At 40.5% G+C, this 144,179-nt stretch overlaps 2 protein-coding genes and 1 pseudogene across 4 annotated transcripts in view; 1 reads left to right on the forward strand and 2 right to left on the reverse strand.

Moving 5' to 3' along the window:
• Window positions 1–4,426: 4,426 nt before the first annotated feature.
• Window positions 4,427–26,981, reverse strand: CCDC24 (coiled-coil domain containing 24). Its single transcript, XM_053693191.1, has 3 exons — window positions 26,785–26,981; window positions 4,546–4,724; window positions 4,427–4,451 (listed from the first exon to the last, which is right to left on the reverse strand). Exons 1-3 carry the CDS (start codon window positions 26,965–26,967, stop codon window positions 4,427–4,429), a joined length of 387 nt encoding a protein of 128 aa, XP_053549166.1. The 5' UTR covers window positions 26,968–26,981.
• Window positions 26,982–34,283: 7,302 nt separating this feature from the next.
• LOC128640936 (von Willebrand factor C domain-containing protein 2-like) lies at window positions 34,284–88,088 on the forward strand (annotated as a pseudogene).
• Window positions 88,089–102,095: 14,007 nt separating this feature from the next.
• The window catches only part of B4GALT2 (beta-1,4-galactosyltransferase 2), a 297,187-nt gene continuing 255,103 nt past the window's right edge, over window positions 102,096–144,179 (reverse strand). For all 3 annotated transcript variants that reach the window (XM_053693401.1, XM_053693403.1, XM_053693402.1), the window contains 3 exons: window positions 126,294–126,416; window positions 125,546–125,650; window positions 102,096–106,041 (listed from right to left, as the gene is read on the reverse strand). In XM_053693401.1, the coding sequence (XP_053549376.1) occupies window positions 105,891–106,041; window positions 125,546–125,650; window positions 126,294–126,416 (379 nt within the window). In that variant the 3' untranslated portion in view covers window positions 102,096–105,890. The remainder of the gene's footprint in view (window positions 106,042–125,545; window positions 125,651–126,293; window positions 126,417–144,179) is intronic.

Consider the following 144,179-nt stretch of genomic DNA (forward strand, 5'->3'; position numbering starts at 1 on the left):
GAAGGAATAATACTGTCCAAATCTGAGATTTCACCCTCAGAGGCTGCTGGCGTATCCTCCTCATCAGACTTATGAGGGAGGGCAACCTGCGTAGCAGTAGGTGGAACAGAAACCTTACTATCTGAATGTCTAATTTTCCTCTTGCGTTTTCCCAGCATAGGAAAAGCAGATAATGCCGCAGATACCACAGAAGATACTTGTGCAGCAAAATCTGCAGGCAAATAAACTCCTCCAGGAGGCTGAGAGGAACTGCAGGGCACTGTATGTGAAGCCATAGAGGCTTGGTAGGTTTGAGGAGAAAGCTGTGGCATTGCCTGAACAGCATCATCCTGAGAGACATTGGGCTCAGAGGGCAACAATGTATCTTTAAATTGAAGTGTTCTAGCTAAGCATGCAGCAATGATTTGCATAGGCAAAACAATTTGTGCCTCTAGGAATAACAAGCATTTGTCCAAAAAAACAGAGTCTTGGTCCATGTCCATAATACAAAATAAAAAAATCCCCAAATTGTAGACATGTTTTAAATACACTGTCACTCTAAGAACTTTTAATACCACAATTTGGCTGCCAGAAGTCTGTAAAACGATCGTATAGTAGATCGATACTGAAGCCGCTCCGTGAATATCCGACAGCAGAGAGAAGTCACATGACCGGCAGAGAGAGGAAACTACGCAGAAAGTAAAAGGCGCACGTTTCCCTCTGCCTACAACATAAGATGCAAGTAGCTGCAGCTGGTTTCAAACTCAAGCAGTCTGTCAGTTAGTCTGTTCTAGCTAATCAAAGCAAAGAAAATCAACTGCCAAATTCTAAGTTTATACATAAATCCCAGTATAAAACATAAGCCACACACATATACTAATAAAGTATTTCAACAAAATTAGCCCAAAGAGGAAAAACGTCCCAATAAAGGGAAGATTAACCCCTAGTCTCAACATACATAATGTGCCTGCCCACTGCCAAAGAATATCCTGTATAATTTTTTTTTTTAAATGTCCCCATCTACTGCATATGACATATTCTTCTGAAGTGCAAGTCTCTAAGACCTAGAAGACAAAAGCACTTACCTGCAGTCTAGCTGTCCAGCAGGAAGACAGCTCACAAGGCATGAAAGGACACTACTCCTTACAGAGACCTGTAGAAAAAGAAAGACCAGAGTAACCAACTCTGGCTTTCTGTACCATGGGCAGCAATGCCCACTACTCTACTGAAGAGATTGAAGTGGACTCAGCTAAACCCAAATCCTTGCTTGCAGGGAAAAGTACCCGAAAAAGGAATTAATTTCTTCAGACATCAAACTTTACCTCCTCCATTGACAGAGGCAAAGAGAATGACTGGGGATTATGGGTAGGGGAGTGACACTTAACAGCTTTGCTGTGGTGCTCTTTGCCTCCTACTGCTGGCCAGAAGTGATATTCCCACTAGTAATTGAATGACGTCGTGGACTCTCCATATCTTAGGAAAGAAAACCTGTTTATTTGAACGTAGTTAAAACATGATAAATTACATAGGTTCAAACAAAAGAGAGTGCTGTATTGTAAGACTAGCTTATGCGTTTCGGCAATTTGCCATACTCATAGCCTTATTGTCCATTTCTAGTATGGGCCCCATTTAAATGCATTTGCATAACATGCTTGGTTAAATACCAGACACGCCCCCTCATTGTAAACACCCTGTTATTAACCATTTCTGGAGTACAAAAGAAGCAAATACATTCAACAGTAACTAATATATTATAGATAAATTGCTAATAACTTTTCAGTTACTTATCTCAATGTTGTATTATAAATGGAACACAACAAAACACATCCATTTAAATCCTTATATCTAATGTGATGATTCCACATATGAAAAGCAATATATACCATCCTAATACTGGCATCATGTTCTTAATGGATCGTTAAGATATATAATGTACCAATTAAACAAATGTGATACATCAATATCTACAGATATATGAAATATGTGATATGTGACATTTCATTGCCCCAAAAGGTGCATTTGTATGGGCATTGCCCTTAAAAGGGCATTGACTTTTAATCCCAATAATCTATAAAATCATAATTTGAAATTAAACCATAAGGTTTCCAGGTTCTTAATCTAAAAATCCAAAACATTTCACGTTTTGCCAGCAATTGATCACGATTACCCACTCTCCTGGGCATCATAACTCACCATTTAAAGGTGTCTAATTTTCCTTCATGATGCCGTACCAAATGTTGCACCAGGGGAGTAAAGGATGTACCAATATTAATGGTAGAAAAGTGTTCCCTAATCCGTGATTTGATGTCCCAGGTCGTTAATCCGACATACTGTACTCCACAACAAACACGTTATAAGATTGATCACATGCTTTGACACACAATTCAAGCAAGCATTGATTTTAAATTCTTCATTGGCAACTGTGGACCTGAAATGTGTAGTAACATGTAAATAATCACAGGGTTTGCATTTGTTATGACCACATCTAAACATTCCCGTATGTGTCAACTATGAACTGACTGGTCTATCAATCTGCTGTAATTGTGATGAGGAGAGAATGGAGCCTAAGGTCTTACATCTCCTATATGAACATTTCAAACCTTGTTCCACTACCTCAACTAATCAATCATCAGCAGGCATACTTGGGTATATTGAGCACTATAGCAAGTAATAAATGTTGCTCCATTGAAATTTCTCTGTCGCCTCTCTCTAGAATTCCTAGTGTCCTCCAGAAGACTCGATCTAGATATAGACTGTACCTTCTTCTTTGCTCTTCTCATATCTTTTGGGGATACTCTCTTTCTCTTAATCTATCCTCCAGTCCTTTAGCCTCATCAAGATATTTATCTTCCTGTGAACAACTTCGCTTCAATCCTACAAATTTTCCCTTTGCAACTGCATATGGGACATGCTCCAGATGACAACTGGCGGCATGTAGTAAGATATTACCAGATATTGGCCTGCAGTACACCACCAAGTTAATGTTTCCATTTATATTGCCCTCTAAGGTTAAATCCATGAAATTGATGTCAGTTTCTTGGTACTTGAATGTGAACGGCAAGTCAACATCAAAAAATCTTCCGCCATTTCTCTAGACCCAGACCATATGAATATAAAGATTGTCTATGAAAAGTTTGTATAACCTAATGAAAGGATTTTCTTCGCCAAATATGTGGGACAGCTCTCACCAAACTAAAAATACATTGGCATAGTTTTCCTGCGCCTCTGAAGATAAAAAATCCACTAGAACTGGAAGAAGTTATGAGTGAGTAAAAAGTAGGTCCGTGAAGTTGGACAGAAAGAATTAAAGGGCCTCTATCCCCATATTATGGGGAATTGAGGAATATAGTGCTACTGTATCAACAGTTAACCATGCTTAACTTGTCTCCAGGTAGATTTTGTCCATAATCTGTTATACTTGTTTGGTATCACGTAAGTAAGATGGTGAAAACATAACCATAGGTTGTAAAAGAGCATCTAATCACTGCAAATACGGCTACTTTATGGTAGAACATCCCAAATACCTATATTCCATCATTTACTCAAAGTTCACCAGTCTTTCTCTAATGTACAGGGTAGACCAATTGTGATCTCACAGTGGTTAGATGCTCTCTTACAACCTATGCAGTAATATAAAGAGCGCGAGGAGCAGTAATATAAGAAGCATGAGTTACAGTATTGTAGTCAGGTAGCTGTACTAATGCAGTTACACTGGAGCCACAGCTTTACCTCACCAGCTACACAAGCAGCAGTATATATATATATATTATATATATCTCATGTCACACAATAAATTAGTGAATATGAAACCAGAGTAATCAAACTATGAATGGGAGAGACAGGAGCCATGGTGACAAGAAGCCAGTAGGGGGACGTGAATGACATTATCAGTAAAATCTCAGAGTAGTAAAGACAAGAACAACAGAGAACTAACAATGTGCCCCCTGACCTCACTCTACTGGGGGCATCAGTGACAAAAGCCAGAACTCACAGAAAAGAAGAGCTGGCACAGGGGAGTGAGTGAGAGGGGGCTGTACATTGTTCCTTCCAGCCAACAAATCCCCTGGCATCCCGGACCACATACTTTCCAGCTCAGCACAGTTGCTATGAAATGGGCAGTCAAGCCAATTAGGTGTCTATTGTATTGGAAATGCCATTGTTATTGTGTGAGCAGAATGATACCCTGGGGGGCCAGAGGTGGGAAAGGGGAGGGGGAGTCAGGAATGCTCATGAGCAGCTCTGGGCACTGGTCATGTTTAACCCTTTAGGTCCCAGGCAGGCTGCAGCGGATTGTTACCCAAGTGTAGCAGGCTGCTCTGGTAGACAAGGAGCGAATGATACATTTATAACTTTAGATATTTTTAAATCTACATTATTAAAAACAATTTGGTAAACTCATGCGTAAAAGCCGTGAATTGTGTTGCTGTGGAAAAATTAATAAAGATCGCTAATATTTCTGTTTGTTCTTGTCCCTATAAAAACAATATGAAAGTGCTACAAAAAGAGAACAGCACTTTATATGCTAGGTAGAATAACGGCACATTCACTAACCAGCAGTTTACTTACTGCCCGTTCCGCCACGCCTTCTGACGCACAGCCAGCAGCAGCATCCGGATCTCTTGTGTCACCATGTTCTTAATGACAGGTGGGTCAGCCAGGAGGGGACAAGTGTTGGGAACAGAAAGAGGACTTGGCGATGAGAAGTTGGACCTCAGGTCTCTCCAGAGATCCAGAAGAACTGCAATCTGAAAAGACAAAAGCAACAAAAGAGACAAAATTAAACACAGACATACCACAGTAAATAGAAAATCCACAAAAAGCAAAAAAGGCACATATGAGAAGTGTGATAAATATACAGGACACAGTATATAACATGATATCAATATTCCTCGTGTGCTTCACAAGCATAACATCAGATTGCCCAAAGTGAATATTCCCATTTAAAGCAGCTTTGTATTTCTTAGATTCTCCAGCTGGGGACAGAATAAGACACAGTGTGACAAAAGATCTCAGAAGGGACACCAAGCTCTTAGGTGTGGGCACAACATCTGAATACTTTCTTAATTAAACAGATATGTGCATAGTTAATTATTTCAATCAACCAAATTACATTTAATGGCAAAAGTAATGCTAAGGTTCTAATGGATCTGGGCCTTGGGCGCATGGCATTACCCTTAATGGGCCAAAAAAACATACTGATCTCCACAGTCACAAACACATACACGCATGCAGACTTGCACAAACATACAGACACATAAACGCTCTCACACAAACACGCATGCAGACTTGCACAAACATACAGACACATAAACGCTCTCACACAAACACGCATGCAGACTTGCACAAACATACAGACACATAAACGCTCTCACACAAACACGCATGCAGACTTGCACAAACATACAGACACATAAACGCTCTCACACAAACACGCATGCAGACTTGCACAAAAATACAGACACATAAACGCTCTCACACAAACACGCATGCAGACTTGCACAAACATACAGACACATAAACGCTCTCACACAAACACGCATGCAGACTTGCACAAAAATACAGACACATATGCATGCAGACACAAACACAATCTCACACAGACACACGCATGCAGACATGTACACACTCTCACATGCACACAGACACCTACACTTACACAGACATATATACACGCATGCAGACTTGCACAAAGATATAGACACATAAACGCTCTCACACAAACACGCATGCAGACTTGCACAAACATACAGACACATAAACGCTCTCACACAAACACGCATGCAGACTTGCACAAACATACAGACACATAAACGCTCTCACACAAACACGCATGCAGACTTGCACAAACATACAGACACATAAACGCTCTCACACAAACATGCATGCAGACTTGCACAAACATACAGACACATAAACGCTCTCACACAAACACGCATGCAGACTTGCACAAACATACAGACACATAAACGCTCTCACACAAACACGCATGCAGACTTGCACAAACATACAGACACATAAACGCTCTCACACAAACACGCATGCAGACTTGCACAAACATACAGACACATAAACGCTCTCACACAAACACGCATGCAGACTTGCACAAACATACAGACACATAAACGCTCTCACACAAACACGCATGCAGACTTGCACAAAAATACATACACATATGCATGCAGACACATACACAATCTCACACAGACACACGCATGCAGACATGTACACACTCTCACATGCACACAGACACCTACACTTACACAGACACATATACACACATGCAGACTTGCACAAAGATACATACACAGACACGTACACACTCACACATACACACGCACACAGACAAATACACACTCACACAGACACATACACAATCTCACACAGACACATACACGCATACAAACTTGCACAAAGATACATACACACACGCATGCAGACACGTACACACTCTCAGACACATAAACACACGCATGCAGAAACGTATACACGCACACAAGCACGCAGACATGTATACACTCTCACACAGACACGTACACAAACACAGACACGTAAATACACCAATGCAGACATGTACACACGCTCACACAGACACGTACACACACACACCCGTAGAAATGTACACACTTAGTGCACACAAACATATACAAACTCTCACAAATACATACACGCATGTAGAAACGTACATACTCAGTGCACACAGACATATACACATTCTCACACAAACACATACAGAAACGTACACACACACACAGAGAGGCAGACGTTCACATTCTCACACAAACACATACAGACATACACACATGCATGCCGACACATATACACACACGCATACACAAACTCAGATATATACACACACGCATGCAGACTTAAACACAAAGACATACAACCTTGCTAGCAAACACATACACACTCGCATATAGACACATATGCATCACATACACACTCCCACAAGCAACAGATATATACAAACTTGTGCACAGACATAAATGCACCACACACATGAACTCTCCCACAAGCACACAGATATACACACACTACCATAGACAAATATACACCAAATGCACACTTCCACAAGCAGACAGATACATACACACTCACACAAACACATACGCCCCACAGGCAATCCCACAAGCACACACAGTCACATACGCACCACAGACAATCCCACAAGCACACATATAACTACATTCCCACAAAAACAGATACATACACACACACACACAATCCCACAAGCACACAGATCCATAAACACTCACACAGATACCTACACACAAGCCCACAAGAACCCAGATACATACACACTCACACACTATATATATATATATATATATATATATATATATATATACACAGTATATAACACAGCAGCAAAGATAAGCACTCAGTGGACTTTTCAAATAAACCTTCACATTTAATGTTCACAGTTTAAAAACAATGCATAACGTTTCAGAACCACATGGGTCAGCACCATAATGACATCATCACCAAGTGTCGGTCACTGTTATATTGTGTGTAGACGCTACCACACTACCTCTGAAAGCTATCAAAAATAACCTTGGTGACCGGCACTTGGTGATGACGTCATTATGGCGCTGCCGGCCCACAATATGCTCTGTGGAACGCAGATGGCGTCGGAGTCTACCAGCTGTATAGGATGTTTGGTAAATCACATATGGGTTTATAATGCGAGTGTTGGGTGATATTAGGTGAAATTGTTTGGGAATGTATCTGCATTTGACAAAGGGACCTGTGTGGTTCCAAAATGTTATGCATTGTTTTTAAACTGTGAACATTAAATGTGAAGTTTTATTTGAAAAGTCCACTGAGTGCTTATCTTTTCTGCTGTGGTATTGGGACTAACTATAGAGCACCTTGGCATTTATGAACTTTGTTACATGAAGTGCATCTGTTTGGATAAATAAATAAATATATATATATATATAGTAAGAGTTGAGGGTTCCAGACTGTAGCGCTTGTAGAATGGAGGAGACATAAAAAAAAAAACACTTTATGGTGCAGTATGAATATACTAGTTAACAGTATAGTGCAGAGAGTATAAAATATATTGCCCACCTATTTAAACCTCAAACATGTGAGGTATGTGAGAAGCGTTGGAGAGAGTTTATCCCTATCTGTGCTAAAGATGTTTGTCTTGGTAACCGGTTGCAGTGCCCGGAGCTTTAAATCTCCGGGCACTGGGGACTACTGGCACAAGAACTTTTTTCATATACACTGTGTGGATATTATTATTTCACTTAATGTATCACTTATGATCTGTATTTTATGATCTGTATTTAAGTTTTACCTCTATATATATGATATGTTATCTCAGATAAGATATTACTAACTGGTCAGATATTATTGAATTTTAATTAGATATTATTGAATTTTAATACTGTTGTACGCTACAAAAGTTCTCAGCTAACTAGTCATTCACCATTTTTAATTAATTATTTTTTTCGATCCTATTTATTTCAATTTTTATAATTCAATTTAACGACTACATTTAGATGTATATTTTCTAATTTTGGCCTTCTAACACTGGATAGCCAATTAATGTTTAATATATCAATTTAGTCTCTGAGTATTGGAACTGAATTAATATTCATATCTTTGGGTTTTATTGTTAATAGTGCTCCTTTTTTACTCTACTGTCCCCCCTTTTTTTTTTCCAATATATATATATATATATATATATATATATATATATATATATATATATATACTGTATACACACACACACACACACACACACACACACACAGGTGGCCCTCGGTTTACGCCGGTTCAATTTGCGACGTTTCAGAATAACAACCTTTTTTTTCAGTCATGTGATTGACTGCTATTGAACAGCTTTGGAAAGCAAAATGCACTAATTAAAATAGCCAGTAGGTGGAGCTATCCACTTGTTTTGCAGCAAAGTTATGCAACTTTACAGCCTGAAATTGATCTGTGTACACAGAGCAGACATTAGCTACCGAGCAACAAGTTTTAGCAGCCACTTCCCTATTACCTTCCTGTCCAGCAGCTTGAGGTGAGGGTGCCTAACTGCTTAATCACTGCAGATTGAAATGCATAGAATAGGTGCAGACCCAATATTATCTAACATGCTAACAATGCAGAGAACTGATTGCAGAAAAATGCAAGTAAAAAAACTTTTTTGTTTATTAAACTTAGTTTGATGATGATGCAGTCTGTTGTGTGATTATTTAAATAGGTGCTGTTAGCAAATGTTTTTGTTTATTAAACTTAGTTTGATGATGATACAATCTACATTATTAGGTTTATAATGCTGTTAAGCATTTAAAGTCTTCATTTCAAAGCTTTAAAAATAATGTATTAGGTGTTACTTATGACAAATTTTAAGAGGGGCCTGGAGCCTAACCCCCACTCCTCCCATTGACTTACATTATAAACTGGGTTTCAATTTACAACGGTTTTGATTTACAACCACTCCTCCTTGAACCTAACCCCGGCGTAAACTGAGGGCTACCTGTATATATAGATATATATATATATATATATATTAACACACAGAGAGAACCCAGCACTCCCAAGATGTGGTGACTAACCTTTCCATTTTTGCTTTTAAATCTTAGCTGAGAGCTTGTGAGTGCTGGGTTTTCTCTGTGTTGTATTAATTTGTTTTGTAATTTTCCCTATGGTTCTTGCACCCAGACCTGTCTGGGGATAACTGCTTGTGGCTCTGAGGACAGCACAGCTTCCTGTGAGTGCCAGTGGCACCCAGGGCTGAGCATGTTGCAGGGTCATGGGATGTGTACCCGGTCCGGTATGAGAGTGCAGTTCCCTTCCGTGTTTTGTATATGTCTAGGGTGGTTACATATTCCTGTGCACCCTTCCCTTGTTTTCAGTTTGTTTGGATTTGAAAGCTTGCATTGTGTGGCTGTTTTAGGGTCTCAGGTATTGGAAAGGACCTTGACGTGGTACCTGAGCTTGTCCCATTTGGCCAGATGCGGTGACTAACCTTTCCATTTTTGCTTTTAAATCTTAGCTGAGAGCTTGTAAGTGAGTGCTGGGTTTTCTCTGTGTGTTGTATTAATTTGTTTTGTAATTTTCCCTATGGTTCTTGCACCCAGACCTGTCTGGGGATAACTGCTTGTGGCTCTGAGGACAGCACAGCTTCCTGTGAGTGCCAGTGGCACCCAGGGCTGAGCATGTTGCAGGGTCATGGGATGTGTACCCGGTCCGGTATGAGAGTGCAGTTCCCTTCCGTGTTTTGTAGATATATATATATATATATATATATATATATAATTATATATACACATACACATACAGGGAGTGCAGAATTATTAGGCAAATGAGTATTTTGACCACATCATCCTCTTTATGCATGTTGTCTTACTCCAAGCTGTATAGGCTCGAAAGCCTACTACCAATTAAGCATATTAGGTGATGTGCATCTCTGTAATGAGAAGGGGTGTGGTCTAATGACATCAACACCCTATATCAGGTGTGCATAATTATTAGGCAACTTCCTTTCCTTTGGCAAAATGGGTCAAAAGAAGGACTTGACAGGCTCAGAAAAGTCAAAAATAGTGAGATATCTTGCAGAGGGATGCAGCACTCTTAAAATTGCAAAGCTTCTGAAGCGTGATCATCGAACAATCAAGCGTTTCATTCAAAATAGTCAACAGGGTCGCAAGAAGCGTGTGGAAAAACCAAGGCGCAAAATAACTGCCCATGAACTGAGAAAAGTCAAGCGTGCAGCTGCCAAGATGCCACTTGCCACCAGTTTGGCCATATTTCAGAGCTGCAACATCACTGGAGTGCCCAAAAGCACAAGGTGTGCAATACTCAGAGACATGGCCAAGGTAAGAAAGGCTGAAAGACGACCACCACTGAACAAGACACACAAGCTGAAACGTCAAGACTGGGCCAAGAAATATCTCAAGACTGATTTTTCTAAGGTTTTATGGACTGATGAAATGAGAGTGAGTCTTGATGGGCCAGATGGATGGGCCCGTGGCTGGATTGGTAAAGGGCAGAGAGCTCCAGTCCGACTCAGACGCCAGCAAGGTGGAGGTGGAGTACTGGTTTGGGCTGGTATCAAAGATGAGCTTGTGGGGCCTTTTCGGGTTGAGGATGGAGTCAAGCTCAACTCCCAGTCCTACTGCCAGTTTCTGGAAGACACCTTCTTCAAGCAGTGGTACAGGAAGAAGTCTGCATCCTTCAAGAAAAACATGATTTTCATGCAGGACAATGCTCCATCACACGCGTCCAAGTACTCCACAGCGTGGCTGGCAAGAAAGGGTATAAAAGAAGAAAATCTAATGACATGGCCTCCTTGTTCACCTGATCTGAACCCCATTGAGAACCTGTGGTCCATCATCAAATGTGAGATTTACAAGGAGGGAAAACAGTACACCTCTCTGAACAGTGTCTGGGAGGCTGTGGTTGCTGCTGCACGCAATGTTGATGGTGAACAGATCAAAACACTGACAGAATCCATGGATGGCAGGCTTTTGAGTGTCCTTGCAAAGAAAGGTGGCTATATTGGTCACTGATTTGTTTTTGTTTTGTTTTTGAATGTCAGAAATGTAAATTTGTGAATGTTGAGATGTTATACTGGTTTCACTGGTAAAAATAAATAATTGAAATGGGTATATATTTGTTTTTTGTTAAGTTGCCTAATAATTATGCACAGTAATAGTCACCTGCACACACAGATATCCCCCTAAAATAGCTATAACTAAAAACAAACTAAAAACTACTTCCAAAAATATTCAGCTTTGATATTAATGAGTTTTTTGGGTTCATTGAGAACATGGTTGTTGTTCAATAATAAAATTAATCCTCAAAAATACAACTTGCCTAATAATTCTGCACTCCCTGTATATATGTGTGTGTGTGTATATATATATATATAAAAAGAACAATCAGTGTGGATTTGCATTTTTATCTCAAAAGAAACAGCAACCAACAAGAGCTTTCTGTACAGCTCTTGTTGGTTGCTGTTTCTTTTGAGGCTGTATGGTGCAGTATATATATATATACATACATATACACACATATATATATATATACACACACACACTATACATACGCACACCTTTGAGCCCTTTCCAGCCCAACAACTTGTCATATACCAGATCCCTTTAAAATTTTAATTAAAAACACATATTTTTACATTTTATTATATATATTTGTGTAATACTTTAATATGTTTTACATGTGTTTCGTTACACGTTTATTCTAGCCCTAACACTTTACTTCAGGTCTCCAGTCGCGCTTTACTAGCACTGTAATTTCTTGCTCTCGAGCACAACACATAATTCATAAAGAGAAACATTCTTTGTTAATTCTTTTAACAACAGACCTATAATACCAGATTCTGCACTTTAGTTCAAGCTGGCGATATTAAAGGGATATGAAACCCAAAATTTTTCTTTCGTGATTCAGATACCATTTACGTTTGCTTTGTAGTCTTGGTATCCCTTGTTAAAGGAGCAGAAATGCATGACTGGGAGCTAACTGAACACATCTGGTGAGCCAATGACAAGAGGCATATATGTGCAGCCACCGATCAGCAGCTACTTCCCAGTCGTGCATTACTGCACATGAGCCTACCTAGGTATTCTTTTTAACAAAGGATACTAATGAAACTAAGAAAATTGGAAAGTTGTTTAAAATTGTATTTCCTGTCTAAATCATGAAAGAATAGTATTGGGTTTCATGTCCGTTTAAGAGAGCACCCTATGCTATCAATAATGCTCTATTTGTAATTTGGCCGGTATATTGCAATGTGGCTTCATTACACATAAGAATAGAGTAAGTGAGGAGCACCAGCTGGGACTTGGTGATTAAAACTTAGCTTTTATTAGCAACAACAGCATATAATAAAAACAGGGTCAGTCGACCATTTATAGTAGTTTTAAGACCTCGTCAGGGGGAAGGAAAGGATGCAGCTTACGTGTTTCGGCAACAGCCATACCACCCATAGGCAATAAGTACGGCTGTTGCCGAAACGCGTAAGCTGGATCCTTTCCTTCCCTCTGATGAGGTCTTAAAACTTCTATAAATGGTCGACTGACCCTGTTTTTATTATCTGCTGTTGTTGCTAATAAAAGCTAAGTTTTAATCACCAAGTCCCGGCTGGTTCTCCTCACTTACTCTATTCTACTGTAGCAATAGTGAGCACAGCGGGTTTGCTTTAAGGGACCGTATTCAATGCCAGGATTGGGGGAAGATGAATACAAGCCGGAATCACAACCGAAGACGAGGTGGATGTGAAGCAGTTAGTGAAGTCAAACACATGAGACGGAGAGTCAAGGAGGGAGTGAGTACAGTCTGGGAAGCAGAGAACAGAGAGCGGCATAGAGGGTAAGCCCGCAGGCAACGCTGCACTATACGGATCCTCCCTAGGAGCGATCTTCACGACAAGGTGAGACACTGCACTAAAAGACTTCACACTACACTAACTCCTGGGATTCACATACAATGTGCTACCGCTAAACACCCTGCTTTCTCTAACAAGAGGAGCCAGGAGTTACCAGGATTGACTATCCTTCCCCTATCCGCAAAGTGGCAAGTTATTAGCCTATTAAGGCTTTATACTAACTCTTGAGAAACCGATTAAAAAACCTTTAGGTGCCAAGATTAGGACTTTGTCATTTATATTCATTACACAAAACTAAACATTTTACAAAAAAAAAAGAGGGTTTTTACTGTCCCGTTAAGGATGTATAGTCACAGGCAGTAATACAAATCCAGCTACAGACCATAATGGATTTTACCCTAAAACAGAAAATGGCTATTTTTGGTTTCTGGTCACAAGGAAGGATTTTTTGTATGAGAAGTGTTGCAGTTCTTTGGCAGCTGATAGGTAAACCCAGCGTGCTTCAGGTCATTTCACATTTTAGCACAAAGTGTTGCAGGGCCTTGTTTTTATTTCCTTTCTGTGATCAGTATCATGTTGTGGGTGACCTGTCTATTCCCATCAAAAAGACTTTATTCTTACAACGATTTGGAAGTGCCTGAGGAGCAGATTTCTATTACTAGTTCCTGTAACAGGTCACACACAGCAGTAGCACAACAATCAGAACCATATGTGGTTAAGCAAAAGGATACCCTCCTCTCTGACATTTACTTCCAAGGCCCACTTTCATAAGTGCCAGCCTTTTTAATTAAATTATGTTTTTTTTGTACAAACTGGGGTCAGCAGGGGCCCTTATCTGATGCCAGGCAGTGCCCAGTACAGATAATGCTGTTACATATCCTGTACAGAGTGCAGAACACAAAGCAGCGCGGAAGGCCGGGTTATGAGAAAAGCAACGAGGAAGGCCGTGTTATGAGAAAATCAACGAGGAAGGCCGTGTTATGAGGAAAGCAACGAGGAAGGCCGTGTTATGAGGAAAGCAACGAGGAAGGCTGTGTTAAGAGGAAAGCAGCGAGAAAGGCCGTGTTATGAGGAAAGCAGAGAGGAAGGCCTTGTTATGAGGAAAGCAAAGAGGAAGGCCGTGTTATGAGGAAAGCAACGAGAAAGGCTGTGTTATGAGGAAAGCAGCGAGAAAGGCTGTGTTATCAGGAAAGCAGAGAGGAAGGCCGTGTTATGAGGAAAGCAGAGAGGAAGGCCGTGTTATGAGGAAAGCAGAGAGGAAGGCCGTGTTATGAGGAAAGCAGAGAGGAAGGCCGTGTTATGAGGAAAGCAGAGAGGAAGGCCGTGTTATGAGGAAAGCAGCGAGGAAGGCAGTGTTATGAGGAAAGCAGCGAGGAAGGCCGTGTTATGAGGAAAGCAGAGAGGAAGGCCGTGTTATGAGGAAAGCAACGAGGAAGGCTGTGTTATGAGGAAAGCAGAGAGGAAGGCCGTGTTATGAGGAAAGCAACAAGGAAGGCCGTGTTATGAGGAAAGCAGCGAGGAAGGCCGTGTTATGAGGAAAGCAGCGAGAAAGGCCGTGTTATGAGAAAAGCCGCAAGGACGGCCGTGTTATGAGAAAAGCAACGAGGAAGGCCGTGTTATGAGAAAAGCAACGAGGAAGGCCGTGTTATGAGGAAAGCAGCGAGGAAGGCCGTGTTATGAGGAAAGCAGAGAGGAAGGCCGTGTTATGAGGAAAGCAGTAACAAAGGCTGTGTTATGAGGAAAGCAGAGAGGAAGGCAGTGTTATGAGGAAAGCAGAGAGGAAGGCCGTGTTATGAGGAAAGCAGAGAGGAAGGCCGTGTTATGAGGAAAGCAACAAGGAAGGCCGTGTTATGAGGAAAGCAAAGAGGAAGGCCGTGTTATGAGAAAAGCAACGAGAAAGGTTGTGTTATGAGGAAAGCAGCGAGAAAGGCCGTGTTATGAGGAAAGCAGAGAGGAAGGCCGTGTTATGAGGAAAGCAAAGAGGAAGGCCGTGTTATGAGGAAAGCAACAAGAAAGGCTGTGTTATGAGGAAAGCAGCGAGGAAGGCCGTGTTATGAGGAAAGCAGAGAGGAAGGCCGTGTTATGAGGAAAGCAGTAACAAAGGCTGTGTTATGAGGAAAGCAGAGAGGAAGGCAGTGTTATGAGGAAAGCAGAGAGGAAGGCCGTGTTATGAGGAAAGCAAAGAGGAAGGCCGTGTTATGAGAAAAGCAACGAGAAAGGCCGTGTTATGAGGAAAGCAGCGAGAAAGGCAGTGTTATGAGGAAAGCAGAGAGGAAGGCCGTGTTATGAGGAAAGCAAAGAGGAAGGCCGTGTTATGAGGAAAGCAAAGAGGAAGGCCGTGTTATGAGGAAAGCAACGAGAAAGGCTGTGTTATGAGGAAAGCAAAGAGGAAGGCCGTGTTATGAGGAAAGCAAAGAGGAAGGCCGTGTTATGAGGAAAGCAACGAGAAAGGCTGTGTTATGAGGAAAGCAGCGAGGAAGGCCGTGTTATGAGGAAAGCAGAGAGGAAGGCCGTGTTATGAGGAAAGCAGCGAGAAAGGCCGTGTTATGAGAAAAGCCGCAAGGACGGCCGTGTTATGAGAAAAGCAACGAGGAAGGCCGTGTTATGAGGAAAGCAGCGAGGAAGGCCGTGTTATGAGGAAAGCAAAGAGGAAGGCCGTGTTATGAGAAAAGCAACGAGAAAGGCCGTGTTATGAGGAAAGCAGCGAGAAAGGCCGTGTTATGAGGAAAGCAGAGAGGAAGGCCGTGTTATGAGGAAAGCAAAGAGGAAGGCCGTGTTATGAGGAAAGCAAAGAGGAAGGCTGTGTTATGAGGAAAGCAACGAGAAAGGCTGTGTTATGAGGAAAGCAAAGAGGAAGGCCGTGTTATGAGGAAAGCAAAGAGGAAGGCCGTGTTATGAGGAAAGCAACGAGAAAGGCTGTGTTATGAGGAAAGCAGCGAGGAAGGCCGTGTTATGAGGAAAGCAGAGAGGAAGGCCGTGTTATGAGGAAAGCAGTAACAAAGGCTGTGTTATGAGGAAAGCAGAGAGGAAGGCAGTGTTATGAGGAAAGCAGAGAGGAAGGCCGTGTTATGAGGAAAGCAGAGAGGAAGGCCGTGTTATGAGGAAAGCAACAAGGAAGGCCGTGTTATGAGCAAAGCAAAGAGGAAGGCCGTGTTATGAGAAAAGCAACGAGAAAGGCCGTGTTATGAGGAAAGCAGCGAGAAAGGCCGTGTTATGAGGAAAGCAGAGAGGAAGGCCGTGTTATGAGGAAAGCAAAGAGGAAGGCCGTGTTATGAGGAAAGCAACGAGAAAGTTTGTGTTATGAGGAAAGCAGCGAGAAAGTTTGTGTTATGAGGAAAGCAAAGAGGAAGGCCGTGTTATGAGGAAAGCAGAGAGGAAGGCCGTGTTATGAGGAAAGCAGAGAGGAAGGCCATGTTATGAGGAAAGCAGAGAGGAAGGCCGTGTTATGAGGAAAGCAGAGAGGAAGGCCGTGTTATGAGGAAAGCAGCGAGGAAGGCCGTGTTATGAGAAAAGCAACGAGGAAGGCCGTGTTATGAGGAAAGCAGCGAGGAAGGCCGTGTTATGAGGAAAGCAGAGAGGAAGGCCGTGTTATGAGGAAAGCAACGAGGAAGGCTGTGTTATGAGGAAAGCAGTTGTTATGAGGAAAGCAGCGAGAAAGGCCGTGTTATGAGGAAAGCAGAGAGGAAGGCCGTGTTATGAGGAAAGCAAAGAGGAAGGCTGTGTTATGAGGAAAGCAGTTGTTATGAGGAAAGCAGCGAGAAAGGCCGTGTTATGAGGAAAGCAGAGAGGAAGGCCGTGTTATGAGGAAAGCAAAGAGGAAGGCCGTGTTATGAGGAAAGCAACGAGAAAGGCCGTGTTATGAGGAAAGCAGAGAGGAAGGCCGTGTTATGAGGAAAGCAGAGAGGAAGGCCGTGTTATGAGGAAAGCAACGAGGAAGGCTGTGTTATGAGGAAAGCAGTTGTTATGAGGAAAGCAGCGAGAAAGGCCGTGTTATGAGGAAAGCAGAGAGGAAGGCCGTGTTATGAGGAAAGCAACGAGGAAGGCTGTGTTATGAGGAAAGCAGTTGTTATGAGGAAAGCAGCGAGAAAGGCCGTGTTATGAGGAAAGCAGAGAGGAAGGCCGTGTTATGAGGAAAGCAAAGAGGAAGGCTGTGTTATGAGGAAAGCAGTTGTTATGAGGAAAGCAGCGAGAAAGGCCGTGTTATGAGGAAAGCAGAGAGGAAGGCCGTGTTATGAGGAAAGCAAAGAGGAAGGCCGTGTTATGAGGAAAGCAACGAGAAAGGCCGTGTTATGAGGAAAGCAGAGAGGAAGGCCGTGTTATCAGGAAAGCAGAGAGGAAGGCCGTGTTATGAGGAAAGCAGAGAGGAAGGCCGTGTTATGAGGAAAGCAGAGAGGAAGGCCGTGTTATCAGGAAAGCAAAGAGGAAGGCCGTGTTATGAGGAAAGCAGCGAGAAAGGCTGTGTTATGAGGAAAGCAGCGAGGAAGGCCGTGTTATGAGGAAAGCAGAGAGGAAGGCCGTGTTATGAGGAAAGCAGTAACAAAGGCTGTGTTATGAGGAAAGCAGAGAGGAAGGAAGTGTTATGAGGAAAGCAGCAAGAAAGGCTGTGTTATGAGGAAAGCAGAGAGGAAGGCCGTGTTATGAGGAAAGCAGAGAGGAAGGCCGTGTTATGAGGAAAGCAGAGAGGAAGGCCGTGTTATGAGGAAAGCAGCGAGGAAGGCCGTGTTATGAGAAAAGCAATGAGGAAGGCCGTGTTATGAGGAAAGCAGCGAGAAAGGCCGTGTTATGAGGAAAGCAGCAAGGAAGGCTGTGTTATGAGGAAAGCAGAGAGGAAGGCCGTGTTATGAGGAAAGCAGAGAGGAAGGCTGTGTTATGAGGAAAGCAGAGAGGAAGGCCGTGTTATGAGGAAAGCAGAGAGGAAGGCCGTGTTATGAGGAAAGAAGAGAGGAAGGCCGTGTTATGAGGAAAGCAGAGAGGAAGGTCGTGTTATGAGGAAAGCAGCGAGAAAGGCCGTGTTATGAGGAAAGCAGCGAGGAAGGCTGTGTTATGAGGAAAGCAGAGAGGAAGGCCGTGTTATGAGGAAAGCAGAGAGGAAGGCCGTGTTATGAGGAAAGCAGAGAGGAGGAAAGCAGAGAGGAAGGCCGTGTTATGAGGAAAGCAGAGAGGAAGGCTGTATTATAAGGGTAATGGTGCCTCTCTCACCGGCTCCACACATACCAGGGATCAGGTTTCAGACAGCCAGTTCTAGGAATAATTTATAAATACATTCTCCGAAAGTGGAGTGAATTCTCAGGAGTATGGCATCAAACTGAAGGAGGGACACATACCAGACTTAACCACTTCCATTTGTAACTACAAACATTACAATAGCAGCACAACTGCCCCTTGCAATTCCCACATGTCAATCACTGTAAGGAGAACCTGACTTACTTACTATGAGCTCCAAGTGTTATAATGCGTATAATGTCTCAGTGCACCAACAACAGTATATTGCACGGGTTAAGTTCCCATCAGGAGCCACAAGATTTGTGACATGAAAATAAAACTACTTTTTTACTGTCACGAATGCTTTAGAAATTGGCAGTGTGCTGAGATTTAAGACAAACTAAGATAAATACAATTCATATAATAAAGAATGAAATGCTATTTCTGTTAAAGTCTGCATTATTTACAGAAAGGGTAGTGGCTGCACGAAATAGATTTCCAGCAGGGCCAGTAAAGGACAAATACTGTTAGAGGATAGTGGAATGCCTTGGATATGTATAAGGCTATACTGAGAATATACTTGTTGTTCGTATCAGCCGTCACAATCTATGTTACGTTTTTGTCAGTGCCAGAGACATGATGTGAGCAGCTGCTGGTGCCCCGGATCAAGCTCCGATCCTGTGTATAAAATTACTGACCAAGGTGTTTACATAAATTCCTCAGATTATTTTATCAGAAGGATCTTTAGAAGCCGTAACAGTCTGAGTTGTACAGAGCCTCATTGTCATGTGTGGGGAGAGGAAGGAAATTCTGCAGGTGGGTCACACAGAAGGCTATTGTTTACTGCTACACCCCAGAAGTACATTTTAAGTGGCTCCACCGCTGCATTACAAGCAAATGACAACCTGTACTGAGAAATATTGTCCACTAATCTGTGGCTGGCTACTAACACCTGTGTATACTGAGCACACAAGGTTTAGTCGCCCTATATACTATAAATTCCCCCAAAGCAATCATCTCTTACTGTACACAACATTCCAATCATACAGCTAATCCCATCCAGTTATTAATATTCACACGTATCCAATGTCTAGGGAACACCTGTGGTCTGTACGGAGGCATATGGCAAAACTAATTAACCCAAATGCCAGAAAGCACTGCAGAGGTTAAACATATGTCAGCATCAACCCATTACTGTGCCCTTCTAATGAATTAACCTTCTATCTGCCAGTACTACCCCACAGCAGATAAACCACTAAAATGAACTCCTTAACCACCAACACTACACTGTAGCACCCAACATCCAAGATATAGAACCGTTGGGTACAGCTCCTCTTCACCATGTCACCCATACTGCAAGTAATCATCTCTATAGCGCCCCCTTCATGAAGTGACCATCACAAGAAATCACTCCTAGGGCAGTAGTTGAAAAATCTGTTTACAATTTAGGAGCCAGGAAGAATAATTAGGAGCCAGATAGTTGTATATGGATATATAGAAAATAACCCAAAAAGTAGGGAGCCTGTGGTAAAATTCTAGAAGCCAGTGACTACCTGGTTCCTGGGTTTGTTGAGACCTGCCCTAGGGTCCCTCCCTACTGTGACATTCCTAGCACAAGCAACTCCCCTTAGGTTCCCCTCCTACTGCAGCCCCTCATCATGTAATATTGCCCCATCAGGACCCCTCCCACTGTAAGACCCTTGTGACTCAAACCAAAAGTACTTTCCTTTACCGATTTTCTCCCCAAAAAGCAGGATACTAATGGCCCGTCTGTCTTACTTAACAGACTTAACAGTGAAGGTCCAGCAAAAGAGCCCAAAGGTGCATGCTGGGAGAAGCCACTGGCCAACTCCCCAATACAATTCCAATCAAAATAGTACAGCAGAACCTTAGTTCAATTCAAAAGTTTATTGTAGAGACTGTTGAATTGAACTAAGGTGCTGCTGTACTATTTTGATTGGATTCATCTTTAGACTTGTCAGACCGTGGCCCTAACACTCCTCCTCAGCTCCCAATAACTCTTTGGACAATATACATCTTGTTACAAATTGCGCCATAATATTCGCACACAGTGTGTTTCACCAAAAGTCTGAAAATATTGTACTCAGAGAAAGACTCAGGACAATTTGAGGAACTTTCATCCTCTGACCAAATTCTTTGTGACACCCACAGCTCAACCGTCATAGTACCCTCATTTACTGAGCTGAGAACCAAGTGATTTAACTGCAGATAGTCCCCCAGCAGCAGGGGTTAATACGGTGAGGACTTCTTACATCCTTGTGTTTCTGTTAACAATCTTTAACCATTAGCACCAGTAATGACGTAACTCCAAAGTAATATGTTCAAGCTCAAAAGAAACCTAATAATAGACGGCAGAGTGGTGTAACATTTGGAGCACGTGATTCTTAGTACCGCAGAGTTACAACAATGATGTTCTGGATAAATAAATAACTAGCATCCCCTAGCAATACTGTGCACCCCTGCATATCCACACAATAACAGCATTACAACTGCTCACAATGTTCTCTCATAGGGCCTGATAATCAAAGACTCTGCTGCTTGGAGAGAAATTGTAGTGCAGACTTCACAGGGGCTGAACTCGGACAAAGGGTGGAAACCCACAAGGCACAGCGAGATCTCTCTCATTTCTGTATGTGGAGAGACAAGCCCAGTGCAATATATCACTGCATGATACGAGAGTTTTGTTACCCTTTGTGTTTTGTATTTTTTATTACTTTACACTTCAGATTGGGTCCATTTCAGTTTTATTACATTAAACTTTGCAATTTCTATTTTAATACATTTATTCTGTATACAGCAGTGATTTTTACAAATTCTGATTTGAAAGTTTCTGGTTTGCATTAACAATTAGGATCATACACTGTATAAGTCTGTGTATTTTTACAAATTACATTGCACTTATTTTCTCTATTGCATAATAAAACACATGCTTCAGAAAGTGGGAAGAACAGGGCAGTTCCCTGGGCTGAACAGGGGGGTTCCCAGGGTATGTCTGAAGCTCTTTTACAAAACTTGAGAAATAAAGTGGGGGGGGGGGGGGGGGGTGGGGGGGGGGGGGGGGGGGAAGCTACTTACACAAGCTGGTTACACTGACTTATTTTACCAGCTTTATACAGGTGAAGTTTGCTCAAATTCACAATACATTTATTTAACAACAGAGAAAGTCTTATATACTAAACTATAGGGGCAAAAAGCAAGTTAAATTGTAGTGAAAAACATTTCATTTCAATTTGTACACTGATGGAAACTGAGCCTGTATATCAGCCCCATTTATTCTCCAGTTACCTTTCTCTCTCCCCCTGTGAAATTATGTATCCCAAAGAGCTTCAGTATTTTCTATGGAAGGTCATCTCTCATCTTTTTGGGACTTCTAAGGTTCCCGCCCTTATTTCTTTTTAGAATAGACATTAGTTCAGCTCCTGGGAAGGCTGTACTATAATTTATCTCCAAACTAGAGCATCTTTGTTTATCTGACCCATATAAAGTAATGAAGCTTTCGGGGAAACTAAACCTGTCAGTTTTTCAGTTTTATTTTTCTTTGAAATATTCTTTTATTGAGGTTATGCAATGAGAAACATATAATAGACGTTAAGTGCGTACATGACAAAACATTTATTGTGCAAAATATCAGTTGAACCCGATACAGTGATTTTAAACAATATGCAAAATGAGTTAAAAAAGAGCTAGCTATGTACTTCTGAAACCTCCTTTTTACAATTTTAAATGTTTACATAAATGACTAGTAAGCTGGTCTCTTATAGACCCTTTGATGTAGGTAGAACCAGTGAAACATAGTAGTCATATTTGCGACCTAGAGGGTCTAATGATATTAGAACTTATTTTTGTAACTGTAACAGTAAGTTATAAATTTGTGTTTTTATCAGCGGGTAAGCACCGCTTGTAGTAATAAACTATAGATGAACTTAGTGTATAAAAGTATGGTCCTCTAAAAGGACTTATAGTCATAAAGGTCTGCTAAACTGAACAGGGAATTGATCTTATGATTCTACTTAGTAGGAGGAGGACCTATAAAAACGGTGCAATTCAACAAATATCATATATAAAAGACAACAAGTGATAAATACGGTCACTCTGGACCTTGAAACATACTAATATATTTGAAAGTTATGTTAAATGGGATATATATACCTCCCATACAATACAGGCGCACTCTGGAACCTAGATAAAGATGCATCACACAGAGGAGGAGCTATACGCTGCAGAAATCTATTGGCTCTCTACAAATAACCGATAATATTAAAAAATAATAATAATAATATAATGTTATTTACGGTACCCCTTGGTCCTCTGGGAGAAGTAAGTGGAAAAGAGCATATATATAACATCTTAATGTTGAATTGTTGCATTATAGAGATTCTATGCTATGGCAGATAACAGACCCCTGTTATATTTTAAATGATTGTGGCAGCCCACAGAACAAAACTATGTATAGTTACGAAGAGTTAGAGAGCTGCGATATGCTAAGAGCATGACATAGAAACATAGATAAAATGGCAACACTGATCATAATGGTTCTAAATCAGTTGATTGCCAAAAATGTGCCTACTCATAAGTAGGGTACTTGTAACAAGGTTTATATAATGATGCCGTTAATATACATCCCATAAAAACAAAACTATTTAACATGTAACCTCACCATATATTGTACAGAGTTAACGAAGACTAATCTATGGTAGTCAAGCAAGATAGTGCGTATCTCTAAATAGGTGAAAAATAAAAAGGTTCCATGTTAATATGCCTGAGTATTCATGGATGGGGAATGTCCATAAGCAAAGTGTATATGCCAATAAGGTTGATTGTATTGTTATTAGGAGACTGTCCAAAATTCTGAGAAGGAACATTTACCTTTAGCACTAATGAAATGCAAGGCAGAGTGTCTTGTATCGTTGTGGTGCACTGGGGGGCCGTAGCTTAAAAATATAGATGAAGGATTTTACACCTGCTGTTCTGGGAGTAATTAGGGACCCTGACTGATATGTTACAATGCTTTCTTGTCTCTCAAAGATTTGCAATTAAAACACAAGGTATATAATATAAATATATTATGCAGCTTAACTCTCATGAAGACCCTTCAATGATATCAAGGTATATAAAAAGGATAAGTGAGATTAGTGATAGACATATACTGTCCTTTGTGTCTGAACTCAGTCTGACAGATCAGACAGGAATCCTCATATATGTCTGAGACATAGTGACGAGTTGAAAGAACTTTAACTCCATTAGCATGTGTAGGGACTGCTTGAAAATTTTAACATGTTGAATGTTTCCTGGGATGCACACATATGCTCATACTAGTAAGTAACTATGGAAAGTCTTTGGAAGCTAAGTCTATACCCAGCAACATATTATACAACTCCATCAGTATACCAGCTAAACCATATGCAACATATGCAAAGTGCACAACCTAAAAGTGTATCATATAGGCAAATGAATGCAAATAACATCATAAATTAAGATCAGTTGAATAGAAAAAACAAATAAAAACAAGACAAAACCAGAAACTGCATAGAGCATAGTCCGCATCACGGTTAGCCTTTAGTTGGTAAAAGCCTCAACCCACTCCTCTTTGGATGACATGAATATTGAAAGTACATCAGGGTCTTTGACCAAAGATAAAGAATGTTCCCAAGGGGGCAACCAAATCATTCAAAAGATCGGTCTCTTGGGGTGAATTTTCTAGCCCCGGGGTGTTGAATAAATTTTCCGATGAGGTCTGCAAAGATCTGGCTTGTAATAACTGTGTACCGCAATGCAAGCAGAAAATGCCACTGGTTTAGGAGCTAGATGGCAGTGGTTGCTCAGGCAGTTCTCCAGGGGGTCGGCCCGTTTCCCCCCGAAGAATCGCCGAGGACAGACTGCTTCTCAATCACCATGGTGTGGTAAGCTGATGTGGAGTCTGCTGGTTTAGTAGGCGGTTGGTAAGAGAGCTTCTCGGGGGCCCCAATCGGTGAGTGTCCTCAATTAATGTGATCTCATTAGTCTCTTTGGCAGTGTGCTGATGCAAGCATACTCAATGCAGAAACAGCCGTCGACTGAATCTCTCTTCCCTTCATTGTGTCTCAGGTATTAGAGCGCAGGGCTGTTGCTGTGATAATGGGCTCATCGGCACAAATCTGAACACTGGTATATGCGGTTGGCTCCAACTCGGGGAGTGCTTGACGGCGGGTTCTCCACCTCTCTGCCTTGTACAAGTAGGATCAGATTATTAAAGCTATGCTGCATTTTCTGTTCGAAGTTAGCAAAAAGAGTGCGTAACTGCTCTGCTGCTCGAGAATCCTCTTTATTGAGAGAAGCCTACTAAGCTTAATTGCTTCCATGCTCAAGTGGGGGTATCCGATGGTATTCTAGGTAGGCAACGGCCCTGATGTCTCGTCAACCTAGCTCTGTTTTTGAAGATTGTTGATTATAGCAATTCTTATATGAATCTGTTACGTTTGGATCTATAGCTCTGTTGATAGAATTGTTAGAAAGGGATTTTGCACAGTTTAGAAGATATTCGATAGATAATGTAGATCCCTTTCAGAGCTTCAGAGTATGCGACTTATCATGGCCACTGCCTAGACAAGCCCCCAGTTTTATTTTAAATAGAAGAAATACAAAATGCAATGCAATTTGTAAAAGATACACTTAAATATATAAAGTATGATCCTAATTTGTTAAAGTTACACAGAAACTCTGAAAGCATAATCATAAGCACAATGCTAAACACTGCTATACAAAATAAAATATAAAATTGAAAGTGCAAAGTTTAAATGTAATAAAACTTTAATCTGAAGTGTAAAGTAATATAAAATAACAAGAAAAAAACAAGAAATTGCTATACCAAACAAGCACACTAACCCTTATAGGCTAGCTATCTCAGAAGATAATCTGTGTATCCCCTAAAACACAGTGAAATATACAAAATTGACACAAAATTGTTCTGTGAAGGGCTCCACTTAGAGCCAAGGTTAAGGATAAAAATTATTAATATAACATAAAAAAACAATTAATAGACAAATGTAATAAAAAAAAACACATAGAACATTTAATATCCCATTTGGATACTAATAAAATCGTTGTCACCACCAACCAAACATGTAAAACTAATGGGTATGTAAATATATCATAAAAAATGTCCCTGTGTGGTGTCTCAAAAACATCTAAATAGATGGTCTTCCAAAAAGAAAAAAATATTTAAAATCATCAATCCTAGTGCCCAATTACAACTTTGAGAAATTCTTGTGCTAGTTAAATCCGCTATGGCGACCTATATTGCATTTAGTCACTGTGAATAATGATAATCCAGCAAAATATATGTCCTGAAATAGTCCAGCAATTTTACCAGACCTCCAATGGTTCTATTTACCCTCTTTCATTGTTCTGTGCTAGCAGTTTTGATCTTCGTTATACCAGATCAATTTCTAAGACTCTCTTCGGTGTCCTGCAAACAGTTCTAAACAAACCACTCTGTGTCGGTCTATGTCCCATGATTCTGTACAACCAATCAGGTAACTGATATTGATTCAATCTTCCTCTGGATTGAACAGAAGCTGAAATATTTCCAGCTTTATCAAGAAATAATATATTGATAACCAGACTGGGACATTTTTTTTTTTTTTTTTATGATTTACATACCTGTTAGTTTTAACTGTTCCGTTGGTGGCCACAACCATTTTATTTGTATCCAAATGAGCTATTATATGGTCTATGTGTTTTCTATTACACTTGACTATTAATATTTTTGAAGTTATATTAATAGAAAATTCAAAGCACAAAGTGTAAATGCAGTAGAACTGTCATGTCATGCAGTGCTATATTGCTCTGGGCTTGTCTCTCCTTCACATACAGAAATGCAGGGAGAAGTAAAGCAACATCTGCCTTTTAGGAATTTCACTAGGGATCTCACAGTGCTGGAAGATCATTTTAGATCATCTCATCTGAGCGGAGAGCTTTAGATCATCAGACGCTTAGGGTCTAATGATCAAACACTCAACAGCATTAGGGGAATCTCACAAAATCTTTGGGGGCTTTTTGAGCATTATACTGTTATGTGGTGTCTCTCCTCACCCAGCAACTGAGTAGCAAGATAAACAGCTCCTAAGCTATAATCTGCCTTTCTAAAGTAGCCACTCACTATACACAAGATGGGGTGTTTGTATGAAGAATATAATGCGATGAGTAAAGAAATGGGGCAGCTTGTGATCTCTGGATAAACCAACCTCTGCATGTAGCTCTAGGCTAAGGTCAACAGCCTCCTCTCCCAGAATCCTCCTGATCTCAGCTCTTTCACTTGCCGGCACTTGTTCCTCCACTCGTCTCCATAACGAAGGAGGAGACTCTATAATTTCCCCGTAACCACTGTCCTGGTCACCAGTGGGTTGCAGCATATCAAAGCAGCACATAGACCGGCTTCCGAATGCACAACCTGATGTAGTAAAGCAAACATGTCAGTTAGTAATTTGTAAGCGCCATAACATACCAAGCAAAGGATACTGGGGAGAGACAAGTAAATCTTTCTGTTCAAAAATGTACTCCAGATTTTCTTACAAAGACTATAAGATGTATGGGCCGAGGGAGATACCTCTGGGGAGGGGAGGAAGATATCCCAGAGATGAAGAGAGGTGTGATGAATGTATTCCTACCCCATGCCCCCTTCCCATGGAGCTTTGCCCTTCCCTTCACCTCACGGGGTATCTGCTCCCCTCATCCCCTTCCACACGGGGTATCTATCTGCTCCCCTCATCCCCTTCCTCACAGGGTGTCTGCTCCCCTCATCCCCCTTCCTCACGGAGTATATATCTGCTCCCCTCATCCCCTACCTCATGGGGTATCTATCTGCTCCCCTCACCCCCTTCCTCACGGAGTATCTATCTGCTCCCCTCACCCCCCTTCCTCACGGGGTATCTATCTGCTCCCCTCATCTCCTTCCTCACGGGGTATCTATCTGCTCCCCCTCATCTCCTTCCTCACGGGGTATCTATCTGCTCCCCTCATCTCCTTCCTCACGGGGTATCTATCTGCTCCCCTCATCTCCTTCCTCACGGGGTATCTATCTGCTCCCCTCATCTCCTTCCTCACGGGTATCTATCTGCTCCCCTCATCTCCTTCCTCACAGGGTATCTATCTGCTCCCCTCAACTCCTTCCTCACGGGGTATCTATCTGCTCCCCTCATCTCCTTCCTCACGGGGTATCTATCTGCTCCCCTCATCTCCTTCCTCACGGGGTATCTATCTGCTCCCACTCATCTCCTTCCTCACGGGGTATCTATCTGCTCCCCTCATCCCCTTCCTCACGGGGTATCTATCTGCTCCCCTCAACTCCTTCCTCATGGGGTATCTGCTCCCCTCATCCCCTTCCTCACGGGGTATTTATCTGCTCCCCTTCCTCACGGAGTATCTATCTGCTCCCCTCATCCCCTTCCTCACGGGGTATCTGCTCCCCTCATCCCCTTCCTCACGGGGTTTCTATCTGCTCCCCTCTTCCCCTTCCTCACGGGATATCTGCTCCCCTCATCCTCTTCCTCACGTGGTATCTGCTCCCCTCATCCTCTTCCTCACGTGATATCTGCTCCCCTCATCCTCTTCCTCACGTGATATCTGCTCCCCTCATCCTCTTCCTCACGTGGTATCTGCTCCCCTCATCCTCTTCCTCACGTGATATCTGCTCCCCTCATCCTCACGGGGTATCTCCCCTATCATCCCCTTCCTCATGGGTATCTGCTCCCCTCATCCCCTTCCTCATGGGTATCTGCTCCCCTCATCCCCTTCTTCACGGGATATCTGCTCCCCTCATCCACTTCTTCACGGGATATCTGCTCCCCTCATCCCCTTCTTCACGGGATATCTGCTCCCCTCATCCACTTCTTCACGGGATATCTGCTCCCCTCATGCCCTTTTTCACGGGGTATCTGCTGCCCTCACCCCCTTCCCTATGAGGTATCTATTCCCCTCACCCCCTTTCTTACAGGGTATCCGTTCACCCCTGTTCAGCTCACTACTCACCTTGCACCCGGTATCTAATGAAAACATCGTGCGTTGCTAAGGAAGTAGCAGTATCATCCAATCACTTCGCAGGACACGTGTGCTATAGCGGCTACGAACTGAGGACTCTTAAAGCGGCGATGCCGGAAATGCGCGCCCCATAGCAAGCACCTTACTAGCAGCTAGGTGTGTGCGCGCGTGCACGTGCTATCAATCACCTGATCACTGGTAACGATATAATTTAATGCAAAGGTAATACCGTGTCATACAGTGTCAGGGAGATTATATTACAATCGCCCGTGAGCTGCTGAGGAGTCAGAATCCCAAAGGGACAAAGCCTGAGCTTCTGAGGATCCACAATCCCAATGGACCAGTATCCCAAAGAGCCAGTGCCAGAGCTGCTGAGGAGCCAGATTTTGCACAAAAGGTCTGACAGCATTGCTTAGTGCCCCTGTCATTTATATCAGGGATGGCCAACTAGCAGCCTGAGGGACATGTGGCCCTCAGCACTAGTTTTTGTGGCTTTAAGAAAAAGCAGATCTAGAATGTGTGCCATGGTTATTGTGACCCCAGTGAAGGGGAGCTAAAGATAAAATGTGCTTTGTGTCGCCACAATTTAAAGAACCCTCTGGAGGGGAGAAACAGCAGACTGGGGGTACCATGCAACCTTATCTAAATCTGCCACTATATTTTTATGAAATAAATATGATTATTTGTCTGGATAATAGCCAAAAATATACATGTGCCCTTGTGTGTTAGGAAGGCATTACAGATGTATATGATCATATTAACTCTCAGATCAAACCCACAGACCATCAGCCCTATGTCAAAAGCAGGTCTCAGACTGAACCTTTCCAGTTAAAGTTCAACATTGGAATTTGATTGTTTTGCAATATACTTCCAATAGCAAAAATGCTTCTAGTAAAAGTTATTAGTTTTGCAGCAGTATACGCACATATGCTGTGAGGGCCTGTGCACCAGCATTTAAACACTGCAGAGTCAGCAGTGCTTGTGTGACATAAATTGTCTTCACAGGCATAATACACAGCTGTCAGCTTTGTGCTGTTGAATATTGGTGCACTGGGCACTTAGCATATGTGTTTATGCCATTAAAAAAACATAGTAACTTTTACTAGAAGCATTTTTATTAATGGAATACACTGTAAAAAAAAAAAGGTTGTATATAAAATTTAAATGCACCCAAATTCATTTCAATTATGACCTTGCTATCCCTTTTATTATCCAGTATGTTTACATAATCATTAAATAAGCAGCAGAGGTGTTGGGCACCTACTTGTTTATGATGACAGGTACAAATTATTGTATTTATTTTGTACCCTCACTTTTCTCTCTGTGTTTGCAATAATAGTGTCTGGCTACTTGAGAGTAGAGATAAAATGACGGTTATACATCTTAGTCGCACATTAATTTGCCGCAGCGCTGATCACCGTTATAAGGGTCTGTGTACAGTTGGCAGTATACTCTTCAGAGTTTTCCACAGAAAATTTTGCCTGCCGGGGTGGCATTATGAAGTATCCGGGTGGGGGCTGTGTAATATTTTCTATCCAAAGAATAAATGTTCTGTATTGCATAATTTAACATAAATGTATTTAATGATGATACATTTTGATATTTGCTAATTTTAACATAAAGTGATAGTAAACTCTCCCTTTTTTAAAAACAGATCCAGAATGTTAGTGATATTTTAGATTGAGTTGAATTCATCAGTTGCACTATAACTTACTTTTTAATATAGATATGAAATTCAAATACCCTGCGCTCTGCTGCCCACTTTAAAAGTCAATTTGCTGTAAGCTAACAGTTTGAATTGTTCTCCAATCCGTGCTCTAGCTACAGCAAAAGTGCCATATGGCCAAACAGCCTATTAGCTAAATTTTAGCTGGGTGTTTTGAAATCAGCCAGGTGGTACACACGCTAAAATGCTATTGGGGAGAACACTGCTCTCCTCTCTGTGGGAGTAGAAAAGTGAGAAACAGGCTAAATCAATAATGAACCTATCCTGCTTCATTTTCTCACTGTGCTTAGCAGTTTATGCAGAATTTATTGGATATTTAATGTCCTTTTACACAAATATGAATAGTTTGTGGCAGACACAGTCCAGCCCTGAGCAGGTTCAATTCCAGACACCAAACATATCAAATATCTCCAAAATTCCACAGAGAAACACAGGATCTTCTGTCCACTCAAGCTGCAGATATTATCTGTGTCACTCACTTTGAACAGCTCCGCACATTTGGTTATGTTGTGTCTGTATTTCATATCACAAGCTGCAGATGTTGTGTGTGTGTGTCTCACTCCACACAGTTCCACTTATTTAGCTATGGGGGTTATGTTTTGTGTTTTGTCTATTTCATATCACAAGCTGCAGATGTTATGTGTGTATCTCACACCGCACAGCTCCACGTATATGGCTATGGGGGGTGTTATGTTTTGTCTGTATTTCATATCACAAGCTGCAGATGTTGTGTGTCCTATTCCTCTGCACAGCTCCTCACATTTGGTTATGGAGGGGGGGGGGGGGAAGGTTATGTTTTGTCTGTATTTCATATCACAAGCTGCAGATGTTGTGTGTCTATTCCTCTGCACAGCTCCTCACATTTGGTTATGGAGGTGGGGGAGGTTATGTTTTGTCTGTTATTTCATATCACAAGCTGCAGATGTTGTGTGTCTATTCCTCTGCACAGCTCCTCACATTTGGTTATGGAGGGGGGGGAGGTTATGTTTTGTCTGTATTTCATATCACAAGCTGCAGATGTTGTGTGTCTATTCCTCTGCACAGCTCCTCACATTTGGTTATGGAGGAGGGGGGGTTATGTTTTGTCTGTATTTATATCACAAGCTGCAGATGTTATGTTTGTGACTCGACCTCCGCAGCTTTGCCTATTTGGCTAGGGGGTTTGTTTTATCTGTATTTCATATCAAAAGCTGCAGATGTTGTGTGTCTCTCCCTCTGCACATCTCTGTGTATTTGGCTACAGGGGGCAATGTTTTGTCTTAAAGGGACAGTCTAGTCCAAAAAAAACTTTCATGATTCAGATAGGCCATGTAATTTTAAACAATTTTCCAATTTTCCTTTTATCACCAAATTTTCTTTGTTCTCTTGTTATTCTTAGTTGAAAGCTTAACCTAGGAGGTTCATATGCTAATTTCTTAGACCTTGAAGGCCGCCTCTTAAGAATGCATTTTAACAGGTTTTTCACCACTAGAGGGTGTTAGTTCATGTTTTTCACATAGATAACACTGTGCTCATGCACGTGAATTTACCTGGGAGCTATCACTGATTGGCTAAACTGCAAGTCTGTCAAAAGAACTGAAATAAAGGGGCAGTTTGCAGAGGCTTAGATACAAGATAATCACAGAGGTAAAAAATATATAAATATAACTGTGTTGGTTATGCAAAACTGGGGAATGGGTAAAAATGGGATTATCTATCTTTTAAAACAATAACAATTCTGGTGTAGACTGTCCCTTTAATTCCATGTCACAAGCTGCAGATGTTATGTGTGTCTCTCACTCTGTGTAAGCATGTGATGGCAGTGCAGGTAAGCATGTGCAGGCAGTGATGTCTGATCTGAGGTCTCATGGGCATATAACGTTAAGCATGTGCAGTCAGTGGAGAATGATCTGAGGTCTCATGGGCATATAACGGTAAGCATGTGCAGGCAGTGGGGAATGATCTGAGGTCTCATGGGTATATAATGGTAAGCATGTGCAGGCAGTGATGTCTGATCTGAGGTCTCATGGGCATATAACGGTAAGCATGTGCAGGCAGTGGAGAATGATCTGAGGTCTCATGGGCATATAACGGTAAGCATGTGCAGGCAGTGGGGAATGATCTGAGGTCTCATGGGCATATAACGGTAAGCATGTGCAGGCAGTGGGGAATGATCTGAGGTCTCATGGGCATATAACGGTAAACATGTGCAGGCAGTGATGTCTGATCTGAGGTCTCATGGGCATATAACGGTAAGCATGTGCAGGCATTGAAGTTTGATCTGAGGTCTCATGGGCATATAACGGAAGCACGTGCAGGCAGTGATGTCTGATCTGAGGTCTCATGGGCATATAACGGTAAGCATGTGCAGGCAATGATGTCTGATCTGAGGTCTCATGGGCATATAACAGTAAGTATGTGCAGGCAGTGATGTCTGATCTGAGGTCTCATGGGCATATAACGGTAAGCATGTGCAGGCAGTGATATCTGATCTGAGGTCTCATGGGCATATAACGGTAAGCATGTGCAGGCAGTGGGGAATGATCTGAGGTCTCATGGTCATATAAAGGTAAGCATGTGCAGGGATGTCTGATCTGAGGTCTCATGGGCATATAACGGTAAGCATGTGCAGGGATGTCTGATCTGAGGTCTCATGGGCATATAACGGTAAGCATGTGCAGGCAGTGGGGAATGATCTGAGGTCTCATGGGCATATAACGGTAAGCATGTGCAGGCAGTGAAGTCTGATCTGAGTCTCATGGGCATACAATTAGTAGAGGTTGTAGGTGATGGAATTGGATGTGGGGTTCTTATATAACTGATAGTGCTGTGAGCTGTGATCCAAGGATTTCTATAACTGACAGTGCTGCAGGCTGTGGGCTCTAATTTGATTAGGGCATGTAGCTTACAGGGCAGGGGCCTGATTACAATCTCGCCATCTCCCTATCACCTGCTGGGCCTGCAGTATATATGTGGAGGACCGCTGGCAGAGGCCCACTGATAGGATAATGCTGAGACCAGGCATGGTGTCACTAGGTTCTGTGTATGTATACTTGTGTATACAAGGCTGACACCCGACTACAGCTGTATGAAAGGACTCTACAACATTCATAATAAATTAAAGTGATTGTAAAGTTGAATGATTTAAAGCCCAGTATTTTAAAATACTCTTAAAACATGGGCACTGTAAGTCATTAAAGTTTACAATTACACAATCCTCCGCCTGCATCTCCTTCAGTATCAATGACAAATCCGGCTTCCTCCAATCATTGTGTGCCCCCTTTGGCGTCCAGCTTGTGAAGCACACAACGATTGGAGGAAGCCGGATAGTCATCGATATGCTAAATACTGAAGGAGATGCGGGTGGAGGATCAGCGGTAAGTTTACAGTAACAAAAAGTTATTTTAAAAAAGAAGCGTAATTGTAAAGTTTGATGACTTAAAGTACCCATGTTTTTAAGAGTATTTTTAAATACTGGGCTTTAAATCATTCAACTTTACAATCACTTTTAATTGATGTCTGTCTGGGTTTCCACATATATTCTTAGGGGAGGGTACAAAAAATAAAATGTCTCAAGTACAATTATATGAGTGGCAACAGTGCAGCAGGAGAGAGTTGCTTTATGTCTAATTAAAAACGCTGTTTGAATGGCACCAAAGGAGTGAATCAAATAGGTCCTTACACTTGGAAATTAAGAACAATACCAGGGAGAGCATTTACCCCCCTCCCCCCAACACCCCTCTCTCTCTGTGTCTGTATATCTGGCTCAGGATATTTAGATTCAAATCTATAGTCCATGACATCTTCAGAATAAGAGCAAGAAGCTTTGAGGTGTTGGCCTCCCAGTTTTATTGGGCTCAGTACATGAATACATTGAGGTGCCCTGGGCCAGCAGTTTATACCTACTGGCTGGATACAGTGAAGGGAGGAGGCTCTGATCCTAGCCTGAGTAGTGGGAGGGAGAAGGGGGATATCAGGTCACATGCTAAAACCCAGCCCAAACAGAGAAAGGAAAAGAATGAGACTGTAATGGTATCTGCACCCACCCAGGCCCATTGCAGCTCTAAGCCCCTTCCCCTCCTCCTCTCCCAGTGCTGGCTGAAACGTATAAAGTGCAGCAGACAGTAAACTAGGCAGACACGCCAGCCTGAGAGAGCAGAAAATAAACTTGTGATCACCAAGCAGTTTGCCAGGAATAGAATAAAGCACAGCACAAGGACGGTTTATTGTGGGGACATAAAACAGAGCCACTTTTTTGGGACATACAGTACCTGTGGAATTTTGTACCTGTAGCTGTGCCTGGCACTGTGTAAAGGGGAGTTAGGTGTCACGTCTCAGGAGAAGACATCACTGTTTAGTGACAGGACATATGGAAACACTTTAAAAGAAATACTTTACAGGGAATTATAAGGAATCGTACAGCAGGTATTGTTGTATCTTTGCTGTCTATTTGCCAGCTATGACTTTGTTTAGTGGGCAATGCCATGCATGGCTGTCTGTCTCCTTGGCATGTTTAGTTATCATAGGAGAGTGGCATCTGTGCCAGGCTGCCCAGGTGAGCACCTGTGAGGCCAATGGCAGCACCTACTATGTGGGGGAATGGTACTTCCTAGACTCGGATCACTGCACCCAGTGTGAGTGCACTGGCAGAGGGCCCAACTTGTGCCAGGACAGAGTGCACAGCCTTGCCACCTGCTTGCATGCACGTCAGCCACTACCCCACAGGACTGCTGCCCCCCGCTGTGAGAAGATTGGCTGTGAGTACCGAGGAGAGGTGTATGAGCTGGGAGAGCAGTTCCAGGTAAATGTTATTTCCTGTTTCTAATGGTCTTTTTATGTGATCACTAACCATACAGAACCAACTGCTAGGGTCATTTGTCACTGCTAAATACACAACACTTCCCCAGCCACTGGTCAGTAGTGGTTTAGGTGGGAGGTCATTGTCACTGCTAAATACACAACCCATTCCCCAGCACTGTACGAGGGTCAGTAGTGACTCTGGGGGGATCACTAGTTACTTCTAAATACACAACACATTCCCCAGCACTGTACGGGGTCAGTAGTGGTTCTGGGGGGTCACTTGTTACTGCTAAATATACAACACATTACCCAGCACTGTACGGGGGTCAGTAGTGGTTCTGGGGGGGTCACTTGTTACTGCTAAATACACAACACATTCCCCAGCACTGTAAGGGGTTCAGTAGTGATTTTGGGGGGGTCACTTGTTACTGCTAAAAACACAACACATTCCCAGCACTGTACGGGGGTCAGTAGTGGTTCTGGGGGGGATCACTAGTTACTGCTAAATACACAACATATTACCCAGCACTGTACGGGGGTCAGTAGTGGTTCTAGGGGGTCACTTGTTACTGCTAAATACACAACACATTCCCCAGCACTGTACAGGGATCAGTAGTGGTTCTGGGGGGTCCCTTGTTACTGCTAAATACAGAACACATTCCCCAGCACTGTACAGGGATCAGTAGTGGCTCTGAGAGGGTCACTTGTTACTGCTAAATACACAACACATTCCCCAGCACTGTACGGGGGTCAGTAGTGACTCTGGGGGTCACTTGTTACTGCTAAATACACAACACATTCCCCAGCACTGTACGAGGGTCAGTAGTGACTCTGGGGGTCACTTGTTACTGCTAAATACACAACACGTTCCCCAGCACTGTACGAGGGTCAGTAGTGACTCTGGGGGTCACTTTTTACTGCTAAATACACAACACATTACCCAGCACTGTACTGGGGTCAGTAGTGGTTCTGGGGGGTCACTTGTTACTGCTAAATATACAACACATTGCCCAGCATTGTACGGTGGTCAGTAGTGGTTCTGGGGGGTCACTTGTTACTGCTAAATACACAACACGTTCCCCAGCACTGTACGAGGGTCAGTAGTGACTTTGGGGGTCACTTTTTACTGCTAAATACACAACACATTACCCAGCACTGTACTGGGGTCAGTAGTGGTTCTGGGGGTCACTTGTTACTGCTAAATACACAACACATTACCCAGCACTGTACAGGGGTCAGTAGTGGTTCTGGGGTGGGCACTTGTTAATGCTAAATATACAACACATTGCCCAGCATTGTACGGTGGTCAGTAGTGGTTCTGGGGGGTCACTTGTTACTGCTAAATACACAACACATTGCCCAGCACTGTACAGGGGTCAGTAGTGGTTCTGGGGTGGGCACTTGTTAATGCTAAATATACAACACATTACCCAGCATTGTACGGTGGTCAGTAGTGGTTCTGGGGGGGTCACTTGTTACTGCTAAATACTGGTATTTAGCTGTGTGCTCAGCTTTCCTACAGGGAAACATAAGTGCACAGAGAGCTACAGAAGGATTTGGGGTGCTGTTCCCACAAGAGCTTGCAATCTACTGTAGTATACAGGTTATTTGCTTTATTTGACTCAGGAGAATATTTACTAAATGACTAAATAAATATAAGACATTTGTGTGATAAACTGTTTCAGTTACACAAAGGCAGACGCTGTAACTCTTCTTCCCTGAGGTCCGGTACAGTCTGTCTGTTACTTTCCCTCAGGTTAATGAGTGACCAGACCCTGCACAAAAATCTTCCTTTATCTGGTGTCATGTAGTGACGGTGCACAGGCCGCTGCTTTTGTCTTGCTAATTACATGACCTGTCTGCCGGCTGTATAGTTACAGAGACTCCCATAGCAGACAGCAGTTGTCCCCAGCAGAGAGAATGTAACAGGGCAGGTATAGAGCTGTTATATATATGTAAATGGAGTGTGTAGGTATATATTGAATATATGTATATAGTACACATTTATAAATAGTATGTGTAGGTATGTATAATATATACTGTATGTTTATTATGTGTGTGTGTGTGTATATAGTATGTGTAGGTATATATAGAATATATGTATATAGTATACATGTGTATTTATAGAATGTGTATGTATACAGTATATAGAATATATGTACTGTATATAGTATGCATGAATACATAGTAAGTGTATGTATGTATATAGTACGCATGTATATATAGTATGTGTGTGTGTGTATGTATATATATATATATATATATATATATATATATATATATAGTATGTATAGGTATATATAGAATATATGTAAATAGTATGCATGTGTGTGTATATATATATATATATATATATATATATATATATATATAGTATATATGTATATAGTACGCATGTGTATATATAGTATGTGTATGTATTTATAGTATATACTATATGTATATAGTATGTGTGTGTATATATAGTATGTGTATGTACAAATAGTATATATGTATATAGTAGGCATGTGTATATATAGTATGTGTAGTAAGCGCTAACCTAACAGGAGTTTTTCATTTACATTTACGTTTTTTCACATTCAGGAATAACATAATTTATGTAAGAACTTACCTGATAAATTAATTTCTTTCATATTGGCAAGAGTCCATGAGCTAGTGACATATGGGATATACAATCCTACCAGGAGGGGCAAAGTTTCCCAAACCTCAAAATGCCTATAAATACACCCCTCACCACACCCACAATTCAGTTTAACGAATAGCCAAGCAGTGGGGTGATAAAGAAAGGAGTAGAAAGCATCAACAAGGGAAATTTGGAAATAATTGTGCTTTATACAAAAAATCATAAGCACCATAAAAAGGGTGGGCCTCATGGACTCTTGCCAATATGAAATAAATTAATTTATCAGGTAAGTTCTTACATAAATTATGTTTTCTTTCATGTAATTGGCAAGAGTCCATGAGCTAGTGACATATGGGATATCAATACCCAAGATGTGGAGTCTTCCACTCAAGAGTCACTAGAGAGGGAGGGAATAAAAATAAAAACAGCCATATTCCGCTGAAAACATTAGTCCACAACCCAAAAAAATAAGTTTATTTCATATTTGAAAGAAAAAACTTAAATCAAAAGCAGAAGAATCAAACTGAAACAGCTGCCTGAAGAACTTTTCTACCAAAAACTGCTTCCGAAGAAGCAAATACATCAAAATGGTAGAATTTAGTAAATGTATGCAAAGAGGACCAAGTTGCTGCTTTGCAAATCTGATCAACTGAAGCTTCATTCTTAAAAGCCCACGAAGTGGAGACTGATCTAGTAGAATGAGCTGTAATTCTCTGAGGCGGGGTTTGACCCGACTCCAAATAAGCTTGATGAATCAAAAGTTTCAACCAAGAAGCCAAGGAAATAGCAGAAGCTTTCTGACCTTTCCTAGGACCAGAAAATAAAACAAATAGACTGGAAGTCTTCCTAAAATTTTTAGTAGTTTCCACATAATATTTCAAAGCTCTTACTACATCCAAAGAATGTAAGGATCTCTCCAAAGAATTCTTAGGATTAGGACATAATGAAGGAACAACAATTTCTCTACTAATGTTGTTAGAATTCACAACCTTAGGTAAAAATTGAAAAGAAGTCCGCAAAACTGCCTTATCCTGATGAAAAATCAGAAAAGGAGACTCACAAGAAAGAGCAGATAGCTCAGAAACTCTTCTAGCAGAAGAGATAGCCAAAAGGAACAACACTTTCCAGGAAAGTAGTTTAATGTCCAAAGAATGCATAGGCTCAAATGGAGGAGCCTGTAACGCCTTCAGAACCAAATTAAGACTCCAAGGAGGAGAAATTGATTTAATGACAGGCTTAATACGAACTAAAGCCTGTACAAAACAGTGAATATCAGGAAGTATAGCAATCTTCCTGTGAAATAAGACAGAAAGAGCGGAGATTTGTCCTTTCAAGGAACTTGCAGACAAACCCTTATCCAAACCATCCTGAAGGAACTGTAAAATTCTAGGAATTCTAAAAGAATGCCAGGAGAATTTATGAGAAGAACACCATGAAATGTAAGTCTTCCAAACTCTATAATAAATCTTTCTAGAGACAGATTTATGAGCTTGTAACATCGTATTAATCACTGAGTCAGAGAAACCTCTATGACTTAGAACTAAACGTTCAATTTAGATACCTTCAAATTTAATGATTTGAGATCCTGATGGAAAAACGGACCTTGAGATAGCAGGTCCGGCCGTAACGGAAGTGGCCAAGGCGGGCAACTGGACATTTGCACCAGATCCGCATACCAAAACCTGTGTGGCCATGCTGGAGCCACCAGCAACACAGAAGACTGTTCCATGATGATTTTGGAGATCACTCTTGGAAGAACTACTAGAGGCGGGAAGATGTAAGCAGGATGATAACACCAAGGAAGTGTCAGAGCATCCACTGCTTCCGCCTGAACATCCCTGGACCTGGACAGGTATCTGGGAAGTTTCTTGTTTAGATGAGAGGCCATGAGATCTATCTCTGGAAGACCCCACATCTGAACAATCTGAGAAAACATCTGGATGGAGAGACCACTCTCCTGGATGTAAAGTCTGGCGGCTGAGATAATCCGCCTCCCAATTGTCTACACCTGGGATATGCACCGCAGAGATTAGACAGGAGCTGGATTCCACCCAAGCAAGTATCCAAGATACTTCTTTCATAGCTTGGGGACTGTGAGTCCCACCCTGATGATTGACATAAGCCACGGTTGTGATATTGTCTGTCTGAAAACAAATGAACGGTTCTCTCTTTAGCAGAGGCCAAGACTGAAGAGCCCTGAGAATTGCACGGAGTTCTAAAATATTTATTGGTAATCTCGCCTCTTGAGATTTCCAAACCCCTTGTGCTGTCAGAGCTCCCCAAACAGCTCCCCAACCTGAAAGACTTGCATCTGTTGAGATTACAGTGCAGGTTGGCCGAACAAAAGAGGCCCCTTGAACCAAACGATGGTGATCCATCCACCATGTCAGAGAGTGTCGTACATTGGGATTCAAGGATATTAATTGTGATATCTTTGTATAATCCCTGCACCATTGATTCAGCATGCAAAGCTGTAGAGGTCTCCTATGAAAACAAGCAAAGGGGATCGCGTCCGATGCTGCAGTCATGAGACCTAAAACTTCCATGCACATAGCCACTGAAGGGAATGACTGAGACTGAAGGTGCCGGCATGCTGCAACCAATTTTAAACGTCTCTTGTCTGTTAGAGACAGAGTCATGGACACTGAATCTATCTGGAAACCTAAAAAGGTGACCCTTGTCTGAGGAATCAAGAAACTTTTTGGTAAATTGATCCTCCAACCATGTTTCCGAAGAAACAACACTAGTTGATTTGTGTGAGATTCTGCAGTATGTAAAGACTGAGCTAGTACCAAGATATCGTCCAAATAAGGAAACACCGCAATACCCTGTTCTCTGATTACAGATAGTAGGGCACCCAGAACCTTTGAAAAGATTCTTGGAGCTGTTGCTAGTCCAAATGGAAGAGCAACAAATTGGTAATGCTTGTCTAGAAAAGAGAATCTCAGAAACTGATAGTGTTCTGGGTGAATCGGAATATGAAGGTATGCATCCTGCAAGTCTATTGTGGACATATAATGTCCTTGCTGAACAAAAGGCAGAATAGTCCTTATAGTCACCATCTTGAAAGTTGGTACTCTTACATAACGATTCAAAATTTTCAGATCCAGAACTGGTCTGAACAAATTTTCTTTCTTTGGTACAATGAATAGGTTTGAATAAAACCCCAAACCTTGTTCCTGAAGAGGAACTGGCATTATAACCCCTGAAGACTCCAGGTCTGAAACACACTTCAGAAAAGCCTGAGCTTTTACTGGATTTACAGGGATGTGTGAGAGAAAAAATCTTCCCACAGGAGTTCTTACTTTGAATCCTATTTGATACCCTTGAGAGACAATGCTCTGAATCCAATGATTTCGGACTGATTTTATCCAAAAATCCTTGAAAAACCTTAATCTGGCCCCTACCAGCTCAGCTGGAATGAGGGCCGCACCTTCATGCGGACTTTGGGGCAGACTTTGGTTTCCAAAATGGCTTGGATTTATTCCAATTTGAGGAAGGCTTCCAACTGGTAGCAGATTCCTTGGGAGGAGGATTGAGTTTTTGTTCCTTATTCTGACGAAAGGAACGAAAACGGTTAGAAGCCTTAGATTTACCCTTAGGTTTTTTATCCTGAGGCAAAAAAAACTCCTTTTCCTCCAGTGATAGTTGAAATAATAGAATCCAACTGAGAACCAAATAAATTATTACCTTGGAAAGAAAGAGATAGTAATCTAGATTTAGATGTCATATCAGCATTCCAAGATTTAAGCCACAAAGCTCTTCTAGCTAATACAGCTAAAGACATGGGTCTAACATCAATTTTGATAATATCAAAAATGGCATCACAAATAAAATGATTAGCATGTTGCAGTAAGCGAACAATGCTAGATATGTCAAAATCCAATTCACGTTGCGCTAAATTTTCCAACCAGAAAGTTGATGCAGCCGCAACATCACCCAAAGAAATAGCAGGTCTGAGAAGATGACCTGAATATAAATAGGCCTTCCTTAGATAAGATTCAAGCTTCCTATCTAAAGGATCCTTAAAGGAAGTGCTATCTTCCATAGGAATAGTGGTACGTTTAGCAAGAGTAGAAATAGCCCCATCAACTTTGGGGATCTTTTCCCAAAACTCTATAGATTTTGCTGGTAAAGGATACAATCTCTTAAACCTTGAAGAAGGAATAAAGGAAGTACCTGGCTTATTCCATTCCCTAGAAATCATATCAGAAATAGCCTCAGGAATGGGAAAAACACCTGGGGAAGCCACAGGAGGTTTAAAAACAGCATTTAAACGTTTATTAGACTGAACGTCAATAGGACTGGTTACCTCAATATCCAAAGTAATTAACACTTCTTTTAATAAAGAACGCATATACTCTATTTTAAATAAATAAGTAGATTTGTCAGTGTCAATATCTGAGGAAGGATCTTGGCGCAAAAAATGACCGGAAATGACACACTTGCGTCAATAATGACGCCGCCAAATGAAAGGTCTCGGCGTCACGTATGACGCCGGAAATGACGAAGTTGCGTCATAAACGTATCTTTTCGCGCCAAAAAAAGTTTGCGCCAACAATGACGCAATAAAGTCTAGCATTTGACGCACCCGCGGGCCTAACACCCGCAATTGCAAAAGTAGTCAAATTGAAAAAAGACTAAACCCCCAGGTAAGACATAAAATTCTTAAAGTGTTTACATTCCCAAATATGAAACTGACAGTCTGCAGAAGGAAATACATGAACCTGACTCATGGCAAATATAAGTACAATACATATATTTAGAACTTTATATAATTGCATAAAGTGCCAAACCATAGCTGAGAGTGTCTTAAGTAATAAAAACATACTTACCAAAAGACACCCATCCACATATAGCAGATAGCCAAACCAGTACTAAAACAGTTATTAGTAGAGGTAATGGTAAACTGAGAGTATATCGTCAATCTGAAAAGGGAGGTAGGAGATGAATCTCTACGACCGATAACAGAGAACCCATGAAATAGACCCCCGTTAGGGAAATCATCGTATTCAATAAGTGATACTCCCTTCACGTCCCTCTGACATTCGCTGTACTCTGAGAGGAATCAGGCTTCAACAATGCTGAGAAGCGCATATCAACGTAGAAATCTTAGCACAAACTTACTTCACCACCTCCATAGGAGGCAAAGTTTGTAAAACTGAATTGTGGGTGTGGTGAGGGGTGTATTTATAGGCATTTTGAGGTTTGGGAAACTTTGCCCCTCCTGGTAGGATTGTATATCCCATATGTCACTAGCTCATGGACTCTTGCCAATTACATGAAAGAAATGTTGTTTTTATTGTAAATACATATTTCTATATATCTGTATATACCTATGCCTGTATATCTATTACTATAGATTTACCTGTTTAGATTTCTATTTTGTATTAACATTATCAGATATTGCGATGAGTAATTCTTCATGTGCGCTAACTTGACACCGCATTAGACCCTAAGAGCAAAACACAAATTGCATTATGCATATTTTACATTCCTATGTTCTTCACATAGCCAAAGTATTGATCTAGGCCCATTTATGCCACCATTTCACCGCCAAATGCAATCAAATAAATAAATTAACTTTTTAACAATTTTAGGATTCTCACTGACATTATTTACAAACAGCTTGAGCAATTATGGCACAAATGGTTGTAAATTCTTCTCTGGGATTCCCTTTTTTTGGAAATAGCAGAATATATGGCTTTGGCATTGCTTTTTGGTAATTAGAAGGCCGTTAAATGCAGCTGCGCACCACACTTGTATTATGCCCAGCAATGAAGAGGTTAATTAGGTAGCTTGAATGGCTAATGTTAGCTTTAGTGTAGAGATCAGCCTCCCACCTGACACATCCCTCCCTGACCCCTCTCAAACAGCTCTCTTCCCTTTCCCACCCCACAATTGTCACCTCCATCTTAAGTACTGGCAGAAAGTCTGCCAGTACTAAAATAAAAGGCTGGTTTTTTTATTTTTTAATATATATTTAATTTTTTTAAATATTTTTTTCAGTGTAGGATCCCCTTTTACCCCAACTTCCCTGATCCCCCCCAAACAGCTCTCTAACCGACCCCCCCTACATATTTGCCGCCATCGTAGGTACTGGCAGCTGTCTGCCTCAATTTATGCATATTTAAAAAAAAAAATAACCATTTTTCCTGTAGTGTAGCTGCCCCCCTCATAACCCTACCCACCTACCCCTCCCAGATCCCTTTCACACAATGGATGTAGGGGTCCCGCCCTCCTCCCGCCCCCTCCAGCGATGGGCCGCCCACCCGTCTCTCTCTTTAAGCTCCCACCCACCAATGATCGGCACCACCGCTGTCTGATACAGAGAGGGCCACAGAGTGGCCCTATCTGCATCAGTAACTCTGCAAATTTATTTCTGCAGTGCCCCACTCGTGGGGCATGCAGAAATAGCATGATCTTGCTATTTTGAGCGAGATCGCGGCAGAAAGAAGCCTAGGACTGTAGCGACGTACAGGGTACGTCACTGGTCCTATATACCTATATATCTATAGGAATAGATATGCAGGTATAAGTATATACAGATATGTATAGATATATGTATTTGAAATAAAAATAACATTATCTTGTATGTGAAGAACATTGGAATGTGAAATATGTACAGTAAATATACAGTAAAACACAAATGCATATGTACACACATATATATATGTATGTATCTTTACAATATAGCCTTGCATATATTTGCATTCAAACAACTTGTCATATATCATATACTTCTTTAATCCTTATAACTTTTTTAAAAATATTTATGTGAATCATTTTTATCAGATAGTGTTTATATGAGTGTATCTGTAATTTTAAATGTATTTGTTGTGTTTAGTGCAGCTTTTGTTAACGCACTACCCACTACGCGAGAATTTCAGTCACGCTAGCCCACTGGTTTTCAAACCTGTCCTCAGGCCTCCGCAATAGGCCAGGTTTTCACGATTACCTTGGATGAGAACAGGTAAAATAACCTTGTTTATTAATCAGCTGATTATTTCACCTGTGCTCCTGTTCAGATATCCTCAAACTGTGGCCTGTTAGGGAGGCCTGGGGACAGGTTTGAAAACAAGTGCGCTAACCTGACGAACGTAAAATGCACGCCACTTGTAATCTAGCCCATAATTGGGTAAATGTATGGACTAAATGGCAGGAGGCCTGAGCACAAGCAGAGGGCACTTGTTGTGACAGAGCTTTAGTTGATTTGATAGATTAACATGATCAGTATTAAATTAATCTTTAGATATATATGGAGGTTTGTCTTGTGTTGGCTGGTAGCTTTAGATGTCAGCAACAGGGACAGGAAGAGAGATATGTAGGTGTCATCAGCAATCAGGGTGTCGGAGAATAGAGAAGAGGGGACAAAAGGGACCAACCTTGTACCTCAGCAGATGCTGAAAACAACAACAATCTGTATTATTTCAGCAGAGGAGTTAGGTATCTGCAGGGAAATCTGGTTCTCTACCATGGTCTAATGTCCACAAAGGGACCACAAGTTTCAGAAATGAGTGAAGAACAAATAGCTTTAAACCGTCACAAGGAAAGAGGGGATACCAGGAGCACAGGTACCGTAGCTGCCAGGGGGGCACATGTGTGGCTCTTTGCATTATGTGAATGGGTGACAGGGTCTTGGGCTGTGAAACTGGAAGGTTGTAAAGTCAGGTACAAAGGGTTCTCTGTGCCTAGAAAGGAAGCAGAAAATAGCACCGGGTGGGAATTTATCTACACACAGAGGAACAAGACAAGTTGGAACAGGAAGAACTTAATTTTTCATATACAAGAATAATGTCTATATTTTATAATTTGTTTTTCCTCTGGATCGCACATAAACTTGTTGTGAACCTCAGTCTTCTAGCAGATGTGGTAACAACTAAGACGGGATCAATTCAATTACAGATGAAAAACAAAATCTTGATGAGCTTTTCATCATTTTGTATTAAAGGACCATAATACCCAAATGTTTAAACACTTGAAAGTGATGCAGCATAGCTGTAAAAAGCTGACTAGAAAATATCTCCTGAACATCTCTATGTAAAAAAGAAAGATATTTTACCTCAAAAGTTCCTCAGTAGCCACCTCCCATTGTAAAGGATTTCTAAGCAGCATTTTAGTGTGTCTGTCCTGGGACAGCTGAAAGGATGAGCCTCGTGCACTCTCCTATTATTTCACCAATCAGGTAAAGGAAGCTTACTATGAAATCTCATGAGACTTAAGTCAAATCTCATGAGATCACAGTAGGAGTTCATGACCTCAGCACTGCTGATGCTGATTGGCTGCTGTTCATTTCTTCATTTTTTTATTTTTTTTACCTGCAGCTGGGAGCAGCTGAGTATAACTTTTTACACAGAACTTACTCTGCTGAGCTGAGGAGATTGTGAGGTAAAATATCTTCCTTTTTTACATAGAGAAGCTCAGGTGATATTTTCCTGTCAGCTTTTTACAGTTATACTGCATCAGTTTCAAGTGATTTAGCATATGGTCTCTTTAAAGGCCAGCTGTTGGCATTATTGTAAAATTAATGGTAATTTTTTATCTGTAATATAATCTACTACTCCGCAATAAAGATGACTATTTAAGTATTTGTGAGAGACATAAATATTGTCCAAGTAGACCAAGGGTCACTGAAGGTTGTGGGTTGTGGTATTCATTTGCCAACAAAGTACCATATAGGTTTCAGATTTGTCCTAAATTCCTTCTCGGTAAAACATTCCCTGAGCATCTGGATTAGGACAACTCACCCTAAACAAGATCTCTCTACTAATGTAAATATCTGGATGCTTAACTACTAAAGTCTTAGGCCTAGATTTGGAGTTTTGACGGTAACGACCCGCGTAGCTAACGCCGGCTTTTTTCTGGCCGCACCATAAAAATAACTCTGGTATTGAGAGTCCACAAAAAGGCTGCGTTAGGCTCCAAAAAAGGAGCGTAGAGCATTTTTAACGCAGCTTCAACTCTCGATACCAGAGTTGCTTACGGACGCGGCCAGCCTCAAAAACGTGCTCGTGCACGATTCCCCCATAGGAAACAATGGGGCTGTTTGAGCTGAAAAAAAAACTAACACCTGCAAAAAAGCCGCGTTCAGCTCTTAACGCAGCCCCATTGTTTGCTATGGGGAAACACTTCCTACGTCTGCACATAACACTCTAACATGTACCCCGAGTCTAAACATCCCTAACCTTATACTTATTAACCCCTAATCTGCCACCCCCACTATCGCTGACCCCTGCATATTATTTTTAACCCCTAATCTGCCGCTCCGTAAACCGCCGCTACTTACATTATCCTTATGTACCCCTAATCTGCTGCCCCTAACACCGCCGACCCCTATATTATATTTATTAACCCCTAATCTGCCCCCCACAACGTCGCCTCCACCTAACTACACTTATTAACCCCTAATCTGCCGAGCGGACCTGAGCGCTACTATAATAAAGTTATTAACCCCTAATCCGCCTCACTAACCCTATAATAAATAGTATTAACCCCTAATCTGCCCTCCCTAACATCGCCGACACCTAACTTCAAACATTAACCCCTAATCTGCCGACCGGAGCTCACCGCTACTATAATAAATGTATTAACCCCTAAAGCTAAGTCTAACCCTAACACTAACACCCCCCTAAGTTAAATATAATTTTTATCTAACGAAATTAATTAACTCTTATTAAATAAATTATTCCTATTTAAAGCTAAATACTTACCTGTAAAATAAATCCTAATATAGCTACAATATAAATTATAATTACATTGTAGCTATTTTAGGATTAATATTTATTTTACAGGCAACTTTGTAATTATTTTAACCAGGTACAATAGCCATTAAATAGTTAAGAACTATTTAATAGTTACCTAGTTAAAATAATTACAACATTACCTGTAAAATAAATCCTAACCTAAGTTACAATTAAACCTAACACTATACTATCATTAAATTAATTAAATAAAATACATACAATTACCTACAATTAAACCTAACACTACACTATCAATAAATAAATTAAATACAATTCCTACAAATAACTACAATGAAATAAACTAACTAAAGTACAAAAAATAAAAAAGAACTAAGTTACAAAAAATAAAAAAATATTTACAAACATAAGAAAAATATTACAACAATTTTAAACTAATTACACCTACTCTAAGCCCCCTAATAAAATAACAAAGACCCCCAAAATAACAAAATGCCCTACCCTATTCTAAATTACTACATTTCAAAGCTCTTTAACCTTACCAGCCCTGAACAGGGCCCTTTGCGGGGCATGCCCCAAGAAATTCAGCTCTTTTGCCTGTAAAAAAAAAACATACAATACCCCCCCCCCCAACATTACAACCCACCACCCACATACCCCTAATCTAACCCAAACCCCCCTTAAATAAACCTAACACTAAGCCCCTGAAGATCTTCCTACCTTGTCTTCACCCTACCAGGTTCACCGATCCGTCCTGAAGAGCTCCTCCGATGTCCTGATCCAAGCCCAAGCGGGGGGCTGAAGAGGTCCATGATCCGGCTGAAGTCTTCATCCAAGCGGGAACTGAAGAGGTCCATGATCCGGATAAAGTCTTCTATCAACGGCATCTTCAATCTTCTTTCTTCCGGATCCATCTTGCAGACCTCCGACGCGGAACATCCTCTTCTCCCAACGCCTACTAGCCGAATGACGGTTCCTTTAAGGGACTTCATCCAAGATGGCGTCCCTCGAATTCCGATTGGCTGATAGGATTCTATCAGCCAATCGGAATTAAGGTAGGAATATTCTGATTGGCTGATGGAATCAGCCAATCAGAATCAAGTTCAATCCGATTGGCTGATTCGATCGGCCAATCAGATTGAGCTTGCATTCTATTGGCTGTTCCGATCAGCCAATAGAATGCGAGCTCAATCTGATTGGCTGATTGGATCAGGGCTGGTAAGATTAAAGAGCTTTGAAATGTAGTAATTTAGAATAGGGTAGGGCATTTTGTTATTTTGGGGGTCTTTGTTATTTTATTAGGGGGCTTAGAGTAGGTGTAATTAGTTTAAAATTGTTGTAATATTTTTCTTATGTTTGTAAATATTTTTTTATTTTTTGTAACTTAGTTCTTTTTTATTTTTTGTACTTTAGTTAGTTTATTTCATTGTAGTTATTTGTAGGAATTGTATTTAATTTATTTATTGATAGTGTAGTGTTAGGTTTAATTGTAGGTAATTGTAGGTATTTTATTTAATTAATTTATTGATAGTGTAGTGTTAGGTTTAATTGTAGGTAATTGTAGGTATTTTATTTAATTAATTTAATGATAGTATAGTGTTAGGTTTAATTGTAACTTAGGTTAGGATTTATTTTACAGGTAATTTTGTAATTATTTTAACTAGGTAACTATTAAATAGTTCTTAACTATTTAATAGCTATTGTACCTGGTTAAAATAATTACAAAGTTGCCTGTAAAATAAATATTAATCCTAAAATAGCTACAATGTAATTATAATTTATATTGTAGCTATATTAGGATTTATTTTACAGGTAAGTATTTAGCTTTAAATAGGAATAATTTATTTAATAAGAGTTAATTAATTTCGTTAGATAAAAATTATATTTAACTTAGGGGGGTGTTAGTGTTAGGGTTAGACTTAGCTTTAGGGGTTAATACATTTATTATAGTAGCGGTGAGCTCCGGTCGGCAGATTAGGGGTTAATGTTTGAAGTTAGGTGTCGGCGATGTTAGGGAGGGCAGATTAGGGGTTAATACTATTTATTATAGGGTTAGTGATGCGGATTAGGGGTTAATAACTTTATAATAGTAGAGGTGCGGTCCGCTCGGCAGATTAGGGGTTGATAAGTGTAGGCAGGTGGAGGCGACGTTGTGGGGGGCAGATTAGGGGTTAATAAATATAATACAGGGGTCGGCGGTGTTAGGGGCAGCAGATTAGGGGTACATAAGTATAACGTAGGTGGCGGTCGGCAGATTAGGGGTTAAAAAAATTTAATCGAGTGGCGGCGATGTGGGGGGGGCTCAGTTTAGGGGTACATAGGTAGTTTATGGGTGTTAGTGTACTTTAGAGTACAGTAGTTAAGAGCTTTATGAACCGGCGTTAGCCCAGAAAGCTCTTAACTACTGACTTTTTTACTGCGGCTGGAGTTTTGTCGTTAGATGTCTAACGCTCACTTCAGCCACGACTCTAAATACCGGAGTTAGAAAGATCCCATTGAAAAGATAGGATACGCAATTGGCGTAAGGGGATCTGCGGTATGGAAAAGTCGCGGCTGAAAAGTGAGCGTTAGACCCTATTTTGAGTGACTCCAAATACCGGAGTTAGCCTAAAACCAGCGTTAGGAGCCTCTAACGCTGGTTTTCACGGCTAACGCCAAACTCCAAATCTAGGCCTTAATGATTAAACATCTTTCCCCTGATAAAGGTGCTATTTGGTATCTGCAAGGCTTTACCCTGCACTTCCCGTCAATGGGTTTCATCTTTTTGTTTTTCTCCATGAGGTCACTTGATACAACCCAGCTGCTTTGTAGCTCTGTAATAGGTTTACTTTTTTAACAAAATAAACAAATTTTTGTTTAATGATAATAAAAAGACTAACTGCATAGTAAACTAGATTCAGTATAACTTATCTCTCACTAAAATAAATTGCACGGATAATTGTAAATAAAGAGAAGCAAACAAGAATGAGACAACCTCATCAGCTTTGAAATAGCGACACAAGACCGCAAGACTAGATGCCGTTTCTGAGATAGTTCCTATGCTATGCAGTGAGGCTACTGTATCCTAATAAAACAGACATGCAAATATTTTAAAACCGGAGCATTTACAAAACTGTTTTGCAAGTGTGTTAGCTAAGTGTGCTGATTATTATTGCTTTGCTTTGAGGCTAGCGGCTCTTGTTTGCGGTGCGAGATATCATGTATTGGGGCACGTAACACAAATATATATATATATATATATATATATGTTAGCATAGGACACCCATTAACAAAGCACTGGCACGATAGGGGAAGTAAGGTCAATGAATTTCAAACATGAACTTACCTGAACAACCAGGCACTTATGGCAGCCTAACAAGCTTTCAAGAATCTACCTAATAAGAAAAAAAACGAGATCCTCTACCCTTAAACCATGGTTGTACAATATTCATCCAGAAGCCAAAATGCTCTTTATCTGCCTAGCAAAATACTCTGCTGTTGCTTACAGCATATACACAGTGTGTTGCTTATGGGACGTATGTAACTTCTTTGTGCCATACCCTCTCATGTGACTGGCCTGTGCCTCTCGCGTGTGACTGGCCTGTGCCTCTCGCGTGTGACTGGCCTGTGCCTCTCGCGTGTGACTGGCCTGTGCCTCTCGCGTGTGACTGGCCTGTGCCTCTCGCGTGTGACTGGCCTGTGCCTCTCGCGTGTGACTGGCCTGTGCCTCTCGCGTGTGACTGGCCTGTGCCTCTCGCGTGTGACTGGCCTGTGCCTCTCGCGTGTGACTGGCCTGTGCCTCTCGCGTGTGACTGGCCTGTGCCTCTCGCGTGTGACTGGTCTGTGCCTCTCACTTGTGACTGGCCTGTCTCTCGCGTGTGACTGGTCTGTGCCTCCCACATTTGACTGGTCTGTGCCTCTCGCTTGTGACTGGCCTGTCTCTCGCGTGTGACTGGTCTGTGCTTCTCACTTGTGACTGCTCAGTGCCTCTCGCGTGTGACTGGTCTGTGCCTCTCGCGTGTGACTGGTCTGTGCCTCTCAGACCAGTCACACGCGAGAGGCACAGACCAGTCACACGCGAGAGGCACAGACCAGTCACACGCGAGAGGCACAGACCAGTCAAAAGCGAGAGGCACAGACCAGTCACACGCGAGAGGCACAGACCAGTCACACGCGAGAGGCACAGACCAGTCACACGCGAGAGGCACAGACCAGTCACACGCGAGAGGCACAGACCAGTCACACGCGAGAGGAACTGAGCAGTCACAAGTAAGAAGCATAGACCAGTCACACGCGAGAGACAGGCCAGTCACAAGCAAGAGGCACAGACCAGTCACATGTGGGAGGCAAAGACCAGTCACACGCGAGAGACAGGCCAGTCACAAGCAAGAGGCACAGACCAGTCACATGTGGGAGGCAAAGACCAGTCACACGCGAGAGGGTCACACGCGAGAGGCACAGGCCAGTCACACGCGAGAGGCACAGGCCAGTCACACGCGAGAGGCACAGGCCAGTCACACGCGAGAGGCACAGGCCAGTCACACGCGAGAGGCACAGGCCAGTCACACGCGAGAGGCACAGGCCAGTCACACGCGAGAGGCACAGGCCAGTCACACGCGAGAGGCACAGGCCAGTCACACGCGAGAGGCACAGGCCAGTCACACGCGAGAGGCACAGGCCAGTCACACGCGAGAGGCACAGGCCAGTCACACGCGAGAGGCACAGGCCAGTCACACGCGAGAGGCACAGGCCAGTCACACGCGAGAGGCACAGGCCAGTCACACGCGAGAGGCACAGGCCAGTCACACGCGAGAGGCACAGGCCAGTCACACGCGAGAGGCACAGGCCAGTCACACGCGAGAGGCACAGGCCAGTCACACGCGAGAGGCACAGGCCAGTCACACGCGAGAGGCACAGGCCAGTCACACGCGAGAGGCACAGGCCAGTCACACGCGAGAGGCACAGGCCAGTCACACGCGAGAGGCACAGGCCCGTCACACGCGAGAGGCACAGGCCCGTCACACGCGAGAGGCACAGGCCCGTCACACGCGAGAGGCACAGGCCCGTCACACGCGAGAGGCACAGGCCCGTCACACGCGAGAGGCACAGGCCCGTCACACGCGAGAGGCACAGGCCCGTCACACGCGAGAGGCACAGGCCCGTCACACGCGAGAGGCACAGGCCCGTCACACGCGAGAGGCACAGGCCCGTCACACGCGAGAGGCACAGGCCCGTCACACGCGAGAGGCACAGGCCCGTCACACGCGAGAGGCACAGGCCCGTCACACGCGAGAGGCACAGGCCCGTCACACGCGAGAGGCACAGGCCCGTCACACGCGAGAGGCACAGGCCCGTCACACGCGAGAGGCACAGGCCCGTCACACGCGAGAGGCACAGGCCCGTCACACGCGAGAGGCACAGGCCCGTCACACGCGAGAGGCACAGGCCCGTCACACGCGAGAGGCACAGGCCCGTCACACGCGAGAGGCACAGGCCCGTCACACGCGAGAGGCACAGGCCCGTCACACGCGAGAGGCACAGGCCCGTCACACGCGAGAGGCACAGGCCCGTCACACGCGAGAGGCACAGGCCCGTCACACGCGAGAGGCACAGGCCAGTCACACGCGAGAGGCACAGGCCAGTCACACGCGAGAGGCACAGGCCAGTCACACGCGAGAGGCACAGGCCAGTCACACGCGAGAGGCACAGGCCAGTCACACGCGAGAGGCACAGGCCAGTCACACGCGAGAGGCACAGGCCAGTCACACGCGAGAGGCACAGGCCAGTCACACGCGAGAGGCACAGGCCAGTCACACGCGAGAGGCACAGGCCAGTCACACGCGAGAGGCACAGGCCAGTCACACGCGAGAGGCACAGGCCAGTCACACGCGAGAGGCACAGGCCAGTCACACGCGAGAGGCACAGGCCAGTCACACGCGAGAGGCACAGGCCAGTCACACGCGAGAGGCACAGGCCAGTCACACGCGAGAGGCACAGGCCAGTCACACGCGAGAGGCACAGGCCAGTCACACGCGAGAGGCACAGGCCAGTCACACGCGAGAGGCACAGGCCAGTCACACGCGAGAGGCACAGGCCAGTCACACGCGAGAGGCACAGGCCAGTCACACGCGAGAGGCACAGGCCAGTCACACGCGAGAGGCACAGGCCAGTCACACGCGAGAGGCACAGGCCAGTCACACGCGAGAGGCACAGGCCAGTGACACGCGAGAGGCACAGGCCAGTCACACGCGAGAGGCACAGGCCAGTGACACGCGAGAGGCACAGGCCAGTGACACGCGAGAGGCACAGGCCAGTGACACGCGAGAGGCACAGGCCAGTGACACGCGAGAGGCACAGGCCAGTCACACGCGAGAGGCACAGGCCAGTCACACGCGAGAGGCACAGGCCAGTCACACGCGAGAGGCACAGGCCAGTCACACGCGAGAGGCACAGGCCAGTCACACGCGCCTCTCGCATGTGACTGGCCTGTGCCTCTCGCTTGAGACTGGTCTGTGCCTCTCGCATGTGGTCATTGGTCTGTGCCTCTCGGTTGTGACTGGCCTGTGCCTCTCGGTTGTGACTGGCCTGTGCCTCTCGGTTGTGACTGGCCTGTGCCTCTCGGTTGTGACTGGCCTGTGCCTCTCGGTTGTGACTGGCCTGTGCCTCTCGGTTGTGACTGGCCTGTGCCTCTCGGTTGTGACTGGCCTGTGCCTCTCGGTTGTGACTGGCCTGTGCCTCTCGGTTGTGACTGGCCTGTGCCTCTCGGTTGTGACTGGCCTGTGCCTCTCGGTTGTGACTGGCCTGTGCCTCTCGGTTGTGACTGGCCTGTGCCTCTCGGTTGTGACTGGCCTGTGCCTCTCGGTTGTGACTGGCCTGTGCCTCTCGGTTGTGACTGGCCTGTGCCTCTCGGTTGTGACTGGCCTGTGCCTCTCGGTTGTGACTGGCCTGTGCCTCTCGGTTGTGACTGGCCTGTGCCTCTCGCATGTGACTGGCCTGTGCCTCTCGCATGTGACTGGCCTGTGCCTCTCGCTTGAGACTAGTCTGTGCCTCTCGCATGTGGTCATTGGTCTGTGCCTCTCGGTTGTGACTGGCCTGTGCCTCTTGCTTGAGACTAGTCTGTGCCTCTCGCATGTGGTCATTGGTCTGTGCCTCTCGGTTGTGACTGGCCTGTGCCTCTTGCTTGAGACTAGTCTGTGCCTCTCGCATGTGGTCATTGGTCTGTGCCTCTCGCGTGTGACTGGCCTGTGCCTCTCGCGTGTGACTGGCCTGTGCCTCTCGCGTGTGACTGGCCTGTGCCTCTCGCGTGTGACTGTTCTGTATCTTATGACTGGTTGCTGCTACTGGAAGATAGATCTACATGTTATCTTTCTCACTGGCTGACAGGGCCAACTCCCACTGAAAAAGTTCATTTATTCAGCTCAGAAGCAACCATTTATTTATTTATTTTTATAAAAAGACAAAGCTCTGTAATAGACTGTAAAATGCTCTCAGATGAAACATATTTTTTTAGTTTAATATCTTTTTCAGTGTCGTATTGTTCAAAATTATCAGCAAAGCCTAAAAATAGTTGGCCCCTTCCCCCAAAAAGGAATCATTTAATTTAATGGTTCTCATATTGTCTATGTATACTTTGGGTCTCTCTGTATCTTTAAGAGCCTCCTGCAGCTCTTAAATGCAGAAGATCCCTGTAGAGTATTTGTATTGATGTTTTGTAGCGAAAAAGCCTGACTCTGCAAATCTGTACTGTATAAATTAAGACCACAACACTAAGTTAATTGCTCCCACAGGTCTGTTATATAAATGCGGCAGAGCGAGGCCTACAGATACACTGAGTACATCTCTAGTTACCAGATATCAGAATCTTTAGGTGAGTGGTCTGCAGATGTTTGGATGCAAAACTCAAAAAATACAATTGTATCTTATAGAAACTGCCTTGTGTCAAACTGCATAAAAAAACCATGTTCTCCAAACTTCAACAGCGCAAGTAAAAACCGCCTGCAAAATCTTCTCACTGTTTTATACAAACACACGGGTAGAAAAATATCTCGCCCAGAGGGAGAAAGTTACTAGTCCACTCAATGTTAAAGATAGGAAAAAGTCAAATTTATAAGTCGTCCGCTACTAGTGGACCCTGTATGTATGTTTATTTATGTATATATTTATGTATGTGTGTATATATATATATAGTGTAGTAGATAGTGCACTCCCACTTGCCTTCAAGAATAGTACCAGGGTGCAGAAATAGTGCTTTTAGAGGATCCAATGATTGCACTCTCTGGATTTAAAACACAGCAACCTTTAATGTGTTACGTTTCGGGGCGTGAGTGTGTACTGTGTATATGTCTGTGTGTATATATATATATATATATATATATATATATATATATATATATACACACACACACACACAGTGTATAAGAGAATAAGAGAAAGATATCACTGTTTACTAGTTAGTGGTTAATAGTTACTAGCCTAGAGGGGAAAAGTTACTAGTCCACTCAATGTTAAAGATAGGAAAAAGTCAGATGTTTGACCTATATGTGTGTGTATGTCCTTGTTATATTTATTTTGCTCAAAGTATATGGCAGTATAATGTGTGGTACTGAAGAGCTCAGTGACTTAAACATGGCACTGTTACAGGATGTCACCTTTGTGAAATGCCCTGCTAGATGTGTCCCTGCCATCTGTAGGGCTATTATTGTGCTGTGAAAGTGTAGGAGCAACATCAGCCCAATCATGAATAGATAGACCACAGAACCTGGCTAGTGCTAGAGCGCATACAAATCACCTATCATCAGAGTACAAAACTGCCTCTAGAAGTAGCATCAGCACAAGAGTTGTGCATAAGGATATTCCTGAAATGGTCCCATGGCTGAGCAGATGTACACTAGCCTCACATAACCATGCACAATGACAAGTGTCAGCTGGAGTGGTGTAAAGCCGCCACCGGACTCTAGAGCGGTGGCATCATGTTCTCTGGAGTGATGAATCGTACTTTACTATCTGGTGGAAGAATCTAAGTGTAGCAGATTCCAGGAGAACACTACCTACCGGAATACATAGTGCCTACTGTCAATCACTGTTTTCTGACTGTATGGGTCAAAAAGACTAAACTGCTCTCTGTATGTGTGTGTCTGGACAGGAAGGTAATTGCTCTCTGTTTGTCCTGACAGGAAAGGTCAATAACTGTTTTGTTTTTTTGTATAGCTGGCGCACAGGAAGAACCAATAATAGTTCCAAGCATGTCTGGCAACAAGGGGTTAATAACTTCTGTGTGTATATGTGAGCAGAAAGGGGGCAGTACCAGCATTCTGCAATATCTTAGTAGGAAGGGGTTACTCATTGAAGACTTGTAAGAAATATGACACAGATATAATATGTAATATGTGAGGGGAGTCAGTTCAGGGATGGCACAATGTTCTGTGCCTAGGGCAGGATATGACGACCACACGTGCCATTGTTTGTAACACTCTACCATTTGATGTGTACACATATTACAGTAACGTGGCAGCAAGCAAACAGGTTCAATTATTAGATGAAATTACACCCAGTAAACCATTTCCTATATCTGTTGCAGTGGGCTGTAGATTATTTCCTCCAGGCTCCTACAAGTCATGGACATTGGAGGGTTTAGTTAAATCTGCCTGGGGCTCCCTGTGCATCGTGTGGTATTTAGCTCTTGGCAGGGTCTGTGAAACTGCAAATATTCTTTATAAATGACTAATCGAGCTTTGTTCCAGTGTTTCTGATTCTCATTGTTAGAGCACAACTCCTCCTACAGCAGAGATCTACTCCCAGGAAGTGTCACATCACACTTGGGGGGACTTTAATAACCAGCTCAGTAGATAGTTCTCTATTTGTGGGTATCAAGAAGCTGTGTCGCCCGCTCTCTGCTGTGTGATGTCAAATGGCTTCTAGATTTGCTCAGTGTTTTCCAAACTAATTAATTACTGAATACTTTTATTGCTTCAAAGTATTAAAGAACCCTTTGACTCTTAATCATATTCACCCTCCTTAGGCACAACCAGATCTACATTATGTGTAATGGTCCATTTTAGTTAAATTCTCCTTGTCATCAGCAATAACTGTCCCAGCCTTTGTATCAAGTGACTGGTGACAAACTGCTGGGTAAATATTAGTTATGTTTTTGTGATACCAGCTACCCCTGACAGATAGCTACAAATAACCAAAATAACCTTCAGGCTTTTAGGCCTGTCCGCTGTGAGAGAAACTGTAAACACTTCTTTGCATACTGATATTTTCATTCTTATCATTTTATTTATTCTCTTGTTTTTAGCCTTAGGCCTCTATTCATGAAAGGTCTTGTGGACCTGATCCGACAGTGTGGATCAGGTCCGCAAGACCTCGCTGAATGCGGAGAGCAATACGCTCTCCGTATTCAGCATTGCACCAACAGCTCACAAGAGCTGCTGGTGCAACGCCGCCCCCTGCTGACTCGCGGCCAATCGGCCGCCAGCAGGGAGGTGTCAATCAACCCGATCGTATTCGATCAGGTTGAATTGCGGCGATTCCTGTCCGCCTTCTCAGAGCAGGCGGACAGGGTTATGGAGCAGCGGTCTTTAGACCACTGCTTCATAACTGCTGTTTCTGGCGAGTCTGAAGACTCGCCAGAAACACGGGCCGTCAAGCTCCATTCAGAGCTTAATAGATAGGCCCCTTAGACTTTACCCAGAATATAGACCTCTGGTTTTCAAACCTGTCCTTAAGCCTCCCTAACAGGCCAGGTTTTCTGGATTACAGTGGGTGAGAGCAGGTTTATAAGCATGTTTACGAATCAGCTGATTGTTTCACCTGTGCTCCAGTTCCCGATATCCTCAAAATGTGGCCTGTTAGAGAGGCCTGAGGACAGGTTTGAAAACCAGTGCTATAGACAAAGCGTTGATCTTACAGCAATAATGTTTTTAACTGAATATTCACCATTTTATATCATTACAATCGATATCTTTATTATATAGATATCTAGGGGTAAATTTATCATACCCCGGGCGGACATGATTCACTATAGCGAATCATGTCTGCCCTGCATCGCTAAATGCCGACAGCATACGCTGTTGGCATTTAACATTGCACAAGCAGTTCTAGGGAACTGCTTGTGCAATGCCGCCCCCTGCAGATTTGCGGCCAATAGCAGGGGGTGTCAATCAACCCGATAGTATACGATCGGGCGGACTGCTGTCCGCCGCCTCAGAGCTGCTTCTTAACTCCTGTTTCAGGCGAGACTGAAGGCTCGCACGGAAACAGAGGTATACAGCGCCATTCAGGCCGTGATAAATCGGCCCCATAGTACGGTCACTCTAGCAATGTGCCAAGTCCGTACTAATGTCACCTACAGAACTGATTAAAATGTGGATTTGCTGCTGAATTCCGAGGTCTGGCGATGATGTTGCAGGGTGCTCGCACCTATCAGTATGTTTATCCATAGTATGGTATGAAGAAAAGACTCCAAGTAATGTGACATACAGCTGGACTTAGTGAACTTTTAGACAAATATCTGGTAATTATCGGAAAGCGGCTTGTTTATTTTTTTTTTTTCAGAGCTATTTCCTCCATGAAACCCCCAAATCATTTAGCATTTAAAACCAGGTACAAACTTCCACTTCCTGACAAATAAAAATTGTGACAGGTTTGTAATCAAAGTCCAATTCAAAAGGTAATTTTCCAAAAAAATCCATTGGGTGAATAAATTAAATTAATGTGGAGGGAGGGTGATAGGGTATCATCCCCACTAGGAGCACTGCCACTACTCCTAGATTTTCTGTGGTGCAGTGGGGACGTCTGCTACTCGACCCCACTGGTGCACAATAAAGTGCTTCCCCGGCACACTTGGAGCAAGGGCAAAAATAAAAATGAGGGGAGCAGGAACCCTGATGGGTAACTCGCTCCAGGTGCTTCCAAGAGTGAATGAGTGCCCGAGTGCATATAGGGGGAGCAAGGATGCTGTGCTCCCCCTTCTGGCTTTTAGATTTTTAGTAATGGTAAATCGGAGTGTTTGTTAAACACTCAGATTTACCATCACTTTAACAAGTCTCACGTCTCTGTGAAAGTGGCCTTGTGACACGCTGGCATTGTATTGGTGACATTCACAGTCATTTGACTAATTTGTAGGGCTGAGTCTGACATCTCTGGGTGATGGACCTTACAGTGGGCTAAATAATAGTAACGTATAATGCACTTTAAAAGAAAGAACACAGAGGCGTCACAATGGCCTAGTACCACCAACACAAGTGGAATAGATAGCAAAACAAAAGGTTTTAACAAGTATAATGCACCCTATGGTGCAAGTGGGGCAGGTTGGAACTTTTGCAGTAGTCCAGCTCACTGTATAAAAAACGGCTATTGTCCAAACCAGGAGAATCCACGGGGGTCTGCACCAACTCCTGCTCAGGGAACATGAAATAGTCAGTCCTGTCCATGTCTGTCTGGGTCACTATATGTAAATAAACGTGGAAGTTATTTTGGACCTGTTTGTGCAGCCAGTGCCTTTCTTTCTTCAACATAAAATAGACCACCATAGCCTAGTACAGTATAGTAAGGCAAAATTGTAGGATAAAAAATGCACTTACAAAATAGAAAGCACCTCCAGGTGCAATACAGGTAGACTGGGACTTCACAGCCGCCCAGCAGACTGAACTCCACTGCCCAGTAGGTAATGCTCTCAACTCCAAGATTCAGGATGATAGAATCCAAACAACACCAGCAAGTGTATATGGAAAAAACAAATTCTTTGTTAAAAGCGACGCGTTTCTCAGCCTCTATATGGCTGTTTCCTCAGGCTATTACAGCCTGAGGAAACAGCCATATAGAGGCATTTTTATCCTACAATTTTGCCTTACTATATTGTACTAGGCTATGGTGGTCTATTTTATATTCCCTCAACAGGAATTGGTGAAGACCCCGTGGATTCTCCAGGTTTGGACAATAGCCGTTTTTTATACAGTGAGCTGGACTACTGCAAAAGTTCCAGCCTGCCCCACTAGCAACATAGGGTTCATTACACTTGTGAGTACCTTTTTGTTTTGCTATCTACTCCACTTGTGTTGTGGTACTATTGTGGTGCCTCTGTGTTCTTTCTTTTATAGACCATCTTTCATCAGGACTTGACAGAGTGCTGCCTCTAGATTGAATATTTGTTTGGGACATTTTGGTTTATATATATATATATATTTGCATTTGTGTTTTTTTATTTTTTGTATATATTGCATATTGTATTCTTAGGATTGTGGTAATTATCTAGGAAGCGCCCCCTATGGGAGTTTTACACTAGTGTATCTCTCCCTTTTTTCTATAATGCACTTTACTAGAATAAATGAAGAATCAGTTTGTAAGTCACATGTTTTTTACATGTGCAGTAGGTATCAGGCACGTGCACACAGGACACATCTGGGCTGCATTATAGGACATGAGAAGCTCAGATTTCCTATTATGGATTTGAGAAAACAGCAGTAATATGAGTTAAATAAAGTTACTACAAGCTGATTGGCTGTAGAGTGACTGCATGTTTGTGCGCAGCTAATACTGTGGTATCCCTACCAGTGTTCTCCACAGAACATCATTTTGACAGCCGGGTGACATTATGTGGTAACCGTGTGGGTGCAGTATAATACTTTGCAATATTATAAGATTTTCTGTCATTTATAGCTATCCAAAGCACAAATTAATTGCATAATGTAACATAAATTGATTAAATGATCATTTAAGAAACAAACATTGAATAAAAAATGTTAGTGAACTTAAAGGGATGTGTTAGTCATTGTCAGTAGTGAATTTAAAGGGACTTAGATGTCAGTAGCCTGAGTGCTTGTTATTCATTGTCAGTAGTGAATTTAAAGGGATGTGGACGTCAGTACCCTGTGTGCTTGTTAGCCACTGTCGGTAGTGAATTTAAAGGGACACATTAGTCAATGACAGTAGTGAATTTAAAGGGACAGTCAACACCGGAATTTTTGTTGTTTAAAAAGATAGATAATCCCTATATTACCCATTCCCCAGTTTTGCATAACCAACACCGTTATAATTATACACTTTTTTATATCTGTGATTACCTTGTGTCTAAGCCTCTGCAAACTGCCCCTTATTTCAGTTGTTTTGACAGACTTGAATTTTAGCCAATCAGTTCTGACTCCTCTGTAAATTCACGTGCGTAAGCTCAATGTTAACTATAAGAAACACATGAACTAATGCCCTCGAGTGGTAATAAAACTGTCAGATTAGAGGCGGCCTTCAAGGGCTAAGAAATTAGCATATGAACCTCCTAGGTTTAGCTTTTAACTAAGAATACCAAGAGAACAAAGCAAAATTGGTGATAAAAGTAAATTGGAAAGTTGTTTAAAATTACATGCCCTATTTAAATCATGAAAGTTTATTTTGGACTTGACTGTCCCTTTAACATAGAGATACATACATATACATGGGACGTGGACATAGTAGCCTTTGTGCTTGTTGGTTATGGTCAGTAGTGAATTTAAAGGGAATGCTTGTCTGTTAGTTATCGTCAGTAGTGAATTTAAAGGGAATGCTTGTTTGTTGGTTATTGTCAGTAGCGAATTTAAAGGGAATGCTTGTCTGTTCGTTATTGTCAGTAGTGAATTTAAAGGGAATGCTTGTTTGTTGGTTATCGTCAGTAGCAAATTTAAAGGGAATGCTTGTCTGTTCGTTATCGCCAGTAGTGAATTTAAAGAGAATGTTTGTTTGTTGGTTATCATCAGTAGTGAATGTAAAGGGAATGTTTGTTGGTTATCGTCAGTAGTGAATTTAAAGGGAATGTTTGTTGGTTATTGTCAGTAGTGAATTTAAAGGGAATGTTTGTTGGTTATCGTCAGTAGTGAATTTAAAGGGAATGTTTGTTTGTTGGTTATCGTCAGTAGTGAATTTAAAGGGAATGTTTGTTGGTTATCGTCAGTAGTGAATTTAAAGGGAATGTTTGTTGGTTATCGTCAGTAGTGAATTTAAAGGGAATGTTTGTTGGTTATCGTCAGTAGTGAATTTAAAGGGAATGTTTGTTGGTTATCGTCAGTAGTGAATTTAAAGGGAATGTTTGTTTGTTGGTTATCGTCAGTAGTGAATTTAAAGGGAATGTTTGTTGGTTATCGTCAGTAGTGAATTTAAAGGGAATGTTTGTTTGTTGGTTATCGTCAGTAGTGAATTTAAAGGGAATGTTTGTTGGTTATCGTCAGTAGTGAATTTAAAGGGAATGTTTGTTTGTTGGTTATCGTCAGTAGTGAATTTAAAGGGAATGTGTGTTGGTTATTGTCAGTAGTGAATTTAAAGGGAATGCTTGTTTCTTGGTTATTGTCAGTAGTGAATTTAAAGGGAATGTTTGTTTGTTGGTTATCGTTAGTGAATATAAAGGGAATGCTTGTCTGTTCATTATCGTAAGTAGTGAATTTAAAGGAAATGTTTGTTTGTTGGTTATCATCATAGTGAATTTAAAGAAATGTTTGTTTGTTGGTTATCGTCATTAGCAAATTAATTATCACGTTTTACTTAGCCCTGAATCTTTTGATTCTACGAAGGTCACTGCAATAACAAACTTGTAAAGCTCTGATCTGACTCTTTCTTTTGTTTTTTGTTTTTTCATCCTTTTCTAATTCAAATGGTTTTTTTTTTCTTATTCTGTCTTTGGGGTCAATTTATCAAGCTCCGTACGGAGCTTGATGCCCTGTGTTTTCCAAAGACCGCTGCTTTATAACCTGTCTGCCTGCTCTCAGGCAGCGGACAGAAATCAACCCGATCGAATACGATCGGGTTGATTGACACCCCCTACTAGCGGCCGATTGGCCGTAAATCTGCAGGGGGCGGTATTGCACCAGCAGTTCACAAGATCTGCTGGTGCAATGATAAATGCTGGCAGTGTATGCTGTCGGCATTTATCGATGTGCGGCAGACATGATACATCGTATAATGTCCGTCCGCACTTTAATAAATTTACCCCTTTGTCTGTTCTTTTTGGTTGGAATTACTTTAAAATTGGTTAAAAAGCATGTGAGCTGCTAGGTGGTATCTACATGAATAAATTCAGAAGCATACACTGAATGACTGACGAGTGCTGCTGCTAGCACACATGCACAAGTAGGTTTATTCAGTACATGAGCGTAACAGAATAATAAAACAAAACCACCATAGATTAAATAAAATGGCAGAACATCGCCCTAATGTCTGGCGCAACATTAAACACAGCACCTGAGCTGCAGACGGGGGGACCTGTCTGTTGCCAGCACTCAACTAGTTAATAAATAGGCCCCTTCCTGTGGCCCTGCAGCAGTGTTTAAATAAGCCCCTTAATGAGATTTCCTGCTTGGTGGGAAAATGAAGCCGCTTTCCAGGGTTAAATGTTTCCAGCTGTTGAAGCTGCAGAGGATTCTTCAGGGAGAGAGATCAGGAAATAATTTCTAGTTTGGAGTACATGATTTCAGCTGAAATGTGCCGCCTTGGCCTGGGGTCACCAGTGTAGGCTGAGCACCTCCAGCAGCTAAAAGGTTAACAGGAAGTGAAGTAGCTTTCACACATTACTGTGGTGCCAAGCAGGATAAAAGCAGGCAGTTGCCTATGGGGACATACAGTTGTTTCAGCTTTGGTTAGCCTAATGGGTTAACTTGGGTTTGTACGTGTTTTTTGGATGAAAGCAGAGATAGATAAAACTTGCTGTGTACTGCACCCCTGAGGGCATAAATATGGTTGTGCAAGTGGTTTGTACATTTGTAAAGTGTAAATCTCTGTGACTTGCTGAGAACGGCTCATCTGGCTCGTAACATAAGTGACTTTCACTTAGATTACAAGTTTTGCGCTATAGAGGGCGCGAAACGAACGCAACAAAAGTTACGTTATTTCACCCTCCATAGCGCTGCCATTACAAATTTTTTGAAAAGCGGCCTTGTACGTGCGATATGTTGGCGATGAGCTCCATACCGCACAAAATCCAAGGGCTGCTTTGACGTGCTCGTGCACACTTTCCCCATAGACATCAATGGGGAGAGAGTGTTAGAAAAATAAAACTAACACCTGAAGCGCGGAATGGCGATCGTCGTAACGCAACCCTATTGATGTCTATGGGGAAAAAAAGACATAAATCTCAAGTCTAAACACCCCTAATCTGCTGCCCCCGACATCGCCGACACCTAAATAAAGTTATTAATCCCTAATCTGCCACCCCCGACACCGAAATAAATGTATTAACCCCTAATCTGCCGCTCCTGATATCGCCACCACTATAATAATGTTATTAACCCCTATTCCGCTGCTCCACGACATCGCCACCACCTAAATAAAGTTATTAACCCCTATTCTGCCACTCCCCGACATATCCGAAACTAAATAAAGTTTTTAACCCCTAAACCTCTGGCGACTAAATAAACCAATGAACCTCTAAACCGCCAGCCCCCAACATTGCAAAAGACTAAATTAAACTATTAACCCCTAAACCTAACAACCCCCTAACTTTAAATTAAAATTAAAATTATTTTAATTTTAGTATAATAGTTGTTAGGTTAATTGTTAGTTTAAACTTAGTTTTTTTAAATTTCACAGGTAAGTTTTTATTTATTTTAAGATAGGGATATTGTAATTTTAATTTAAAGTTAGGGGGTTGTTAGGTTTAGGGGTTAATAGTTTAATTTAGTTTTTTGCGATTTCGGGGGGCTGGCGCTTTAGGGGTTAATAGGTTTATTTAGTGGCGGTGATGTGGGAGGCCAGAGGAGTGGCGCAATAGGGGTTAATAGCTTTATTATAGTGTGGGCGATGGGGTGTGGGGGAATAGGGGTTAATAACTTTATTATAGTGGTGGCGATGTCGGGGAATGGCGGAATAGGGGTTAATAAATTTTATTAGTGACGGCGATGTCGGGAGCGGCAGATTAGGGGTTAATAAGTTTAATTTAGTGTTTGGGATGCGGGAGAGTGGCGGAATAGGGGTTAATAGGTAGTTTATGGGTGTTAGTGTACTTTGTAACATTTGAGTTATGAGTTTTGTGTAACAGTTTTGTTGCGCAAAACTCATAACTACTGGTCTCAGATTGCGGAACGGATCGTGTCGGTATAGGCTGGAATGCAAGCATTTTAGCCTCACCGCACAACCTGTAATACCGGCGCTATGGAAATCCCACGCAACATAATTTTTTTAAGTGCAGGACTGACATTGCGTTGCAGGCTAAAATGCTTGCGGTACAGCTATACTGACAAGACTCGTAATGGCTGCGTTCCGGTTTTAACGCTGAAAAAAATCGCCATTTTAGCGTAAAAACCGGAACGCAAAACTCGTAATCTAGGTGTTTATGTTTTATAATATGATTCATGCAGATTTCTTGCTACTTGCACCATATACAGGTCGGGTTGTCTCACGCTGGAGCACAAAGCACGAGGCGAATCTCTGGTGACACCCTGAGAAGCTGCAGCATTAACCTAGACTGTGACAAGAGAGAGGTTTTTTCCCCATAAAAATAACTTAATTTTGCTGCAGTAACCGTCCCCAGTTTCACAGACTGAATAACACAAGCGCCACAAGGTCTGACTGGAAGGTCCCTTGTCTGTGTTATTGTGAATGTTACAGCAAGTTATAAACAGAATGACCGTAGCTGCAGTAAATCATGACTGCTTATCCGTGCTAGGCGGCATAGCACCAATATAGAGCAGGGTCACCCATAGGCCTCTCTGCACTAGTTTGTGTGGCCCCAGCAGAACTTAGAATGTATATGCAGCCCTTAAAGGGACAGTCAAGTCAAAACTAAACTTTCATGATTCAGATAGGGCATGTAATTTTCCACTTTACTTTTATCATCAAATTTGCTTTTTTCTCTTGGTATTCTTTGTAGAAAGCTAAACCTAGGTAGGCTCATATTCTAATTTGTAAGCTCTTGAAGGCCGCCTCTTATCTCAGTGCATTTTGACAGGTTTTTTTTTTACAGCTAGCTAGTTCAGGTGTGCCATATAGATAACACGTGGATAGGGTTGCCAGGTGTCCAGTATTCAACTGGACATTCCAGTATTTTAACAGGCTGTCCAGTAAAATATGTACAAAAATACTGGACACTTAAATGTGCAGTATTTTTAAAGACCCCTGTCAGCTAAATGTCAAGGGGCTTCTAGGCCTTTATGCATTAGAATTATGGCTCAAAAAGAAGTTACACTGTGCATTCTCTATTATATGTGTTACAGGCAACCATGGGGGTGTTCAATCATTACTGGTTGTGTACCTCTAGCAGCCAAGGGGGTCACATCACTGCTTTGTACATGTGTTACTGGCAACCAAGGGGATAAAATGACTGCTTAGTTGTAAAAAAAATATATGTGGTGAGATTAAGGGTGGGGCCTAAGGTTGAGCTATTGTGGAGACGTGTGAACCCAGCTACGTCCCGTATCCAATCACCTATAATCGTCCGGTATTTCAATGAAGCACAGCTGGCAACCCTACCCGTGGAGTTATTTATGAGTCAGCACTGATTGGCTAAAATGCAAATCTGTCAAACGAACTGAGATAAGGGGGCAGCCTGCAGAGGCTTAGATACAAGGTAAAAAGTATATTAGTATAAAGGTGTTTGTTATACAAAACTGAGGAATGGGTAATACAGGGATTATCTATATTTTTGAACAATACATTTTTAGACTGTCCTTTTAAGGACAAATGATTAAACTGTGTTCCCCATGTGTTAAGAAGTTGCATATCACTGACATAAATGATTGTTTCAGGGGTTAGCAGTGCTGGGCCAGGGGCCAACAACAATTAGTGTGAAGCAGACGAAGGGGCCACATTGAAGAAGATGGAGCTTGTGTGTTTAGTATCTGGTATAATCTGCTCTTGTTGTCATTGTGATGTCCAGAAGTGCAGGCACCTAAAGTGCTGCAGACAGGTCAGGGTTATGGGATCATACTAAGTGACTAATGTACCAAGCAGACCCTGTGTGTGACCCTCTGTGACATTTGCAGGGCACCCCTAGATTACAGTCAGACAGGGTACATCTTGGGTAAGGTATACTTGGTGCTGAGAATTGGGTTAAAGGGACAGTCTACAATAGAATTTGTATTCTTTTAAAAGATAGATAATCCCTTTATTACCCACTCCCCAGTTTTGCAGAACCAACACAGTTATATTAATACACTTTTTACCTTGTATCTAAGAACCTTCTGACAGCCCCCTGATCACATGACTGTGACTATTTATTATCTATTGTCTTGCATTTAGCATTGTGTTGTGCTATATAACTTTCTGTGCCTGAACACACTGTTATCTATATGGCCCACGTGAACGATCAAGTCTTTTGTTGTGAAAAGCAATTTAAAAAGCATGTGATAAGAGGCAGCCCTCAAGGGCTTATAAATTAGCATATGAGCCTACCTAGGTTTAGTTTCAACTAAGAATACCAAGAGAAAAAAGCAAATTTGATGATAAAAGTAAATTGGAAAGTTGATTAAAATTAAATTTTCTATCTGAATAACGAAAGTTTAATTTTGACTAGACTGTCCCTTTAAAGGGACATTCCAGCAAAAATTTGAATCCACGTGGATGCATTTCAGTTTTGAGTAGAAACATTTTTGTAATATACATGTATTAGCAAAAATGCTTTAAAAAAAAGCTATAGCTCTATAAAAAAAGTGTATTTAAGTATGCACCGTGCACCAGCATTTTAAACACAACACTTGCTCAGAGAGCCTAAGGTGCTTCTACCATCTGGTAATGGCTCAATTTGATAATTGCTTGCCTGATTCAAGCCCCAATGGCACTCTGAGCAGCTGCAGTATATAAAATGCTGGTGCACTGAGAATATCTAGCTATGCTTAACATGCACGTGCAGAGAATAAAGTTAACACTAAAACAGTGATAACTATTACTAGAAGCATTTTTGCCAATACATGAATATTACAAATATGTTTCTTTTCAAAGAAGCAAATCATCTATGTGCATTTAGATTTTGAATATATAAATGTCCACAGCACTGTATCATTCAAAATATTTTATTCTCTGTACATAACAGGTACTCAAACAGCTGTTTGAGTACCTGTTATGTACAGAGAATAAAATATTTTGAATGATACAGTGCTGTGGACATTTATATATTCACTATTGGAATTGGGGAGATTTGGCAGGACCCTGTCTTCACGAGCACTGCACTCCTGAGTTGCTGTACTAATCGTTGTACATATTATTGCATTTAGATTTTGGCCGGAATGTCCCTTTAAGCAGTAGGTTTTTGTGATGCTCATTGTATCTGGGTTTTTCAGTTATTGCATTTTAATCATTCTTGGGAGGGGAAAGCTGACACAAAGTATTTTACTTGCTGTCAGCTGAGAACTCGGCGCCATCTGGTGGGCACAAATAACCACCAGCACCTGCAGGTAGTGTGTCTGTATGGGCCAGCGTGGTCAGCAGCTGGTGCTCTCAGCATTCAGACCCAGGATGAGGATATCTGCACTTACTGTACAGGGGCATCTCCAGTAGATCACTGGGATTGTGATAAAATCATTGTGCTTACTGTAAAGGGGCATTTATATCATTATCATAGTGCCACCTTATACTATATGTACTGCCTCATGTAGCTCTGCTAAGCACAGAATTATATCATTATTATAGTGCCACTTTATACTATATGTACTGCCTCTTGTAGCTCTGTCAAGCACAGAATTATATCATTATTATAGTGCCACCTTATACTATATGTACTGCCTCTTGTAGCTCTGTCAAGCACAGAATTATATCATTATTATAGTGCCACCTTATACTATATGTACTGCCTCATGTAGCTCTGCTAAGCACAGAATTATATCATTATTATAGTGCCACCTTATACTATATGTACTGCCTCTTGTAGCTCTGCTAAGCACAGAATTATATCATTATTATAGTGCCACCTTATACTATATGTACTGCCTCTTGTAGCTCTGCTAAGCACAGAATTATATCATTATTATAGTGCCACCTTATACTATATGTACTGCCTCATGTAGCTCTGCTAAGCACAGAATTATATCATTATTATAGTGCCACTTTATACTATATGTACTGCCTCTTGTAGCTCTGTCAAGCACAGAATTATATCATTATTATAGTGCCACCTTATACTATATGTACTGCCTCATGTAGCTCTGCTAAGCACAGAATTATATCATTATTATAGTGCCACCTTATACTATATGTACTGCCTCTTGTAGCTCTGCTAAGCACAGAATTATATCATTATTATAGTGCCACCTTATACTATATGTACTGCCTCTTGTAGCTCTGCTAAGCACAGAATTATATCATTATTATAGTGCCACCTTATACTATATGTACTGCCTCATGTAGCTCTGCTAAGCACAGAATTATATCATTATTATAGTGCCACTTTATACTATATGTACTGCCTCTTGTAGCTCTGTCAAGCACAGAATTATATCATTATTATAGTGCCACCTTATACTATATGTACTGCCTCTTGTAGCTCTGTCAAGCACAGAATTATATCATTATTATAGTGCCACCTTATACTATATGTACTGCCTCTTGTAGCTCTGCCAAGCACAGAATTATATAATTATTATAGTGCCACCTTATACTATATGTACTGCCTTGTGTAGCTCTGCCAAGCACATAATTATATCATTATTATAGTGCCACCTTACACTATATGTACTGCCTCTTGTAGCTCTGCCAAGCACAGAATTATATAATTATTATAGTGCCACCTTATACTATATGTACTGCCTTGTGTAGCTCTGCCAAGCACATAATTATATCATTATTATAGTGCCACCTTATACTATATGTACTGCCTCTTGTAGCTCTGCCAAGCACAGAATTATATCATTATTATAGTGCCACCTTATACTATATGTACTGCCTTGTGTAGCTCTGCCAAGCACATAATTATATCATTATTATAGTGCCACCTTATACTATATGTACTGCCTCTTGTAGCTCTGCCAAGCACAGAATTATATAATTATTATAGTGCCACCTTATACTATATGTACAGCCTATTGTAGCTCTGCCAAGCACATAACTATATCATTATTATAGTGCCACCTTATACTATATGTACTGCCTCATGCAGCTCTGCCAAGCACAGAATTATATCATTATTATAGTGCCACCTTATACTATATGTACTGCCTCCTGTAGCTCTGCCAAGCACAGAATTATATTATTATTATAGTGCCACCTTATACTATATGTACTGCCTCTTGTAGCTCTGCCAAGCACAGAATTATATAATTATTATAGTGCCACCTTATACTATATGTACTGCCTCTTCTAGCTCTGCCAAGCACATAACTATATCATGATTATAGTGCCACCTTATACTATATGTACAGCCTCTTGTAGCTCTGTCAAGCACATAATTATATTATTATTATAGTGCCACATTATACTATATGTACTGCCTCTTGTAGCTCTGCCAAGCACAGAATTATATCATTATTATAGTGCCACCTTATACTATATGTACTGCCTCTTGTAGCTCTGCCAAGCACATAATTCTATAATTATTATAGTGCCACCTTATACTATATGTACTGCCTCTTGTAGCTCTGCCGAGCACATAATTATATCATTATTATAGTGCCACCTTATACTATATGTACTGCGTCTTGTAGCTCTGCCAAGCACAGCATTATATCATTATTATAGTGCCACCTTATACTATATGTACTGCGTCTTGTAGCTCTGCCAAGCACATAACTATATCATTATTATAGTGCCACATTATACTATATGTACTGCCTCGTGTAGCTCTGCCAAGCACATAATTATATCATTATTATAGTGCCACCTTATACTATATGTACTGCCTCTTGTATCTCTGCTAAGCACAGAATTATATTATTATTATAGTGCCACCTTATACTATATGTACTGCCTCTTGTAGCTCTGCCAAGCACAGAATTATATCATTATTATAGGGCCACCTTATACTATATGTACTGCCTCTTGTATCTCTGCTAAGCACAGAATTATATCATTATTATAGTGCCACCTTATACTATATGTACAGCCTCTTGTAGCTCTGTCAAGCACAGAATTATATCATTATTATAGTGCCACCTTATACTATATGTACTGCCTCTTGTAGCTCTACCAAGCACAGAATTATATCATTATTATAGTGCCACCTTATACTATATGTACAGCCTCTTGTAGCTCTGCCAAGCACAGAATTATATCATTATTATAGTGCCACCTTATACTATATGTACTGCCTCTTGTAGCTCTGCTAAGCACAGAATTATATCATTATTATAGTGCCACCTTATACTATATGTACTGCCTTGTGTAGCTCTGCTATGCACAGAATTATATCATTATTATAGTGCCACCTTATACTATATGTACTGCCTCTTGTAGCTCTGCCAAGCACAGAATTATATCATTATTATAGTGCCACCTTATACTATATGTACTGCCTCTTGTAGCTCTGCCAAGCACAGAATTATATCATTATTATGGTGCTACCTTATACTATATGTACTGCCTCTTCTAGCTCTGCTAAGCACAGAATTATATCATTATTATAGTGCCACCTTATACTATATGTACTGCCTCTTGTAGCTCTGCCAAGCACAGAATTATATCATTATTATAGTGCCACCTTATACTATATGTACTGCCTCTTGTAACTCTGCCAAGCACAGAATTATATCATTATTATAGTGCCACCTTATACTATATGTACTGCCTTTTGTAGCTCTGCCATACACAGAATTATATCATTATTATAGTGCTACCTTATACTATATGTACTGCCTCTTGTAGCTCTGCCAAGCATAGAATTATATCATTATTATAGTGCCACCTTATACTATATATACTGCCTCATGTAGCTCTGCCAATCACAGAATTATATCATTATTATAGTGCCACCTTATACTATATGTACTGCCTCTTGTAGCTCTACCAAGCACAAAATTATATCATTATTATAGTGCCACCTTATACTATATGTACTGCCTCTTGTAACTCTGCCAAGCACAGAATTATATCATTATTATAGTGCCACCTTATACTATATGTACTGCCTCTTGTAACTCTGCCAAGCACTGAATTATATAATTATTATAGTGCCACCTTATACTATATGTACTGCCTCTTGTAGCTCTGCTAAGCACAAAAATACCAGGCAATCAGAGAAGGATTGCCTGGTATTTCGGGGCTGGACTGTACTGTGAAGTCAGGATCAGACTGATATGCTTCAGGAAAGTTTTTCTCTGTGAAAGGCACATGTTGAGCAAAAAGAGGCTGCTTCTTGGGTGGTAACTAGCCATAGAACAAGCTATTATGCTATTGTTCGTTTCCAGGTTGAGCGCTTCTCTCTTTTTATTTATGCAAATTATGACATTTTGGGAAGTCTCCCTAAGTGTGATGCGGGAATCCAGACGTGGACCCGTTGCTCAGTGTGCCTAGAGGCATATGGCTGCACCTCACTGACGAGGCCCACAATAGGCCGAAACGTACGTCTGGGGTTTTGCTGTTTCTCTCGTTCAGAGAAGGATTGCCTGGTATTTCGGGGCTGGACTGTACTGTGAAGTCAGGATCAGACTGATATGCTTCAGGAAAGTTTTTCTCTGTGAAAGGCACATGTTGAGCAAAAAGAGGCTGCTTCTTGGGTGGTAACTAGCCATAGAACAAGCTATTATGCTATTGTTCGTTTCCAGGTTGAGCGCTTCTCTCTTTTTATTTATGCAAATTATGACATTTTGGGAAGTCTCCCTAAGTGTGATGCGGGAATCCAGACGTGGACCCGTTGCTCAGTGTGCCTAGAGGGATATGGCTGCACCTCACTGACGAGGCCCACAATAGGCCAAAACGTACGTCTGGGGTTTTGCTGTTTCTCTCGTTCAGAGAAGGATTGCCTGGTATTTCGGGGCTGGACTGTACTGTGAAGTCAGGATCAGACTGATATGCTTCAGGAAAGTTTTTCTCTGTGAAAGGCACATGTTGAGCAAAAAGAGGCTGCTTCTTGGGTGGTAACTAGCCATAGAACAAGCTATTATGCTATTGTTCGTTTCCAGGTTGAGCGCTTCTCTCTTTTTATTTATGCAAATTATGACATTTTGGGAAGTCTCCCTAAGTGTGATGCGGGAATCCAGACGTGGACCCGTTGCTCAGTGTGCCTAGAGGGATATGGCTGCACCTCACTGACGAGGCCCACAATAGGCCGAAACGTACGTCTGGGGTTTTGCTGTTTCTCTCGTTCAGAGAAGGATTGCCTGGTATTTCGGGGCTGGACTGTACTGTGAAGTCAGGATCAGACTGATATGCTTCAGGAAAGTTTTTCTCTGTGAAAGGCACATGTTGAGCAAAAAGAGGCTGCTTCTTGGGTGGTAACTAGCCATAGAACAAGCTATTATGCTATTGTTCGTTTCCAGGTTGAGCGCCTCTCTCTTTTTATTTATGCAAATTATGACATTTTGGGAAGTCTCCCTAAGTGTGATGCGGGAATCCAGACGTGGACCCGTTGCTCAGTGTGCCTAGAGGGATATGGCTGCACCTCACTGACGAGGCCCACAATAGGCCGAAACGTACGTCTGGTGTTTTGCTGTTTCTCTCGTTCAGAGAAGGATTGCCTGGTATTTCGGGGCTGGACTGTACTGTGAAGTCAGGATCAGACTGATATGCTTCAGGAAAGTTTTTCTCTGTGAAAGGCACATGTTGAGCAAAAAGAGGCTGCTTCTTGGGTGGTAACTAGCCATAGAGCAAGCTATTATGCTATTGTTCGTTTCCAGGTTGAGCGCTTCTCTCTTTTTATTTATGCAAATTATGACATTTTGGGAAGTCTCCCTAAGTGTGATGCGGGAATCCATACGTGGACCCGTTGCTCAGTGTGCCTAGAGGGATATGGCTGCACCTCACTGACGAGGCCCACAATAGGCCGAAACGTACGTCTGGGGTTTTGCTGTTTCTCTCGTTCAGAGAAGGATTGCCTGGTATTTCGGGGCTGGACTGTACTGTGAAGTCAGGATCAGACTGATATGCTTCAGGAAAGTTTTTCTCTGTGAAAGGCACATGTTGAGCAAAAAGAGGCTGCTTCTTGGGTGGTAACTAGCCATAGAACAAGCTATTATGCTATTGTTCGTTTCCAGGTTGAGCGCTTCTCTCTTTTTATTTATGCAAATTATGACATTTTGGGAAGTCTCCCTAAGTGTGATGCGGGAATCCAGACGTGGACCCGTTGCTCAGTGTGCCTAGAGGGATATGGCTGCACCTCACTGACGAGGCCCACAATAGGCCGAAACGTACGTCTGGGGTTTTGCTGTTTCTCTCGTTCAGAGAAGGATTGCCTGGTATTTCGGGGCTGGACTGTACTGTGAAGTCAGGATCAGACTGATATGCTTCAGGAAAGTTTTTCTCTGTGAAAGGCACATGTTGAGCAAAAAGAGGCTGCTTCTTGGGTGGTAACTAGCCATAGAACAAGCTATTATGCTATTGTTCGTTTCCAGGTTGAGCGCTTCTCTCTTTTTATTTAAGCACAGAATTATATCATTATTATATTGCCACCTTATACTATATGTACTGCCTCTTGTAACTCTGCCAAGCACAGAATTATATATTTATTATAGTGCCACATTATACTATATGTACTGCCTCATGTAGCTCTGCCAAGCACAGAATTATATAATTATTATATTGCCACCTTATACTATATGTACTGCATCTTGTAGCTCTGCCAAGCACAGAATTATATCATTATTATAGTTCCACCTTATACTATATGTACTGCCTCTTGTAGCTCTGCCAAGCACATAATTATATCATTATTATAGTGCCACCTTATACTATATGTACTGCCTCTTGTAGCTCTGCTAAGCACAGAATTATATCATTATTATAGTGCCACCTTATACTATATGTACTGCCTCTTGTAGCTCTGCTAAGCACAGAATTATATCATTATTATAGTGCCACCTTATACTATATGTACTGCCTCTTGTAGCTCTGCCAAGCACAGAATTATATCATTATTATAGTGCCACCTTATACTATATGTACTGCCTCTTGTAGCTCTGCCAAGCACAGAATTATATCATTATTATAGTGCCACCTTATACTATATGTACTGCCTCTTGTAACTCTGCTAAGCACAGAATTATATATTTATTATAGTGCCACCTTATACTATATGTACTGCCTCTTGTAGCTCTGCCAAGCACAGAATTATATCATTATTATAGTGCCACCTTATACTATATGTACTGCCTCTTGTAGCTCTGCTAAGCACAGAATTATATCATTATTATAGTGCCACCTTATACTATATGTACTGCCTCATGTAGCTCTGCCAAGCACAGAATTATATCATTATTATAGTGCCACCTTATACTATATGTACTGCCTCTTGTAGCTCTGCCAAGCACAGAATTATATCATTATTATAGTGCCACCTTATACTATATGTACTGCCTCTTGTAGCTCTGCCAAGCACAGAATTAAATCATTATTATAGTGCCACCTTATACTATATGTACTGCCTTGTGTAGCTCTGCCAAGCACAGAATTATATCATTATTATAGTGCCACCTTATACTATATGTACTGCCTTGTGTAGCTCTGCCAAGCACATAATTATATCATTATTATAGTGCCACCTTATACTATATGTACAGCCTCTTGTAGCTCTGCCAAGCACAGAATTATATTATTATTATAGTGCCACCTTATACTATATGTACTGCATCTTGTAGCTCTGCCAAGCACATAATTATATCATTATTATAGGGCCACCTTATACTATATGTACTGCCTCATGTAACTCTGCCAAGCACAGAATTATATCATTATTATAGTGCCACCTTATACTATATGTACTGCCTCATGTAGCTCTGCCAAGCACATAATTATATCATTATTATAGGGCCACCTTATACTATATGTACTGCCTCATGTAACTCTGCCAAGCACAGAATTATATCATTATTATAGTGCCACCTTATACTATATGTACTGCATCTTGTAGCTCTGCCAAGCACAGAATTATATCATTATTATAGTGCCACCTTATACTATATGTACTGCCTCTTGTAGCTCTGCTAAGCACATAACTATATCATTATTATAGTGCCACCTTATACTATATGTACTGCATCTTGTAGCTCTGCCAAGCACAGAATTATATCATTATTATAGTGCCACCTTATACTATATGTACTGCCTCTTGTATCTCTGCCAAGCACAGAATTATATCATTATTATAGTGCCACCTTATACTATATGTACTGCCTCTTGTAACTCTGCTAAGCACAGAATTATATCATTATTATAGTGCCACCTTATACTATATGTACTGCCTCTTGTAGCTCTGCCAAGCACAGAATTATATCATTATTATAGTGCCACCTTATACTATATGTACTGCCTCTTGTATCTCTGCTAAGCACAGAATTATATCATTATTATAGTGCCACCTTATACTATATCTACTGCCTCTTGTAGCTCTGCCAAGCACAGAATTATATCATTATTATAGTGCCACCTTATACTATATGTACTGCCTCTTGTAGCTCTGCCAAGCACAGAATTATATCATTATAGTGCCACCTTATACTATATGTACTGCGTCTTGTAGCTCTGCCAAGCACAGAATTATATCATTATTATAGTGCCACATTATACTATATGTACTGCCTCTTGTAGCTTTGCCAAGCACATAATTATATCATTATTATAGTGCCACCTTATACTATATGTACAGCCTCTTGTAGCTCTGCCAAGCACAGAATTATATCATTATTATAGTGCCACATTATACTATATGTACTGCCTCTTGTAACTCTGCCAAGCACTGAATTATATCATTATTATAGTGCCACCTTATACTATATGTACTGCCTCTTGTAGCTCTGCTAAGCACAGAATTATATCATTATTATAGTGCCACCTTATACTATATGTACTGCCTCTTGTAGCTCTGCTAAGCACAGAATTATATCATTATTATAGTGCCACCTTATACTATATGTACTGCCTCTTGTAGCTCTGCTAAGCACAGAATTATATCATTATTATAGTGCCACCTTATACTATATGTACTGCCTCTTGTAGCTCTGCCAAGCACATAATTATATCATTATTATAGTGCCACCTTATACTATATGTACTGCCTCTTGTAGCTCTGCTAAGCACAGAATTATATCATTATTATAGTGCCACCTTATACTATATGTACTGCCTCATGTAACTCTGCCAAGCACAGAATTATATCATTATTATAGTGCCACCTTATACTATATGTACTGCCTCTTGTAGCTCTGCTAAGCACATAATTATATAATTATTATAGTGCCACCTTATACTATATGTACTGCCTCTTGTAGCTCTGCCAAGCACATAATTATATCATTATTATAGTGCCACCTTATACTATATGTACTGCCTCTTGTAGCTCTGCTAAGCACAGAATTATATCATTATTATAGTGCCACCTTATACTATATGTACTGCCTCATGTAACTCTGCCAAGCACAGAATTATATCATTATTATAGTGCCACCTTATACTATATGTACTGCCTCTTGTAGCTCTGCTAAGCACAGAATTATATCATTATTATAGTGCCACCTTATACTATATGTACTGCCTCATGTAGCTCTGCCAAGCACAGAATTATATCATTATTATATTGCCACCTTATACTATATGTACTGCCTCATGTAGCTCTGCTAAGCACAGAATTATATCATTATTATATTGCCACCTTATACTATATGTACTGCCTCATGTAGCTCTGCCAAGCACAGAATTATATCATTATTATAGTGCCACCTTATACTATATGTACTGCCTCTTGTAACTCTGCTAAGCACAGAATTATATTATTATTATAGTGCCACCTTATACTATATGTACTGCCTCTTGTAGCTCTGCTAAGCACAGAATTATATCATTATTATAGTGCCACCTTATACTATATGTACTGCCTCTTGTAGCTCTGCCAAGCACAGAATTATATTATTATTATAGTGCCACCTTATACTATATGTACTGCCTCTTGTAGCTCTGCCAAACACAGAATTATATCATTATTATAGTGCCACATTATACTATATGTACTGCCTCTTGTAGCTCTGCTAAGCACAGAATTATATCATTATTATATTGCCACCTTATACTATATGTACTGCCTCTTGTAGCTCTGCTAAGCACAGAATTATATCATTATTATAGTGCCACATTATACTATATGTACTGCCTTGTGTAGCTCTGCCAAGCACAGAATTATATCATTATTATAGTGCCACCTTATACTATATGTACTGCCTCTTGTAGCTCTGCCAAGCACAGAATTATATTATTATTATAGTGCCACGTTATACTATATGTACTGCCTCTTGTAGCTCTGCCAAGCACAGAATTATATCATTATTATAGTGCCACATTATACTATATGTACTGCCTCTTGTAGCTCTGCTAAGCACAGAATTATATCATTATTATATTGCCACCTTATACTATATGTACTGCCTCTTGTAGCTCTGCTAAGCACAGAATTATATCATTATTATAGTGCCACATTATACTATATGTACTGCCTCTTGTAGCTCTGCTAAGCACAGAATTATATTATTATTATAGTGCCACCTTATACTATATGTACTGCCTCTTGTAGCTCTGCCATACACATAATTATATCATTATTATATTACCACCTTATACTATATGTACTGCCTCTTGTAGCTCTGCCAAGCACAGAATTATATCATTATTATAGTGCCACCTTATACTATATGTATTGCCTCTTGTAGCTCTGCCAAGCACAGAATTATATAATTATTATAGTGCCACCTTATACTATATGTACTGCCGCTTGTAGCTCTGCTAAGCACAGAATTATATCATTATTATAGTGCCACCTTATACTATATGTATTGCCTCTTGTAGCTCTGCCAAGCACAGAATTATATCATTATTATAGTGCCACCTTATACTATATGTACTGCCTCTTGTAGCTCTGCCAAGCACATAACTATATCATTATTATAGTGCCACCTTATACTATATGTACTGCCTCTTGTAGCTCTGCCAAGCACTGAATTATATCATTATTATAGTGCCACCTTATACTATATGTACTGCCTCTTGTATCTCTGCTAAGCACAGAATTATATCATTATTATAGTGCCACCTTATACTATATGTACTGCCTCTTGTAGCTCTGCCAAGCACAGAATTATATCATTATTATAGTGCCACCTTATACTATATGTACTGCCTCTTGTAGCTCTGCTAAGCACAGAATTATATTATTATTATAGTGCCACCTTATACTATATGTACTGCCTCATGTAACTCTTCCAAGCACATATCTATATCATTATTATAGTGCCAACTTATACTATATGTACTGCCTCTTGTAGCTCTGCCAAGCACAGAATTATATCATTATTATAGTGCCACCTTATACTATATGTACTGCCTCTTGTAGCTCTGCCAAGCACATAATTATATTATTATTATAGTGCCAACTTATACTATATGTACTGCCTCTTGTAGCTCTGCCAAGCACAGAATTATATTATTATTATAGTGCCACCTTATACTATATGTACTGCCTCATGTAGCTCTGCCAAGCACAGAATTGTATCATTATTATAGTGCCAACTTATACTATATGTACTGCCTCTTGTAGCTCTACCAAGCACAGAATTATATCATTATTATAGTGCCACCTTATACTATATGTACTGCCTCTTGTATCTCTGCCAAGCACATAATTATATTATTATTATAGTGCCACCTTATACTATATGTACTGCCTCTTGTAGCTCTGCTAAGCACAGAATTATATAATTATTATAGTGCCACCTTATACTATATGTACTGCCTCTTGTAGCTCTGCCAAGCACAGAATTATATTATTATTATAGTGCCACATTATACTATATGTACTGCCTCTTGTAGCTCTGCCAAGCACAGAATTATATTATTATTATAGTGCCACCTTATACTATATGTACTGCCTCTTGTAGCTCTGCCAAGCACATAATTATATTATTATTATAGTGCCACTTTATACTATATGTACTGCCTCATGTAGCTCTGCTAAGCACAGAATTATATCATTATTATAGTGCCACCTTATACTATATGTACTGCCTCTTGTAGCTCTGCCAAGCACAGAATTATATAATTATTATAGTTCCACCTTATACTATATATACTGCCTCTTGTAGCTCTGCCAAGCACAGAATTATATAATTATTATAGTGCCACCTTATACTATATGTACTGCCTCTTGTAGCTCTGCCAAGCACATAACTATATCATTATTATAGTGCCACCTTATACTATATGTACTGCCTCTTGTAGCTCTGCCAAGCACATAACTATATAATTATTATAGTGCTACCTTATACTATATGTACTGCCTCATGTAGCTCTGCCAAGCACAGAATTATATCATTATTATAGTGCCAACTTATACTATATGTACTGCCTCTTGTAGCTCTGCCAAGCACAGAATTATATCATTATTATAGTGCCACCTTATACTATATGTACTGCCTCTTGTAGCTCTGCCAAGCACAGAATTATATCATTATTATAGTGCCACCTTATACTATATGTACTGCCTCATGTAGCTCTGCCAAGCACAGAATTATATCATTATTATATTGCCACCTTATACTATATGTACTGCCTCATGTAGCTCTGCTAAGCACAGAATTATATCATTATTATATTGCCACCTTATACTATATGTACTGCCTCATGTAGCTCGGCCAAGCACAGAATTATATCATTATTATAGTGCCACCTTATACTATATGTACTGCCTCTTGTAACTCTGCCAAGCACAGAATTATATTATTATTATAGTGCCACCTTATACTATATGTACTGCCTCTTGTAGCTCTGCCAAGCACATAATTATATTATTATTATAGTGCCACCTTATACTATATGTACTGCCTCTTGTAGCTCTGCTAAGCACAGAATTTTATAATTATTATAGTGCCACCTTATACTATATGTACTGCCTCTTGTAGCTCTGCCAAGCACATAATTATATTATTATTATAGTGCCACATTATACTATATGTACTGCCTCTTGTAGCTCTGCCAAGCACAGAATTATATTATTATTATAGTGCCACCTTATACTATATGTACTGCCTCTTGTAGCTCTGCCAAGCACATAATTATATTATTATTATAGTGCCACTTTATACTATATGTACTGCCTCATGTAGCTCTGCTAAGCACAGAATTATATCATTATTATATTGCCACCTTATACTATATGTACTGCCTTGTGTAGCTCTGCTATGCACAGAATTATATCATTATTATAGTGCCACCTTATACTATATGTACTGCCTCTTGTAGCTCTGCCAAGCACAGAATTATATAATTATTATAGTTCCACCTTATACTATATATACTGCCTCATGTAGCTCTGCCAAGCACAGAATTATATAATTATTATAGTGCCACCTTATACTATATGTACTGCCTCTTGTAGCTCTGCCAAGCACATAACTATATCATTATTATAGTGCCACCTTATACTATATGTACTGCCTCTTGTAGCTCTGCCAAGCACATAACTATATCATTATTATAGTGCTACCTTATACTATATGTACTGCCTCATGTAGCTCTGCCAAGCACAGAATTATATCATTATTATAGTGCCAACTTATACTATATGTACTGCCTCTTGTAGCTCTGCCAAGCACAGAATTATATCATTATTATAGTGCCACCTTATACTATATGTACTGCCTCTTGTAGCTCTGCCAAGCACAGAATTATATCATTATTATAGTGCCACCTTATACTATATGTACTGCCTCATGTAGCTCTGCCAAGCACAGAATTATATCATTATTATATTGCCACCTTATACTATATGTACTGCCTCATGTAGCTCTGCTAAGCACAGAATTATATCATTATTATATTGCCACCTTATACTATATGTACTGCCTCATGTAGCTCTGCCAAGCACAGAATTATATCATTATTATAGTGCCACCTTATACTATATGTACTGCCTCTTGTAACTCTGCCAAGCACAGAATTATATTATTATTATAGTGCCACCTTATACTATATGTACTGCCTCTTGTAGCTCTGCCAAGCACAGAATTATATCATTATTATAGTGCCACCTTATACTATATGTACTGCCTCTTGTAGCTCTGCCAAGCACATAATTATATCATTATTATAGTGCCACCTTATACTATATGTACTGCCTCTTGTAGCTCTGCCAAGCACAGAATTATATCATTATTATAGTGCCACCTTATACTATATGTACTGCCTCTTGTAACTCTGCCAAGCACAGAATTATATCATTATTATCTTATGTGATTTACAAAAAACAAAATGCCCGTCCAGCCCTGGAATAGCTGCTGCTTTACTTGTAAACAAGGGATTTCTACAACTGATCCCATGTTCATTTCTCAGCTAGGGCCTGGGTCTAGGACTTGTGTATCTTTAGAGTGAGAGCTTGAGACAAAAATCGGTTTAAATACATTTATATTGTGTAACTAATGGTTATTGTTTCCTCTTTAACTCAGTATTCTTCCCACCTCTGAGCTTTACGTTTCTGATCTTTACCACTGTGTTCCTCCTCTAGCCCTCTGAGTGTGAGCAGTGCACGTGTGACGTGGATGGAATCGCTCGCTGTCTTGTTGCGGACTGTGCCCCTCCACCCTGCGTAAACCCAGTGTACGAGAAAGGAGAATGTTGCCCCCGGTGTAAAGATGGTGAGTTGTGAGCAAGACACTCTATGGGATACATTATCCACCAGTGTCAAGTTCTCTTGCTAATATATCTAGTCTGCGATGTCCACTACATAAGGTCAAACGTAGTCACCCAAGCTCTTCCAGCCAGTTATGTCAGTGCCCATTCTGACCTGCTTGTTGCTCCTGACATGTCGCTGACCTCATTGTGATGTGCGTGAGATATTACCCCCACCATCCTAGCTGCACTTATAGCTTCTAACTGACAATAAGTGAGTTACTTGATGACCTCTGTAATAATATCAGGTTTATATGTCAGGGACCAGTGTTTCTCAACCTTTTTGTAGCAAAAACCCCTGTAGGCATTCATTTGATTTTCTATGTACCCCAACTGTAGTACATTATTGATCTTTTCATGAGCAAAAATGGAAATCGTGTATCACGTGATTTCACAAGCTTGTATCAGATACGTTAATGAAGAAAATATATAGGAATCTGATATTTATCTTTTCTGGGATGTAATATTTGGCAATATCACCACAGAGAATAATAAACACATAAAACACAGATATGTAGTCCATTGATATTAATAATTAGATGCAATTACTGAGCTTCTTACACTAAAACAGAGGAAAATAAACTATTTTCTGCATGATGAGGAAAGTATTATTTATTGTACCATCTTTCTATCTGTCTTGTTTTACTGTGGCATACTTCAGTATGATGCACTTTACCTAGTTCACAGTGGCACATTTATCTGCCACTCGTCTCTGTGACACTTGGTCACAATAATACACTTTTTCTGTTTATATCAGTAAAGCTCAACTCCAGCCCTCATATGTCACTAACAAGCCAGATCTAAGCCAAACTAAGGTTTTACTAATTTGAGGTGAATCCGTGATTGAGCAGTGGTCCCACCTAGGCAGGGAATACTCACACTCTGCCATGTTACGAGTACTTGAGGGTAGAAATGAGAAACACAGCTTTCTTTGATATGTCATATTTACAATAGCTACATCAGAGGGAAAAATAATGAAGACCAAGCCCTCGAGTACCCCTTGGCAATCCCCCAATTACCCCCAGGGGTACACGTACCACAGGTTGAGAAACTAGGACTTTGATTGATTGATTGATTGATTGATTGATTACTCCACATTAGGAAGCCAAGTATAAGGATAATTTCCAGGGACTGTTTATTGCTTTGATAAATTTAGGTCAGTCTGAATGAGGGAACTAGTGAGATCCTCAGGGTGAAGAGACACAAGGCACAAAGGGTGAGGAACAAGTACTCAGCGGGGGACCTATATTGCTCCACTCTCCACAACGTCCTGTCCTTCCTTGTAGATGATCCAACAGCTGATAATTGCACCTTGTATGGTTTTGTTATGATCCTTTGCACAGACCTACTCCAGATGATACATACAACGTCAGACCATAACCTGCTCATATGTAACACGCACACCGCAGGTCCTGTCCGCAAACAAATGTTTCCAATATGTAAAAAAGCTTCAATGCTTCTCCCTGCCAATCCCATCACAAGCTGTAAAATCGCTCATGGTCTTTGATGTACGTCAGCAGCATTTTTGGACCATCTGTTGTTTCGTGATACTGGTGATAGCTTTAGGGCTACACAGTTCCTGGGGATAACTCATTTAGCCTCAGGCACTGACGGAGTTAAACATTCATGCTGGTTCCATATAGACACCAACATTATATTCTCTCTTCCACTCTAATTAACCCCTTATCTTTCAGAATAACCCAACATAGTGCACTTCTCAGCCAGCCCCAAAACAGAAAAAAATAGTTCTCGCCTTAAAGGAACGAGAAACACAATTTAGTTTTTTTCATGATTCAGACAGAGCGGCAATTTTAAACAACTTTCCATTTTAATTCTATTATCAATATGTCTTCATTCTCTTTGTATCTTTTGTTGAAAAGTATTTATGTAAGTTCAGGAGTGTGCACATGTCTTGAGCACTATATGGCAGCAGATTTGCAAGAAGGTTATCCATTTGCAAGAGCACTACATGGCAGTACTATTTCCTGCTTTATAGTGCTCCATACACCTTACTAGGTATCTCTTCAACAAAGAATATCATGGGAGTGAAGCAAATAACAGAAATAAATTGGAAACTTTTTTTAAATTGTGCGTTTTGTCTTAATCACAAAAGCAAATTTTGGGGTTTCGTATCCCTTTAAGTCTCATCTGCCCCAGCTTTGCTTCAGTTCTCTTGAATAGTCTGGCTGGCACTTTAGGAAGATTCAGCTGAATTTGTAGTGTGTTGGTGAATTACTAATTGATAAAATATTTAGCTAATCAGGGTTATAGAAGATGGGATAAACATAAATATAAGAAAATGTCCTACTCTCTTCTGATTGGTTAAAGAGGGGGCTATTCTAGCAGATAAGGGGTCATTGTGGTGAGGGTTAATTATACTGGGAATGCAGGGATGGATATTGATGGGTTCATGTGAGAGCGGTGGGCTATGAGTGTTCCATACTGATATAGCTTATGCCCATCAGATGTCTGGTTTGTCTGATAAAGAGGGGTCTTTTTTGTAAAGTCACATAAGGGTTACACAGTAGATTTGAAGAGGGTTTGAGATGTGGTCTCATGTTAAAGGGACATAAAACAAGTTGGGATAGAGACAAAATAATATAATATGTACTTTAATTACTTTGCATGCAAATTAATACTGCAGTGCCTCACCATTAACCCTTTCTTTTAAGTTTCCGAATTGTGCAGCTCTAACTCCCCCCCACACATTTCATTTTACGGCTGTATCTATATCTACCATTGATTTGGTAAAATGCAATACTTTAACACTCATCATCTGCTGGAGCAAGCCTAGAAGCAAATAATCTGCTGTGAACTCAGTTGAAATACAATGCCTGTGTTTCTGATGCTAAACACTAATAGGGGGGGGGGGTCAGACTGCTCCAGATAGCATTGCTATGTAAGTAATTTTGCTTATTTTTGAAAATCATTTTAAAATGCTTGCCAGCAATTTTAATTTTTTTTTTTTAATGCAAACTATTTTTACTTAAAGGGACACTGAACCCAATTTTTTTATTTTGTGATTCAGATAGAGCATGAAATTTTAAGCAACTTTCTAATTTACTCCTATTATCAAATTTTCTTCATTCTCTTGGTATCTTTATTTGAAATGCAAAAATGTAAGTTTAGATGCCGGCCCATTTTTGGTGAACAACCTGAGTTGTCCTTGCTGATTGGTGGATAAATTCATCCACCTATAAAAAAAGTGCTGTCCAGAGTTCTGAACCAAGAAAAAAGCTTAGATGCCTTCTTTTTTAAATAAAGATAGCAAGCGAACAAAGAGAAATTGATAATAGGAGTAAACTAGAAAGTTGCTTAAAATTGCATGCTCTATCTAACTCATGAAAGAGAAAAAAATTGGGTTCTGTGTCCCTATAATTAGCCCTTTTAGGATATGCACAGATCTCAACCTGTTTTATGGCACTTTAAGTATCTAATAAGACTACTGACCCTTCAATAAGTTCTATGATGTGGTGTAAAACTGATTGTGATGACTGAGAGTTTGCAAATGTCTTATCAGATCCCTAATTTGCAAAGCAATCATTTTGTATTATTCTGTTTTTTTCTTTTAAGGTCCAAACTGCTACTCGGATTCTTCCCAGAACCAGATCATCCCTGGAGGTCAGTACGTGTGGATGGATTCATGTACCAAGTGCCGGTGCCATGATGGGCAGGATGCTGGATACTGGGAAGGGAATCGTGTGGCAAAGTGTGAGAAGGTGAAAAACTGTAACCCAGAAGGAGGAGAGAATTTGTAGGAGTGTTTTGTGCTCATCTCCTTTGCTGTTTTCTCTATGGATATTATACCGTAACCATGGCAGATGGCTGAGTGAGCTTGGATTGGCTATCATTGTTCTCATCCACTTTGTTCTCATCCACTTTTTCCCTGGCTCTGAGGTTCCAGCCCCATATTCAATATTCTTTTAAGTTCTTCCCAGCTAACATAATTTCATCAAATGCAAAGTTCTCCCGGGACATAGCTGGCTTCAGTACTAATGTTGTAAGGATGCACCAAGCTGGAAAAGGACTCACCGTGTTAGCAGCTACATTCAAGTGAACCATTTTTAAATTAATTACCTAGATTTGCCATATTTGCTGTACCGGCTATGAGATGTCGACTCCCTGTTAATGTGGCTGAACATTGTCAGGGTGTTCAGCCAATATATTTTGTTATGCAGCCATATGTTTAGTTATGACTAGTGACGTGATTAGTTGAGAAATGTTTCTGCACCTCATTTGCTTTATGTTCTGATACAGAGATGGTCAGAGAGTTACAAATCATTAACAAGACAGAGATAATACACTCAATAGGTAAAACCTACTCTAGCTAAACATTCTGCACAAGGCACCCATGGGGAGGTGCAGAATATTTTACAATCGCACAGAAGAAGATGTCCAATGAGAAGAAGTTAATATCATTAAAGGGCAAATGATTGTAACAACCATGTTATTTTGTCAGTGCACAAATCTACAGGTTTGTTTCCTTTGTCAGATTGCAACAGTCATGTTCCTGTGTGTTACAGTTACTTACAGCTGAACACAGCAGTAGAGGTCACCTGAAGGTTCCTTTCACTTTTCTTAAAGAAAAAAAACCAAAACGTGGAATATAATGTAAAGTGAAATAGGCTGAAGACTGGTGAACAATTTAAGGGAACCACCCATTTATATGTTATGTTTCTGGCTTTATATCAGCAACATGCCCTCTCTATACAAACAGCACAATGGTGCTGTGTAATGAAGGTGCAGGCCAGGGATGATATGTGTGTGTGTGTGTGCAGCAGTGAGCGCGTTACATGTTACAGTAAGGGATTTACATGTGTTTAGTTTATTTCCCTGTAGCTCTGCAGCATTAAACAGACAGATGGTGCCGTAACACTGTGTGTAATAAACATAACTTAGTTTTTATATATATCAGATTTTTTCTAATATTGTGTTTAAATGATTTAGTTTTAATAAATAAAAACTATAATGTCAGCATATGGAAATGTTTCCTAACTACCACCCACGGAGCCACAGACTAATGTTTAGGGCCCCAGCCCTCCTTGCACCAATAACAAGTGTCGTTATAAAGGCCTTAATGATCAGATTTTATTTCTTTCTTACCTACATCTGTAGTATTTAGGTGGGGTGCTGGTTTAATAAATTGTTGGGATCTCTGTACCCTACAAGGTTTTATGATGGGAGTCTTATGATATTGTTAACCCTTTAAGGACACAGCTTTCAGTTTGCTCAATTGTTTTATGACGGAAAAATTCCGTCATATGTCCTTAAGAGGTTTTTAACTGCTTTGTGTCTGTTTTTGTTTATATTACACTTTTTTGCTACAGCTTTACTTAAAGGGACAGTCTACACCTTAGTCATCTTATAATCTTACCTTAGATTAAGCTGCAAATAGTCTCCTGCACATTTTTTATATCATGCAACAGGAACCGTAAAACAGTTATTTTTAAATTAATATTGTTTCTGGACAGTTTGAAATGGCTGCCAAGCTCCACCCACTGATGACATCACGATCTGGGCTGCATCTATGCACTCAGCTGAATAGCATTGTCAGTCTGTTGAATCCAACTAGTGAGCCTTTTGTGATTGGAAGGAATGTGCAGCCCAGATCGTGATGTTATCAGTGGATGGAGCTTAGCAGCCATTTCAAACTGGCCAGAAACAATATTCATTTCAAAATAACTGTTTTATGGTTCCTGCTGCATGATATAGAAAGGTTGTAGGAGACTATTTGCTGCATAATCTAAGGTAAGACTTTAAAATGACTAAGGTATAGACTGTCCCTTTAAAGGGAAATTAAACCCCAAAAAATTATCTCATGATTTAGATAGAAAATACAATTTTAAACAATTTTCCAATTTTTTTCTATTATCTAATTTGCTTCGTTTTCTTTTAATTCTTTTGTTGAATGTGCAGTAATGTACTTCTGGGAGCTAGCTGAACACACTGGGTAAGCCAATAACATGAGGCATATGTGTGCAGCCACCTTTCAGCAGCTCCTGAGCCTACCTAGCTATCCTTTTCAACAAAGAATATTAAGAGAATAAAACAAATTTGATAATAGAATTAAAATAGAAAGTTGTTTAAAATCACATGCTCTGTCTGAATAATCAAAGAATAAAATTGGGTTTTATGTCCCTTTGATACTGGGGCTGGACCAGCTATATGCCTATAAACATTATACACATGACACGGTCTATATACTGTCACTTAACACTAATCAGGTGTCTACCATTATTTTACAACCAATAACAAGAAAATCGCTAATGGCTCTGCTTTAGGTTAACCCAAACCCGTCTGCGAAGTCACCTTGCTGGATCTAGTGAAAATGATCAGAGCCTCACAGGAAATGATCCCAGAACCCAAAGAGCAAAGCTACTTGCTGTCGCTGTAACAATCTAAAACAAACATCACTGTACCGCCTGTGTTTTACAATTCAGTTGCACTTACCTCGTGCCCCTGATCATGGTGCTGAAATGCGCCACAGACTATATTATTATTATAATTATCATTAGAGTGCCGCCAAAGTCTGTAGCGCTGATGTAGAGTGACAACTTAGGTGGATGAGCCTAGCTGTGCATGATTCCTGATAGATTGGAAGGGTGAGAGGTGGTGTTTGAGAAGGCCATTTAATAGTAGGTTGCAGAAGTCAATACATGACAACATGATGAAATGATTTATTTTCTTTCATAAAGGTGGTGAGAGTCCACAAGCCTTTACTTCTGGGAATTATACCTCTGGCCACTAGGAAGAGGCAAAGATTACAAAAACTCTCCCGCCTCACTGAAACCATTCTTATATTTGCCTCCACAGTAGGAAGGTGAAGAATGGAGGTGCTCCAGGTGTTCTTCTTTGAGAGAGGTCCTCAGACTGATCTGAAGCCCATTTTCCCCTCAGAGAGCTACTGTTTGGACAGAGTTAAGTTAATGGAGTATTGGGTAGTGACACAATTACACCCAGTAGTTAGTCACAGGCCTTCCACAGATGTCGTGGGACAATCCCCTAACCTACTCTTGTTGGATCATTGTTATACTTTGTTATTTTAATTTCTCACGTGCCTTGTGTGTTTAGTGTGTGTCCGCTTTGTTTGCACGCACATGCATATAGCGCTGGCAGGTTTGCGCGCCTTGTGTTAGTGTGCGTCGGCTTGGTCTAAGCATGTGTGCATGTATGGTTTTTTTTTTAGTACGCTGCTTAGTCATGCTCGTGTTGACTTTTTAGTGCGCTTCGGTTTCGGCTATTTTACGCATTTGTCAGTTTGTGTACTGAGCTCTTGTATATGATCTTCAGGGTTTTCCCTTCTGCGCTATTATGCTGTGTCGGGTTATTGCACATCGCTCCTTTTCTGCTGCTTTATGGATGCATAAAGCTCCTTTATTTGCCGAGGCTTTTTTTCTAGTGGAGGAGGTAAGATTTTCTTTACTATCAAGAGCTGCTTTATTGGGGTGTGAAGTTCTATGCTTACATATATTTAACTGCCTATTTTCCACAATTAGGATTTTTTTTTAATGTAAATCCTTTATTATCATTTGTCTACCACATTATTTGTATTTTTTGTGCTTTTCAGACTAGACCTGTATTTTTAATGATGGAGTATACTGCTCTCTCCCACTGCCTTAAATGTTAGTTCCTTAGAAGCTAGATATTAAGTGTGTTTTTTTACAAGCTTATTGATGTTATGCCCCCCTCTCAGTTTTTCAATTTGTGTATGGATTATGTAATGCATTCTAATCAGACTAATGCTGTTTTTGCTTTTAAAGGTATATGCCCTTCTTCTGTTTGTTCCATACAGGGGAGTTCTTCAGATTGCACTCCAGGATTTCAAGATTTCGTTTGCTCTACTGTGTACTAAATGTTGGGGGCTATGCCTCCTTCAACTAAACGTAAAAGTCAGTTTCTGATAATCCCTTTTCTAGATTATCTGACTTTAATAGATCTAAATCTGTTAAACTTTATGTTTCAGACTCTGGTTTTGTCTGATTTGTCCTCAGAGGATGAGGTATTTTTGGATAATCAAGAGTTGGTCTCTGATCAAAAAATAGAGTTTTTCTCTTAAGAAAAGTTTTATGTACCTTGGGCGTTCATGATTCTATTATTTCTGTGGATAAATCTGTTAAACAATTGGATTTGTTTTTTAATCTACTGCTAAGTCACTGGAGGTTTTTACGGTTCCTGTTTATTTCTCTGAAATCTTTTTTGAGTGGTCTAAGTCTGGTATCCCCCTTTCATCTATCTTTTAACATTTAAGAGGATGTTTCTTGTTTCTGCTGCTAACATAAAGCTTTGGAAAACTATACCTAAAGTGGATGGGGTTATTTTTATTTCATCTAAGCGTACTATTATTCCTCCTGAGGACAGTACTTCTTTTAAAATTTCTATGAATAGGAAGTTAGTGTCTTTTCTTAGGAAGGTTTTTCAGCCAGCAGTTTTCCGTTTTAGGTCAGCAATTAGTATTGCTTGTGTTGCTGCTGTTTCTATTCTCCGGTGTGAAAGCTTATCTGAGCAGTTTTCAGATCTGCAGGTGAAGTCTTTTTAGGTCAGCTAATGCTTTCATTTGTGATGCTGTTGTTGACATTATTAAGATTAATGTCAGAAATATGGCGTTAGCTGTTCTGACCAGGAGGGCCTTGTAGTTGAAATCATTGTCTTCTGATATGGTTTCTAAGTTTAGGCTATTGTGTCATCCTTTTCAAGGAAAGATTTTGTTTGGGCCTGGTCTGGGTGCCATTATTTCTTCTGTGACCAGAGGTAAATGAGCTTTTCTCCCTCAGGACAAGAAGTCTAAGGGTAAGGTCAGGGCCTGTACCCGTTTTTGTTCCCTTCGTCATTTTAGGAACCAAAGATTCTCCTCATCCTCTCAGAAATAAGGTTCTTCCAGTCATGCATTGTGTGGCTGTAGGTTAGAGACCCAGGGAGGAAGAGACCTTGACATGGACCTAGGCCTATCACCATTTGGCCAAATGCTGTAACTAACTCTTCAATTATCCTTCTAATCTAGCTGTGTCCTTGTAAGAGTGTCAGACTTTCTATGTGTTGTGTTAATAATTTTGTTTTGTACATTTCCCTATGGGCTTTGCGCCCAGGCTGGGCTGGGGTTTACTGCCTGAGTTGCTGAAAGCTGTGCAGATGGATGCGAGTGCGGTTGAGCTCCCATGGCTAGTTTCGCAGGGGAGTAAAGTTGATTTCTGTGTTTTGTATATACTGAATGTATGAGTGTGTGTGCATATATGTATATATATACTGTATGTGTGTGTATGTATAATTATTTTGAATGTGGGAAAGAAAATAAAAACTACACAAAAGCTTGCAGAGTGAATACAAAGTATGATTAGTGGTAACTTCCTTCCTTGGGACAATAAAGCCGTTAATTGTACCCTTGTGAGTAAGTGCATAATGGAATGGGCTAAAACAGATGCTTTAAGTGCTTAAACAATTTAACAAAAAGGATCATCTGCAGGCTAGACAACACCTTCTGTATGTTTTATGTATACATTTATATGTTTAATGAAAACAAAATGCATGACTTCACACTGCCCAGCAGAAGTCGGTTTTCTTTTGTTTAACGCAATGCCTTATTTTGTAGACATTTGGTAAAACAGAAATTGAAATGAGGTTGATTTAAAGTGAGTGCACTTTACTTTTTCATGTGACGCACAATTCTGCCTAACCAAACTTGCTTGAGGGAATGCAGCTTTATCTTTTCATCGGTTTTCTTTCAATGGGTAAAAACCTCCAACCTCTACAGGTGTGCCCCCCATTCCTTAACCCCTCCGCTTCCTACAAGGTTATACTGACCATGACTAGCGAGAGGAATTCTGACAAGGGATGTCTTTCATCTGATCCTATTTTTAATGTGGAGAAAAGTAGAAATCTGCCCCGTCTAATTAAATCATATTTAGGAACTAGTAGGTCAAGACCCCTGCTCCTTACATTAGTGCAGTATTAGGACAACTAAATGCCACTGCAAGCCCCTCTTCCAATAATAGTGCTAACTCGATGCAAATACATTGAGCTGATAAAACAATACACAAGAGAGAGACCGGTTGTTGCCACGTCTAAGCCTTACACAATAGGAACATTACTGACCACAGCTATAGCCCTGAAGGAACCCAACTACTGTAAAAGGTAGACTTTTTCCTAATATCATTAGCCAAAAGGATCACAGGGCTAATCCAATTATCTAGAGATGCTTTGGACTCTCTGTTCCATGGATGTCATGATGTGACAACTAAAACTCTAGGGAGTGTGACAGGCACCTTGCTCTGCTGACCGCCTTTCAGGAGGTTGTGCTATAGCTCATGCGATAGCCTCCCGCTCATCCCAGGCAGTAGTTAGCGCATGCAATAGCCTCCTGCTCATCCCAGGCACTCATTAGTGTATGAAATAGCCTCCTGCTCATCCAAGGCACTTGTTAGTGTATGAAATAGCCTCCTGCTCATCCCAGGCACTCGTTAGTTTATGAAATAGCCTATCGCTTATCCCAAGCACTCATTAGTGCATGCAATAGCCTCCTGCTCATCCCAGGCACTCATTAGTGTATGAAATAGCCTCCTGCTCATCCCAGGCACTTGTTAGTGTATGAAATAGCCTCCTGCTCATCCCAGGCACTCGTTAGTGTATGAAATAGCCTATCGCTTATCCCAAGCACTCATTAGTGCATGCAATAGCCTCCTGCTCATCCAAGGCACTTGTTAGTGTATGAAATAGCCTCCTGCTCATCCCAGGCACTCGTTAGTGTATGAAATAGCCTATCGCTTATCCCAAGCACTCGTTAGTGCATGCAATAGCCTCCTGCTCATCCCAGGCACTTGTTAGTGTATGAAATAGCCTCCTGCTCATCCCAGGCACTCGTTAGTGTATGAAATAGCCTATTGCTTATCCCAAGCACTCGTTAGTGCATGCAATAGCCTCCTGCTCATCCAAGGCACTTGTTAGTATATGAAATAGCCTCCTGCTCATCCCAGGCACTTGTTAGTGTATGAAATAGCCTCCTGCTCATCCCAGGCACTTGTTAGTGCACAAGATATCTTACCACTTATCCCAAGCACTCATTAGTACATGCAATAGCCTCCTGTTCATCCCAGGCACTAGTTAGCGCATGCAATAGCCTCCCGCTTATCCCAAGCACTCGTTAGTGTATGAAATAGCCTCCTGTTCATCCCAGGCACTAGTTAGCGCATGCAATAGCCTCCAGATTATCCCAAGCACTCGTTAGTGTATGAAATAGCCTCCTGTTCATCCCAGGCACTCATTAATGCACAAGATAGCTTACCACTTATCCCAAGCACTCATTAGTACATGCAATAGCCTCCTGTTCATCCCAGGCACTAGTTAGCGCATGCAATAGCCTCCCGCTTATCCCAAGCACTCTCTAGTGCATGCAATAGCCTCCTGCTCATCCCAGGCACTTGTTAGTGTATGAAATAGCCTCCTGCTCATCCCAGGCACTTGTTAGTGCACAAGATAGCTTACCACTTATCCCAAGCACTCGTTAGTGTATGAAATAGCCTCCTGTTCATCCCAGGCACTAGTTAGCGCATGCAATAGCCTCCCGCTTATCCCAAGCACTCTTTAGTGTATGAAATAGCCTCCTGTTTATCCCAGGCACTAGTTAGCGCATGCAATAGCCACCAGCTTATCCCAAGCACTCGTTAGTGTATGAAATAGCCTCCTGTTCATCCCAGGCACTCATTAGTGCACGAGATAGCTTACCACTTATCCCAAGCATTCTTGAAAATATCCAATAGAACCTGTTCTTACCTAATCATGAGGGACCTGGAACAGAAATGCAATACAATCTGTCTTGCACGCCAGTATATGGTTTATTCTCAAAACTGAGCCAGCTTGAGCCCCATGTTCTGTGAAAAATCCTCAATCTACCTATTAAAGGTCAGAATAGGGTAGGACGAGTCTGAACCCCTGGCATCATTTAGTTTGAGGGCCCTGTGTTTGCCAACAACTTAAGATTTGGTCTTGAGCATGCATTTCGGATGGAGAAAAGCTTCAGTGCAGCACTTAAACTCCAAATAAATAAAAACTGAACTAACATGGGAGGGAGGTTACACACTTGTTAAAGGGCCATTAAACACAAACATTTATTAACAATAATCCAATTTATTTCCATTATAACATTAGATTCATTCTCTTGATATCCTTTGTTTAAGGAGTAGCAACGCTCTACTGGGAGCTAGCGGAACACAGGTGAGCCAATCACAAGAGGATTATATATGCTGCCACCAATCAGCAGCTAGAGCCTAGTTGCTGTTTCGGAGTATACCTAGGTATGCTTTGTAACAGAGGACACAAACAAAATGAAGCAAATTAGATAGAAGTAATTTGTAATGTAAATTAAAAATTATATGATCTATACAAATCTTGAATTTTTTTTTTGTGTTGCATGTTCCTTCAATCATGTGTCAGATCACGTTGTAATACAGGGTATAAAATTATTCCTTTTTAAAAACCTTTGAATTTTTTTGTGATACTGTGTAAAGGAATTTTACTACCAAAGATGATATTGTATTTCAGTCTTGGTGCAGTTCATGTTCAATTAAAAGATTCGTTCTTAAAGGGACATGAAACACAAAAAAATATTTCATGATTTAGGTAGAACATACAATTTTATACAACTTTCCAGTTTACTTTTATTATCAAATTTGCTTCATTCTCTTGGTATCATTTGTTGAAGCAGCAGCAGTGCACTATTGGTTTCTAATTGAACACACGGGTGAGCCAATGACTATATATATATGCAGCCACCAATCAGCAGCTAGAACCTAGGTACTTTGCTGCTCCTGAGCTTACCTAGATAAACCTTTTAAAAAAGGATAACAAGAGAAGGAAGCAAATTAAATAATAGAAGTAAATTGGAAAGTTGTTTAAAATTGCATGCTCTTTTTGAATCATGAAATAAAAAAAATTGGGTTTCATGTCCCTTTAAGAAAAGCCTAGACAACAAAATACACCCAGACAATGCAAATCTGTTTCTTACAATGTACTGTTAATGTTCCAAGTAGCCATTTTACCAGGTGGGGTGTATTAAATGATGTACAAAAAGCTTATTTACCAGTGTCATATGAGATGGCTGCTTTTTCCTATTGATATTGCAATGTATACAGAAAATGTAAACACTGAAGTATTGGCTATAGAAAAGCTATGTAATCAAGAGACAGTAAGAACAAATCCACCTCCCAGTGTGAGTGAGGATACAATTCCAGAGAACTAAAACTGTACGGTTCTCCACATTCTTCCGCAAAGCACTTATTCATGCAGCTGTTTTTATGGGACAAGGTGCTGAGATAACTACCTGTGTTGTAGCAGTCAAAACAATCATATGTAAACTGTGTGATCCGCACTTCCAGTCTCAACTCAGCACAAATCCCTAGTATAGTAGGAAATTCTTTATTATCACGATTCATCTTTAAAAGCAGAAAAAGCCATAAAATCAAAGGTTATTCCAGCAAAAGTCCATGGTTCCGATCAGCACTGTGCGCCAAACCTGTTTCAGCTCTTGTTCACTGGCATGGTTAGTGCTCTGACCAGACTGCTTTTTATAGATCTCATATTAAAGGGATACTGAACCAAAAAAATGTCTTTCACGATTCAAACAGAGCATGCAGTTTTAAGCAAGTCTGTAATTTACTCCTATTATCATTTTTTTCTTTGTTTTCTTGGTATTTTTATTTGAAAAAGCAGGAATGTAAGCTTACAAGCTGGCCCATCTTTGGTTCAGCACCCATGTAGTGCTTGCTGATTGGTGGCTAAATGCAGCCACCAATCAGCAAGCACTATCAAGGGTGCTGAACCAAAAATGGACCGGCTCGTAAGCTTATATTCCTGCTTTTTCAAATAAAGATACCAAGAGAACGAAGAAAAATTGATAATAGGAGTAAATTGGAAAGTTGCTTAAAATTACATGCTCTGTCTGAATGTTGAAAGAAAAAAATTGGGTTCAATATCCCTTTAACTAAATGCACCTGAACAGGTGTTTCTTAAAGAAATCTGTATAATTTGGTGAAATATGAAAATATACATACATGACTTTTATATACAAAAATATTTTTAAGGTATATGAACAGCATGGGGTACAAAAAATAATAATAATAAAATTGTATTTGATTGTTACCATAATTCTTGTTCTAACATTATCATATTAGCAAATCTAGTAAATCTGTATTTAATAGAACAGATTAACATCCATAATGGAATTAAAGGGACACTGTACCCAAATATTTTCTTTCGTAATTCAGATTGAGCATGACATTTTAAGCAACTTTCTAATTTACTCCTTTTATCACATTTTCTTCATTCTCTTGGTATCTTTATTTGAAATGCAAAAATGTAAGTTTAGATGCCGGCCCATTTTTGGTGAACAACCTGGGTTGTCCTTGCTGATTGGTGGAAAAATTCATTCACCAATAAAAAAGTGCTGTCCAGAGTACTAAACCCAAAACAAGCTTAGATGCCTTCTTTTTCAAATAAAGATAGCAAGAGAACGAAGAAAAATTGATAATAGGAGTAAATTAGAAAGTTGCTTAAAATTGCATGTTCTTTCTGAATTACAAAATAAAAATTTTGGGTACAGTGTCCCTTTAAGACCATATGGATGTTTAGTCTGTAATTTAAAGGGACACTGAACCCAAATTTTTTCTTTCGTGATTCAGATAGAGCATTAAATTTTAAGCAACTTTATAATTTACTCCTATTATCAAATTTTCTTTATTCTCTTGGTATCTTTATTTGAAATGCAAGAATTTAAGTTTAGATGCCGGCCCATTTTTGGTGAACAACCTGGGTTGTCTTTGCTGATTGGTGGATAAATTCATCCACCAATAAAAAAGAGCTGTCCACAGTTCTGAACCAAGAAAAAAAAAGCTTAGATGCCTTCTTTTCAAATAAAGATAACAAGAGAACGAAGAAAAATTTATAATAGGAGTAAATTAGAAAGTTGCTTAAAATGGCATGCTCTATCTGAATCACAAAAGAAAAAATTTGGGTTCAGTGTCCCTTTAAATATCCAGAGAACCTCACGCTGGTTGAGAAGCTGATCTCCCCCTCTGGTATCTGGGGACATGATCTATGCCTTGTACTTTAAATAAAGAATAATTTGAATTATGTTCATGACTAAAATGTCTAGCTATGGGAGTATTACTATCCGGATTTCTTATGTCCCTGAGATGATCAAGGACTCTATCTGTAAGGCATGTTTAGTCTTTCCAACATATTGTTTGTCACATCCATGACATGTTAGTAAGTATATGACATAGGTGATATTATATGTAATGTTAAATCTAATATTGTATTAATATCATGTTGTAGTTATGAAAAATGTATCTCTTTGCATGATATGATGAGTCTTGCATATTCTCCCATTACAACCCACTCTTTTAGGAAGCCAAGTACGTATAAATTGCCCCCGATGTATGGATCATAGCATATGTTTTGGATGACACAAATTAACCCCACAGGAAAATTACAAGATCTAAAGAATGATAAGAATATTGTGATCAGGAAATCCGACAAAGGTGGTAATGTTGTCATACTTTACAAGGTGGATTACTTGGCAGAAGCCATTAGGCAACTTATAGATACTGAGGTGCATCAATCACTCAAATCAGACCCTACTGATCTTTATTAGCTGATACTGAGTCAAATAGAGGAACAGGTTAAATTAGAGGGGAATATTACAGAAAAGGTGGCAGAGTGTTTATTGCCCAAAAACCCCACTATGACTATTTTCCACTATTTTCCCAAAATGTACAAGAATTTTCAACATCCTCCAGGACGCCCTATAGTGGCAGTCATTGGGTCATTAAATGAAGAAATAAAATACTACTTCCTTGATTAATCAAATTGAATCCATTGTTTGGAAGGACACATAAAGATTCATCACCATAGATATTACATCACTGTGCAGGTCCATTCTTCACGCACAAGGGTTGAAAGTTATGGAATATTTTTTTAACACATCTTCTTTATATGATTTTTCCACCATACACTTTCTTCAACAAACAGTAGACTAGTTACTCACTCACATTTGTTTTATGTTTAAAGGTAAAGATCTCCAGAGATGTGGCACAGCTATGGGTGCAAACTTTGCACCATCCTATGCAAATCTCTATATGGGATTCTGGGAATTGTGCCAATACTTTTAGGAAACACATTGTTTATTATGACAGGTACATTGATGACTTATTGCTGATATGGGATGGGGATGAACATTCCATACTCCAGTTCCAAGAATACATTAGCAATAATGATCTGGATTTTTCTATCACATTGATTTCTTAGATATCATTTTAAAATCTAATTATAGTTAACACTGCAGGTAACACTATATGGTACTTTAATTTGTGCCATCCAAAACACACACTACGATCCATACATCAGGGAAAATTTATACATACTAAACTTAAAGGGAAAGTAAAGTTATAATTAAACATTTATGATTTAGACAGAACATACAATTTTTGAACAACTTTCCAATATACTTCTATAATTTAATTTGCTTCCTTCTCTTGTTATCCTTTGCTGAAAGGTTTATCCAGGTAAGCTCAGAAGCAGCAAAGAACCAAGGTTCTAGCTGCTGATTGGTGGCTGCATATATATACCGATTGTCATAGGCTCACCTATGTGTTCAGTTAGAAACCAGTAGTGCATTGATGCTCCCTCAACAAATGATACCAAGAGAATTAAGCAAATTTGCTAATAGAAGTAAACTGGAAAGTTGTTTAAAATTGTATGTCCTACCTAAATCATGAAAGAGAAACAGATTATTACATATGAAAAACATGCAAATGCCACATATCAAAGATTACAAGCCTGAGGATATAAAACCACATTATAAGACAAGACCAAACTAGAGGTTAATCAAATGTCAAGAAAGGACTTATATCAATATAAGAACAAAGTCCAACAAAGAAATATCAACAAACCCACATTCATCACAACTTTTAGTCAGGATTACTCAAAAATATGTAACATCATTTGCAATTGTCTTCCAATATTAAAGGGAGACATCATATTATTAACACCATTATTTCACAAGTCTGCAAGGAAAGTAAGAACCTTGAGGAACATCTTATCCCTGCCTATGTTACCGCAGAACTTGGCTTCCTAAATGAGTGGGTTGTAATAAATGTAATGGGAGGATATGCAAGACTCATCATATCATATACAACTAGATACATTTTTCTTAACTACAGCAGGACATGAATACTATATTAGATTTAACATTACATATAATACCACACATGTCATATACTTACTAACAAGTCAGGGATGTGACAAACAATATGTTGGACGGACTAAACATACCTTACAGATAGAGTCCTTGATCATCTCAGGGACATAGGAAATTTCAAATGAATCTTTAAAGTACAAGGCATAAACCATGTCCCCAGATACAAAAGAGGGGGAGATCAGCTTCTCAGCCAGCGTAAACAGACTAAACAGCCATATGGACTTAATTCCATTATGGATGTTAATCTGTTCTATTAAAGGGACACTATACCCAAACATTTTCTTTCATGATTAAAGTAGAGAATACAATTTTAAACAACATTCTAATTTACTTCTATTACCTAATTTGCTTCATTCTTTAGATATACTTTAATGAAGAAATAGCAATGCACACGGTGAACCAATCACAGGAGGCATCTATGTGCAGCTACCAATCAGCAGCTACTAAGCATATCTAGATATGCTTTTCAGCAAAGAATATCAAGAGAGAGAAGTAAAATAGATAATAGAAGTAAATTAGAAAGTTGTTTACAATTGTATGCTCTTTCTAAATCATGAAAGAAAAAAATTGGGTTTCATGTCCCTTTAAATACAGATTTACTAGATATGTTCATATGATAATGTTAGAACAAAATAATTACTATAGACATAACATGTAAATATGATTTAGTAGATAGAGTTATTCTAACAATAATATATATATATATATATATATATGTATATAAAAGCCATGTATCTATATTTTCATATTTTACCATATCGTACAGATTTCTTTAAGAAACAACTGTTCAGGTGCTTTTGATTAATATGAGATCTATAAAACGCAGTTTGCTCAGAGCACTAACCATGCCAGTGAACAAGAGCTAAGAACCAGAACCACGCACAGTGCTGACCAGAACCATGGAATTTTGCTGGACTGACTTTTGATTTTATGGATTTTTCTGCTTTAAAGATGAATTGTGATAATAAAGGATTTTTAACTACGGATTTGCGCTGAATTGAAACTGAAAGTGCGGATCACACAATATAAATATGAGCGGGAGAGAGTCTAATTTGAAAGTGTGTTCCTGCAGATGCTTTGTACACAGCGCTTCTTGCCTGGGTACATTGTAACCTGAGACACCCTTAAAGGGACACTGAACCCAAATTTTTGCTTTCGTGATTCAGATAGAGCATGAAATTTTAAGCAACTTTTTAATTTACTCCTATTATCAAATGTTCTTTATTCTCTTGGTATCTTTATTTAAAATGCAAGAATGTAAGTTTAGATGCCGGCCCATTTTTGGTGAACAACCTAGGTTGTACTAGCTGATTGGTGGATAAATTCATCCACCAATCAAAAACTGCTGTCCAGAGTTCTAAACCAAGAAAAAAAGCTTAGATGCCTTCTTTTTCATATAAAGATAGCAAGAGAACGAAGAAAAATTGATAATAGGAGTAAATTAGAAAGTTGTTTAAAATTGCATGCTCTATCTGAATCACAAAAGAAATATTTTGGGTTCAGTTTCCCTTTAATCTTACATGTAGTGATTCCCTAAAACATGACCACTACCAGTCAGTTGTAACTGATGTAATTACATTTGTTAATGTCGGATCTGTTTCAGCTATGTACGGTGTTACACTCCTATTGGCTACTGTCCAGATAACGATTATTTCTTATGGCACTTGTTAGACCCCTGTGTTTTGTTCCTCCTACCTAGGCTCCGCTCCCACCGCACCCCACAAATAAACAGATCACACTGCAAGTTTGTAAATTATTTTATGAAATCTGTAAAGGCAGAGATTGCAATAGCTCATTGTCAAACCTTTCATTACACAGTTATAGAAAAGAAACAAACATATAACAAACAGACACATCCAAAATGGATGGATTGACTTCCTGCCCAGCTCCCCCCCAAACATTCCAGAGGGTAACAGGAACACTCAGCGGCTCCCTTTCACTAAGAGGCTCTGCGCAGTAATTTGTGTCCTACAAGTATGTTCTGGCAGCAGTGGCGACAGTGCTAGGATGGTATGCAGTATATTCTGCTATAACTGTATGACTTGCTGATATATCATCTACAGGAGATTTCAACACTGGTGGAAGAATAATATATTTTACCAAAAGATTTCCAAAGCTGCAGTGTTAACTGGTTTTCTAGAAGCTCATCCTGCACAGGTCCGAAAAGGGATTCATCTCAGTGAAATGTCTTCACGCTATATTGTTTTATTGAGAACATTACAGAATAAAACATCGCACAAAACATGTGTCATGAAATTGCTAAAACTAAAGCAGTTTGTGAAATGGTAGATGTTGCAGTGTTGTGAGCAACTGATTACAGGAAACATACTGACTTCTACAAGTCAGCCGCTAACTAGCTCCTCTACTAGGGGACATTGGATAGATTCTTCTTGGGAGTCCAAACTCTGCTGATGCAATCTGTGATTGGCTGCACCTGACACACCCACCTGGGCAGCTGTTCTAAGATATGCTTTACATTTATAGCAGTCATTTTACAGCTAAAATCTTGTTGTCTTAGTAAAACCCAGCACACTAAACTGAAGTTATTGAAATCTCATTGATTCAGTATTTGCTGCTCCCATCCTGTATATTCTAATCACATGAAGAATTGTGTTACTCCTTTCATTTACAGAATAGCTTTTGTGGGGCCGCCCCTGCTCCTGTGGACACATGACCAGAGGACAAAGCATGAGTGACCTGCTGCCCTTAGTCCTGCATGTGGGATGGGTTTGGCTGAGGGCACAGGTTGCCAGATTCACTTTATTGTGGAGCCAGGATAGGGGTTAAACAGTTTTGTGCACAGTAGACAGCAAATCTCATGTGCAGTCAATGGGAATCTCTGATAGTAGATACATTGGGGCCGATTTATCATGTGTCTGGCGGACATGATCTGCTGTAGCGATCATATCCGCCAGACATCGATAAATGTCGACAGCATACGCTGTTGGCATTTATCATTGCACAAGCAGTTCTGGTGAACTGCTTGTGCAATGCCGCCATCTGCAGATTCGCGGCCAATCGGCTGCTAGCAGGGGGTGTCAATCAACCTGATTGTATGCGATCTAGCGGATTGCTGTCCTCCGCCTCAGAGGCGGCGGACGAGTTAAGGAGCAGCGGTCTTAAAGGGACATAAAACCCAATTTTTTTCTTTCACGATTTAGATAGAACATCAAATTTTAAACAACTTTTTAATTTACTTATATTTTCTTAGTTTTCTTGTTATCCTTATTTGAAAAGCAGAAATGTAAGCTCAAAAGTGTGCACGTGTCTGCAGCACTATATAGCAGCAGTTTTGCAACAATGTTATACATTAGCAGGAGCACTAGATGGCAGCACTATTTCCTGTCATGTAGTGCTTCAGGCATGTGCACGCTACCTACTTAGGTATCTCTTCAAAAAAGAATAACATGAGAATGAAATAAATTTGATAATAGAAGTAAATTGGAAACTTTTTAAAAATTGTATTCTCTATCTGAATCATGAAATATTTTTTTGGGTTTAATGTCCCTTTAAGACCACTGCTTCTTAACTCTTGTTTCCAGCAAGTCAAACAGAGGCCTTGGGGCCGATACTGGGGTTGGTAAATTGCCCCGTTGTGCTAATACCTTTCACTGTGACAGATCCCTTTACAGTATCTGCCCTCTCACACTCTGTGACCCGTATACAGGCAGAGCTAACATGGGCTGATGTTCCTCAGTATCCAGTTTCATGCCCTGTCCCTGCGGGCACCTAACTAGCCACCCTGCACTGTATTTTATGCTTCAGCCTTTGCACCAGGCAGACGTTTCACCGCTTGTATCTTATTGCAGACGTCTGAGCACCTTGTAAATTCATGTAAAACAAAATGCAGCTTTTCATCTGACACTTGCTACATATATTGTGAAAAAGTAGCAGCAATTCCCAGTCTTAAATTTTACAACTAACTGGGAATGCTTCCGGCTGTTGCCTGCTTTAGGGACATACAAGGCAAGCAATAAATTATTCTCGTAAATGAAAACACAGTAATTAAAGGGACACTGTACACAAATATTTAATTTCGTGATTCAGATTGAACATGACATTTTAAGCAAATTTCGAATTTACTCCTATTGTCAAATTTTCTTCATTATCTTGGTATCTTTATTTGAAATGCAAGAATGTTAGTTTAGATGCCGGCCCATTTTTGGTGAACAACCTGGGTTGTCCTTGCCGATTGGTGGATAAATTCATCCACCAATAAAAAAGTGCTGTCCAGAGTACTGAAACCAAAAAAAAGCTTAGATGCCTTCTTTTTCAAATAATGATAGCAAGAGAACGAAGAAAAATTGATAATAGGAGTAAATTAGAAAGTTGCTTAAAATTGCATGCTCTTTCTGAATTACAAATGAACAAATTTGGGTTCAGTGTCCCTTTAAACGGAACTGCAATGTGTACACATGGAATGAGAATTCCTCTTACACTGAGGTTTCTTCTGACAGGGAACGGTGTCTGCACATAATACCGTGGGCACTAGTAAGGCTTAACCCACTGTCTGCTGTTTGTGGCACACAAAAAGTTAAATATATATGGCCTTCCCTTTCTTCCAGCCTACAAAATGCAAGATTCTCCATGCAGCAGTCATTAGACACTTCCAAAGCATATAACGGAATACAGAACGGACATGCCCTCAAAGAGACATAATACCCACTAGACTTGCAGAACGTACAGCAGTGCCCATCAGTAGGTGGTGTTAACGTCTAATGCGGTGTTGTTCTGCGCATATCATAAGGCTACAGGTGAGACACCTGCTCATTCTCACTATATATTACACCCAGGTACACTGACAAGCCCTTTCTTTTTGGATTTCGATTTAGTGAAAAAAACTTTCCTCCACTGGAACAGCCTGCAATCACCCGCACCCCGACGCCCCGAAGTGCTCCTTTAACAAAAAAATCATTCTCTTACACCAGTGAGGTTTACTGGGTGATATATTTGCTGCAGTACATGGGGTAATGTGCTAGATCCTGATAAACAGTACCCCCTGCAGGCCAGCCCTGATAGTGTGTAAACCATTCATATTTGCGCTGCTAGAAGCTGCCATGCTAAAATCATTCACTTACGTTGGCAACTGACACAGAGCTGGGAGAACTGACAAATCTCATCTCACAGATATATTAAACTTATTTACCGGAAGTGACATCAAAGTGGCCACCAGGATGAGTTGTTTTTTTGTGTGTTTTTTTTTTTTTAATAGAAAAACCCTTTATATGTTTAACAAGTTATAAGAAAAACAAAATAATGATTTTAAACCATAATAATCGTACAAATATTGAGGTGTAGCCGGCCTCTGTGCATGCGGATTGTTCCCTGGTACATCTGCTCTACAGCCGGACAGATACGGTTATGTAGCTCCTTTATGTCATCTGTCAGCGGCAGATAAACCTGTGCGTGTCCCCTTGGGTTGCACCCCCGATGGGGCCAATGCAGCTGGCTGCACATTATCACTTCCAGCATGACAAATGTCTTCAGAGGAGCCTGAAACAAAGTAAGCACCCAGTGCATGAGATTGCGGCCCCCTAACCCCTGGCTGGGCGCGGAGGGGGCCTTCCAATGTCCACTGTGATGTTTGTGTACATGGGGTATTTGCTGGCCTGGACCACGTTGTAGTGCAGAGTGTTTATGCCGTCCTTCCTCATCGTCATCTTAGTGTTTTGGATCTTTGTGAACCTAAAACAGAACAGGAAGAAAATTAAGCACATAATACACTATGGGCTAGATTACAAGTCGAGTGCAATTTTAACGTGTGGCTATAAACGGGCAAATTTACAGGCGCACGTTAAATAATCAACCATTACAAGCTCGCAGTAGCACTTTGCACTTGAATTCAGAGATCAGATTAATGGAAAAAATGTCCCCCAATTGCCTCCAAGATAAAGTTTATAGTTTGTTTATACAAAAAAATAAAAAATATGACCATCTGCACAAAGCAGTTATAAGGGGTTAAAGTGAGAGGATGTGGGGGTGTTAGAAAAAAGTCTGCGGTCTATGGGGACTGTGCGTTCACTGTTAATTTATATGTTTTTGCTTATATACATATATATTTGTGTCAATATGTGTATATACACATATAAACACATAAATATAAACACATATACATATATATTTTAAATATGCTGGCCAACGCTGCACGACTTACTCCCTGTGCTGCGGTAGGTTCTGTGCCGTGTCTTTCCGCATCACAACAAGGCTCCCACTGGAGCCTATGGAAGCACGCGGTCGTGAGCGCAAAGCTTCCCTGCAATGTGAACACTTTACTTGTAATACCACATGCACTGGTATTACTGAGTGGAGCGCAAATATGGCGCTTGCGAAAGCACAAATTTGCGCTGCACTCGTAATCTGGCCCTATGTCTGCAACCTCACACCGCCACACGGCTGTCTATAGTCTCATTTCCTGAAGGCAGCATCGCAGCCACCAGGCACTTCACCTCAATAAATGTCATTAAAATAGCTCCAACTCCCCAAATGTATTTAATTGAACACAGTACTATAGTTTACTGGTTTTCAACCTGTCCTTAGACCTCCCTAACAGGCCAGATTGTGAGGATATCTGAACTAGAGCACAGGTGAAACAATCAGCTGATTAGTAACCATGGTTATAAACCTGCTCTCATCCAAGGTAATCCTAAAAACCTGGCCTGTTGGGGAGGCTTGAGGACAGGTTTGAAAACCAACGCTATAGATTAATCATAAAACACATTAAAAATGCCCAAGTATATCCATTGTGTATATTGTGTAATACGTCATTTTTTAAGCTTTAAAAACAGCACATAAAAGGCAGTCCCATAGCTGATGAATGGCTTAGTGCTACTTGCACATTACATGCAGTTTGGATCATTGATACCCATTTCCCAGGGCTAATAATTACACGTTTGTGGTTACTTTTTCTTGCTATTAGAGCAGGGGCGTCAAACTAATTTGAGTAGCAGACCATTTTCCATACAAGTGCAACTCACGTGGGCCGCAGACTACCTACATAACTTGCCATTGCTTTGTTTGTCGTTTGTGAATTGCATTGAGTGTCTCTTAATGTTATATTCTTTGGCAACACTAATCAATTCTTTGCAAATAACGCGAGTTTGACACCCCCTGTATTAGAGGGGATGAAATAAACAAAAAGCTTTTTTGTCAAAAATATGGAGTATTAACTAAACACACAATTTATAAAGATGTGTGCTGTGGTTAAGATGGCATTGCCCAGCAGATGGTGCCACTGGCTTACTTATAAATGACAGACTAACGGTGAACACGCCAGAAAGACAAATATACTTCACACCTTACTTGAGAAATACATTATAACATACTGAGGATAACACCCCAAGTGTCACACCTTACTTAGGTAATGTATTATAACATACTGAGGATAATGCACCGAGTGTCACACCTTACTTAGGTAATGCATTATAACATACTAAGGATAACACCCCAAGTGTCACACCTTACTTGGGGTAATGTATTATAACATACTGAGGATAACACCCCAAGTGTCACACCTTACTTGGGGTAATGTATTATAACATACTGAGGATAACACCCCAAGTGTCACACCTTACTTAGGTAATGCATTATAACATACTGAGGATAATGCACCGAGCGTCACACCTTACTTAGGTAATGCATTATAACATACTGAGGATAATGCACCGAGCGTCACACCTTACTTGGGGTAATGTATTATAACATACTAAGAATAACGCACTGAGCGTCACACCTTACTTGGGGTAATGTATTATAACATACTGAGAATAACGCACCGAGCGTCACACCTTACTTGGGTAATGCATTATAACATACTGAGAATAACGCACCGAGCGTCACACCTTACTTAGGTAATGCATTATAACATACTAAGAATAACGCACCGAGCGTCACACCTTACTTGGGGTAATGTATTATAACATACTAAGAATAACGCTCCGAGCGTCACACCTTACTTGGGTAATGCATTATAACATACTAAGAATAACGCACCGAGCGTCACACCTTACTTGGGTAATGTATTATAACATACTGAGAATAACGCACCGAGCGTCACACCTTACTTAGGTAATGCATTATAACATACTAAGAATAACGCACCGAGCGTCACACCTTACTTGGGTAATGCATTATAACATACTAAGAATAACGCACCGAGCGTCACACCTTACTTGGGGTAATGTATTATAACATACTAAGAATAACGCACCGAGCGTCACACCTTACTTGGGTAATGTATTATAACATACTGAGAATAACGCACTGAGCGTCACACCTTACTTGGGGTAATGCATTATAACATACTAAGAATAACGCACCGAGCGTCACACCTTACTTGGGTAATGTATTATAACATACTGAGAATAACGCACTGAGCGTCACACCTTACTTGGGGTAATGCATTATAACATACTAAGAATAACGCACCGAGCGTCACACCTTACTTGGGTAATGTATTATAACATACTGAGAATAACGCACCGAGCGTCACACCTTACTTAGGTAATGCATTATAACATACTAAGAATAACGCACCGAGCGTCACACCTTACTTGGGTAATGCATTATAACATACTAAGAATAACGCACCGAGCGTCACACCTTACTTGGGGTAATGTATTATAACATACTAAGAATAACGCACCGAGCGTCACACCTTACTTGGGTAATGTATTATAACATACTGAGAATAACGCACTGAGCGTCACACCTTTCTTGGGTAATGCATTATAACATACTAAGAATAACGCACCGAGCATCACACCTTACTTGGGGTAATGTATTATAACATACTGAGAATAACGCACCGAGCGTCACACCTTACTTGGGTAATGCATTATAACATACTAAGAATAACGCTCCGAGCGTCACACCTTACTTGGGTAATGTATTATAACATACTGAGAATAACGCACCGAGCGTCACACCTTACTTGGGGTAATACATTATAACATACTGAGAATAACGCACCGAGCGTCACACCTTACTTGGGGTAATGCATTATAACATACTAAGAATAACGCTCCGAGCGTCACACCTTACTTGGGTAATGCATTATAACATACTAAGAATAACGCACCGAGCGTCACACCTTACTTGGGTAATGTATTATAACATACTGAGAATAACGCACCGAGCGTCACACCTTACTTGGGGTAATGCATTATAACATACTAAGAATAACGCACCGAGCGTCACACCTTACTTGGGTAATGCATTATAACATACTAAGAATAACGCACTGAGCGTCACACCTTACTTGGGTAATGCATTATAACATACTAAGAATAACGCACCGAGCGTCACACCTTACTTGGGTAATGTATTATAACATACTGAGAATAACGCACCGAGCGTCACACCTTACTTGGGGTAATGCATTATAACATACTAAGAATAACGCACCGAGCGTCACACCTTACTTGGGTAATGCATTATAACATACTAAGAATAACGCACTGAGCGTCACACCTTACTTGGGTAATGCATTATAACATACTAAGAATAACGCTCCGAGCGTCACACCTTACTTGGGTAATGCATTATAACATACTAAGAATAACGCACCGAGCGTCACACCTTACTTGGGTAATGCATTATAACATACTGAGAATAACGCACCGAGCGTCACACCTTACTTAGGTAATGCATTATAACATACTAAGAATAACGCACCGAGCGTCACACCTTTCTTGGGTAATGCATTATAACATACTAAGAATAACGCACCAAGCGTCACACCTTACTAGGGTAATGTATTATAACATACTGAGGATAACGCACCAAGCGTCACACCTTACTTGGGGTAATGCATTATAACATACTAAGAATAACGCACCAATCGTCACACCTTTCTTGGGTAATGCATTATAACATACTAAGAATAACACACCGAGCGTCACACCTTACTTGGGGTAATATATTATAACATACTGAGAATAACGCACCAAGCGTCACACCTTTCTTGGGTAATGCATTATAACATACTAAGAATAACGCACCGAGCGTCACACCTTACTTGGGGTAATGTATTATAACATACTGAGAATAACGCACCGAGCGTCACACCTTTCTTGGGTAATGCATTATAACATACTAAGAATAACACACCGAGCGTCACACCTTACTTGGGGTAATATATTATAACATACTGAGAATAACGCACCAAGCGTCACACCTTTCTTGGGTAATGCATTATAACATACTAAGAATAACGCACCGAGCGTCACACCTTACTTGGGGTAATGTATTATAACATACTGAGAATAACGCACCGAGCGTCACACCTTACTTGGGGTAATGTATTATAACATACTGAGAATAACGCACCGAGCGTCACACCTTACTTGGGGTAATGTATTATAACATACTAAGAATAACGCACCGAGCGTCACACCTTACTTAGGTAATGCATTATAACATACTAAGAATAACGCACCGAGCGTCACACCTTACTTGGGGTAATGTATTATAACATACTGAGAATAACGCACCAAGCATCACACCTTACTTGGGGTAATGTATTATAACATACTAAGAATAACGCACCGAGCGTCACACCTTACTTGGGGTAATGTATTATAACATACTGAGGATAATGCACCGAGTGTCACACCTTACTTGGGGTAATGTATTATAACATACTAAGAATAACTCACCGAGCGTCACACCTTACTTGGGGTAATGCATTATAACATACTAAGAATAACGCACCGAGCGTCACACCTTACTTGGGGTAATGTATTATAACATACTAAGAATAACGCACCGAGCGTCACACCTTACTTGGGGTAATGTATTATAACATACTGAGAATAACGCACCGAGCGTCACACCTTACTTGGGTAATGCATTATAACATACTAAGAATAACGCACCGAGCGTCACACCTTACTTGGGTAATGCATTATAACATACTAAGAATAACGCACCGAGCGTCACACCTTACTTGGGGTAATGTATTATAACATACTAAGAATAACGCACCGAGCGTCACACCTTACTTGGGTAATGTATTATAACATACTGAGAATAACGCACTGAGCGTCACACCTTACTTGGGTAATGCATTATAACATACTAAGAATAACGCACCGAGCGTCACACCTTTCTTGGGTAATGCATTATAACATACTAAGAATAACGCACCGAGCGTCACACCTTACTTGGGGTAATGCATTATAACATACTAAGAATAACGCACCGAGCGTCACACCTTTCTTGGGTAATGCATTATAACATACTAAGAATAACGCACCGAGCGTCACACCTTACTTGGGGTAATGCATTATAACATACTAAGAATAACGCACCAATCGTCACACCTTTCTTGGGTAATGCATTATAACATACTAAGAATAACGCACCGAGCGTCACACCTTACTTGGGGTAATGTATTATAACATACTAAGAATAACGCACCGAGCGTCACACCTTACTTGGGGTAATGTATTATAACATACTAAGAATAACGCACCGAGCGTCACACCTTACTTGGGGTAATGTATTATAACATACTGAGGATAACACCCCAAGTGTCACACCTTACTTAGGTAATGCATTATAACATACTAAGAATAACGCACCGAGCGTCACACCTTACTTGGGGTAATGTATTATAACATACTGAGAATAACGCACCGAGCGTCACACCTTACTTGGGTAATGCATTATAACATACTAAGAATAACGCACTGAGCGTCACACCTTACTTGGGTAATGCATTATAACATACTAAGAATAACGCACCGAGCGTCACACCTTACTTGGGTAATGCATTATAACATACTAAGAATAACGCACCAAGCGTCACACCTTACTTGGGTAATGCATTATAACATACTAAGAATAACGCACTGAGCGTCACACCTTACTTGGGTAATGCATTATAACATACTAAGAATAACGCACCGAGCGTCACACCTTACTTGGGTAATGTATTATAACATACTGAGAATAACGCACCGAGCGTCACACCTTACTTGGGGTAATGTATTATAACATACTGAGAATAACGCACCGAGCGTCACACCTTACTTAGGTAATGCATTATAACATACTAAGAATAACGCACCGAGCGTCACACCTTACTTAGGTAATGCATTATAACATACTAAGAATAACGCACCGAGCGTCACACCTTACTTGGGGTAATGCATTATAACATACTAAGAATAACGCACCGAGCGTCACACCTTTCTTGGGTAATGCATTATAACATACTAAGAATAACGCACCGAGCGTCACACCTTACTTGGGGTAATGCATTATAACATACTAAGAATAACGCACCAAGCATCACACCTTACTTGGGGTAATGCATTATAACATACTAAGAATAACGCACCGAGCGTCACACCTTACTTGGGGTAATGCATTATAACATACTAAGAATAACGCACCGAGCGTCACACCTTACTTGGGGTAATGCATTATAACATACTAAGAATAACGCACCAATCGTCACACCTTTCTTGGGTAATGCATTATAACATACTAAGAATAACGCACCGAGCGTCACACCTTACTTGGGGTAATGTATTATAACATACTAAGAATAACGCACCAAGCGTCACACCTTTCTTGGGTAATGCATTATAACATACTGAGAATAACGCACCGAGCGTCACACCTTACTTGGGGTAATGTATTATAACATACTAAGAATAACGCACCAAGCGTCACACCTTTCTTGGGTAATGCATTATAACATACTAAGAATAACGCACCGAGCGTCACACCTTACTTGGGTAATGTATTATAACATACTGAGAATAACGCACCGAGCGTCACACCTTACTTGGGGTAATGTATTATAACATACTGAGAAAAACGCACCGAGCGTCACACCTTACTTGGGTAATGCATTATAACATACTGAGGATAACACCCCAAGTGTCACACCTTACTTAGGCAATGCATTATAACATACTGAGGATAACACCCCAAGCGTCACAACTTACTTAGGTAATGCATTATAACATACTAAGAATAACGCACCGAGCGTCACACCTTACTTAGGTAATGCATTATAACATACTAAGAATAACGCACCGAGCGTCACACCTTACTTGGGGTAATGTATTATAACATACTGAGAATAACGCACCAAGCGTCACACCTTTCTTGGGTAATGCATTATAACATACTAAGAATAACGCACCGAGCATCACACCTTACTTGGGTAATGCATTATAACATACTGAGAATAACGCACTGAGCGTCACACCTTACTTAGGTAATGCATTATAACATACTAAGAATAACGCACCGAGCATCACACCTTACTTGGGGTAATGTATTATAACATACTAAGAATAATGCACCAAGCATCACACCTTACTTGGGGTAATGTATTATAACATACTAAGAATAACGCACCGAGCGTCACACCTTACTTGGGTAATGCATTATAACATACTGAGAATAACGCACTGAGCGTCACACCTTACTTGGGGTAATGCATTATAACATACTAAGAATAACGCACCGAGCGTCACACCTTACTTGGGGTAATGCATTATAACATACTAAGAATAACGCACCGAGCGTCACACCTTACTTGGGGTAATGTATTAAAACATACTGAGAATAACGCACCAAGCATCACACCTTACTTGGGTAATGTATTAAAACATACTAAGAATAACGCACCGAGCGTCACACCTTACTTGGGGTAATGTATTATAACATACTAAGAATAATGCACCAAGCGTCACACCTTACTTGGGGTAATGCATTATAACATACTGAGGATAACGCACCGAGCGTCACACCTTACTTGGGGTAATGTATTATAACATACTGAGAATAACGCACCGAGCGTCACACCTTACTTGGGGTAATGCATTATAACATACTGAGGATAACGCACCGAGCGTCACACCTTACTTGGGTAATGCATTATAACATACTGAGGATAACGCACCGAGCGTCGCACCTTACTCGAGTAATGCATTATAACATACTGAGGATAACGCACCGAGCGTCGCACCTTACTCGAGTAATGCATTATAACATACTGAGGATAATGCACAGAGCGTCACACCTTACTTGGGGTAATGTATTATAACATACTAAAAATAACGCACCAAGCGTCACACCTTACTTGGGGTAATATATTATAACATACTGAGAATAACGCACCAAGCGTCACACCTTACTTGGGGTAATGTATTATAACATACTAAAAATAACGCACCGAGCGTCACACCTTACTTAGGTAATGCATTATAACATACTAAGAATAACGCACCGAGCGTCACACCTTACTTGGGTAATGCATTATAACATACTAAGAATAACGCACCGAACGTCACACCTTTCTTGGGTAATGCATTATAACATACTAAGAATAACGCACCGAGCGTCACACCTTACTTGGGGTAATGTATTATAACATACTGAGGATAATGCACCGAGCGTCACACCTTTCTTGGGTAATGCATTATAACATACTAAGAATAACGCACCGAGCGTCACACCTTTCTTGGGTAATGCATTATAACATACTAAGAATAACGCACCGATCGTCACACACCTTACTTGGGGTAATGTATTATAACATACTAAGAATAACGCACCGAGCGTCACACCTTACTTGGGTAATGCATTATAACATACTAAGAATAACGCACCGATTGTCACACCTTACTTGGGTAATGCATTATAACATACTAAGAATAACGCACCGATTGTCACACCTTACTTGGGGTAATGTATTATAACATACTGAGGATAATGCACTGAGCGTCACACCTTACTTGGGGTAATGTATTATAACATACTAAGAATAATGCACCGATTGTCACACCTTACTTGGGTAATATATTATAACATACTAAGAATAACGCACCGAGCGTCACACCTTACTTGGGGTAATGTATTATAACATACTGAGAATAACGCACCGATTGTCACACCTTACTTGGGTAATGCATTATAACATACTAAGAATAACGCACCGATTGTCACACCTTACTTGGGTAATGCATTATAACATACTAAGAATAACGCACCGAGCGTCACACCTTACTTGGGTAATGCATTATAACATACTAAGAATAACGCACCGATTGTCACACCTTACTTGGGTAATGTATTATAACATACTGAGAATAACGCACCGAGCGTCACACCTTACTTGGGTAATGCATTATAACATACTAAGAATAACGCACCGATTGTCACACCTTACTTGGGTAATGTATTATAACATACTGAGAATAACGCACCGAGCGTCACACCTTACTTGGGTAATGTATTATAACATACTGAGGATAATGCACCGAGCGTCACACCTTACTTGAGTAATACATTATAACATACTGAGGATAACACCCCAAGCGTCACAACTTACTTAGGTAATGCATTATAACATACTAAGAATAACGCACCGAGCGTCACACCTTACTTAGGTAATGCATTATAACATACTAAGAATAACGCACCGAGCGTCACACCTTACTTGGGGTAATGTATTATAACATACTAAGAATAACGCACCGAGCGTCACACCTTACTTGGGGTAATGTATTATAACATACTGAGAATAACGCACCAAGCGTCACACCTTTCTTGGGTAATGCATTATAACATACTAAGAATAACGCACCGAGCGTCACACCTTACTTAGGTAATGCATTATAACATACTAAGAATAACGCACCGAGCGTCACACCTTACTTGGGGTAATGTATTATAACATACTAAGAATAATGCACCAAGCATCACACCTTACTTGGGGTAATGTATTATAACATACTAAGAATAACGCACCGAGCGTCACACCTTACTTGGGTAATGCATTATAACATACTGAGAATAACGCACCGAGCGTCACACCTTACTTGGGGTAATGCATTATAACATACTGAGGATAACGCACCGAGCGTCGCACCTTACTCGAGTAATGCATTATAACATACTAAGAATAACGCACCGAGCGTCACACCTTTCTTGGGTAATGTATTAAAACATACTGAGAATAACGCACCAAGCATCACACCTTACTTGGGTAATGTATTAAAACATACTAAGAATAACGCACCGAGCGTCACACCTTACTTGGGGTAATGTATTATAACATACTAAGAATAATGCACCAAGCGTCACACCTTACTTGGGGTAATGCATTATAACATACTGAGGATAACGCACCGAGCGTCACACCTTACTTGGGGTAATGCATTATAACATACTGAGGATAACGCACCGAGCGTCACACCTTACTTGGGTAATGCATTATAACATACTGAGGATAACGCACCGAGCGTCGCACCTTACTCGAGTAATGCATTATAACATACTGAGGATAACGCACCGAGCGTCGCACCTTACTCGAGTAATGCATTATAACATACTGAGGATAATGCACAGAGCGTCACACCTTACTTGGGGTAATGTATTATAACATACTAAAAATAACGCACCAAGCGTCACACCTTACTTGGGGTAATATATTATAACATACTGAGAATAACGCACCAAGCGTCACACCTTACTTGGGGTAATGTATTATAACATACTAAAAATAACGCACCGAGCGTCACACCTTACTTAGGTAATGCATTATAACATACTAAGAATAACGCACCGAGCGTCACACCTTACTTGGGTAATGCATTATAACATACTAAGAATAACGCACCGAACGTCACACCTTTCTTGGGTAATGCATTATAACATACTAAGAATAACGCACCGAGCGTCACACCTTACTTGGGGTAATGTATTATAACATACTGAGGATAATGCACCGAGCGTCACACCTTTCTTGGGTAATGCATTATAACATACTAAGAATAACGCACCGAGCGTCACACCTTACTTGGGTAATGCATTATAACATACTAAGAATAACGCACCGATTGTCACACCTTACTTGGGTAATGCATTATAACATACTAAGAATAACGCACCGATTGTCACACCTTACTTGGGGTAATGTATTATAACATACTGAGGATAATGCACTGAGCGTCACACCTTACTTGGGGTAATGTATTATAACATACTAAGAATAATGCACCGATTGTCACACCTTACTTGGGTAATGCATTATAACATACTAAGAATAACGCACCGATTGTCACACCTTACTTGGGGTAATGTATTATAACATACTGAGGATAATGCACTGAGCGTCACACCTTACTTGGGGTAATGTATTATAACATACTAAGAATAACGCACCGAGCGTCACACCTTACTTGGGGTAATGTATTATAACATACTGAGAATAACGCACCGATTGTCACACCTTACTTGGGTAATGCATTATAACATACTAAGAATAACGCACCGATTGTCACACCTTACTTGGGTAATGCATTATAACATACTAAGAATAACGCACCGAGCGTCACACCTTACTTGGGGTAATGCATTATAACATACTGAGGATAACGCACCGAGCGTCGCACCTTACTCGAGTAATGCATTATAACATACTAAGAATAACACACCAAGCATCACACCTTACTTGGGTAATGTATTAAAACATACTAAGAATAACGCACCGAGCATCACACCTTACTTGGGGTAATGCATTATAACATACTGAGGATAACGCACCGAGCGTCACACCTTACTCGAGTAATGCATTATAACATACTGAGGATAACGCACCGAGCGTCGCACCTTACTCGAGTAATGCATTATAACATACTGAGGATAATGCACAGAGCGTCACACCTTACTTGGGGTAATGTATTATAACATACTAAAAATAACGCACCAAGCGTCACACCTTACTTGGGGTAATATATTATAACATACTGAGAATAACGCACCAAGCGTCACACCTTACTTGGGGTAATGTATTATAACATACTAAGAATAACGCACCGAGCGTCACACCTTACTTAGGTAATGCATTATAACATACTAAGAATAACGCACCGAGCGTCACACCTTACTTGGGTAATGCATTATAACATACTAAGAATAACGCACCGAACGTCACACCTTTCTTGGGTAATGCATTATAACATACTAAGAATAACGCACCGATTATCACACCTTACTTGGGTAATGCATTATAACATACTAAGAATAACGCACCGAGCGTCACACCTTACTTGGGTAATGCATTATAACATACTGAGGATAATGCACCGAGCGTCACACCTTTCTTGGGTAATGCATTATAACATACTAAGAATAACGCACCGAGCGTCACACCTTACTTAGGTAATGCATTATAACATACTAAGAATAACGCACCGAGCGTCACACACCTTACTTGGGGTAATGTATTATAACATACTAAGAATAACGCACCGAGCGTCACACCTTACTTGGGTAATGCATTATAACATACTAAGAATAACGCACCGATTGTCACACCTTACTTGGGTAATGCATTATAACATACTAAGAATAACGCACCGATTGTCACACCTTACTTGGGTAATGCATTATAACATACTAAGAATAATGCACCGATTGTCACACCTTACTTGGGGTAATGTATTATAACATACTGAGGATAATGCACTGAGCGTCACACCTTACTTGGGGTAATGTATTATAACATACTAAGAATAACGCACCGAGCGTCACACCTTACTTGGGGTAATGTATTATAACATACTGAGAATAACGCACCGATTGTCACACCTTACTTGGGTAATGCATTATAACATACTAAGAATAACGCACCGATTGTCACACCTTACTTGGGTAATGCATTATAACATACTAAGAATAATGCACCGATTGTCACACCTTACTTGGGGTAATGTATTATAACATACTGAGGATAATGCACTGAGCGTCACACCTTACTTGGGGTAATGTATTATAACATACTAAGAATAACGCACCGAGCGTCACACCTTACTTGGGTAATGCATTATAACATACTAAGAATAACGCACCGATTGTCACACCTTACTTGGGTAATGCATTATAACATACTAAGAATAATGCACCGATTGTCACACCTTACTTGGGGTAATGTATTATAACATACTGAGGATAATGCACTGAGCGTCACACCTTACTTGGGGTAATGTATTATAACATACTAAGAATAACGCACCGAGCGTCACACCTTAATTGGGGTAATGTATTATAACATACTGAGAATAACGCACCAAGCGTCACACCTTTCTTGGGTAATGCATTATAACATACTAAGAATAACGCACCGAGCGTCACACCTTACTTGGGGTAATGTATTATAACATACTGAGGATAACGCACCGAGCGTCACACCTTACTTGGGGTAATGTATTATAACATACTAAGAATAACGCACCGAGCGTCACACCTTACTTGGGGTAATGTATTATAACATACTGAGAATAACGCACCAAGCGTCACACCTTTCTTGGGTAATGCATTATAACATACTAAGAATAACGCACCGAGCGTCACACCTTACTTGGGGTAATGTATTATAACATACTGAGAATAACGCACCAAGCGTCACACCTTTCTTGGGTAATGTATTATAACATACTAAGAATAACGCACCGAGCGTCACACCTTACTTGGGGTAATGTATTATAACATACTGAGAATAACGCACCGAGCGTCACACCTTACTTGGGTAATGTATTATAACATACTAAGAATAACGCACCGAGCGTCACACCTTACTTGGGGTAATGCATTATAACATACTAAGAATAACGCACCGAGCGTCACACCTTACTTGGGGTAATGTATTATAACATACTCAGAATAACGCACCAAGCGTCACACCTTTCTTGGGTAATGCATTATAACATACTAAGAATAACGCACCGAGCGTCACACCTTACTTGGGGTAATGTATTATAACATACTAAGAATAACGCACCGAGCGTCACACCTTACTTGGGGTAATGTATTATAACATACTGAGAATAACGCACTAAGTGTCACACCTTTCTTGGGTAATGCATTATAACATACTAAGAATAACGCACCGAGCGTCACACCTTACTTGGGGTAATGTATTATAACATACTAAGAATAACGCACCGAGCGTCACACCTTACTTGGGGTAATGCATTATAACATACTGAGAATAACGCACCAAGCATCACAGCTTACTTGGGTAATGTATTAAAACATACTAAGAATAACGCACCGAGCGTCACACCTTACTCGAGTAATGCATTATAACATACTGAGGATAACGCACCGAGCGTCACACCTTATTTGGGTAATGCATTATAACATACTAAGAATAACGCATCGATTGTCACACCTTACTTGGGTAATGCATTATAACATACCAAGAACAACGCACCGATTGTCACACCTTACTTGGGTAATGCATTATAACATACTAAGAATAATGCACCGATTGTCACACCTTACTTGGGGTAATGTATTATAACATACTGAGGATAATGCACTGAGCGTCACACCTTACTTGGGGTAATGTATTATAACATACTAAGAATAACGCACCGAGCGTCACACCTTACTTGGGTAATGCATTATAACATACTAAGAATAACGCACCGATTGTCACACCTTACTTGGGTAATGCATTATAACATACTAAGAATAATGCACCGATTGTCACACCTTACTTGGGGTAATGTATTATAACATACTGAGGATAATGCACTGAGCGTCACACCTTACTTGGGGTAATGTATTATAACATACTAAGAATAACGCACCGAGCGTCACACCTTACTTGGGTAATGCATTATAACATACTAAGAATAACGCACCGAGCGTCACACCTTAATTGGGGTAATGTATTATAACATACTGAGAATAACGCACCAAGCGTCACACCTTTCTTGGGTAATGCATTATAACATACTAAGAATAACGCACCGAGCGTCACACCTTACTTGGGGTAATGTATTATAACATACTGAGGATAACGCACCGAGCGTCACACCTTACTTGGGGTAATGTATTATAACATACTAAGAATAACGCACCGAGCGTCACACCTTACTTGGGGTAATGTATTATAACATACTGAGAATAACGCACCAAGCGTCACACCTTTCTTGGGTAATGCATTATAACATACTAAGAATAACGCACCGAGCGTCACACCTTACTTGGGGTAATGTATTATAACATACTGAGAATAACGCACCAAGCGTCACACCTTTCTTGGGTAATGTATTATAACATACTAAGAATAACGCACCGAGCGTCACACCTTACTTGGGGTAATGTATTATAACATACTGAGAATAACGCACCGAGCGTCACACCTTACTTGGGTAATGTATTATAACATACTAAGAATAACGCACCGAGCGTCACACCTTACTTGGGGTAATGCATTATAACATACTAAGAATAACGCACCGAGCGTCACACCTTACTTGGGGTAATGTATTATAACATACTCAGAATAACGCACCAAGCGTCACACCTTTCTTGGGTAATGCATTATAACATACTAAGAATAACGCACCGAGCGTCACACCTTACTTGGGGTAATGTATTATAACATACTAAGAATAACGCACCGAGCGTCACACCTTACTTGGGGTAATGTATTATAACATACTGAGAATAACGCACTAAGTGTCACACCTTTCTTGGGTAATGCATTATAACATACTAAGAATAACGCACCGAGCGTCACACCTTACTTGGGGTAATGTATTATAACATACTAAGAATAACGCACCGAGCGTCACACCTTACTTGGGGTAATGCATTATAACATACTGAGAATAACGCACCAAGCATCACAGCTTACTTGGGTAATGTATTAAAACATACTAAGAATAACGCACCGAGCGTCACACCTTACTCGAGTAATGCATTATAACATACTGAGGATAACGCACCGAGCGTCACACCTTATTTGGGTAATGCATTATAACATACTAAGAATAACGCATCGATTGTCACACCTTACTTGGGTAATGCATTATAACATACCAAGAACAACGCACCGATTGTCACACCTTACTTGGGTAATGCATTATAACATACTAAGAATAACGCACAGAGCATCAAACCTTACTTGGGGTAATAATGTGTGGAGTGTAGGTGGCGCTAAAAATACACTAAGTATACCTAGCCGTGGGTTGATAAACCAACGATACAATGTATCAGCAAAATATATATCTTAGGACAGTTTCATATAAATCTTCATATAAACTTTCATGTAAACTTTCTGATTCAATAATTGGAGGTAACAAGTAACTGGATTAGAAATATGTACAATTTTTATTCTTAAGTGAAATGATGTAAAAATAGTAAAAACACAATATAAAAAAACCGCAATATAAATAATCAAAATAGTCTCTCATACGATTGGCCCACACTCTTCACTCGCAACCGCTTCCAAATTTAAATCGCTACTACAAAAGATGTTGGCGATTCTAAAACAATGTATTGCTAAAATGAAAATGATAATAAAACATCAAGGTTAATGGTAAAATGATGAGACACACGTCTAAGATCAATATGCAAACATGAAATGATATTAATAGTATGACTATCTGGCTGGGGTTCTACTTCCCATAACAAGCCTCTGTATATAAGGCACTTTCTTCTATTGCCGTGACAATCAGACGTTTTACTTGGGGTAATGTATTATAACATACTGAGGATAATGCACCGAGCGTCACACCTTACTTGGGGTAATGTATTATAACATACTGAGAATAACGCACCGATCGTCACACCTTACTTGGGTAATGCATTATAACATACTGAGGATAATGCACAGAGCGTCACACCTTACTTGGGGTAATGTATTAAAACATACTGAGGATAATGCACAGAGCGTCACACCTTACTTGGGTAATGCATTATAACATACTGAGGATAACGCACTGAGCGTCACACCTTACTTGGGTAATGTATTATAACATACTGAGGATAATGCACCGAGCGTCACACCTTACTTTGGGTAATGTATTATAACATACTAAGAATAACGCACCAAGCGTCACACCTTACTTGGGTAATGTATTAAAACATACTGAGGATAATGCACCGAGCGTCACACCTTACTTGGGTAATGTATTATAACATACTAAGAATAACGCACCAAGTGTCACAACTTACTTGGGTAATGTATTATAACATACTAAGAATAACGCACCAAGTGTCACACCTTACTTGAGTAATACATTATAACATACTGAGGATAATGCACAGAGCGTCACACCTTACTTGGGTAATGCATTATAACATACTAAGAATAACGCACCGAGCGTCACACCTTACTTGGGTAATGCATTATAACATACTAAGAATAACGCACCGAGCGTCACACCTTACTTGGGTAATGTATTAAAACATACTGAGGATAATGCACCGAGCGTCACACCTTACTTGGGTAATGTATTATAAGATACTGAGGATAATGCACCGAGTGTCACACCTTACTAGGGTAATGTATTATAAGATACTGAGGATAATGCACCGAGCGTCACACCTTACTAGGGTAATGTATTATAACATACTGAGGATAATGCACTGAGCGTCACACCTTACTTGGGTAATGTATTATAACATACTGAGGATAATGCACCAAGCGTCACACCTTACTTGGGTAATGTATTATAACATACTGAGGATAACGCACCGAGCGTCACACCTTACTTTGGGTAATGTATTATAAGATACTGAGGATAATGCACCGAGCGTCACACCTTACTAGGGTAATGTATTATAACATACTGAGGATAATGCACCGAGCGTCACACCTTACTAGGGTAATGCATTATAACATACTGAGGATAATGCACCGAGCGTCACACCTTACTAGGGTAATGTATTATAACATACTGAGGATAATGCACAGAGCGTCACACCTTACTTGGGTAATGTATTATAAGATACTGAGGATAATGCACCGAGCGTCACACCTTACTTGGGTAATGCATTATAACATACTGAGGATAACGCACCGAGCGTCACACCTTATTTGGGTAATGTATTATAACAAACTGAGGATAATGCACCGAGCGTCACACCTTATTTGGGTAATGTATTATAACATACTGAGGATAATGCAATGAGCGTCACACCTTATTTGGGTAATGTATTATAAGATACTAAGGATAATGCACTGAGCGTCACACCTTACTAGGGTAATGTATTATAAGATACTAAGGATAATGCACCGAGCGTCACACCTTACTTGGGTAATGTATTATAAGATACTGAAGATAATGCACAGAGTGTCGCACCTTACTTGGGTAATGTATTATAAGATACTAAGGATAATGCACCGAGCGTCACACCTTACTAGGGTAATGTATTATAAGATACTGAAGATAATGCACAGAGCGTCACACCTTACTTGGGTAATGTATTATAACATACTGAGGATAATGCACCGAGCGTCACACCTTACTAGGGTAATGTATTATAAGATACTGAGGATAATGCACCGAGCGTCACACCTTAATTGGGTAATGTATTATAACATACTGAGGATAATGCACCGAGCGTCACACCTTACTAGGGTAATGTATTATAACATACTGAGGATAACGCACCGAGCGTCACACCTTACTAGGGTAATGTATTATAACATACTGAGGATAATGCACCGAGCGTCACACCTTACTTGGGTAATGTATTATAACATACTGAGGATAATGCACAGAGCGTCACACCTTACTAGGGTAATGTATTAAAACATACTGAGGATAACGCACCGAGGGTCACACCTTACTAGGGTAATAGGGTAAAACATACTGAGGATAACGCACCGAGCGTCACACCTTACTAGGGTAATGTACTAGGGTAATGTATTATAACATACTGAGGATAACGCACCGAGCGTCACACCTTACTAGGGTAATGTATTATAACATACTGAGGATAATGCACTGAGCGTCACACCTTACTAGGGTAATGTATTATAAGATACTGAAGATAATGCACAGAGCGTCCCACCTTACTTGGGTAATGTATTATAAGATACAAAGGATAACACACTCCGCATCACCCCATACTGAGGATATTTCACTGTGCATCACACCACACTGAAGAAAATGCATGATGCGCCAGGCTGTACTAAGTATAAGATGTATATATGGTGGGTGTGGGGAGGGTGTTTGGGTTATGCTTTATTCAGGGTAAATTAACTCTGCACAATGGCTGCACAAACCATAACTTTAGACCAAATGCACAAATTTCCTAAACTCGTGAACAATAAAAGAGCACCTTGATATCCAGTCAGTACATATACAGCGTATATCAATAAAGTAAAAGTAGTTTGTGGATCAGCAACTGTTACCTCTGAGGATTGGGTTCATTGTGCTTATCCCGTTCATGTTTGATCATCCGGTAGCGCCCAATTCGGATATCGGGTCGGGACACCTTCATGCCGTTGAGAGTAATTCTAGGGAAGGAAAGAGAAGTCGGTGAACACAAAAACCCAATGAAACCAACAAGAAACCCTCCCACAACATTGGAAGATTTGCTATTAATATATTAAATATAGCGTTTCTTAGCAGCTTATATGCAGACAGACACATGTGGTTCTTTCAATATTATGTGTTTTATTGACTAACCCTCTAGTTATTAGCCGATTTATCGTCTTTGCTGCGTCTTTTTGCTCTGAACCATACGATTCTGTAACAAACTCATGTGCACTTCAGATGGTTTTCATGTCCGTTAAGTGAGCAAAAAAATAACTACCCTTTATGTACTAAAGACAGAACCAGATAACCACCCTCTGCTCTGCCCCATTGTTGGATTATTAGGTAATTTGATTCTGAGCCGTATAAACATGCTTTATGGCAGTTACATTTGTTAGAGCTTAAACAATCTGTGCAAAGACTAGCGCTAGATCACTACATCAGGCGAAGATGCTTCTATGACCTGCGCCATCTGCTAGAATGCAGCTGAGCACATAGTGAATGACAGAAGACTACAGGACCTAATGGAAGATGGACCATATAGGCCAAGAGGTGACTATGGGAACATCATAAGACATCAAGATCACATCTGCTGAGATATCCCATCACTCAATTTCCACATACCTGTTATAAATGTCATCATCTTCTCCTCCCCAACCCCAGTACTCGTTGGGGAAGCCATTTATCTTTAGGAACTGGGTCTTACTTAGACCAGAGACTCCTCCAAAGTAGCCGGCATAGGGTAACCTGCAATGGACAAAGTGAGCATCAGACGAGCAAAAGAAAAGAAACAAGGAAAACAATTAATTCTCCACACCAAGACGACACATGGCAACCAGTGAGCTTTAAACATTAAAAGCTTGACAGCCCAAAACAAAATTTGTGCTTACCTGATAAACTAATTTCTTTCAGGATAGTGAAAGTTTATGAGCCATTACATGTGGGATTAAACTCCAGTCAACTAGGAGTAGGCAAAAACACTTCAACAGAACAGAGTTTGATCCCTGCCATTATCCCAGAATACCGTAGTCATACATATGACCAACTAGGAAGACGAAAAGTAGAAAAAGCAGGAAAGGACAAAGCAGATAAAAAGTGCAAAACAAGTCTTGTCACTAAGTGAACATAAAGACAAGGACGGGGCTTGTGGACTCAAAGAGGCAGACATGTCAAACAAAGAAATTAGTTAAAGGGACATTATACACCCATATATATTTTTTTTGTTCTGGATTTATTGTGTTGCGATTTGCGAACATGTAGTGTATCCCTAATTAGCGTTGTAAACATAATATAACTATAATTTATTTTCTAGCTGATCGCTCAATTTTTTTTTAAAGTTACAAAGCCCAAATCTTTTCTGAGAATACGTTCGGCACTCTGGCTATGCGCGCTCCTGTGAATACTCCATGTAGAGCGCATGCATGCAGTGACGTCAGCTCTCCTTCAGCATGGGAGATGCTATGCGCGCTGCAGAGATACCATGCTTCTCATTGGTGGTGACGTCAGCTCTATTGTGAGGAGCCCAATAAAATGCTCCTCACCGTAGAGCTGTCAGAAGAAATATTTTATTTGAAATTATTGTACTGTAAACGCTTGCTTGGTGCTACGTTATTTTCCTCTCTCTGCCTTCTCGGCGATATTCCCCCTTCTGTATGCGGCATTCCCGGTAAGATCCCCCCGGTTGACATGTGGGCCTTGAGTGGTTTACTCAGGGTGATCAAAGGGTCGCTCATGTTGCTTTCACTGTGCTACCATATTGTTTGCAGACGGTAACTAGGCAACATAACTTTTCGAGGCTCTTACTGGCTGTTGCAAGATAAATTCAACAGCGCCTGCGCAAGTGGATGCTGTGACATCATGAACTAGCACGCGTGGTCACATACAAACTTGCGCTTGTGTTGTGAGGTTTTGGGGGCGTATTGTAGCAATTAGTATATTGCTAACGATTGGAGAGAAAGTGTGGTGGAATAGTGAGTTTGCTTAGCCCTTCCATAAGGGCGGCCCATAATGGAGTAGAAAGCATGTGGAAAGAAAGGTAACTTTATAAAACATTTATTTTGCAAGCATAATAATTATTTGTTAACAAGATCTGTGTATAAATTAATTGTCAATGAGTTATATTACATTAAGACAATTTGTGTGCACACTGGTCCTTTAAGGGGCCCGATCCGATATGCAGCGTCGCCCGCAAAAACCGGAAACGCCAGATTTTGCGCTGGTTTGGTATCACATATACGGCGTAGCATACAACTTACGCTCCGTATATTTCACCCGTCGCCCGCAAATTTTACTCCCATAGGCTAACATGGGACTGCGTCGTAAGTCGGTATCCAATATCTAGCGCAAGGCCTTACGTGGCATAAATGGAGAAATCTTACTCCATTTTCACCTCGCCATAAAATGCACCCATAGCAGGCCTTGCGCTGAGTATGGGAGCACCGTAACTCCCTAAAATGCCTTCCAAAAGAAAACCTAACACCTGCATTGCATGCGCAATGTCTATCTACCTGTCAACCGCATTCCCTAATAAAGTGTATTAACCCCTAAACCGCCGCTCCCGGAGCCCACCGCCACCTACATTATATGTATTAACCCCTAAACCGCCGCTCCCGAACCCCTGCCGCCACCTACATTATATGTATTAACCCCTAAACCGCCGCTCCCGGATCCCGCCGCCACTAAAGTGTTTAACCCCTAAACCGCCGCTCCCGGCCCCCGCCGCCACCTACATTAAATGTATTAACCCCTAATCTGACCCCCCTACACCGCCGCCACCTACATTAAATGTATTACCTCCTAATCTGCCCCCCCTACACCGCCGCCACCTACATTAAATGTATTACCCCCTAATCTGCCCCCCCTACACCGCCGCAACCTACATTAAATGTATTAACCCCTAATCTGCCCCCCTACACCGCCGCCACCTACATTAAATGTATTACCCCCTAATCAGCCCCCCCTACACCGCCGCCACCTACATTAAAAATATTACCCCCTAAACCCTAACACCCCCTAACTTAATTATTATTTAAATAAATATAAATAATATTAATATTATTAACTAAATAATTCCTATTTAAAACTAAATACTAACCTATAAAATAAACCCTAAGATAACTACAATATAATTAATAATTACATTGTAGCTATTTTAGGATTTATATTTATTTTACAGGCAACTTTGTATTTATTTTAACTAGGTACAATAGCTATTAAATAGTTAATAACTATTTAATAGCTACCTAGTTAAAATATTTACAAAATTACCTGTAAAATAAATCCTAACCTAAGTTACAAATACACATAACACTACACTATCAATAAATTAATTAAATACATTAACTACAATTATCTAATATAAAATACAATTAAATAAACTAAACTATATTACAAAAAAACAAACACTAAATTACAAAAAATAAAAAAATATTACAAGAAGTTTAATCTAATTACACCTAATCTAAGCCCCCTAATAAAATAAAAAAGCCCCCCAAAATAATAAAATTTCCCTACCCTAAACTAAATTACAAAGTAATCAGCTCTTTTACCAGCCCTTAAAAGGGCTTTTTGTGGGGCATTGCCCCAAAGTAATCAGCTCTTTTACCTGCGAGGTCAATTCTATTGGCTGATCCAATGAGCCAATCGGATTGAACTTAAATCCGATTGGCTGATTTAATCAATCAGATTTTTCCTACCTTAATTCTGATTGGCTATCAGCCAATCGGAATTTGAGGGACGCCATCTTGGATGACGTCATTTAAAGGACCAGCCATTCGTCGGGTAGTCGTCGGCTTAGAAGGATGTTCCGCGCCAGAGGTCTTCAAGATGGAGCTGCTCATCGCCGGAAGGATGAAGATAGAAGATGCCGCTTGGATGAAGACTTCTGCCGGATGGAGGACCTCTTCTGCCCCGATCGGATAAAGACTTTTGCCGGTCCGGATGTCCTCTTCTGCCGCATCGGATGACCAGTGGTGCCCGGCTGGGTGAAGATGGCTCAAGGTAGGGTGATCTTCAATGGGGTAGTGTTAGGTTTATTTAAGGGGGGATCGGGTGGGTTATAGAGTAGGGGTGTGTGGGTGGTGGGTTGTAATGTTGGGGGGGTATTGTATTTCTTTTTTTTTACAGGTAAAAGAGCTGATTTCTTTGGGGAAATGCCCCGCAAAAAGCCCTTTTAAGGGGTGGTAAAAGAGCTGATTACTTTGTAATTTAGTTTAGGGTAGGGAAATTTTATTATTTTGGGGGCTTTTTTATTTTATTAGGGGGCTTAGATTATGTGTAATTAGATTAAACTTCTTGTAATATTTTTTATTTTTTGTAATTTAGTGTTTGGTTTTTTTGTAATATAGTTTAGTTTATTTAATTGTATTTTATATTAGATAATTGTAGTTAATTTATTTAATTAATTTATTGATAGTGTAGTGTTAGGTGTATTTGTAACTTAGGTTAGGATTTATTTTACAGGTAATTTTGTAATTATTTTAACTAGGTAGCTATTAAATAGTTATTAACTATTTAATAGCTATTGTACCTAGTTAAAATAAATACAAAGTTACCTGTAAAATAAATATAAATCCTAAAATAGCTACAATGTAATTATTTATTTTATAGGTAAGTATTTAGTTTTAAATAGGAATTATTTAGTTAATAATATTAATATTATTTATATTTATTTAAATAATAATTAAGTTAGGGGGTATTAGGGTTAGACTTAGGTTTAGGGGGTAATATATTTAATGTAGGTGGCAGCGGTGTAGGGGGGTCAGATTAGGGGTTAATACATTTAATGTAGGTGGCGGTGGGGTCCGGGAGCGGCGGTTTAGGGGTTAAACACTTTATTTAGTGGCGGCGGGGTCCGGGAGCGGCGGTTTAGGGGTTAATACATATAATGTAGGTGGCGGCAGGGTCTGGGTGCGGTGGTTTAGGGGTTAATACATATAATGTAGGTGGCAGCGGGGTACCAGTACTTTAGAAAATTATACCCAAGGAGCACAAGAGCTCATTAAGAGGCTTAAACTTAGAGGCTATGATGAAACACTCCTACAAAACACTTTTGAGGAAATCAAATCATGGGAAACTAAGTCAGGCAGTTCTAAAGCTGGCAATAAACATCACCCGAATGAACAGGATATAGTCTTCTCCACCGAATACTCTGTACACTACAACACTATTTGCAACATCCTTAGGAAACATTTAAATGTATTAAAGGGGGACGACATCCTACAACCTTACATAAAGAAATGTAGATTTGTGGCAAAAAAACCCACCTACTTTGGCTACAAGATAATCACCAAGTATGGTTAATTCTAAAAAAACCTCCAGAAATACCTGGCTCAGGGGCACGGGCAATTTTAGAGCCCATTTAACTAATTGTATTACTTGTGATAATATGGAATTTGGCAATACATTTGCCAGCCATGTAACAGGAGAAACATTTCACATTGAATTCTATGCAACATGTCTCACCAAAAACATTGTTTATTTATTGGACTGTAAAATGTGTGGGGTCCAATATGTGGGACAATCGTCCAGAGATTTTAGATCACGTGCCAGAGAACATGTAAGAGATATAAAAAATTACAATAAAGATTCAGCCGTAGCTAGACATTTTAATCTTATCCATTTAACTAATGTCCCTAATTTAAAAATTTAAATTATAGATATAGCAAATATACCTGTAAGGGGAGGTAATCTAAATAAGATCTTGGACAAGAAGGAGTAATATTAAGAGAACCCTTTTTATCATTTTTTTCATTTATAATAGTAATATCATTTTTTGAAAATAATGAATTACATAATAAGAACATACATATTAACCATGGGGTCATTAATTAATTTATATACTTTGTGGATCAACTTGTTTATTCATTTTTTCAAATTCCATTGCATGTTTATTAATGAATTAGTTCTAGCAGGAGTATTAAATATTACATATAAATATTAATTATGAATAGAGGTGTACACATATATATTTGATTGGCGGATTTATATCTTTTTTGTAACAAAAAAACATAAGTTATTAAGTTCTGTGATGGGTCATTCTCGATTATTATGCATAAAAATTATTATTATTTTTGTATTTAGCCAATTTCTCTCACCATCTCTGCAAGTAAATATCAATTTTGATTTTAGATGTTACTATCTTTAAATGTGGCCATTTATCAATGAGTATTACTCTGTATATGCACCTACTACATACATACGTTATTTCAATGGTTGCATATGATTGGATACTGGCCCTTTAAACATAGTTCCGTTTTTACCTGAGCTCAGGTTCTATGAGTAAGCGCCACAAGGCGCGTGAAACGCGTAAGAACAGCTGAGCCCCTCCATTTGTGGTCTGTAGCCGTTTGCTGTTTGTATTTTTTATGGATCAATAAAATACTTTTTATCTGTTGCTAGCAGCCGGCACACATTTTTCTTATTAATAATTAGGCTTATTGCGTTGTGGGGGGTTGTCGGTCTAGGGGTTAATACATTTATTATTAGGAGTGAGAGGGGGGATTGCGGCTATAGGGGTATACGTGTCGGGATGATGTTTGGGAGGCAGGTTAGACAGTTACGGGAGATTTCATATTTAGTTCGTTTTTTTAGGCGCATGCAGTTTCTAAAGTGCCGTAAGTCACTGGCGACTCCAGAAATTTGTACTTACGCTTATTTCTGGACATCGCTAGTTTGTCCGACTTACGGCACTTTAGCAACTGCCGGCGGGGTATATTGGATACCCCGATGTGCAAGGTGAAACTACGGGCGGCATGGGTTCCCTCGCTTGCGCCAAAAACTACGCCGTATATCGGATCGCGCCCAAGGTGAGCAGAGAATACCAGGTGGCTGCCTTACAAATCTGCTCTATGTAGGCTTCATTAAAAAAGGCACAAGTAGAAGCAACTGCTATAGTGGAATGAGTAGCAATGTGTTCAGATGGAGTCTTCTCTGCAACCAAATACGTGCTACAAATTAAAACCAAGCAGGTAAAGTAACTGTTAAGCCCAGAGAAATGTATGAATAAGAAAATAAATTGGGAATGTTTTTGTGGCTTCCTCATCTGAGATTTCTTACTATTTCCAAATTGTGAAGAAGATGTACCTTCCAACGGTAGGTGAATTGCATCGACTGACTGTGAGGACCCTTTTATTTGTGCTGAATTATTTGCAACTAGTTGCACACTTATACGAAGCATTATAGCCAAAATCAAGAGACCAACCGCACATTCATTCATGCCCCTTTATGAAGGTCACGTGACCGGCTTCTAGCTACGCTGAGACGCCAAGAGGAACGCAATACTGGAACAGAGGATTCTGTGAAGCTGTGAGTAACAGTTTGGAATCCTGTTTGTGGTCGGTGTGTTACAGCATCTGGCAAGTGAGCAGGAGAGGAGCAGAGGTAAAGTGAGCGGTGCTAATAATTTATTGCTGGATTGGTCAATACCCATTTCATAACTTACTGGCGACCTACTATAAGGTGGTTTGGATTACAGAGGATATTAAACTCTTTGAAAACACTGGGATCCATTATAACTCTATATCGATCCTATGTAGTATACTCACTGATATAAATTGATGTTTTTATTTCCGGTTGCAACTTTTTTAGGGAGATGTCCCTATATAGATCTGTTGTCCTTCTTTTAAATTAATTATTTGTATTCTATTTTTATATCTGTATTTTATGAGTATTAGTAATTTATCTGACCTCCTCAACAGGTTCTCCAATTTTATATTTATATTTAGTGGTTTAGCTTTTTAGCGCCTCTTCTATTTTTGAATTTTGTCTTTATAATTTTGATAGCTTAGTGAGTAGGCTATTCTAGAAGGGCTTCCACTATTTCTCAGCACATATCACTCCTTTTTCACTTAACCATTCTTAGAACACCATGCCAAAAAGGTTTCCATACCCTGAGGTAGATATGCCTAGTAACAGGTTTTCTGGCTTGAAGTAAGGTATCTATAATCTTATTAGATACGCATTCAATCACCAAGCTGTGAAAGGCAGTGGTTTGAGATCCTAATGATAAAAGGACCTTGAGAGGTCGAGGTGGGCAAGAGGACATTTGAATCAGGTCCTGTGAATCAATGAAGTGATTGGAACTCGAACTACAGACAACAGAGCTCCCAGTCATTTTGTAAACACACTGGGTGCTGTACAATTTTAAACAACTTTCCAATTTGCTTCTATTATCTAATTTGCTTAATTCTCTTGTATCCTTTGTTAAAGGAGCAGCAATGCACTATGGGAAGCTAGATTGATGCTTTGGTTGAGCCAATAACATGAGGCATATAATTACAGCCATCAAACAATAGCTCCTGAGCCTATGAAGGTATCCTTTTCAACAAATCATACCAAGAGAAAATTGGAAAATTGTTTAACGTCACATCCTCTATGTCAATCATGAAAGAAAAAAAATTGTGTTTCATGTCCCTTTTAGCCATAAAACTCAACTAGCTAAAACAGCAAATGCAGCATTCTTAGCATTAATGCAAATCGTTTTCACTGCTGCATCAGAAATAAAGGAATTTGCTGTTTTCCATTGATTAGTACGATCCTAAATCTCATCCAGAGGATACAAGTTCTGAGAGATTATCACACCAAATAGTAATGGCAGCAGCAACACAGGCTTCACTGACAGCAGGTTTAAAGGAACATTGTACACTAGATTTTTCTATGCATAAATGTTTTGTAGATGATAGTGTTTTTTATAAAAATTTATAGTTTTGCTTATTTTTTAAGAACATTGTGCTGATTTTCTGACTCCTAAACAAGCCCCACAGTACCAGATGTATACACGCTTCTTAGTAAGTTTTTAAAAGGTTTTATACTGGATTTTTAGATCAGTATCTGAGCATATTCTTCTTTAAAGAAGTGTCTATTGCATGCAATTAAATGAAAATTGTATACTGTCCCTTAAAACATAAAACTTGCAAGCTGAAAGGATTGGCTATGAAAACTTTTAAGTTTTCTATATATAGGTTCCTTAAAAGAGGAACTATCCTCAAAAGAAATAGTAATACACCTGGCCAAAGCAGAAATAGCTGCGTCTACTGACTGTATCAGGACAATCCTCTAACTTTAAAGCAATTAAAATTTCCCGCAATAAAGCATGAATATGCTCAAGCCTGAAATTAAAGGACACACCCTCTGCTACAAAAGCTATGAAGGTGCAATGTACTTACCTATCAGCAACTTCATTCACTGTGCTTACCTCAGCAGCAGCAACTTGCTTCTAGTAAATAAGCCCATCCTAGGAAGTGAGAGCAGGACGCCAAGGATCTAAATCAGTAACAGCATCTCAACCCAGGGGAGGTCTGTGGATCCCACAAGGAGCAGCTCACTGTAGACCAGGGGATTGGTGGACAAGTCTATATTTCACCCGGAAAGGGCTGTTAATCCCACAAGGGCAGCTCATTGTAGACCAGGGGATTGGTGGACAAGTCCATATTTCACCCTGGGAGGGCAGTGGATCCCACGAGGAGCAGCTCACTGTGAACCAGGGGATTAGTGGACAAGTCCATATTTCACCCTGGGAGGGCTGTGTATCCCACAAGGAGCAGCTCACTGTAGACCAGGGGATTGGTGGACAAGTGGGTATAATAAAAATATTGATAAGTGGTGCTGACACCATATCCTATGGAAAAGTTCTAGAATAACTACTACTCCCTAGTAGTTGCAGAATATAAAGAAGTCCATATTTCACCCGGGAAGGGCTGTGTATCCCACAAGGAGCAGCTTACTGTAGAGCAGGGGATTAGAGGACAAGTGCACATCTCACCTTGGAAGGGCTGTGGATACACAAGGAGCAGGTCACTGTGGACCAGGTGATTGGTGTACAAATGCACATTTCACCTGTTGATGGCTGTGGATTCCACCAGATGAAGCTCACTGTAGACCAGGGGATTGGTGAACAAGTGCACATTTCACATGGGGAGAGTTTGGGATCCACAAGAAGACTAGGGGATTGGTGGACAAGTCCATATTTCACATGGGAGGGCTGTGGATCCCACAAGGAGCAGCTCACTGTAGACCAGGGGATTGGTGGATAAGTCCATATTTCATATGGGAGGGCTGTGGATCCCACAAGGAGCAGCTCACTGTAGACCAGGAGATTGGTGAACAAGTAAACATTTCCCCTGGTGTCAGGCAGACAAATTTTCTAAAGAGCAAAGAGAGTATTTTAGTAAAACCACAGCTGCTGAGATTAAAATTGAGTTTTGTAGCTTAGAAGTAACTGATAAACACAAGTGCTACTTGTAAGCGAAGTGTGTCCCACAATAACTACTAAGCAATTTGATATATGGTTAGTTTGAATTAACAAACCCTGATTCTGCCACATGTGAATAAACACTGAATTTGCAGCAAGGTCGTTAACTCAGAAACCGGAGTGTAGCAGAAAAAATAAAATAATTGCAAATATGGAAAAGAGGAAAAAATCATAAGATGCTAATGAGGATAATAATGCCTGAAAGAGTAATGAGGAATCACATGGATAATATCCAATAGATATAACTGAATAGGTAAACTGAATCAATTTTAGGAACCAAACATTCAGGTTGATAATTTAAATGAGAGTATCCGTTTTAAAGTCACTTAAAGTCTGGTTATAATTATCACAGTGAGTGAAGATACCTGTAGAGAAGTGGTTGTCTATAATATTAGATACAGAGGTTCTTGCAGACCGGTTTGCGGTGTTCCGTGATGTAGAGAGCTGATGTGTACCGGTCGGTCCGTGTAGTTGGCGTGTGACGTCACCGCGAATGAATCCAATAGATCCGGCCGGAATGATGTTAACTGTAACAACTCAAAGCAAGTAAGCAAGATACGTACACAGACTTGGATGGATTGCAGAGTAAGCTTAGAAATGTGTAACAGCTTCAATACCAAGCAATGAACTAAAGGGCTGATGGTCTTTTATAGGGAACAGGAAGTGAATGTAAAGTTGTCTTAAAGGTACAGTGGTTAGATAACACTAAGGAAAAGAGAGTCCTGCACACAATCCTGACAGAATCCCCCCTTCAAAGAGCAACTCCGGGGCTCAAGGACTGGGACGGTCAGGGTTCCTTCGATGGAACAGGTTAATCAATCTAGGAGCGGAGATGTTACCTGCAGGCTCCCAAGAATCATCATCTGGTGTATAACCCTTCCAACGAATCAGATATTGGAGATTACCACGATGAAGTCTTGAGTCAAGGATGGAATGTACTTCATACTCCATGTTAGGGTCCACTACTACATCTGGGATGAAATCAGCGGAGGCAGAGTTCCTGAGGGCTCTATAGGGTTTCAACAGAGAGACATGGAAGGTAGGATGTACTTTCATAGACTCAGGTAATTTAAGACGAACAGCATTAGTATTGATGATGTGTATCACAGGGTAAGGTCCGATGAATAGTGGAGTAAATTTTCGACAGGGAGTGTTCAATTTTAGGTTTCTAGTTGACAACCAGACTAAGTCACCAATTGAGTAAGGTGGAGAAGGCAATCTTTTCTTATCATAGTAATATTTCTGAGATCTTTTTGCATCTTCTATTGCTGCTTTAACAGTTGCGAAATTGGAGGCAATAAGATTTGAGAGATCAGAGATGTTAGGAGAATTACTTCGGTTGTCTGGAAGTATCTGAAATCTGGGATGAAAACCGTAGTTCACGTAGAATGGAGTTTGTTTGGTGCTAGAGTGAATAGTGTTATTAAAGCAGAACTCTGCGTAAGGAAGATGATCTGACCAATGAAGTGGTTGTGAAGAACAATAAGTTCTAAGGAATTGCTCAAGCCATTGGTTTGATCTTTCTGTCTGGCCGTTAGTCTGAGGATGATAAGCAGTGCTGAGGCGTTTGTCGATGGAGAAGGCCTTGCAGAATTCACTCCAGAGTTTACTAGTGAATTGGGAACCTCTGTCAGTAAGCATGGTGTTTGGGAGACCATGATGTTTAAAGACGTGAGAAATGAGTAGTTGAATAGTTTCAGAGGCAGAAGGGAGTTTATGGTAAGGAATGAAATGTGACATCTTGCTAAAAAGATCAACTACAACAAGAATGGTTGTATTGTTTTTTGAATTTGGAAGATCTACGATAAAATCTAGAGCTATCTCAAGCCAAGGTCTACTGGGAGTAGGTAGCGGAGTCAAAAGTCCATAAGGTGGATGTTTATCCTTTTTGGAAATAGTACAATCTGCACAGGTGAGAACATAGTCTTTAACATCCTGACTGATTCTTGGCCACCAATAAGAACGCGTGACAAGTTCCTGTGTCTTCTTGACACCTGGGTGTCCTGCGAATAAAGAATCATGTGAGGATTGAAGTACAATCTGTCTGAGAGTAGGGGGAATGTACAATTTGTCCTGGAAGTAGAAGAAGCCGTCAGGTTTTTTCTGTAGCTGGGAGATTGGTTTTGATGTATCCATTGTTTGTTCACGGGAGAGATGAGAATTAGTATCAATAGTGAAAGATACAAAGTTCTCGAGAGGAATAACAGTGTTTCTGGGAGTCTCAGATCGGATGTGCATTGGTAATCTTGATAGAGCATCAGCCTTATGGTTTTTGTTTGCTGGTCGGTAAACGATCTGGTAGTTAAACCTAGAGAAGAAAAGGTTCCAGCGTACCTGTCTTGCTGAGAGTGTTCTGGTGGTTTTCAGGTATTGTAGGTTCCTATGATCCGTGTATATGACGGTGGGAATTGAGGTGCCTTCCAGTAAGTGGCGCCAATGTTCCAACGACATTTTAATGGCAAGAAGCTCCTTATCTCCAATAGGGTAGTTTTGTTCCGAACTGGATAGACTGCGAGAAAAGAAAGCTACAGGGTGTAGAGGTTGATTGATGCCTGTTCTTTGGGAGAGAACTGCTCCTACGGCTACGTCCGAAGCATCCACCTCTAATACATAAGGCAAGTCAGGATTAGGAAACCTCAAAATCGGTGCAGTTGTAAACCGATGTTTAAGCATATCAAAGACCTTTTGTTTGTCATCATTCCATATAAAGGGTGTGTTATTTTTTGTTAATGAAGTTAAAGGTTTTGATATGTTTGAGTAGTTCTTTATAAATTTACGGTAAAAATTAGCAAACCCGAGGAACCTTTGCACATCTTTTTTGTTTTTGGGAGGAGGCCAATCAAGAATGGCCTGAATTTTAGATTCCTCCATGTGAATTCCAGTGGATGTTATTACATAACCTAAGAAGTTTATGCTTTGTGTATTAAAGATGCATTTCTCAGGTTTAGCATAAAGGGAGTTACTTCTCAATCTAGATAGTACCTGTCTCACGTGTAGAATGTGTTCAGGCAAAGTTTTTGAATAGATCAAGATGTCATCCAGATAAATGACAAGGAAAACATCTAGAAAGTCTCTGAAAAGATCATTGATTAAATGCTGAAACGTGGCAGGGGCATTACATAGCCCGAATGGCATCACGGTATATTCGTACAAGCCGTAGCGTGTACGAAAAGCCGTGAGCCACTCATCTCCACTTCTTATACGAATTAGGTTATAAGCTCCCCTCAGATCTAATTTGGTGAAATATTTAGCCCCTTCTAATCTTTCAATTAGTTCGGGGATTAGAGGTAAGGGGTATCGATTTTTTACAGTTACTTTATTTAGCTGTCTGTAGTCTACTATAGGACGTAGAGAACCGTCTTTGTTTTTAACAAAAAATATGCCAGCTCCTGCTGGTGAGGTGGAGGGGCGAATAAATCCTTTTCTTAAGTTTTCCTCAAGATAAACTTTTAAATGAGTAAGTTCGGGATTGGATAATGGGAATATATGCCCATAAGGTATTTCAGCTCCTGGTACTAACTCAATAGGGCAGTCGTATTTCCTGTGGGGAGGTAGATTCTCTGATTCACTTTTGCTGAATACATCAGCAAAATCTCTATACTGTTCAGGTAGTTGTATATCAGACTGTATAGCAGAAGCGAGCATGATGTTCATTGGAAAACATGTAGTATTGCAATAGTTGGACTCAAAAGTGAGAGCCTTGTTTGACCAATTAATCTGTGGATTATGTAGAGATAACCAATTTAAGCCTAAAATGACTGGAGATACAGGTGAGGCTATGACATCGAATGATAAGTACTCCCTATGATGTTCAGGGGTTACCATTAACAGTGGGATTGTTTGATATTCTACTAAACCTGAAGATATGGGCCTCCCATCTATACCCCTTAATAATACAGGACATTTTTTGTGCACAAGTGGAATTTTATTGACAAGTGTAAAGTCCTTATCTATGTAGGAAGCTGTAGCTCCCGAATCAATTATTGCGGGTACGTTGAGGCGATGATGATCCCACTGAAAAGAAATTGAGAGTTTACAGTAGAATGTTTTTTTATCATAAATGCTGCAACACACAGTAGAGTTATTTGACTCACCCTTAATTTTCAGCAGGACTGGACAATCTTTAACAGAATGTTCATTTGAGGCACAATAGAGACACAGGTTATTCTCTCTTCGTCTGATTTTTTCTTGGGGGCTTAGAGGGCCTTTGATGAATCCAATCTCCATGGGTTCAATGTTTGATTTGTTAGAGGAAGTTGTTGGATTACAACTAGTACTTTTCTTAGTATAAGTTTCAGGGTATGCTCTTTCATGTTGTCTTTCCCTTAACCTTCTATCAATAGTAATACTAAGTTTAATTAACTCCTCTAAAGTGGGAGGAATCTCCGTGCGGGACAACTCATCCTTAACGGCGTCTGAAAGACCCAGACGGAACTGATTCCTCAAAGATAAATTGTTCCACTCGGAATCTTTCGCCCACCTCTTGAAATCTGTAATGTAGTCTTCGACTACCCTTTTCTTTTGTTTCAAAGCCCTGAGTGCGGTCTCTGCAGTTTGTTGTTTGAAGGGGTCTTCATAGAGTTGACCCATAGCTAGGAGGAACTGATCCAATGAGTTGAGTATAGCTTCATTAGTCTCAAAAAAACTATTAGCCCAGCTACGTGGTTCCCCTCTAAGGAAAGAAATGATAGTTAAAACTCTAGTCCTATCGTTAGGATAAGACTGAGGTTTTAATGTAAAGAGCAGGAGACATGCATTCTTAAAATCTCTATAGTGTGCCCTGTCTCCATAGAATTTTTCTGGCAGGCTAACCTGTGGCTCAGGTGAATGTATTTTAGTTTCAAGATAATCTTTAATATAGGCTTTAAGAGCAACATTCTCGGCCTTCAAGGTATTAAGGCCATCAGCTAGTAATTCTACTTTTTGATTTAAAGTTTGAATTTGTGTAGTCATCTCAGCTGGGTCCATATTTTGTAAGGCTTGGTATTCTGTCAGGCAGACAAATTTTCTAAAGAGCAAAGAGAGTATTTTAGTAAAACCACAGCTGCTGAGATTAAAATTGAGTTTTGTAGCTTAGAAGTAACTGATAAACACAAGTGCTACTTGTAAGCGAAGTGTGTCCCACAATAACTACTAAGCAATTTGATATATGGTTAGTTTGAATTAACAAACCCTGATTCTGCCACATGTGAATAAACACTGAATTTGCAGCAAGGTCGTTAACTCAGAAACCGGAGTGTAGCAGAAAAAATAAAATAATTGCAAATATGGAAAAGAGGAAAAAATCATAAGATGCTAATGAGGATAATAATGCCTGAAAGAGTAATGAGGAATCACATGGATAATATCCAATAGATATAACTGAATAGGTAAACTGAATCAATTTTAGGAACCAAACATTCAGGTTGATAATTTAAATGAGAGTATCCGTTTTAAAGTCACTTAAAGTCTGGTTATAATTATCACAGTGAGTGAAGATACCTGTAGAGAAGTGGTTGTCTATAATATTAGATACAGAGGTTCTTGCAGACCGGTTTGCGGTGTTCCGTGATGTAGAGAGCTGATGTGTACCGGTCGGTCCGTGTAGTTGGCGTGTGACGTCACCGCGAATGAATCCAATAGATCCGGCCGGAATGATGTTAACTGTAACAACTCAAAGCAAGTAAGCAAGATACGTACACAGACTTGGATGGATTGCAGAGTAAGCTTAGAAATGTGTAACAGCTTCAATACCAAGCAATGAACTAAAGGGCTGATGGTCTTTTATAGGGAACAGGAAGTGAATGTAAAGTTGTCTTAAAGGTACAGTGGTTAGATAACACTAAGGAAAAGAGAGTCCTGCACACAATCCTGACACCTGGGAGGGCTGTGGATACACAAGGAGCAGCTCACTACAGACCAGGGGATTGGTGATCAAGAGCACATTTCACCTGGGGAGGACTGTTGCATTTCTTCACTAAGAAAATATATTCTCCCTGCCTGACTAACTCCTTGTCTGTCCCTCTGCACAGCAGATTACTGTGAGGATGTCAGGCCTTAGATCAGTTAGAGGATTTCCTATCAACGATGAGTAGATCTGCACTTCATTTTCATCTTACTCCTCATCAAAGAGGCAAAAGAAAATGACTGAGGATCATGGGAAGTGGGAGGGATTTAAAGCTCTGGTGTGTTGGGGTGTCTGTAATGGATATCAAAGTATAAGAATGTATTACTGCATCGGTATAATAAAAATTGCTTGATAAGACCCCAAGGGGGCCTGTTCAAGCATTAATGATGACACAATTATGGATTTACCACCTTAAATTGTACTTGATAAGTGAAATTACTAGCATACCTCCATAAATGTAGGAAGCCCATCCCCATGGTATGTGTATGGTGTCTTTAAATAGTAACCTGCTACCTACGGGTGTTAACTTTGAGAAAGTGCCATGGAAGGGTCATGAAAAGCGTCAGTTAGGAGTCGCTGTAAGCTGCTGAGTTTTGTTCCATACTATTATGTTTTAAATTGTTAAAATAAAGGCCTGTGCTTCCGTGAAGCCATTTATGTGTAGTGTAGCAGCCATCAGACTCGTAGCAGTACAATATAGACCAGGGGACTGGCAGATAAAAGTGTATAGAATAGGGGGCGGAGTTGCCCAGCGACTAAGATGGTCGCATGATCTAGGAGCTCCGTGTATATAGTTTCCAAGATAGCCCTATTGACAACAGGAACCCTGAAAATAACTATCGTACCTAAAGGGTAGTGACACAGGGAGAAGCTTGGGACATGCTGATAAATAATTGGTGGTTGTGAGTACAATATTGAGCTAAAAATTTGCCTCGGTGCTGCCCGCCATGCATTGGAGCGCCATTTTGGTGGATTGGTGCGCTTGGAGGGGATCGTATTTCCAGCACTTAAAAGCGCTTAAGAATCCTCTAAGCCTCTGCTGTAATATAATGCTTAATCAAAGTTATAGTGCACTGCTGCCCGATGTGGAGACCCAAGCATCTTATTCTGATATCAGAGCTTTGCTGGAGGAGCATGGAAAGAGGATGTGCGAGAGGCTTGATGCTCTTATTGGCACAATTCAAGCAGCGCGAACACGCCGTGACCATAACATCGCAGAGGAACGCAGAGCACTACAAGACTCACAGTGCAACATAGCAACATACAACTCTCCGGCCGTGCTCCTTGCCATCGCCATCAGTTGATACAAGCCTCAAGATGGAACCTCACTCTCCCTGTGCCGCTATAAGCGGCATACACGCATGGAGGAAAACACAATATGGCCACTCGCACATAGAAGCAGGCGCTACAGAACAGTGCAGTGCTCACGCATTACCAAGCAAACTGCAAACCATACCTAGACTGATGCGGTCAATTAGAACAGGGGTTGGATAAAGGGGATATATGGAACAAGGAGATTTTGGGCGGGCTACACCCACCTGGATCGCCTAACATCTTGAGGACCCCCTCTGCTCTACTACCCTGCAGCATAAAAAACCTGATATTGTACCTTTTCTTTGTTCCTGTGTGCACAAATATAAATACTCTTATATGGATGGGCTCACACTATGGACGATTAGTAAGCATTTGTACTCCACTTATCAAAACCTGATATTGTACTTTTTCTTTGTCCCTGTGTGCACAAATATAAATACTCTCATTTGGATGGGCTCACAATATGGACGTTTAGTAAGCATGTGTATTTCACTTATCTTTTGGCACAGTGTATGGTATATTTTTTCTGTTTCCTTTATGTTTATTGTGTGACTGTTATGAGATGTGCATTTTAGATATAGTCATTTTAAATATGCTGAGAATAGCTTAAAAACTTGCTCTGAGCTAAGGGGTCTTGAAAGGGGCTGTTGGCTGATAAACTTATAAGACTACAGCTTCCAGTTATGCTGTAGCCCTACTGCTAGGTGACTAGTGTTATGTTTAATTGCTAAATAGCGCCATTAAAATGTATATACTGTCTTCATGCTGTCTATCTATGGTGCAATAGATTTGTAATTGATATGTGCAACTCAAGAGATTTGGTATCACTAATTGCTCCCCATCTCATATGAATGCTCAGTAAGCTTTTTACACTCAGTTTTCCTGTCATATAGCTCATAGAGTGTATGGCCAGCTCTCCCCATGATTAGGTGTATTAGTCTGCGTCATACCTTTTTCAACACTGTAAATATAACTGTCTGTGCTTAGAAGTAGTTGTGTAATAATTTAACTATGGGAACTGCTAGGGTTTACTTTGATTCATATAGTATGCTACTTCTTC

This window comes from Bombina bombina, chromosome 10 (genome assembly GCF_027579735.1).
Source record: "Bombina bombina isolate aBomBom1 chromosome 10, aBomBom1.pri, whole genome shotgun sequence".
Taxonomy (NCBI): domain Eukaryota; kingdom Metazoa; phylum Chordata; class Amphibia; order Anura; family Bombinatoridae; genus Bombina; species Bombina bombina.

Coding starts and splice junctions, on each gene's coding strand:
- CCDC24 (XM_053693191.1), bottom strand. CDS start 26,967: ATGTGCTGCTTTGATATGCTGCAACCCACTGGTGACCAGGACAGTGGT. Junction 4,725..26,784: donor GCCTAGAGCTACATGCAGAG/GTTGGTTTATCC, acceptor TTGTCTTTTCAG/ATTGCAGTTCTTCTGGATCT. Junction 4,452..4,545: donor AAGGCGTGGCGGAACGGGCA/GTAAGTAAACTG, acceptor TTGTTTTTATAG/GGACAAGAACAAACAGAAAT.